Here is a 139,250-nt window from a genome sequence, read left to right as displayed (position 1 = left end):
TAATAGAAATGACAACATTTGAGATCGGGTTTATGTGGCAAATTATAGCGCCATATGTCCACCAGACGTCCTGCAGGGAGCAACCTGCAGTTTATGTACGGGTACCAGGTGATAATAGCCTGTACCCGCCGATGCCAACATATTCCTACTGCCTATACAATTGTCAATATAAAAAAGTTTTTTTAAAAAGACTGCGGAAAAACAGACAGACAATGAGGTGAGAAGGGCCCTGCTCGCATTCTATAGATTCATCTACCCTCTGTTCTATGGTCAGTTGAAGAGAGACGTAATACAAAATGAATGGAAATATTTTTATAATGTTATCTATAAATTGCGCCTTATAATTATTGTCTGGAATAGTATTCACTATAGGTCCGGCGCCGGATCTAGAGAAAGGGTACAACTGCGCGCACCAGAAATGGGGCGTGGTCAATGAAAAGGGGCGTGTCTTTAAGACACGTCCCCTTTCCATCACTCTTGGGGGCGCGCCGGGCACTTGCGGACATGCCGGGCTGCCCCCAAGCGCTGCTGTCAGTGTGAATGGATGCTGGGCACACACGCCCGGCATCCATTCACCGGTGGTGACCGCTACACCGCAATTTTCCCTACCGCGGGACACTGCATCCCACGGGTGGGTACGGCACCTGCTGGCTGTTTCAGCGAGACGCCGCGCCGGAGGGCAGGGTGCTTTTTGCACTCTACAGATAGGGCAGGGCGTGGCGCCCCACTAAAACCAGCATAGCGGGAACTCTATAAAGGTATTTCATAGCTCCCCTACATTATTCACTACTTAACCGCTTTCTCACCCATGTACTGAGCTTTACCATTGCCGCTTACCACGTTTGAAGGATATACTACGACAAGTCCCTCTCATCCTTATGCCATAGCAGCACAGAGTATATCAGGAGATGGGGGATAGGACAGGGCTGCATCTGACATGATGTGAGGGAGGGAATGGAGGCATAGACTGAGAGTTATATAGTGGAGGGAGCAGGGTTCCCAGCAGTACAGAGTATATCAGGAGATGAGTGATGTGTTAGTGAGGACAGGGCTGCATGTGACAGGGCAGTGACATGATGTGAGGAGAGAATGGAGGCAGCAGGAAGCACAGGCTGAGAGTTATATAGTGGAATGAGCAGGATCTCCGCCATCACAGAGTATATCAGGATGTGTTAGTGAGGACAGGGCTGCATGTGACAGGGATAGAGTCAGGGTCTGTGAGGAGGCGAAAGGAGGCAGCAGGAAATCACAGACAGAGTTATATAGTGGGAGGAGCAGGGTTCCCAGCAGCACAGAGTATATCAGGAGATGAGTGATGTGTTAGTGAGGACAGGGTCTGCATGTGACAGGAGCAGTGACATGATGTGAGGAGATGGAGGCAGCAGGAAGCCACAGGCTGAGAGTTATATAGTGGAGGGAGCAGGGTCCCCAGCAGCACAGAGTATATCAGGAAATTAATAATATGTGAGGACAGGGCTACATGTGACAGGGGAAATGACATGATGTGAGGGAGGGGAATGGTGACAGCAGGAAGCCACAGACTGAGAGTTATATAGTGGGAGGTGCAGGGTCCCCCAGCAGCACAGAGCATATCAGGAGATGAGTGATGTGTTAGTGAGGACAGGGCTACACGTGACGGGGCAGTGACATGATGGGGGGAGGGGTATGGAGGCAGCAGAAGGCCACAGGCTGAGAGTTATATAGTGGAATGAGCAGGATCTCCACCATCACAGAGTATATCAGGATGTGTTAGTGAGGACAGGGCTGCATGTGACAGGGATAGAGTCAGGGGTGTGAGGAGGGGAAAGGAGGCAGCAGAAATCACAGAAGGAGGCTAGCATTTACTAAGGACCCGTTATGTTTTCGGTATGCAAAGTGCCGCACTTCGGACAGAGTCTTTCAAATCCAAACCTCATGAATGGAGTTTTAGAAGCTGTAATCTCAAATCAATTTGAATACTGGCAGCTGCAAAACAATAAAATGTATGTGTCTTAGGCCATAGCATGGGCCTCCTGTCTCCATCGTGTAACACAGACCTCCAGCCTGTTCAGCATTGGGTTTGGTCCTCTATGACGTAGCACATATAAATAACCGAGCCCCTTAACTAGAGACTAAAGGTCCACTGCGGAATAGCACGTGACCCCTCCTGTTACCCTTGGCCATTCGGTAACTGGGTAATTTATTTATAAATAGAGAGATAGTGGCACCACACACTATTATTTAGCATCTTCGGGTAGGTAGACTAAATCTACCCTTCAACTATGTATTATATATCCCTGCACACTAGAAATTTGCCATTAGTTAAAATATATGGAACAGATGTAAGCAAGAGTTTAGAGCGTACATACTAGACGATATGCTCCCTGAGCGATATCGTGTAGTGTGTCCCCGGCAGGCTGTGCTCAATGTCGTTCATGCCATTGAGCACACCCGCTGAACGATATCATTAACGATATCGTTCAGCGCTGGGCTCTCTCCCCCATTCCATAACATGCAGCAACCTGACGAGATCGTCAGGTTGGCCTGCATGTCTACCCGATGAACGATAATGACGAACGACCCGCAGGAATGCGCGCCGTCGTTATCGTCATCGTTTTGGTGTTAAAAATGGACGATAAAGTGGACGACTGAACGATAAAGATATCGTTATCGTTCAGTCGTCCACTTTAATCGCCCAGTGTGTACCCACCTTAAGAGCTTCATGTCTGACCTGTTGCTCATGTTATTCAGATGGAAAGTGTACACGGGCTGCATTTGTCCTATCCTGCGTGTATGACTTTGTGCTGAATCTGGTGCAGGCTACCACAACAATATATTGTTCCTTGTATCTGTACACTGTCAACTTTGTCACAATAGCCACATTTTTAAATAATAACTTAAAAACAAATCTTATGGTTTTAAATGTCCTATTATTACAATGGCAGGAGCTGGTGTTCTCAACCCCCGGAGAGCTAAATTAATAAAACAAGTGCTTCAAACTAATGGACATTACTAGACTACGCCACAAAACGCTATCGTCTTAGAAACGTAAAATAGTAATACTCAGCTGAGTCATCTACTTAAGAGGGGCCTGACATAAGGAGACACTGTGGGGTTTATAGGACAGTGGTGCAATGCAAAAGACAGGACCGACCTGCTACCCATAATATCATCAGACGTGGGACCAACACATTACAGAACAGAAAGCAAATGTGAAAATGCAGAAACGTACCGTGCATGTGTACTGTGCCCTCTGGTGGCCAATTTAGTATTACACAAAAGAAGGTTTAACGTTTTCCTACCTGATGCGTGTGTGTATCAGCCGGGAGAAGCAGTTCGGGCAGGCGGGATACGTGAAGCTGGTGTTCTGGACGGAGAGCACAGTGCCGACAAGAAGCCTCTTGGTGCCATTCATACAGACGTTATGGTTTCTATAGGGGGGAGAGAGACTTCAGCATTAGAAGAGGGAAAGAAAAAAAAATGGTAAATGTGATTTGTGGGACAGACTTTGAATTGGAAAGGTCATTTTACAGTACCCTGCCGCACCTTCTCCCCATCTAACCAGTATTTAATACATGAGTAAATCAGCGAATTGGCTCTGTAATACCTGAAGATAATAGCTGTTTACACTTTTTACTTATTGAAGCGTTGCACAAAAAGTACAGACATAATATAGTCTTACGGGAGCTCAGACCTAAATTGCTGCAAAAATAAAATGTTCCCCTTTAATATCATAAGATAAACAAATGACTGAGTTTTATAGGCACAGCAGCATTGGTTACATACATATTGAAAGATAGGGAAATACATGGAGATATGGAGGCACACCCAGGGGCTAAAGACCAGAGCACAAATCGTCTACTTCCACCTGGATCGGAGGGTAATTATACTGCAGTAATATCCCTTTTATACTGGCCAAATAACCTGGGTTATTGCCGTGTCAACCCTGGTTGTGGCTCAGTGTAAATGTGTCTCCGAAAAAATAACCCTGGTCCAGTGTAAACGGGTGACCCAGGTCATCCTACACGGGTCCTGTTTAAAGCATAGCAACAGCTGGCTCTCTGATTATTATTGTCGTTTATTTATATGGCGCCACAGCGCAGCGCCTTACAAAGTACATAACCAAAAAAGAGACTTAAAGCACAATACAATACAATGCAGGACAAGGACAATATACATTGATACATTGGTGGCAATAACACCCAAATAAGCAACAAAGCATAAGCACCAAGTGTTAGGTGTCCTAGTGGTGGGTAAGTAGATGAAAATAAAGTAAGGAGATGCTCCTGATGCTTGGAGATGATGTCATCTCCAAATACCAACAGAGGAGAAGCCCGGGCAATAACCCGCGTCCACCCTGCGGTGTAAATGGCTTCCAAAGCCGCTGTGAGACGGCTTGAAACCTGTGTACAGTGACCTGGGCTTTACCCAGGAATATGACGTAGAAGGGGTATGTCTTATCTTCAAGCGCTACTGAAGGCAGCCAATCCACTGGTTTGAGATAGGACCCTGGTCATGCCGTTTACACCGGACCGTTACCCAAGTCCTACCCGGGTTGCAACCAGATTTGGATTCCCAGGTCACAGAACCAGGGTTATTTTCAGGGACCCTTTTCCACTGAGCTGCGCCCCGGCAATATCCCGGGTTATTGCAGCAATGGAACAGGGGTAGGTAAAGCATTTTACCAAGGTGTTAGTATAGTTTTAAATAGACAAAAAAGATAAAATGGCCATCATATTTGTATATAAAAGGAAGACACAAAATTACTGTTATACACACACTAGCGGGCCTACTTATTATTCATTCTGATTAACCCTCGCAATCTAAGGATCTGACTCCACACAAGTTGCAACAGCAGATCCAAATCTATCGTAGCAATTCAGTATTAATCTGGTGCAGGAATAGCTGCCAGGAAAAGCAGCTGCCCCACGACATGTACCAATTGCTGCGCTGCCGATTCCCTCCCGACAGTGTTGCTGCCATGTGTGAAGTGATTCACGCATGAAAACAGTAATGTCTTATAGGAAGGGGCAGGGATCCGCGGGCTAGCAGGAGTTACAGATGTGTACACATCAGGGCTTAAAGTGGTCCTGGAGAGGTGGTTGAACTAATCTCTCCCGCTGCCTACTCCCCCCCCCCCCCCCCCCACACACACACACACACTAGTCTGACAGGCCAAAACAAGTGTGAAAACTGTTCTTTACACACATACGCACTGTTGTGTATAGGACATGGTAAAGTGAATGGCTGGGGCTGTCTAGGTCCCCAGAAGTTTTGAGGGCTATGACAGTGTGAAATACATCTGTAATATATATATATATCACTTAAAAAGTGGCTCTCTGTCTGTGGGACTTCTGTGCAGGGACTTGGTGGAGGGGGGAACTAGTTCCACCTACCATTAGAGGTGACAGAACTCCGTTCCACCCCATTCCTGCCCACTTTAACCCTGGTCCACATACATCTTACTTCGGCGCACTACAAGTTGTGTTAAACATAACGCGAGCATCATGCGACATGATAGCGCAGAGCGGTTTTTTTCGTGCCGCTGATACTGTAACGTAGCGTTTTGCATGCGTAGGTTTACCATACTACCCCTTTATATACAGTATATAGGCTTATCATACTATCCCTTTAAACTGGGACACTCATGAGTTACACAGGTTCTGTGGCTGATTAAATCCAGGTGAAATGCAGATTTGGAGTCAGCCAGCCACAGAACCTGTGTAATTCATGAGTCTCCCGCTGTAAAGGGGTAGTATGGTAAGCCTACGCACACAGATGCACCCACACACAGCATAAAGACATGCCGCATATCATTTTAATCAGCAGAAGCTGATTGTGCGTCCTATTCCCATCACAAGAAAAGTCGCCTGGCGCTACCTAGTCACGCCACGTCGCGACTAGAAGGGCTGTTTAACGCTCAAGGAAGTAAGATGTATGTGGACACACCTGTAGTACCCGCAATCAGCCCCAGGAAACTTTCAGTCTGTGGATCTTGATGAATAGATGGCGGGCATTAATGGTGAATGGCTCCTTTGCGTTATTAAACATACGCAAACTACCATTTCCACATGTATAAACCCGTTCGCCTTCGTGAATATGCCCTCTGAAGAAGTCTGCTTTGAAATGGCGGAACTGTTAACGTTTTCAAGCGACAGATGGCGACTTCCTTCCCGTACGACGGAGAGAGTTACAGGCACAAAGTCCAAGGTTATTTTATGAAACTGAGGGGAGAACAAACACAAAATATGATCTATACACCAGTGACTGACAGTAAGTGTTACACAGATACGTAAACGTCCCCTGTAACGAGCAATATGCTGATATAAACCTCAGCTAAGCAGTCTGCGCCTCTTCAGATGCTGTGGGACTACATGTCCCAGCATAACCTTCCTTACTGCGATCTGGCATGCTTAGACATGTAGTTCCACAGCAGTGTGGTAAGGGAGAGCACCCCTATCTGTGGTGGTATTACCCTGGATACATGTATATTAGTGGTTACACTATAACACTCACCTTACACAAGCCTCTGCATTATTCTTCTGGATTTAAATCCAGCGCGCCCGGCCGAATAACGCCATCACACAATCGCAACTCTAGTGATCACAGGCGAGAGGCAACCACCAATAGCCGCACGTCTTACTTTCATTGCTTTAGCGAAAAGAAAAGTAAAACGAGCCACCATTGGCTGAGCCTGCCGTGTCGGTCACTAGAGCCAGATAAGTACCATTATTGATTGTCTCTTCCATTTTAACGAAAACTCTATCATGGTCACTACTGACGGATCTTCTACAAAATGGCCTCCACTTCACATTATTATTTCATTACATAGACATGTTTAAAAGTGAACCCGTGTCCAGGTCCCGTGACTATATAGTGATTTGTGCAGTAAAACAGCTGCTGGTGACAGTCACAGGCACATTGGGCGAAGATAATGAGAATGATGGTGTTACAGCATAACTGGGTATCTGTTATAATGGAACATCTGTACCAGACCATAGACAGGGATCAGTGTCTGCTGACGATGGAATGACGTTAGACACTGACTGATGACGTCATCGCACAGAAACGGAAGGAGTTCTATCTCATTCCGACTGACAGTCACTAAACGGCAGCCATTACTGGAATCTCCTCCAGAGAGCTTTTGAAAAGAAGATAATGATTTGTAGAAGGACAGCTTAGAAAATTTACATACACATTAAAGGTAATTAACTTGTTATTTAAATGAAAAAATACTTCTATGTGGGATTGCTGCATTAAATTGGAAGTAAGTTTCTTGGGACAGAGGGAAACAGAAAAATCATGTGACCATATATTATATTTAATTAAAAAAAATTGGGAAAAAAAAATGCCTTGCTGCATACCAGTCCATACTTGCCGACATTCAGCTCCCTCCTTCCGGCAGGAGCTGAATGTCTGCGCACAGTGGGGGGACGTGGCCGGGTAATGACGCGGTTTTGGGTCCGGAGCAACGCGATAGCGGCTCTGCCCCCTCTTCACAATGCCTAAAATATTGGCATTGTGAAGCAGGGGGCGGAGCCACGATGACGCGATTCAGCACAAATCGGGGCCCCTGCTGAGGAGGTTTCTTGTAGTAGTGGGGGGGGCAGACGGCAGCTGGGAGGCTTGCCTGCCTTTTCGGGGGGTCGGGAGCGGTAGGCAAGCCTGTACCAGTCCCAACATAGTAGGTCGGCATCCCGGGACAGGGGGCATGGCCATGTCACAGAGAGGACGTGTCAATGAGGTAAAGATGATGTGTCAATGAGTTTGGGATGGACCTACCAACCATCGATTTTCCTGATACTATGGAAATACTTTTTTTTATCGAATTGCAGGTTTTCGATGGTTGCCAGCCACTGGATGCAGCTTTCCAATGCCCATTCGATGGGTGATAGTCTTGTGTGTAGGGATGGCCATCGGTGGGCAGTCCATTGATGGTCACCATTGATGGCTCCATGAGTGATTACCATTGTAGTACTACAGGCCTGGGAGTACCACTCAGTAGTACCAATTGTGTCCAAATACCCTGCACTATAGAGTTATATTTATGCTTTATTACATATATATATATATATATATATATATATATATGTTGGTGAGTTAGTAAATACAAGAACAGTGTGTTTTTTAACCTTCCTCTGTTCCCACTCTGGGGCTATGCCCTGTTCTTTATGTGTGATGGTTTCTCCCATCTAACTTAAACTGTGCAGGTGAGGGGGGCACAAGGCAGGGACTCTCCTATAGAGCTTTTAAGGGGAGCCCTGCGCCTTATGGAGAGAATGACAAGCTGCCGTTAGAGACACTGGGCACGATTCAATTAAACGCAAAGTGAATAGCGCCGAAGTTAGGTCGGGGAAGGCTCGTTCTCGTGCCTTAAACAGGGTGTTTAGGCGCGAGAACGGGTATTCTCCAACTAAATTTCCCAGCACGATGCTGTTTTCCCGGCGCTAAGGTCAGAAAACAGCATTGTGCCTGGACTTTTGTCAGATTTCTGCTCACATCCCCGGAGAGATGCGAGAAGAAATCCTTAGTCGGGCTTAACAGTGCAAATGAATTGAATATCTCCGGGAGCTGATTCCCACCGCTATTCACTCTGAGTTGAATAGAATCCTGCCCACTTACTGCAGCAAGTGACCCCAGCGGGTGCAGAGCCGGTACATGTACAGGATCCGGAGGAAGGTTATATATGGGGCTGCCCGACGGACCGTTGGGGAGATCGCAGCCGCGCCAGAGCGCTTACCTGGCATCTGCGTCCAGAGTAGAAAGAGCTGGCTAATTGAGGAGGAGCCGGAGATCGGGGACTGACTTCCTAGACGGGCTGAGGAGAGGTGGGTCTGCTGGGAAAGGGGGCGGACCAGAGGCGGCGGCCAAGTCAGAAAGGCAGTCTGGTGGAGGACGGAGCTGACTGGAGGGGCTCTGGTAACCAGGCTCTGGGTGGGTCCTGGGCTGGATGGTTTTTTGGGGTGCCCTGCGCCCCGGACGTGAACCCCTTAGTGTTAGGGACTGCTAGTGACAGAGAAGCAGTGACGTGGCCTAGCAGCTTCCCATGTATTTGCAAATGCATGCAACTAATATCTCTGAATCTCTATGACCATATAGTCTTCATATATTGTTGCAGGTATAATTCAGTGTGCTGAGAAACACTAGGGGGTTAACCCCCCCCCCCCCCTTTTTTCTACTTGGAGAACGGAGCTGACTGGAGGGGCTGTGGTAACCAGGCTGAGTGACTCTCACCTTTACATGAGAGGTCTGTAATTACGCCAGAGACAGCCCTTCATTAACCCCTCTACAACCAGCTGGCAAAACAGGAGTAATGCGGCCCATACACGGTGTCTTATAAGATTTCCCTTGAAATTTTCCCTTGAAATTTTAGATACGATGGATTTTTCGTACGATCCGATGCTTCGTTTCACGATTACAAATCGTAAACGATTGATCGATTGTGCACATAACCATTATGATGAATTTCCTGGAATGTGAATAGGGGAGGGCTTATCTAGGGGGTACTCTGCTCTGTGACTAGTGAAGCTTGGTTGTATACCTGCTGAACGCTGTGCAGTGCTAGTGTGCTTTGTTACAGGCTTGCCTTGTACAAAGTGTTGTATTTCTTCTGATTTCTATCATCTTCTGATGGATTCCTTTCGCCATAAGCTTCTGCTAGCCTATGGCTACTTGAATCTGAAAGGCGAGGAACCCGAGGAGATGAGGAGGTGGAGGAGGAGGATGAGGTCGTACTGGACTAAAGAGTGGCTGACGAGGAGGGAGAAACGCTCCCATATGCCCCTGATGATGGAGATTAGGGAGAACAACCCGGACGATTATCGCAACTATCTGCGTATGGATGACGACACCTTCCAGGAGCTGCTGCGTCTGGTGACTCCGTATATTCAGAGGCAGGGCACCAGCATGAGGATGGCCATTCCGGCTGAGGACAGGTTGGTGACTACCCTGCGATATCTGGCTACAGGACGGTCTTTCGAAGACCTGAAGTTTGGGACCCTCATTTCCGCCCAGGTGTTGGGGCGCATCATACCCGAAACCTGTGATGCCATTGTAAAAGTCCTAAAGTACCAGTATTTTAAGGTGAGTAAAAACACAACACTTTTTTTTTTTGGTGTAAAAAATTTTTTTTTATTTTATTTATTTTGTAACCTCTTTGCAATCAAACGTTTTGTTAATTAATGTAACGTTAATTACAACAAATTACGTTGTAATCAACATAGTAAAATATAAACAATGTTTAATCAAACCAACATGGTTTGTTTATTACACAACATATTTGCCAGTTTTTGTCGCCCCATACCGCTGGAGCATAACTTTTCCCTTTACAGGAACACACATATAAATATTATCACGCTTTTTGTGTCGCCCAATACCGGCTGTATGGTATGCGGTGTGTCAGATGACGGATTGAACAGGCCAAGAAACACATGGCGCAAGTGTAGATTGAGGCCCCGACAAACCTTAATCTGTCTTTGCGCCATGCGTTTTAGTGGCCCCGCCCAATCCGCATCATCCACACCCCATACCATGCAGCAGGTATTGGGAGAGAACAAAATGGCTGATAGCATCAAACTTTTTCCAACATCACCCAATATTATAAAATTCGGGATTCTCAGTTCCCTCAGCCAACATGGCACTATATAAAACCTCCGTAGAGGTGGATGTGGAGGGGTAGGTCCTCTCAGGCCTATTGTAATTGGGAGGGGGTGTATGAATGGATGGGGATGGCCCCATTCGTTCTGTGGCCAGATAGGTTGGTGGTGGGCGGCCATGGTAGAATGGTGCTGCGTAAGGAAGTGAAGGTGACAGGAGTAGAGGACCTGCAGGTGGAAGTGTAGGCGATGGGGTTACAGGGTCTTGGTGAAGCGTGGAGGTGCCTGTCAGCTTCTTTAATTTACCCTACATAATGACCTGGTAAATTATTCTTTCAGCATGAAGCTGTTGCTCCTCCTCCATCACATGCATGCTACTTGTAACGTGTGACCCCAGGCTGTCCAAGTGGTCTGGGGGTTTGCAGAGTGCCTGTATGACTTGCTGCATTAATGGATCCGGGTTTGGCAGACTCCTGCGTGCCTGTCTACTAGCTCGGTGGGGAGGCTGTGGTGCCTCTGCAACACTCTCAGGAGTTGTAGCTGTTGCACTTGGTGGACTAATAGGGGGGCCAAGTCAGCCAGGAAAGACTGTGGGAGTAGAGAGAGATTAATATACAGTAAAGTCTATTTTATCATTTTTCTTTATTTTAGTTTCCTACAACGGTGGAGGACTGGCAGACCATAGGCGATGAATTTGATTGCCGCTGGAATTTCCCAAATTGCGGAGGAGCCATTGATGGGAAACACATACGTATTATCCAGCCTGCCGAAAGCGGTTCATTTTATTTTAACTACAAGGGCTTTCACAGTATCGTGCTGATGGCGGTGGTCAATGCCAACTATGAATTTATTTATGTGGACATGGGAAAAAATGGCCGTGCTTCAGATGGTGGATCCTTCAAAAATACGGTATTTTATAACAGACCATCCACCAACCGTCTCAGTTTGCCATCTTCAGCGGTTACGAAGCACGGCCTCAACTATGTGAGGCATTTGCTCTACATGAACATTTATTAAAGCCGTATGGACAAGGGGGACTGACCAGAGAGAAACGCATATTCAATTATCGCCTATCTAGGGCCCGGCGAATAGTTGAAAATGCGTTTGGGATAATGTGCAGCAGGTTCCGGATATTCCCTATGGCTATAAACCTTTGTGTGGACAAAACTGATTCTGTCGTCATGGCCTGATGTGTTCTGCATGATTTTTTGAGGAAAAAATGTAAATTACAACTGAGGACTATGGGGATGGCCATCGACGAGCAGGACCAAACACAGAAGGGTTCAGGAATGCCCTCTGTCACCACACCCACAGTGAGGGAGACAGTAGCAAGTGCGCGGGCAAAAGAGGTCAGGGAGCAATACTTTAATGGAGTGGGCACTGTACCATGGCAGGAAGACAGTATCAGATAATGAACTTGCATGTACTTACCACATCCATAGTAGATGCCGGCTCATCCTCTGAGTTCTCCACTGGTACAGCCTCTTCTTCCGGGCCTGTATCTACAAGTAGACTTTGTGAAAATCTCTGGGGCTCTTCCTTGTGGAGAAATTCAAGAAGGGGGTAGTACCAGAGTGTGCTTTTATAGACGTCATCCGTCCCGGCACCGGACGCCCGCGACTCGGTCTCCTTCCTCCGCTTTTTAACATATGTGTGGAGGTTTTGGATGCGTCTTCTCACCCAAACCAGACAAGCCTTATCATGGAAGGGGAGAGAAAAGGTGACCATGTCATCTATCGCCGTCGCCCTGCGATGTTTGTATTTATAGTCCTTGGACTTCACCTTCCACGGGCACTCGTGAGTGCGATAACGCTCGAGGAATCCACTTATAAACTGGCGTTTTCAAGGGCTATTCATTTCTATGGAAATAAAAATCAGAAACATCTGTAAATATAATATATATGTTTATTTTTAAATGTTTGAAAATTTTATTGTTGATCATTGATTGTGTTATAATGTTTATGGTTGAGTTTTTAGTTTACAGTTGGTTGAGTTTTTAGTTAATAGTTAAGTTTTAAGTTGATTTTAATAGAATTTTTAATTTTGAAATATTTATCTGTGTACATAAATCAGTGGCATAGTGGTATATAAACAATGGCAGTGCCAGGGGTCATATGCATTGGTGGCATAGTGGTATATAAACAATGCAGGGCCAGAGACTGTACTGAGTGCCACGATATATACTCACTTCAACTTCAATCACACGCCACACGCTACGATGCGATGCTGCTGCTTGGAATGCCGTCTCATACAAAATGGAGGAAGGGAGTGACTAGGGATTTTATACACCTCGTAATTAGACATCGGATCGTATTACCTGCCAAAAGTGATACAATGTGTGTCACATCGTGGTAAGATAGGTCGCCCTCGTACGGTTTTCCAGTACGAGAGGCGATCCGATTATACGACTGCGGGGACGCGCATCCCCATCGTATGTACACCAAACCAACATACGATGTGTACGATTGATCGGTACTATCGATCTAAATCGTATAGATCGTGTAAAAAATCTTACCGTGTATGGCCAGCCTAATTCTCTACACTAGGGAGCTCACCAGTCTACACTTTACTACATCCCTTATAAAGAGAGTAGCCAGCATAGCTATATCTTCAACAGGGAAACTACAGTATAAGCCTCACCAGTTACACTACCCTAGTGATTGACTTCAGTTATTTCATTCTCAGCAGTCTGTTGATGCCCTAATTAACTGACAACAGCTCCCTTTGGTCTGCCTGACGCACATAGGGGGCCTATTCATCATTACTAAAAAAAATCGATGTAGCTAATTAGGTTTAGAACTGGCATTGAGTTCTACCTAATTACCAGAGGAATTCATCATTCCTCCTCTCCATAACTATCTATTGCGAAAAGCTGTCATTTTTGGATGACAGCTTTTCATGAAATAAATAGATAGTTATCCCTGTCTACACTACCTTACCGCAGCTGTAATCAGTGCTGCGCATGCGCCATTACAGTCACAAAAGTGGCGCATGCGCAGCGCTGCCAACAGCTGCAGTAATTTTGTGTCCATCCGCCACCCCCAACCCCCCTCCCCTCCCCCACCTAACTGGCTGCCTGTCACAGGCTGCAGCCGCGGTCCCCGGCCCTCCCGTCTGAAGATTTATTTATTTTTTACTTTTACTGTGTTCTGCCTGGAGAACACAGTCTGTGCCAGAGCAGCAGCCGGAGCCGGAGGAGGGACCAGGGAGCGACGGAGGGAGCCGGAGGATGACTTGCTCACGCTGAAAGTAGGTAAGTATAACCCGCTGTACGCCACCTGAGAGTGGCGGATAGTAACACCATCAAATTCCAAAAATACGTAATTTTCGGAATTTGATGAACAGCCTAATTTCTACATCCCCATACTAATGTACTAATGTATGGGGAGTGTGAAAATGAACGCAGGCAGACTTAACCAGGAGATATCAGTGATCTCTCCTGTGTTACTGAATACTAAAAAAAACGGTAATTAAGGAAAATGTCCTTAAAACCGTTATTTTAGTGTTGATGAATAAGCCCCATAGTGAGGACAGGCAATTGAGACTGCCAGTGAAAGCCTAATTTACTCACTACATATTGCTTTAGTGACCTGGATCAGTTAGGTGCAGCTAGGAACTACAATATTCATATTGCTGCACAAATTAATCTATTACAGCTCGAGGTTAATTAATCTACGTTGTCATTTCTGGAAGAAACTCATGCTAACTGAAGCAATTGTTATAAAATATTTCAAACTCAGTGGCAACAGGGAGTAAACAGTGCAGCATCAAGCAGTGTAGCCTTGACAAGGGAGGCAGCATACATAAAAGGAGTATAGAGTACAAGAGTTACAACCGTGCACCACCTGTAAAGAATTCACCGGCCAGCAACTTGTACAAAGTTATTACTTGAATAGGGATAGTTAGTTACAATATTTATATAGGTCATATGTTACACATAGTAGTATATTCCTTCATTTGTTCTGATCTTTATTGCATGCCTTGACCTAACCCAGAGGTTCTCAAACTCAGGGCCTGATTCAGAGCCGGACGCTATTTGCGCTCGCTCGTTCAGAAAAAGGGGCCGGATATTTAAATAGAGCACTCGCTCTTAGTGGTCTGTTGACGCCTCTATGTCTGAACGAGCGAACGAAACATGCGCTCGCTATTTTGTAAAGACGCCCCCTGGCCTCTCGCATCATACGTCATCTCCGCTATTTATTAGATTAATCGAGTACATCGAAAGGCGTATGAACTGCTCGCTATTCTTGTGGTAGCATTTTCCTACCGCAATCATGCGAGCAGTTCAGGCTAAAAGACAACCAAGTGACGTGGTCGATGACGCTGCTTTAGTAATTATGCACACCCTTAAAACGCCCGTTTTGACCATTTGGCACGCCTGCGTTCGGAACTCCACTCCCCGTTTTTAAGCACCTTCCCCTGTTACCACCCACAAACGCCTCATCCTGTCACTCAAATTAGCAGGCATTCGCTATTTTGCGAGCACACGATTTCCGACTGCACTGACTGGTTGGCGCATGCGCATTACAACCCATACGCATGCACAGATGTGCGAACATCGCTCGGAGCGGCTCTGAATCAGGCCCTCAGTCCTCAGGACCCCACACAGTTCACGTTTTCCAGGTCACCCAGCAGGAGCACAGGTGTTTTCATTACTCACTGACACATTTTAAAAAGATTCACAGGTGGAGCTACAGTCATTATTTCAGTTGTAATACTGTGAGGAGACCTGAAAAAAACATGCACTGTTTGGGGTCTGAGGACCGAGGACCTCATTCAGAGCCGCTCGCTCTGAATGAGGGCGGCCGCTTCTCTGTAAATAGCAGGCCTCCTGGCCGTTCGCTAAGCTGTGGGTGACCACCCCCATCGGGGCTTGCGACGAGACCCTTGTGGTAGGGTCTCGTCTGCCACAAGCCCCAGTGAGCTTTCTGACGAGTGATGTCAGTGGGGCTGCCCCCTTCGGAAACGCCTCCGTTTGGCCAGACACACCCCCACCCCGCCTACAAAACGGGGCGAGCTGTCGATCACAATCGACAGCCGTGATAATTTTTCTCTCGCTCCGGGGCTTGCACACGCGCAGTGCGGCCACTGCGCATGCACAGGGCCTCAACATCGACCCGCATGCGAGTGCTCAGCGCTTGCGAGCGGGTCTGAATGAGACCCCGAGTTTGAGAACCTGTGACCTAACCCATTCCGTTTCACAGACGCACAGCCCAGAGGCAAGATTGTTCCTGCATAATAAAACTTTTCTATGTATTTTATGTTTAATTAACCGTGTCTGCATGTATTCACGTATATTCATTTAGGTATCAGTACTTCTGTTTAAAATATCTTCTGTTATTGAAGTTATTGCAAATAAAAAGAAACGTGTTACAGTTACCAATTAGGTTGATACATTGTCAGAGAAACAGCAGACCAGCAACTCCTCCTAAGGTAACCTTCAGAGAAATATCTCCTGAGTGCGGTTTAATTGGGAATTGTTAGTATACCAGAAGCTTCATAATACTCCTCAGTTTAGGGGTATTACACCATCGATGGCACAAAACCATCTATGGTGAATTATCAGTGGTCTGCCCCACTTGATGGCCACTGCTGCTGTAGTGCATGGTGGCCCGCGGGCCAATCAGAATAGGGGGCAGGGCTTAGAGTGACATCGGGGTGGGGCTAAGCTCCATGCTGTGGTGGGGGGAAACCACCAGGTCCTAGTCTGCCATCGATTGGCAAAACCATCACCCGCTGGTAGTTAACCATTGATGATTGTTAACTGTTGATGGCCCTACTTGTGTGCAGCTGCGGAAATCCGGAAGTAGTGTCCGCAGCTCAGTTTATGTGCGCATATGTGTATGCGCATTCGATTGCTTCTGCGCATGCACACATAGTAACCATCGACGGTTATACCATCAAATGATTTTATTGTGATGGCTAGTAGCAACATCGGGATTCACAGTGAATCCCCTCATCACGTACCCAGACCACTAACCATTGGGGCTTGTGTGGAAGTGATTTCACAGGACCAGTTTTATCAGTTATAGGACCTCATTCAGACCCGGTTGCAAGCACTGAGCGCTCGCAACTGGGTCGATGTTTAGACCCTGCGCACGTGCAGCGGCCGCACTGCGCGTGCGCAAGCCCCGGAGCGAGAGAGAAAATCTCTCGCTCCGGAGCTCACTACAAAAGGGGCGGCTGTCGATGTTGATTGACAGCTCGCCCCGTTTTGTAGGCGGGGCGGGGGGTGGCTACACAAACGGAGGCGTTCCTGACGGAACGCCTGCCGTTTTGTGGGCGACTGCACTGACATCAACAGTGATGTCAGTGGGGAGTGGGGAGCTTCCTGCTCGATCAGAGCAGGAAGCTCCCTGGGGCTTGCGGTTGCCGAGACCCAACCTTAGGGTCTCGTCGCAAGCCGCAATGGTCTTGACCATCGCGACCATCACCCTGGTCGGTCGCTAAAGCTGTGGGTGGTAACCCACAGCTTAGCTAGCGACCAGGAGGCCGCACTTGAAAAGTGAAGCGTCCGCCCTCATTCAGAGCGAGCGGTCGCTTCTTGCTAACCACCTTCTTGCGACCACCTCTGAATGAGGGCCATAATCTTGCACTGATTTTGGTGCCCATGTTCAGACTGGCATTCTGTGCCTCCCTAGGGCCGGTGCAATGTTCGATGGTGCGACTGTTGTATGTCCGATGGTGAGTATTAATTCCGATTTGCGCTACGGCAAAGACGCGGTCGCGGATACAATTGTGCACACCTCTAAATCAGGCCCGGAGTCACTTCACACTTACGGTATGTATGCGTATGGAGGTTAAATGGGCGCATTTCAGCAAAAAGAAACTGCTCTGCAAGCCCACATTTATACGGCCTGCCTTGCCTCAGTGACTGGTTCTTGTACTAGTGGCTTTACATTCTTTCTTACATACAGGATATAAACCTGTTTATGAAGCCTAGTTATGTTTACATATTGTTTATGCTGTTAGATTTATCATGTGGTCTGGCTTCATTTGTGCTTTATAAATAGGAAGTGATGTACTGTTAAGTAGAAACCATTCTAAATATTTCTTTATTGACAGCTAGATGGCGCCATTGCTGCACCTCGATTTCAGGAGAACATTACTAGATGCTTGAATTCAGAAACCTTGGATAATGGGTTTGTCCACTTTGATCTTACCTGGCTTTACCAAATATCCCCCACACAGTAAATAGCCCCCAAGTGACCAGCCTGCTACCCAATCCTGGGTGCACTGTTGCTCTGCGCACAGGAAGAGTCAGCCTACCAATAGTGCCTGCACCAGAGATGGACGCAGTTTTGAAGTCGGGCGCAAGAGGCCAATGTTTTCAGTCAGCGCATGTGTGCAAAGCCTGGTCTGTACACCATCACGTGCCAGCGTATTAGGTCCTATACCTTACTTCAGTGTTCCGTAATTTTTTGTCTAGCAACTCCGTGTAACAGACCCTGCTTGTTTAGCCATTTAGAAATGAGAGATTGTGACCCGTACCTTCAATACGCATGACCCTGTGCCGGCTCTCTACAGTGCGTGACCGAATATGGGGACGTGGCCCAATTAACATAGACCACACCCCCCTACTTGACTTTATTTGGAGGCATCCCCTGGCATTTCCATTCTCATGTTACCACCTACCTTCCCTGCTAGTCACATTACTGATCAGAGGGCATTGACTTGTAGGCCCTGGGCAGAGAAGCCCTTACCAGCTTGCAGTGATACTGGTGTATATGGGGGGATTTGCGCCTCAGCACTGACTGTGCCAACCCTATACTGACGGACGTAATCCTTCCAGTCTGTCTGCCACGTGACACATGGTCACCATAGTGATAGATATTATATTCTATTGTGAGTAGTTGTGTCAGAGAGTAAAATATTCTTCACAGCCTTTTGTATGAGGCATAATACCAGTCATGTATTATCAGTCTCATAATATTGCTCTTTCATTACTATAAGAATACACAAGGAACAATTGAGAACACATTCGAATAGGAGTTCAGTATAGTTTGTCGACAATCATAATGTTGACATGTGTCATGACGACATGCTTGTAATGTTGACCACTTATTTATCACAACTACACTGATGAAGTGTCGACATGAGTAGAGTGTCAGCCTAGTGGTGACTTACCTGGTTTGGCGGCTTTGACGTTGTCTTCTGGGTCTGGTGGTCAGCTGGCGGTGACTTCCGGCTGTTCCTGTGGTATCGCTAACCCAACCCCCCCCCAGGATTTAAACCTCCCCTCCCGTAACCTAACATTCTGCTGCCACAGCCCAACCTTCCAGTCCATGCAGAATGTCAACACTTTATTGTGAACATGTCGTCATTCTGCAGATGGGATGAAGTCAAGATACCGGAAGGCGCCATCCAGCCCGACGATATCCCGACATGGGACTAAAGATAGATGTCGAAGTCCCAACACCTATTAATAGCCCCACTACAAAATCCCGATACCCGGCATAGTGAACGAAGGTATGCCGGGTGTTTTAGCGTTTAGCCACGGGGGGAGGGTTAGGTTTAGGGACCCCTGGGGGCAGGGGCGTAACTATACCTACAGGGGCCCCATAGCAAAATTTTTTATGGGCCCCCCTCTCAGCCCGCGGCCCCCAATCTCGTCCCGCTCTTGCCCCCCCCGGTCTGAGGCCCCCCCGCCAGTGGCGAAACTTCATCCCAGGTGCCCGGAGGCAAGATAAATGTTGGTGCCCCCCCAAACTAAAATGTACCACCCCCCAGCACCTATGCCAGCCCCAGCTGCCGCCGCCCCCCTTATGCAGTTCCTTTTATTTAATGTAGTGCTCCCCAGTAATGGTCCCCCTATGCAGTACATCCAGTAGTGAGGCCCCTTGTAGTTGCCCCCAGTAGTGAGTCCCCTGTATTTGCCCCCAGTAGTGAGGCCCCTGTAGTTGCCCCCAGTAGTGAGGCCCCTGTAGTTGCCCCAGTAGTGAGCAACCTTGTAGTTGCCTCCAGTAGTGAGGCCCCTGTAGTTACCCCCAGTAGTGAGGCCCCTGTAGTTACCCCCAGTAGTAGGCCCCTGTAGTTGCCCCCAGTAGTGAGGCCCCTGTAGTTGCCCCCAGTAGTGAGCCCCTGTAGTTGCTCCCAGTAGTGAGGCCGCAGTAGTAGGCCCCTGTAGTTAGCCCCTGTAGTTGCCCCCAGTAGTAGGCCCCTGTAGTGAGCCCCTGTAGTTGCCCCCAGTAGTGATGGCCCCCACCGCGCGCGCACACACACAAAACAAAACAACAACTTACCTTATCCCCGCTCCAGTGCTGCTGCCGTCCATCCCCGGCGTCCGCTCCTCGGCACTATGGGAGTGACGTCATTATGTCACTCCCATAATGCACTGCGGGACCCGGAAGATGGAGGGAGCTCCGTCCTCCGGCTACCGCCAGGAGGATAGGAGCCGGGCGCCCGCTGGTAACGCACTCAGCGGGCGCCCGGCAAATGGAGGGTGCAGGGGTGCGACCGCACCCCTTGCACCCTCCGTAGTTACGCCAATGGAGGTGGAGCGCCGATCAGCGGCGCTCCTTCTCCATGCAGCTCCCGGAGCAGGTAAGTGCAGTAGAGGGGTTTGAGGAGGGTGCGGAGGGAAGGGCAGCGGACAGCGGCCTGGCACCGTAGGTGCAGGGGGAAGGCCGGGCCCCGGGTTGGTCCGGGCCCCATAGCAGCCGCACCCCCTGCACCCACGGTAGTTACGCCACTGCCTGGGGGTATTTAGGGTTAGGCACCCTCCGGGAGGATTAGGGTAGGGAAAGGAGGGGTTAGGGTTAGGCACCACTAGGGGGGTTAGGGTTAGACACCCCCCTTCCCCGGAGGTTTAGGGTGCGGGGAGAGGGGGTTACATTTAGGCACTAACGGGGGGAGGTTAGGCACTAACAAGGTGGAAGTTAGGGTTAGGCACTAGGGGGTGGAGGTTACTGTAGGGAGAGGAGAGGGTTAGGTTTCTTACCTGCTGCAGTCGGGATTTTGATCTGTCGGGCTGCTGCTGTTGATTTTTGATTCGGCGGCTAAACAGCCGCCATTACATACCGATTCCCTGCAGATGTCCATACGTTCCACGCAGAGGCGCTTTAAGAGAGAAGGGGGCCCATGTGCAGGCTCCAATCGGGCCACCTCCATTCCAGCGGCGCAGTAGACTCTGGCAACGTACTGGAGTCTACTGCGCAAGTGCAGGTCTCCGGGAACATGGCGCCTGCACCGCGTTCCTGGGACATCTCTACTGCGCATGCGTGAATGACCGGAAAATGGCCACGGTGACCTTCGGTTAGATATGTCAGTAATAAAAACATGGAGTACACAATCAGAGGACGTGGCAGACAAATGCCCGTTTCCCAGGCCATAGATCCAATTATGGAAAGCCGGCGGCAGGATGGCACTAAGGAGCTCATTCAGAACCAGTCGCAAGCAGCCGCTCGCTCGTACGTGGCCGATGTTAAGCGACCGGGCATGCGTATGCTTCGTACTGTCCGTGCGTGAACTACTCAGAGCGAGCGGAATCCGCTCACTCGGCAAGCAAAGACAGCGCACTGTAATGAGTGACTGGAGAGGCCGTTTGTGGGTGGTAACAGGGCCAGGACTCTAATAACAGGGGAGTGGAGGTGCGAATGCAGGCGTTCCTGAGTGTTGCAACGCCGTTTCAGAGGCGTGCATAATTAACAGCCAGCATCATTGTACACATCACAACCTTTTTTTTACACAGAAATCCTCGCAGTGCTTGCGGTAGGGTAAGGCAACCACAAGCGCTACAAGCCCTTCCGATGTACCAATGTTTTAATACACTTCCTGGAGATGACGTGAGCTAGTGGGCGTCTCACCATACGCTAATGGGCGTCTGCATACACAAAGTGATCGCTCGCCCAGACAAAGTGGGCGTGCTTATGCCTTTCCGAGTGAGCGCCTGCCATGCCGACACTTTGCCAAATTTGCATACGCTGGTGGCGAGCGATCGCATCTAGCGAGTGGCTCTGAATCAGGTCGTAAATACACAGATTCTCATCTGGTGACCTGCGCAGCCCACTAACAAGCACGTGACTGATATATGTCCCGTCCCCCTATTTACTCCAGAGGATGTAAATTTAGAACAAAGACACACTACGTAAATCTCTCCCGAGCAGTCATCTGGTACTTATTCCATATGAGCCATATGAACAGTAATTGACTGTAACAGAATATGTTCCATTCTGAGCTGACAACAAAGAACCTACATGATTATTATAGAAAAGGAAAGGTCTGTTGAGGTCACCAAAATCAGTTCTTAAACTTTACCTGTCTCACAGGCCTCAACTGCAGACCCTACCCACTCTGATTGCCTGAAGCAGCTTCTCCTTCATGGTCTCTCAGCTACCTCCAGATCCAGGCCTTGTCCATCTTGCTAGCTTCTCACAGTCTGCACCACTCACTTTATATGGCTCTTCTCATTGCATGTTACTGCTGTGTTATTTTATCTTGTGACTGTATTATATCACTGCTTCATCCACTCTTCCTCACACTCTCATTTTTCTCTTATTTTCTATTTTTATTTCAATCCTTTCTTACAGTCTGACGTTACACCGCTACCTCCATCATCCTTCATCATGTCCTTCTGTGTCTTGGACTGCCCAGCTTCCCCCATTATAGGTACACGGTCACCTCCATGTGTTGCTTATCCTGCCCATTATAACCTATGTAGGTGTAGTGCACCCAAAATGACTGCCTCGCCTGGTACTTTTGTTGGTGGGATGAACGATCCGTGAAACTGATCAATCTGTGAGTGATGTGAGTGTCACCGTGTTTGTATATTGTATTTCATACCTTGTATCTCCCCAAAGCTTATTTCTATCTCCTTGTATTGTTTTTCCCAACCATTGTAACCCATGTAGTGCACCTAAGATGGCTGTCTCCTCACTTCATCGGGGGTTGGGGGGGTGTGAACGATCCACAGAACTGACACCAATGAGTACCTTGTACTTTGTATTTCATATTTTGTATTCACCTACTGTAACCATTGTACTGCATCCAAGTGGGCTGCTTCCTTTATAATATATTTTTCCCCTCAGCAAATGTAAATAGCGTTAATTGTTTCGAGAAAAGAGCTATATAAATATTATTATTATTATTATCATTATTATAATACAGGTTTTGTTACATTACAAACACCTTCGATAACTTATGCTGCCCATCCACTAGGCGATTAAACCTAGCGATGGAGCGATAACGACGGTCGTTATCGCTCCATCGCTTGGTAATCGCCCGCAAATCGGGCAGTAAAATGTTAAAAATGACCAGCGATGCGCGCGCCCACTGGTTTGTTTTTAACATCAATCATCGGCAGAACATGACGGTCAACCTGACGACCGCCGTCAGGTTGCCATGTTCGGGGATGATTGATCTGCATACACTGAACGTTCAGTGTATACAGTTCACCCCGCGGGAGACGACGCCATTATAATCGTGCCGTCGTCCCCGCATCGTGTAATGGATGGGCAGCATTACATGTTCATTTAAAAAAAAAAGGATGGTAATCAGAATTTATCAGTTATTAAGTAAAATAATAATAAAAAAAGATCATAAAATAATAATCATTATTGATGGGTATCCTTGTAATTAATTTCCAGGGTTGTTACAGGTTGAGTCTCCCATATCCAAATATACCGATATACAGAATATTCCGATATACAGATTTTATTTTTTTTAGCGGGACTGAGATAGTGACACCTTTGATGGTTCAGTGTATACAAACTTTGGGCCTGATTCAGACCCGCTCGCGAGCGCCGAGCGCTCGCAAGCGGGTCGATGGTGGCCCAGTGCGCATGCGCACGACGGAGCCGGCTCTGTCGTGCGCATGCGCGAGACCCGGATAGCGACGGGCAAACCGTCGCTCCGGGTCTCGTACCAAAGGGGGCGTGTTGTCGATGTTGAGTGACAGCACGCCCCCTTTGGTGGGTGTGCCGTGGCGTGGCTGCCCAGATGGAGGCGTTCCCATGGGTACATCTACCGTCTGGGGCCGGCCCCACTGACATCACAAGTGATGTCAGTGGGAGTGCTTTCGGCTCTGTTTGAGCCGAAAGCACTCTGGGCTTGCGGCAATGAGACCCTACCACAAGGGTCCCGTCACAAGCCCGATGGTCTTGACCAACGCTACCATCTTTCTGGCCGCTCGCTATAGCTGTGGGTGGTCACCCACAGCTATACGAGCGGCCAGGAGGCCGCTCTAAAAATCCAGAAGGCTGGCCCTGATTCAGAGCGAGCGGCTCTGAATCAGGGCCTTTGTTTAATGCACAAAATTATTAAAAACATTGTATAACATCATCTTTAGGCTGTGTGTATCAGGTGTATATGAAACAAATGAATTTCATGTATGTACATAAACTTTGTTTGATACACAAAATTATTAAAAATATTGTATACAATTAACTACAGGCTGTGTGTACATGAAACAAAAATGCATTCTGTGTTTAGATTTGGGTCCCATTCCCAAGATATCTCATTATGGTACGCAATTATTCCACAATACGGAAAAATCCAATATCCAAAATAATTCTGGCCCCAAGCATTTTGGATATGGGTGAGTCAACCTGTATTGGGTGTAGTGAGGAGAGTATTTATGTGCCCCTCTAGAGGATTATTTCTGATTTTTGGGGATTTTTGCAAATGCAAAGTGGGAGATTAGAATGGACAATGTATGAATAACTTAAATGCAAAATCCATATTTGAACTGGTAGATTAATGCTTTAAGCCACATGGTCTCTGGTTGATCTTTCTCCAATTGTCGCCTCTTCAGCTGTTTTTTACGATCTATCTTACTGTGTATTTGAGTTTAGAGTGGTCACAGTGTTGTTTGGATAAGCTGTGTGTTTCTAGACCTTTGATAACGTTACACATATGTTCTGCTAGTCAGGGTTTCCGTTTGCAAATGTTCCTTCCTTTATACAGTCCTGTAAAATACATAAGCCTACAATAGCACCCAACTGCCCCAGTGTAGGTAGGACAGTCCCAGTTGCAGGGACCTGTCCCGCTGTCATGCCGTTCAGGACTTTTGTCCCGATTCCAAGAGAGTTAGGAGCATTCTTACAAATGAGGGGGCCGTGTGCAGGTTTTTCTGTGTGCGCTCACCCCCCGGAATAATGAGTGCTGGAACATGCACAGAAATTTCGCAATGGGGCTTGGATGTATCCCAGCAGGCCCGGATTAAGGCTTGTGGGGGCCATGGGGCAACAACCTTGTGGGGGCCCCTATCAATATAATTGTATTAAAAGTGTGTGTATATATATATATATATATATATATATATATAATATATTCACTCACCGCTTAATGAGGGGAGCACTGAGTGGCCGGATCGCCATCTCCAGGCTGCGGATACACGGATACAGTCAGCAGAGGCAAATGTAGGGTTTTTACAGGGGGGGTACATATATATATATATATATATATATATATATATATAAAAAACAGAAGAATGCATCCTGGAGATGGGAGTCGTTCGGGACGCCAGCCGGGAGCACCTTTCCATTACTCTGCTGTCAAACTCCGCGGTGGTTAGGTGGATAAGCGCTTGTTGTGGTACGCACGCCCTGCTTGTTATTACTTGCCAATAAATGTTATCTTGTTAATGCACGATGTGGCGCCCTCGCATTCTTCTGTTTTGTTTTTAGATACATCCCGTCTGGATTCAAGTAATTACGGGGAAGACGCCGGGCTACAATATTGCGGTGGCCAGTGCCGTGATACGTGTACGGGACATTCTGTTACTATATATTGGCTAAACAAACTTTCAACCGTTGGGCAAGTGGAATTCAGACAGGTGTCTTTGGGTTATTCGTCAAAATCTGCGCACTGACTTAATATATATTTTTCTTGTGTGTATATATATATATACTGTACATACACACACCACACATGCATATATTTATATATTTACTCACACATACTTACATTCACACACATATACACCACAAATGCATGTGTCATACATACATACATACATACATAGATGCTTGCATACACACATACACACACAAGTCACACATACATTACACACACATCTGCAGACTGCACAGGTTGTGGGTGGCATAGGGATGGCAGGCACCATGTTATTAAGCTCCGCCCCTATAGCTTTGAAGAAACCACCAGAAAAATGTTGCCGCCTCAGCACAAACTGACTTTTTTGGGGTGCAGGCGTTGACCTCTTTTGACCCTACAACAGGTATAGATACACCTGGTATCTATTGAGGTGTGCCAATGGTTGGTGCTGGACATATTGTGACAGGTGCACACATCATTGAAGGTTTTTTTGGGGGGGGATTACATGGGCTGGGAGTGGCACAGCGGAAAAAAAGCACAAGCACTGGCCACCCCCTGGGTTTGTATGACCGCATGTAGGAAAGTTGTATTTATAAAGTATAATAGCTTGTCTCCAATGTTTGCAATATACTATATGCAAGACCAAATATTTAATCCCCCATAAACAAGATGCTCATTTGGGAACCTTAGATCGGCCTTGCCGGGATGCCATTCCTATTGCTACCCCCTTACTACTACAGTAGGATGCCACTGTAGTAATCATATAGACAGGGGTATAATTAGGGATTTGAAGACCACATACCAAAAGTTTGTAAGGGCCCCTATGTACTACCCAATAGTGAAAAATGTTTATAACACATGTAACTTTGGAATGGAAGATGGGCCCCCCTAAGCTCTGGGTCCCTTAGCAGCTGCACCCCTTGCACCTATGGCAGTTACGCCCATTCATATAGCAGTCATGAGTATTTTTGTATCTGTCCTTCACACCCCAGGTTGTAGGCCATGCGTTGTGCAGTGCTCCCCAGCTCCTTGTGCCAGCTCCGCCCCCAACCCATGACATCACATGAGGGACAAGGCAGGTGGACCCCAGGTTGTAGGCCATGCGTTGTGCAGTGCTCTCCAGCTCCTTGTGCCAGCTCCGCCCCCAACCCATGACATCACATGAGGGACAAGGCAGGTGGACCCCAGGTTGTAGGCCATGCGTTGTGCAGTGCTCTCCAGCTCCTTGTGCCAGCTCCGCCCCCAACCCGTGACATCACATGAGGGACAAGGCAGGTGGCAGAAGAAGTGTGGAGAGCTGCCTGGGCGCTCTGGCTAGCTCTACACACAGAAGGGTTTGTGCCCGGAGCATCCTTTGGAAGCTCCCAGCATCACTGAAGCAGCACTACAGTAGCCATGGGGCCGTGACGGTGCCCCCCCATGGTCCTGGGTAACGTCACCGCTCACACACCCCTCACTACAGCCCTGTGTGCACCAGTGGCTTAGCATGTCCAGGCGTCAGAACGGTTCTCAATAGGGGACATCTCTTCTGTTCCTCCTAAACTATTATCATCATTTTGCTAGATATATATTTTTTCTATGAAAAAAAAAATATTTGGTTGTAGATAAGTATTTTACATTAGGGTCATTCCATTTTAGAGTAGAATTCAGAATATCCATCTATGGAAAAACTCTGTCAATATTTCCCAGATCTGGTCATTGATCACTAGCGTAATGTATAACTTGTGTGAATGTAAATACAAGGTCAGGCCGTGTGGCAAACGTCTGGTGGGTGGCAGCCTGGGAGAAGCCTTGTAGCATACTCGCCTACTTTTGAAAATGCAGAGAGATTGTGAAAGCAAGACCTATGAGCGTGGCGGTAAAGTGGGCGTGTACTGCTACATCTGAGGGGCGTGTCATGATACTGACTTACCTCCAAATGTAAATGAGCCCCAAAGCAGTTACTAAGATCTGCTTGTAGATGAAAACACACTAATAATTTTCAGAAAATGCCATAGGGATCATTGTGCCTTATGCCCAATGCAGGGAAATTACACTAATGATCCCATTTGACTGTATATATGTCTAGTTTTTTTTAAATATAACAGCTACATAATGTAAGGTGCAATCAGGGAGATTACTAGGCATTTCAGGGAGTCATTGAGATTGCTACTATGTCAGGGAGTCTCCCTGACAATCTGGGAGAGTTGGCAAATACAGTATGTCTTGTAGGCGTGTGTGAAAGGGACGCAGGTCAGAGGTAGAACTAAGAAGGGGTGAGGGAGACTGTTATAAGGTTAGATTTTATATGTATGAGGGGACGGTGCTGAGAGCTTTGTAGCTAAGAGGGAGGGATTGGATTCTGAAGACTATGGGGAGCCAGTATAGGGATTTGCAGAACAATTCGTGGAGCATTTAAGTTGGATAGAAGTGGCTTGGGGGCGACTGAGGGACTTGTGGCGTTACCGTTTAGGTAACGTTTAGTTTTAGCCAACTTTGGGACATCCATGTGAACATAGGAAAAACTCTGTTGGTCATACAGGTCAGTAGAGAAGGGGAGAGTTTCATGAAGAGTAATATCTAACATTGCATAAACAATTCTAGCATGTTCTGCAGCAGGTGAACCTTTTATTTCTCCTGTTGACATGGTCGAACTCTCAAAGTTTCGCATGTCGACAGTGACAACAATAAGAATAACTACACGGCTGACATGTTGACATGATAGAATGTCGACCTGACATCCCTAGTGGTTTAGTGGTTATTTATCTGGTCCCGGGGTAGCAGCCTCTCCATGTACCGGTGGTTCTGTGACCGTCAGTTCCAGCAGTCATCTCATGCATCGATATTCCGGTATTTACCCCTAACTCTAATCCCTACCCCTAAAACTCCACCTAGTGCCTAACACTAACTTCCCAACCCCGCATCTAAACCCTAACCTCCACTCCCCCTAGTGCCTAACACTAACTTCCCAACCCCGCATCTAAACCCTAACCTCCACTCCCCCTAGTGCCTAACACTAACTTCCCAACCCCGCATCTAAACCCTAACCTCCACTCCCCCTAGTGCCTAACACTAACTTCCCAACCCCGCATCTAAACCCTAACCTCCACTCCCACTAGTGCCTAACACTAACTTCCCAACCCCGCATCTAAATCCTAACCTCCACTCCCACTAGTGCCTAACACTAACTTCCCAACCCCGCATCTAAACCCTAACCTCCACTCCCACTAGTGCCTAACACTAACTTCCCAACCCCGCATCTAAATCCTAACCTCCACTCCCCCTAGTGCCTAACACTAACTTCCCAACCCCGCATCTAAACCTTAACCTCCACTCCCCCTAGTACCTAACACTAACTTCCCAACCCCGCATCTAAACCTCCACTCCCACTAGTGCATAACACAACTTCCCAACCCCGCATCTAAACCCTAACCTCCACTCCCACTAGTGCCTAACACTAACTTCCCAACCCCGCAGCTAAACCCTAACCTCCACTCCCCCTAGTGCCTAACACTCTTCCCAACCCCGCATCTAAACCCTAACCTCCACTCCCACTAGTGCCTAACACTAACTTCCCAACCCCGCATCTAAACCCTAACCTCCACTCCCACTAGTGCCTAACACTAACTTCCCAACCCCGCATCTAAACCCTAACCTCCACTCCCCCTAGTGCCTAACACTAACATCCCAACCCCGCATCTAAACCCTAACCTCCACTCCCACTAGTGCCTAACACTAACTTCCCAACCCCGCATCTAAATCCTAACCTCTACTCCCACTAGTGCCTAACACTAACTTCCCAACCCCGCATCTAAATCATAACCTCCACTCCCACTAGTACCTAACACTAACTTCCCAACCCCGCATCTAAACCCTAACCTCCACTCCCCCTAGTGCCTAACACTAACTTCCCAACCCCGCATCTAAACCCTAACCTCCACTCCCCCTAGTGCCTAACACTAACTTCCCAACCCCGCATCTAAATCCTAACCTCCACTCCCACTAGTGCCTAACACTAACTTCCCAACCCTGCATCTAAATCCTAACCTCCACTCCCCCTAGTGCCTCACACTAACTTCCCAACCCCGCATCTAAACCCTAACCTCCACTCCCCCTAGTGCCTAACACTAACTTCCCAACCCCGCATCTAAATCCTAACCTCCACTCCCACTAGTGCCTAACACTAACTTCCCAACCCCGCATCTAAATCCTAACCTCCACTCCCCCTAGTGCCTAACACTAACTTCCCAACCCCGCATCTAAACCTTAACCTCCACTCCCCCTAGTGCCTAACACTAACTTCCCAACCCCGCATCTAAACCTCCACTCCCACTAGTGCCTAACACTTAACTTCCCAACACCGCATCTAAACCCTAACCTCCACTCCCACTAGTGCCTAACACTAACTTCCCAACCCCGCATCTAAATCCTAACCTCCACTCCCACTAGTGCCTAACACTAACTTCCCAACCCCGCATCTAAATCCTAACCTCCACTCCCCCTAGTGCCTAACACTAACTTCCCAACCCCGCATCTAAACCTTAACCTCCACTCCCCCTAGTGCCTAACACTAACTTCCCAACCCCGCATCTAAACCTCCACTCCCATTAGTGCCTAACACAACTTCCCAACCCCGCATCTAAACCCTAACCTCCACTCTCACTAGTGCCTAACACTAACTTCCCAACCCCGCAGCTAAACCCTAACCTCCACTCCCCCTAGTGCCTAACACTCTTCCCAACCCCGCATCTAAACCCTAACCTCCACTCCCCCTAGTGCCTAACACTAACTTCCCAACCCCGCATCTAAACCCTAACCCCCACTCCCACTAGTGCCTAACACTAACTTCCCAACCCCACATCTAAATCCTAACCTCCACTCCCACTAGTGCCTAACACTAACTTCCCAACCCCGCATCTAAACCCTAACCCCCACTCCCCCTAGTGCCTAACACTAACTTCCCAACCCTGCATCTAAACCCTAACCTCCACTCCCCCTAGTGCCTAACACTAACTTCCCAACCCCGCATCTAAATCCTAACCTCCACTCCCACTAGTGCCTAACACTAACTTCCCAACCCCGCATCTAAATCCTAACCTCCACTCTCCCTAGTGCCTAACACTAACTTCCCAACCCCGCATCTAAACCTCCACTCCCACTAGTGCCTAACACTTAACTTCCCAACCCCGCATCTAAACCCGAACCTCCACTCCCACTAGTGCCTAACACTAACTTCCCAACCCCGCATCTAAATCCTAACCTCCACTCCCACTAGTGCCTAACACTAACTTCCCAACCCCGCATCTAAATCCTAACCTCCACTCCCCCTAGTGCCTAACACTAACTTCCCAACCCCGCATCTAAACCTTAACCTCCACTCCCCCTAGTGCCTAACACTAACTTCCCAACCCCGCATCTAAACCTCCACTCCCACTAGTGCCTAACAAAACTTCCCAACCCCGCATCTAAACCCTAACCTCCACTCCCACTAGTGCCTAACACTAACTTCCCAACCCCGCAGCTAAACCCTAACCTCCACTCCCCCTAGTGCCTAACACTAACTTCCCAACCCCGCATCTAAACCCTAACCTCCACTCCCACTAGTGCCTAACACTAACTTCCCAACCCCGCATCTAAATCCTAACCTCCACTCCCACTAGTGCCTAACACTAACTTCCCAACCCCGCATCTAAATCCTAACCTCCACTCCCCCTAGTGCCTAACACTAACTTCCCAACCCCGCATCTAAACCTTAACCTCCACTCCCCCTAGTGCCTAACACTAACTTCCCAACCCCGCATCTAAACCTCCACTCCCACTAGTGCCTAACAAAACTTCCCAACCCCGCATCTAAACCCTAACCTCCACTCCCACTAGTGCCTAACACTAACTTCCCAACCCCGCAGCTAAACCCTAACCTCCACTCCCCCTAGTGCCTAACACTAACTTCCCAACCCCGCATCTAAACCCTAACCTCCACTCCCACTAGTGCCTAACACTAACTTCCCAACCCCGCATCTAAATCCTAACCTCCACTCCCACTAGTGCCTAACACTAACTTCCCAACCCCGCATCTAAATCCTAACCTCCACTCCCACTAGTACCTAACACTAACTTCCCAACCCCGCATCTAAACCCTAACCTCCACTCCCCCTAGTGCCTAACACTAACTTCCCAACCCCGCATCTAAACCCTAACCTCCACTCCCCCTAGTGCCTAACACTAACTTCCCAACCCTGCATCTAAATCCTAACCTCCACTCCCACTAGTGCCTAACACTAACTTCCCAACCCCGCATCTAAATCCTAACCTCCACTCCCACTAGTACCTAACACTAACTTCCCAACCCCGCATCTAAACCCTAACCTCCACTCCCCCTAGTGCCTAACACTAACTTCCCAACCCCGCATCTAAACCCTAACCTCCACTCCCCCTAGTGCCTAACACTAACTTCCCAACCCCACAGCTAAACCTCCACTCCCACTAGTGCCTAACACTAACTTCCCAACCCCGCATCTAAACCCTAACCTCCACTCCCGCTAGTGCCTAACACTAACTTCCCAACCCCGCATCTAAACCCTAACCTCCACTCCCCCTAGTGCCTAACACTAACTTCCCAACCCCGCATCTAAACCTCCACTCCCACTAGTGCCTCACACTAACTTCCCAACCCCGCATCTAAACCTCCACTCCCACTAGTGCCTCACACTAACTTCCCAACCCCGCATCTAAACCCTAACCTCCACTCCCACTAGTGCCTAACACTAACTTCCCAACCCCGCATCTAAACCTCCACTCCCACTAGTGCCTCACACTAACTTCCCAACCCCGCATCTAAACCCTAACCTCCACTCCCACTAGTGCCTAACACTAACTTCCCAACCCCGCAGCTAAACCCTAACCTCCACTCCCCCTATTGCCTAACACTAACTTCCCAACCCCGCATCTAAACCCTAACCTCCACTCCCCCTAGTGCCTAACACTAACTTCCCAACCCCGCATCTAAACCCTAACCTCCACTCCCCCTAGTGCCTAACACTAACTTCCCAACCCCGCATCTAAACCCTAACCTCCACTCCCCCTAGTGCCTAACACTAACTTCCCAACCCCGCATCTAAACCCTAACCTCCACTCCCACTAGTGCCTAACACTTAACTTCCCAACCCCGCAGCTAAACCCTAACCTCCACTCCCCCTATTGCCTAACACTAACTTCCCAACCCCGCATCTAAACCCTAACCTCCACTCCCCCTATTGCCTAACACTAACTTCCCAACCCCACAGCTAAACCTCCACTCCCACTAGTGCCTAACACTAACTTCCCAACCCCGCATCTAAACCCTAACCTCCACTCCCGCTAGTGCCTAACACTAACTTCCCAACCCCGCATCTAAAGCCTAACCTCCACTCCCCCTAGTGCCTAACACTAACTTCCCAACCCAGCAGCTAAACCCTAACCTCCCATTGCAGCCTAACCATAACCCTCCTGGCGACGCCTAACCCTATCCCAGAACAGACGCTGTTGAACGTACACACTGTGCCATCCTTCAAGCCGTGGGACGATTTAACGTGTCAGTTGATCGTATACGATTTATCGTTGCTCCTGTACACACCAGAATAACTATCTTTAAGATCACTGGCTGCGAGTGGAAAGAGGTGACGTCTTCAGAGGCTAAATCAGAACGACATATCGCCTGGTCATCCGGTTGGCCGTACACTCACTACACGATGTGCAGCACTGCCAACCAGAAGATGTAGTATACAACGGACAGGAGAACGCAATTGTATGTACACACGATATGTTGTGCCAATTTGCCTCAAAACGACGTTTCGTGTCAATGTCACTCTAGTGTGTATCTGGCCTAACTGTCGGCAATCTGAGAGCGTTGACATTTCATATGGCGTCATTGTAGATGTCGATATTGTGAACATGTTGACATTCTGGGGATTCTATTGTTGACATTGTGGTGTCGATATATCGACATGGTAACTGACAGCCACGTGACTAGATGCTTAATATGTATGTCATTCTACAAAAGTTCATATTTTCCTTCTAGGTTACAAGTAGTATATTTCATTTTAAACATTGACAGCCTAGATAATCTCCCCCCATATATTAGTTAACTTTATTTTGTTATTACAGGGTTCTCTGCAATCTAGCTTGTCCCCTCCAATCCCACCCAGGCTGGACTGATCCTCTTCACTCTTAGCAGTACAAGACATTATTGGGCAGATTCAATAAGGGGCGATGCCTGTGATTTAGTACACTCTTTAAGGTGCCCATCCACTAGCAGACATGAAAACGACTGCACGATTACGACATTGTAATTTAATCGTGCAGTTGTTTGTCAGTCTTTGATGAGCCTGCACTGATCGAGCAGTCGTTCAGTGCAGGCTCATCAATCATCTACGTTATCGTCAGATTGTCCAGCGTGTTTGCACAATGATAGATGTCTAAATGACCAGCGGGCACGTGCATCGCTGGTCATTTTAGACATGTTTGCAAACAATTTATGATCGATTGAGCGATCGTTATCATTCAATCGCTCAACTTAATCGTCTAGTGGATGGGCACCTTTAGGGGGAGATTTAATAAAGCTTGGAGAGATATACAATTGGAGATAAATAGCACCAACCAATCAGCTCCTAACAGTCACTGTACAGGATGTGTTTGAAAAATGACAGGAGCTGATTGGTTGGTGCTATTTATCTCCAATTTTATCTCTCTCCAAGATTTATTAAATCTCCCCTTATTACCCCTAAAACACATATTTTATTGCGCTATGGACCTGCAAGCTAAAATGCGTAATTATGGGGTGAATTTGGGGTGAAATCAGTGCGATCTAGGGTGCTGTTGCAACAGCGCATCACCTGCAATTTGCGCCTAAGTGAATTGATCCCTTGGACTGTACAGTAAGCCGCTGTAGGTGGATTGGAGCTGGGCCTACCGGCGGGTATCCTTCATCGAGTCTGGCGCCACTTTAATCCTCCAAGGACACCAGCACTACTGTTGTGACGAGCACACACTGGCCCTCATTCAGAGGCGGTCGCAAGAAGCGAGCGCTCTCTCTGAATGAGGGCGGCCGCTTCACTTTTCAAGTGCGGCCTCCTGGTCGCTAGCTAAGCTGTGGGTTACCACTCACAGCTTTAGCGACCGACCAGGTTGATGGTCGCAATGGTCAAGACCATCGGGGCTTGTGACGAGACGCTAAGGTTGGGTCTCGGCAACCGCAAGCCCCAGGGAGCTTCCTGCTGCTGATGTCAGTGCAGGCCACCAACAAAACGGCAGGCGTTCCTTATGGAACGCCTCCGTTTGTGAAACCACACCCCCGCCTACAAAAAGGGGCGATCTGTCGATTAACATCGACAGCCGCCCCTTTTGAAGTGAGCTCCGGAGCGAGAGAACTTCTCTCTCGCACCTGGGCTTGCGCACGCGCAGCTCAGCGCTTGGGCCCGGGTCTGAATGAGACCCACTGACTTATCCAGCATTAAGGCACATTTGCTACCCACAGCCACTGCTGAGTAAAACCGGGAGGGTAGGCATGTATGGAGAAGAGCTGAAACACACATACACAGCTGTGGTCACATAAGCAGCCTTACAGGCCTGTCGTCTAAATTCTCACCCTGTGTGCTCCCAACCACACTCAGGACTGAAGGGAGCGCAGTCACTGAGCCCCCTAGACGCCTCTCTGTGCAGAAACACCAGCCCTATCACATGCAGATCTGGCTGCCCTGACCGGCTGACCAACACTGTCTAATCAGTCTCATGGTCACCATCTATGTAACTGCTATTGCTGCTGGCCCCTCTTGAATCAACAATACCAATCTGAACAGGCGCATGAATCAGGACCTGGGGGTAAATTTACTAAAGGTGGGTACACACATTACAGATATATCTGCAGATGATGGTCGTTCATACACACTGAACGGCCATCATCTGCTTGTGCCCTCAGGGTCTGGCGGCCAGGGGGTGAGTCGGGGGCGTGTCACGTCCCCCTCCTCGCGGCTGCCGCTGGGTGTGTACGGGCGGTCTGCGGTGTGCAGCACAGCCAATGTGATATGTCGGTGAGCTGCGACGTTCACCGACATATCGCGGGTACACACTGGACGACGGGCAGCAGATACATTGGCCAATCAATTGATACTCAGCGATTTCTGTCGCGTGCAGCTGCGGTCCGTGCAAAACCAGAGCTGCGATCATGTTAGCGTCCACTGCTGAATCAGGCTGGCTCAGTGTACGCAGCTGCCAGGTGAAAATATGCAAAGTTTGCAGCCGCGGGGCGTTGTATTTAGTCGCCCACCGGTGGCTTTGCAAATCTAAGGACCTGCGTAACAAGTTGCAGCACAGCATCTGCATACAAAGTCGCAGCACAGCATCTGCATACAAAGTCGCACCATTGGTTGCAGATCATTAGCTTACCGCAGTCCTGAGTAAGCCTGTGGTCCTACAGAATGGGCAACTAAACTAAGACGTCGGCACCAGTGAAACTGCGTACAAGGACAGTTGCTGGATCCGACATTCCTATGAAAAGGTTGTGACACGCCCACCTTATTCTAACCACCCCTCCGTTACCACCCACAAACGGTTCTTACCTGTCAATCTCTCTGTGTCTAACTCCTCACTTCGAACGACATTGTGGGGGCACCGGAACCGTGCGATTTAGACTCATGCGCTGTAAAAAAGAACGTCCAACTGTGTAAATATCAGCATAGTATGCAACTCGGAAGTAGACCATACTTGCCTACTTTTGAAAAAGCATTTCAGGGAGATTGTGAAAGCAGCACCTATGAGCGCGTGTTACAGTGGGCGTGTACTGATAAATCTGAGAGGCGTGTCCTAAACCTGATTTACATCCAAATGTAACCAGCCCAAAAGCAGTTAGTAAGATCTGTTTGTTGATGAAAACACACTAATACTTTGCAGAAATTCATAGGGATCATTCTGCCTTATAATAACCAATGCAAGGAAATGACACTAATGATCCCATTTGAATGTATTTATCTCTGTTTTTTTATATAATAGCTTCATAATGTGGGTAAGGATGAAATGATGGAGATTGCTAGACTCTTCAGGGAGACAGGGAGATTGCTACTATTTCAGGGAGTCTCCCTGACAATGAGGGAGAGTTGGCAAGTATGAATTAGACCCTTAGGGAATGATTCACTATGAATTGCAACTGTGATTGCAATAGCGATTACAAACGCAGTCTCACTGCGATAGTATACTAATTCATTGCGATCGCTATGCCGCCGCAGCACGACATACGGACGCCCAACTTACCTTACACCATACTTGTCTACCCTCCCAATTCGGCCGGGAGCCTCCCGGAAATTGGGTATCGCTCCCGGCCCCCCCGGAGAGGCAGGAAGGCCCCCCCCTCCCCGCGAATACCTGAGAAACCCCCGCATCGAGGGGAGGCCGGTGACGTGATTCCTATGATAACAGCATTGTGTAGCAGGGGCGGGGCCAAAATGATGTGATCGTATGGCTCCGCCCCCCATTCTGCCCACAAATGACTTCTATCTGCTGGCCATGCCCCCTTGCACTGGCCACGGCCCCCGGTCATGCCTGACCGCCCATGCCTGATCTGGCTGCTGGAACGGGCAGCCAGAAAGTCGGCAACCATGCCTTACACACATCAGTAATGTTTAGCAAGACTGCAAAACCATCGATAACATCGAGTACCATCGCAGCCTCACGCACACTTGCACAAGCCCTGACCTCACTCAGGAATTGCTAACTTCATTGCACGCTATGAGGCCTCAGGCTGCGTACGGCATCTCAGTGGGTAATTTATGCACGTCCAAGCAACGGTGTTCAAACGCACTGACACGCCTTTATTTTACTGACCACCCCCCCATTACCACCCCCAAACGGCACTTCCTGTCAATCACTCTGCGATGGGTCTGCGTAGTCACTGTGATCACAGTCCCGATCGCAGTGACTGGTTCGCCCACGGCGAAGCATACACAACGCAACAATCGGCTGATTACGTGCATAATCACAGTTGTTATCCTTGCTGAATCAGGCCCATAGACAGATGCACTGTGCATTCTACATGAAAAACACTACATCACTGACTTTGGGCCTGATTCAGAGCCGGACGCTATTTGCGCTCGCTCGTTCAGAAAAAGGGGCCAGCTGTTTAAATTGAGCGCTCGCTCTTTGCGGTCTGTTGACACCTCTATGTCTGAGCGAGCGAACGAAACATGCGCTCGCTATTTTGTAAAGACGCCCCCTGGCCGCTCGCATCATACGTCATCTCCGCTATTTATTTGATTAATCGAGTACATTGAAAGGCGTCTGAACTGCTCGCAGTGCTTGTGGTAGGATTTCATAGGCAAACGCAGGGGGGGTTTCTGTCTGCCTGGAAACCCCCCTCCCCAGCCCACACCATGACCACAATAGAAATAGTAATATGATAGAAATTTACTAGTGCTGTATGTTCTTCTCAGTATCACAAATGAAATAATTAGCACCACCTGTGGATCTTTTAACATGTATCAGCCAATAATAAATAACCTGTGCACCAACTAGGAGATCTGGAAAACATGCACTGTTAAGGATGTGCTGCTATAGAGCCCAATATATATATATATGTCCAGGGCAGCGCTAGGTTCCTCTGCTGCTCCCCTAGACTCCCGGACTTGCTCTAATCCTCTGGAATGGTGCCCACATCTAAAATAAAACCATTCAGCTCAGGCCCTACTGCCGCATTTAATAGGTTACAGTCATTGCTGGTCCTCTATCTGCTGGACTTATGACACACAATACACTTTGTATGAAACATATTAAAGCTGGTTAAGTGCTAATTCTACCCTCTTCATGGACTGGCCACACTCGCTCTAAAATCAGGCATTTGGAAACCCCCCTCTAGAAATCCTGCGTTTGCCACTGGATTTTCCTACCGCAATCATGCGAACAGTTCAGGCTAAGAAACAACCAAGTGACATGGTTGATGACGCTGCTTTGTTAATTATGCACACCCTAAAAACGCCCGTTTTGACCGTTTGGCACGCCTGCGTTCGGATCACCACTCCCCGTTTTCAAGCACCTTCCCCTGTTACCAGCCACAAACGCCTCATCCTGTCACTCAAATTAGCAGGCACTCGCTATTTTGCGAGCGCTCGATTTCCGACCGCAATGACTGGTTGGCGCATGCGCATTACGACCCATACGCATGCGCAGATGTGCGAACATCGCTCGGAGCGAACGAGCGGCCGCTTACAAGCGGCTCTGAATCAGGCCCTTTGTTTCTTACATATTGTTTCTAGCTGAAATAACTCATTCTGACCCGGACATTTATTCCCGGGGCCCCTCTGCCATTGCAGTGACCCCTCACTGCTTTTTTCAGGCATTCGCACCCGGCGATCACTGACCTAGTTAATATATAATGAATTATTCTTTGGACATTGGGCCTGATTCAGACCCATTCGCTAAACTGCGAACGCACGCTATGGGCGATTATCGCACGTTTTCATATGCGTCAAAGTATGCATGCGCGAACCAGTCACTGCGCTCGTAGTACACAGACTGGACGCTATTTTGAGTGACAGATAGCGCCGTTTGTGGGTGGTAACAGGGGAAGGTGCTTGTGAATGGGGGAGTGGTGCTGTGAACGCAGGTGTGTCTGGGCGTCAAAACTGAGTTTTAGGGGCTTGTATAATTAACATGGAAGCGTCATTGTACACGTCACTTGGTTGTATTTCAGCCTGCAGTGATCGCAGTGCTTGCGGTGGGGTAGGGTCTACTTCAAGCGCTGCGTGCAGCTCCGATGGCTCTCGATGTAACCGATTAATCCTACACTTCCTGCAGATGACATGTACTGAGAATGATAGGTGGCCGTCTTTATACCGGCGTGCGTTCGCTCTGCCGTCGCTCTCTAAGGCAGAGGGGGCGTCCAAACACTAGACAGTGCGATCGCGGCATTTGCATACCCGGCCCCTTTTAGCTGCGTGAGAGCGCAGCTTAGCGTCTGGGTCCGAATGAGCTCCATTATACAGAAAGAAAAGCATAGCCTTATAAAGCCAATATGCAGAGGTCTCACAGTGTGGTTTGTTAGGCAGTGTATTTCTCTCCATTAGGGTCATTACTGAGTTCAGAAGATTTATCCCCCCCTGTACTTAATTAGTTAAAGTCTCCAAATAGACCTGCTCAGTCCTGCTGATGATATAAATGCTAGTTATTACACAACAGCACATCACTGAGTAGGTTAACAGGGAGGGGAATCAGTCTCCTCCTTGGGGCTGGACCCTCCTCTCCTGTTACAATCTGTATAGACAGGGAATCCCCTCTCTCTGCCCTGATCTCATACACAGAGAGAGATATGGCATCTGTAAGGCTGGCAGGCTGGCTCCTTGTGGCCTGGACGTGGCTGGGGGTCGCTGTGGTGCACTCTGGTCCCACCTATGAGACCTACTACTTTGATCAGAAGGTAAGGGGAGCTTCCCGGCTCACCTTGGGGGGGTCTTGTATGAGGGGGAGAAGAGGGCAGCGCTGCCCTGAGGGGTCCTGGCTGTCTTAGGTGCCAGCTCCTTGCTCTAGTGCACCTGCAATGTTTGTGCTGCCCGCAGTCAGGGCTATGCATGGCATTTCTGGGTCATCTGGAGGGATGTACAATGAGACCCCACAATCATTTGTATAAGGTTTGCCCTCCTGGTCCTGTTAACCCCTAAAGTGCAGGCAGGTGGGCATCGCAGGTCACTGTGGCTCTCTAGGGGTTAAGCCTAAGGAGACTCTTCACATGTATAGTTATATATATAATCACGAGTCTCTCTCTTCCTGTGTGTTGCAAGATGTTTCCCTGTCTATCTGCCGCCGCTGACATCTGATTCTCGTTTCCTCTAGTTACTTTGTAGCAGTCAGCAAATGTCTGTGATCAGCTGACCCGGAATTGGGCTTGTGGTCGCTGCACAGGTGTCCTAGGGGGTAACAAGAAGTTCCACACACTAATGTTATAGTGACTGAAGCATATGTAGCAATTAAAGCGGGCCATACACGGTGCGATAAAGCAGCCGATCCGACGGATTGGTACGATTTGGCTGCTATACGCAGGGGCGTAGAGCATGCCGCCGGGCCCCGGTAAAGAGGGGGCGTCCTAATCGCGGGAGGCGTGGCCACGCCCCCTTAAAATAAAATATACACTTTTTCAGCGCAGCGTAGTGCGCCGTGGAGGGGGCGCTGTGAGCCCCTCAGCCTGGTAAAAGCCATGGGGGGGCGCGTTCAGTGTGATTGCTCCCCCCCTCAGGCATAGGAGATTGTCGTGGCTGCTGCTTAGCTCCTGCGAGGAAGGGGGCGGTGCCAGACCCGGGCCCCTCTGGAAGGCCGGGCCCGGGTAAATTGTACCCCTTCCCCCCCCCCCCCTCTCGGCGCCCCTGGCTATATGGCACTGTGTATGATATCGGACCGAGCGCGCACCTTGCACCCCCTGTTCTTATTGCCGGATCAGTCGATCAGGGGATGCCATGTGCGACCCCATGCAGCGCTATGCGGGTGGGGGAGGGGGAGTCGGCATATGGGGCGGTCGGCCACCCAATCGCAACGTGTGTGGGGACCTCCTGATATGTCGGACGTCGGATCCCCCGTCGCGTCGCACGGTGCCTAGAGCTCAATGTTCGTTGTAGCCTTTATTCTGTGTGGTACACAAGCTGATTTGAGGACAAGCTGGGTGGCCCTGTGTGTTACCTTTCAAATGAGGAATTGGCCTTTAAAAGACAAACCAAACGAAAAAAAAAACATACATGGAAGTGTGCATGGAGCAACTCTCATGTTTAATCCATCCTGTGTTTGTTTTTTGTGTTTTTAAGTCCTTATTTGTTGTCACAAGACGTATAGTATGCTCAGATTATGAAAATGATCAGGGTTATGATTTTATAATTATTTGAATTAATTTTGACTTTCAGAGACCTGGGGCTTCTGTGGTGTGACCGTATTTTATGATCCGTACTCATTCACACATACACTATTAATGCGCATTAGCAATAGGCCAAATAGCTGCTGATGGTTGTTATAAAGATTTAAAGCTCTAATTAGTAAACATGGTGTAAATATATCTTTGCATTTTTCAGTGTATTTATATTAAAAAATAAAAACACATGTCATGGTGGGCCGTGTGCTACAGGGCTTGTGCCAGCAAGGAGATAACTGCGCTTAGGGGCCCATTTATTAGTGATGGCGTTTGCAATGCGATCTGGGCCAGATTTTGGCGCCGCCATGACCGCATTGCGGGATGCGACCATAGCGCCCAGATGTAACAAAAAGGGACAGGGGCTGTAAAAGGAGCGATGTGAAGTGACCGCGTCAGTGGTCTCTTCACTCCTGTGCCTGGACTTCAGCGCATGCGCAGTCTACTGAGAACGCATGTGCCACGGCCATTGCCAGGGGATGGTTCCTATGGAGCCCTCTCCCAGTAGTTTTTGCAATGTGTAGCCCATAGGCTACAGCGGGCGGTACCTGCGGGGGCCAATCTCTGTAAGTTGGTTAAAGTGGCAGCATCGTGTCCCCCAAAGAAACCCATGGGGGTTGCGTCTGCCGGTGGGAATGGAGAGATCACTATATGTCATAAATTCGGGGATACTAAATAAAATAGGTGTTTTCAGGGAATAAGCTGCAAATATTTTTTGATAATTGGACCTTAGTAACCTCTTTTGCATATTCAGCCACTGAGGACGACCATACGCACATCGATGTGAGGTGACATCAGAGCCAAGGGAGCGCTGAATTATGGGAAAAAGCAGGAAGACCACTATGGGGCTTATTCGCAGTCTTATGCTGTGTCGCTGAGTAATTTTTTTAACTGCAAGCGTCTGATTTTCTCCTCGCTTGTGTCCTGATTGCTTTCATACAGAGTCGCAGTAGCGATTTCAGATGAACGCAGAAATGTATTGGGCGGTGACGGGGAGGTGACGATTCAGACGCCCTGGGATGGGGTCCGTCTAGTGTATGTGTTGTGGGTGTGGTGCTGAAGTGGTAATGTACACAGATGCTCCACGCTCACATTGGAGGCCACACTTGGATGGAAAACCTGCACCGAGCACAGGGCCGCTGCAAGTTTCAATGGTGCAACCTATGGCGGCATCTAAAGACGCACCAAGCATGATTGCATCGTTTTTGCGCAGCCCGCGTTTGGGGCCTCATTCAGAGGCGGTCGGAGGATGCAAGCGGTCGCTCAGAAACTGGGAGGCCGCTTGCGTCCTGACCGGCCGCCTCTGTTGCGGTCGTTATGCTGTGGGTTAACACCCACAGCTCTAACGACCGCTCCGGTGATGGTCGCGATGGTCAGAGACCATCGCGACCATCGGGGCTTACGGCGAGACCCTAGGGTAGGGTCTCCCTTGTCGTAAGCCCCGGAGAGCTTCTGGCTCTGTCAGAGCCGGAAGCTCTCCACTGACATCACTAGTGACGTCAGTGGGGCCGCCCCCAAACGGTAGGCGTTCCCACGGGAACGCCTCCGTTTGGGCTGCCACCCCCCCGGCCCGCCTTCCAAACGGGGCGAGCTGTCAATCAACATCGACAGCTCGCCCCCTTTGGATCGAGACCCGCTATGACCGGCGCTGTCGGTCTCACGCATGCGCACGACGGCGCCGTCGTGTGCATGCTCTGTGGGGGGCCATCGACCCGGTCCGAGCGCATCGGCGCTAACGACCGGGTCTGAATGACCCCCTTCATCCGATGGGAGCTACTGGGCAGTGCAAGGAGAAACTCTTCACTGTGCTAAATGTGGAGATGAGAGATTTCGGGCTTTCTCCATGTACTTGCCAACTTTCTGACTGCCCCGTTCCGGGAGAGGGTAGCCAGGTTAGTATAGCGAGGGGGGAGGCATGGCATAGGTGAGATGTGCAGGGGCGCTATGGCACGATTGTGTAATCATGTCCTCACCCTCTCTATACAATGCAGCGATTACCGGCATTGTAAAGTGGGGACAGAACTACAATGACACGATTTATAGCGCGAATTGTGTCATCGACCATCTAGACTGCCCTCGGGAAGTGGGCAGCGCCTGGCGAATATGGGCAGCTCCGGGAGTCTTAAATACTCATCCGGGATTGCCAGACGAGATTTGGGAGCCTCCTGGCCTTTCTGGGAGAATAGGCCAGTATGTCTAAAATGCTGGAGAAAAAGCTGATTTATTGATTTACTAAACAGAGCCCCTGATTGCTGTATTTAAATTTTTAGCAACAATTATTTCTCATGCATCGATGTGCGCTGCTAATACAGCCATTTTTACTGGTGAAAAATGCGTTAAGTCGTCTTGGACGCACACAGAAATTCCAGTGGGTTACTCCTTTTCCCAGCATTTGTATAAATGAGCCTCTGAAGGGTATCCTGTGCCAGTGCAGATCACCATGGTCGATATAACCTTGCAGAGAGATAATATGTACGTAGAGTGATGAACTTGCTGTACAAATAATAGCATTGCTACTGGCCACAAAGCTGCCTGAAACCTGAGAGACGTATATGGTATCAAGAGTACTAGGGATAACATATTGGGGCAATTATGTGGGGTTATTATGTTTATTGCGTAAAAGCAGCTATGGGAAAAATTTGGAAAGTGCTGATGGTTGTTGTTGTTTTTAATCTGTTCACGGCTAAAATGTAAGCTCTGCTGGATTCTTTGCTAATGGAGCCGTTATCGATACTGGCCGCACAGGGGTCCCGTGGCAGGGTGGAGAAGACCCTGCCTGATAAGTCTCCGATACTTCTAGCTTGGGCCAGACCTGCATTTTGTGAGAATTTTCAGCAGCGTTGGATGTCATCCTTAAGCTAGGTAGACGCTATGCCAGACGTTCCCAAACTCTGGGCCTGATCCGTTACCGATCGCAACTGCGATTACGCACGCAGGTGGACGATTGTTGCGTACTGCGCTTGCATATGCATCGCAGAGCGGGAAGGCTCCAACGCGATCGGATCGCAGTGACTACGCAGACTCATAGCAGAGTGTTTGACAGGAAGTGAGCCTTTGGGGGTGCCAGTGCGTTTGAACGCTGTTACAGGGGCGTGCATAAATTAGTCACTGCGATGGCCATACGCAGCTTGAGCTATCACTGCGTGTGACGAGGTTAGCAATTTCTGAGTAAGGCCAGAGCTTTGGTAAGTGTGCCTGAGGCTTCGATGGTACTCGATGTTACCGATGGTTTCGCAGACTTGCAAAGTATTACGGTTGTGTGGAAGGTGAAGTGGACGTCCTTATATTAGGCTGCAACGGCATTGCGATAGCGTTCATTAGCAGTGGGACTGCGAGCATAATCGCAGCTACAATAGCGATCCGTAATGAATCAGGCCCTCTGTCCTCAAGGCACCCAAACAGTCCAGGTTTTATGCATATCCATGCTTGACCACAGGTGACTTAATTAGAACCTCAGTCAATTTGATTTAAACCCTCTGCTCAACCATGGATATCTGTAAAACTTGAGCTGTTGGGAAGCCTTGAGGACAGCGTTTGGGAACCTCTGCCCTATGCAATAATGACAATAGATCAAATGGTTTGAGAAACAAATTACTGCGCTGCCTAGAATATAGACAGGTCACTCATTCTCTTCCAAGTATCAGCAAAAAGATACAGAAAACTAAACTATACACCATAAAATAGGGAGACTGTTTTTGGCTGCTCGGCCTGATAACCTCAGTGTGTACGCAGACCCCCCCAGGCTCGATTTTCATTCCAAAAACTACTCTGATTGGATCTGACCTATGCGTTTCTGATCATCTGTTTGGTATTTCTGCTGATATATGATTTTAGAAAGGTCACCTTTTTGTGACGATCTTAGAACAGATAATCGTACAGATTGGAAAGATCATTCGTCAGTGCTGTGTACACTGTAAATCAGGTGTTCTCAAGATCATTGCCACTCCCTGACCTCTCCTGTCTTTTCTTTTTTTCCCTCTTTCCTTTTTCTATATTTATTTTGTATTCTATTTTTTTGTTTAATAAAACAAAAATGTATTTGAAATTATTAATGAGGTTACCATCTTATTGATTGTATAATTGTCTATTTGAGCATTTATTATCGCAGTTTTATTTTATATGTGTATTATATTCTGTTGCTGCTGTTTCTATTTATATTGTCAGCACCTATATTCTGTTGTTCGGCTATACCACAGGTTCTCAAACTCGGTCCTCGGGACCACAAACAGTGCATGTTTTCCAGGTCTCCTCACAGAATCACAAGTGAAATCATTAGCTCCACCTATGGATCTTTTTTAAAATGTCAGTGAGTAATGAATACACCTGTGCACCTGCTGGGTGACCTGGAAACCATGACCTGTGTGGGGTCCTGAGGACTTGAGAGCCTGATTCAGAGCCGATCGTAAGCGGCCGCTCGTTCGCTCCGAGCGAGGTTCGCACAACTGCGTATGGGTTGTAATAATACGCATGCGCGAACCAGTCATTGCGGTTGGAAATTGTGTGCTCGCAAAATAGCGAGTGCCTGCTAATTTGAGTGACAGAATGAGGCGTTTGTGGGTGGTAACAGGGGAAGGTGCTTGAAAATGGGGAGTGGTGATCCGAACGCAGGCGTGCCAAACGGTCAAAACGGGCGTTTTAAGGGTGTGCATAATTAACAAAGCAGCGTCACCGACCACGTCACTTGGTTGTCTCTTAGCCTGAACTGTTCGCATGATTGCGGTAGGAAAATCCAACCACAAGCACTGCGAGCAGCTCAGACGCCTTTCGACGTATTCGATTAATCAAATAAATAGCGGAGATGACGTATGATGCGAGCGGCCAGGGGTCGTCTTTACAAAATAGCGAGCGCATATTTCGTTCACTCGCTTAGACATAGAGGCGTCAACAGACCGCAAAGAGCGAGCGCTCAATTTAAATAGCCGGACCCTTTTTCTGAACGAGCAAGCGCAAATAGCGTCCGGCTCTGAATCAGGCCCTGAGTTTGAGAACCACTGGGTTAGACGAATGTAACTTTAAGGGCCATTTATCAATGATCCCTTTTGCAATGCAGTCGGGGCATGCCAGTAACGCCCATGATCGCATTGCAAAATGCGATCCTATCGGCCGGATGTATCATCCGGGACATACAGGGACACTGGCTCCGAAAGGAGCACGTCCCTGCGATGTCTCCGGAGAGCTGCCAGCCAGTGCAGGCTACAGCGGCTAGCGTCATCTTGGCGTTAGCTGCGGGGCCAGTGTCGGGAATGCATCACATCCGGATATTGGTAAATTTGGCAGCAACCTACGGGGGATGCGGGTGCCAGCGGTAATGGAGGGATCGCAGCAGGTATCGGAGATACCTGTTGCGGTCCCTCGTTAATGCATATGGGGGATACTTAATATTTGAGGTAAATCCTCAAACGGGTGTTTTCGGGGATTATACCTCAAATACACTTTGATAAATGGGCCCCTTTGTCTCTAATGTTTGTCTTGTTTATACAATACCAATAAAAAGTTGTATGTCCGGGACACTTTCCTCCACTGACTAAATGGCTACCACCCATGGGCATAACTAGATTTTCTTTATTATTCCTCTTGTAGATTTTAGATTGACTTGTAGCATTGTACTATAAAGGATGTCAGTTTGTTGCATTGGTTTAATAACTTCTCTATTTGTATTCCAAATACAGGCCCCCATTTACTAACGAGTTTTATCACCAAAACGAGTGATAGAACTCGCTATGTATGATAAATGGTGCTCCAGCCAATCAGCTCCCAACTGTCACTTTTCTAACAGATGACAGTTGGGAGCTGATTGGCTGGAGCATCAGTATCCTACACGGTGACATTTATTACTCGTTTTGGTGATAAAACTCGTTAGTAAATGAGGCCCACACACTGATATTTGTGAAGCATTTTGGCATTGCCAAGCGGTTGTCTAGGGCAACAACGTTTAGGGGGCAACAAAAACACTGAGGGGCATATTTATAAACCATAAATGTGGGATAGCCCTCCAAAACACCCATTATTGGGGAATACCTGCATATATTAAGGATCCACTGAATAAAACAAGGAGGGGATCGCCACGTTGGCGCAACCGGGGGCGTGGCGGCAGCATAGGTGGGTGGTGCATGGGCATGGCGGTGCCATCATTGTATAGCAGGTGGCGGTGCCACAATTACTCAAATTGGCACAAATCGCATCATCCCTGCCCTGGATGTTACAGCCAAGCGCCCCCCCCACCTTACTTGCTAAGCTGCGGTGGTGGGGGTAAAATAAAGGAGGGGAGGAGACTTCTAATTTGGGGGGTAAGGTCGGCCCTAACCTGATGGAGTGTGTAGTTTCTGAGAACCTCCAAAATGCACAGTCCTCTGAGAATCCGGTGTCCTGTCACAGTTATCACCAGGAATTACCGCATGTGTACTGCAAGTCTCAGCATGTCTTTCTGGCTGTGGGAGAAGGGAGTGTTGTACATAACTATGCGTTCGTAACTGAAACCAATGGAACACGGTGCAGAATGTAGCTGCCCTGCATGATAATCGCTCCTCATTCATTACCAGGCTGATGTCCTCATTGTTTCCCTGCATACATAATGACGGCTATGAGCGGGGGGATGGCAGCTTATGTGGTACTGATAGGAAGACTAGAAGTAACACTGTGTATGTTTGAAACCTAGGTTGTTACATTATATTTCTATCTGATGTAATTAACATTATTATAGGGACTACATTAATTTAATATATATATAGAATATAGTATAATTTTTTTATTTTTTCTGTTGAAATATAAAGAAAAAGGGGGCGCTCCATAGTGCATTAAAGATTTATTTATTAAAACCACGCAGTCAACTTTCAACCTCTGCTGTGTACATGCGTACCATTTAATTCACGGAGTGGACTGGTTACCACTTGGCATTCTATTAAACCCCAGGCAATCACCAGCAGATGGCCCTTCTCCACTGGGGATGAGCCACGTACCGCACACCTCTCTCCAGAGCGGACAGCACGCCGAGGGCTGGCATGACGCAGACAGGGAGTATATAAGGACATTTTAGCCAATCACTATACAGCTATGACGAAGTGACTAACGAAACGCGTTAGGGCGTGGCTTGCTGACTCTTCCATCACGTGTCCCAGAGTCCTGGAGGTCGGTTCCTTGTCCTGAGGTGGAGAGGCGTGCTGTCCGCTCTGGAGAGAGGTGTGCGGTTCGTGGCTCATCCCCAGTGGGGAAGGACTTATAAAGGGGAGCAGCGACTCTACTTCAAAGAGTCTAGTGCTTAAGACCCTAAAAGAGGGACAAAGTGTGCTGGACTGGAAAAAAAACTTTTTAAATACACTGCAGCAAGTGCCAGCTTATATATATATATAAATTCAGTGCCTGCCAGTAGCTGCTGTCATACTATCGCTGGGAGAACCGAAGCCTCTCTGCAGCACAGCTACCCATTGTTCTCCCAATCAGTGCAGCTAATGTACTTGGCAATCCTTGAATGAGGATTTTAATAGCATAATACAAACAAAGGACTGTGCAGAAAAAAAAAACAATAGATTGCTCTGCGATTAGGTTATATAAGGAAGTACTTGTTATATGATGCCAGTGAAATGATATATTTTTATGCACTGCTAATCAAAGGGGTCACACTGCAGACACCACTCTAAGCACGGGCCGGAAGGGTCTCTCATTTCCTCCCTACAGAACAGCCTGCTTCCTCCGATCCGCTCATTTACCCGTAGTGACAAGCTGACAATAGCCAGCAAGCCTTCGTTATACAGCCATGGTCTATTTAAGCAGATGTTCATATTCTTACTGCAGTGTTGGCGTATCGGCGTACTCCAAGGGGACGTCTTCAGTGTTGGGTTCACACACTTACAAAGTAGCTTTAACAAAACTAGTGGCTTTATTGAGAGGGGTCACACACAGACCTACAACTGGTTTAACTGGCATCAATTATGTGTTTAACATGCAAACTCGTGGGAAAATAAACTTTAATTCTGTAGTGTACCCGGCTGCCAGGATGGTGAGGGGGAGCCCTAACTCCACTTAAGCAGGCAAATCCGATCAGAGATGAGCTCAAGCTTTGTCCCTATTGATTGGTGCTGGCATCCGTCCTATCCTGTATGGTTGCCCCTCTTCTCTTGCTGGCTGGTCCCCAAGGTGCTGGCTGCCAAGCTCTTGTGTTCCACTGGAGCACTACCCTGCCCCACAGGATGATGGGAGTTGTAATTGTTCCTGTGACTTCATTTAACTCAGGCCGGACACAGAGCAAGCCTTTGTTACATACATTATCAAACTAATGCTGGGCATGCACTGTCAGATATAATGTCTGTCAGACTGACCTACACTGTCGGATATAATGTCTGTCAGACCGACCTACACTGTCGGATATAATGTCTGTCAGACCGACCTACACTGTCGGATATAATGTCTGTCAGACCGACCTACACTGTCGGATATAATGTCTGTCAGACCGACCTACACTGTCGGATATAATGTCTGTCAGACCGACCTACACTGTCGGATATAATGTCTGTCAGACCGACCTACACTGTCGGATATAATGTCTGTCAGACCGACCTACACTGTCGGATATAATGTCTGTCAGACCGGCCTACACTGTCGGATATAATGTCTGTCAGACCGGCCTACACTGTCGGATATAATGTCTGTCAGACCGGCCTACACTGTCGGATATAATGTCTGTCAGACCGGCCTACACTGTCGGATATAATGTCTGTCAGACCGGCCTACACTGTCGGATATAATGTCTGTCAGACCGGCCTACACTGTCGGATATAATGTCTGTCAGACCGGCCTACACTGTCGGATATAATGTCTGTCAGACCGGCCTACACTGTCGGATATAATGTCTGTCAGACCGGCCTACACTGTCGGATATAATGTCTGTCAGACTGACAGACATATGACCTGACAAGCTGAAACCCAGCAGATCTCGTGGCCGTACACTCTGAGCTATGTCACAGTGTATGGCCACGATATCTGCTTTCTTCCCCTGGGAAAAGGAAACCTTTCTGTGTTCCTCCCCTGTGAAGGAACAAGGGCCATGTCAGACGGTCAGCCATCACACCGCATACACTGCCAGATGTGCCCGACCAATGATCCGCTTAGTCGGCATGCTGGATGCTTTTTGTATGTCCAACAGACCAACAATTACTGATCGGTTGCGGTAATACACTGTTCAATGAACGGCCCGGTCGGACGGTTATGGGCTGATCGGGCCAACAGTGTATGCCCAGCATATACAGTAAGCCACCTGAATGCATTGCAAAATGCCAAGTAACCTAAAATGTCTTGTATATTACTTTTACTCAGTAAACATGATTTGTGCTGTTTAGTACCTGAACATTTCATGCTTAAAATACACATTAAGTACGGGCACATAAATATAGCATTAATCTTTATTTTGCATTGTAGATGAACTAGGCAACAAACTCCAGTATCGCCTCTGAGATACCAATTCTTCATGCCATCCATTCTGAAGACAGGGCCCCGTTCTCCGCTCCCTGACGCGCTGCCCTCCGTGTATAGATGGTTGGTAGATGTTAAATTAAAGCCACAGTGACCAGGCTATGGTATAGATCACAGGTTCTCAAACTCTGGGCCTGATTCAGAGCCGAACGCTCGCTCTGAATCAGTGCCCTCCTCCATGAAAATGGAGCGGCCTCCTGGCCGCTCGCATAGCTGTGGGTGACAACCCACAGCATATGCGAGCGTCCATGATGATGGTCGCGATGGTCTTGACCATCGCGACCATCGAGCTTGCGACGGAGACCCTGCGGTAGGGTCTCGCTGCCACAAGCCCTGGATTGATTTTGGCTCTGTCAGAGCCAAAATCACTCCCACTGACATCACTAGTGATGTAAGTGGGGCCGGACCCAGACGGTAGGCGTTCCCATGGGAACGCCTCCGTCTGGCAGGCACGCCCACAAAGGGGGCGTGCTGTCAATCAACATCGACAGCACGCCCCCTTTGGTGCGAGACCCGGAGCGATGGAGAGCCCGTCGCTCGCCGGGTCTCGCGCATGCGCACGGCGGAGCTCCCTCAGTCATGCGCAGTGGGGGAACATTGACCCGCTTGCGAGCGTCCTGCACTTGCGAGCGGGTCTGAATGACCCCCTCTGTCCTCAGGACACCAAACAGTGCATGTTTTCCAGGTCTCCTTACAGAATCACAAGTGAAATGTGTCAGTGAGTAATGAGTACACCTGTGCACCTGCTGGGTGACCTGCAAAACGTGACCTGTGTGTAGTTCTGAGGACCAAGTTTGAGAACCACTGGTATAGAATATTTCTCCACCTTTACCAAGCTGTAATCATTGAGCAAGAACACTTCACAAACCCTGAGTTACCTTATCCTGACAGAACTTTAAATTGTCCACCTTAAGGGAGTGATTTTAGCGTTGCACAAAGTTTTGCAAACTTGCACCTGCGCAAATAAGTATACATGGCTGGAAATCTAATTCGTCTGCTCGTATAGTCGCATAAATGTCAGGCATGCTTTACCTCTAAATAGACGCAAGTGACACCCAAGCTAGTACTTGCACGGTATACACCCAAATAACTGTGATATGTAATATCACACTTGCCTACTTTTGAAAAATCATTTCAGGGAGATTGTGAAAGCAGCACCTATGAGCGCGCGTTACAGTGGATGGGTTCTGCTACATCTGAGGGGCGTGTTTACATCCAAATGTAAATGAGCCCCAAAGCAGTCTGTAAGATCTACTTGGCGATGAAAACACACTGATACTCTTCAGAAAATGCATGTAACCATATGGATCACTGGGCCTGATTCAGACCCGCCTGCGAGCGCACAGCGTTCGCAAGCGGGTCGATGGTCCACCACTGTGCATGCCGGAGCCGGCTCCGGCGTGCGCATGCGCGAGCCCCGGAGCGAGAGAGGAATTCTCTCGTTCTGGGACTCACTACAAAAGGGGCGGCTGTCGATGTTTATCGACAGCTCACCCCGTTTTGTAGGCGAGGCGTGGGGTGGCTACACAAACGGAGGCGTTCCCTAAGGAACGCCTGCCATTTGTGGGCGGCCCTACTGACATCACTCGTGATGTCAGTAGGTGGACTTCCTGCTCTAGTAGAGCAGGAAGTCCACTGGGGCTTGCGGCCAAGCGACCCTACCCCAAGGGTATCGTCGCAAGCCCGATGGTCGCGATGGTCTTGACCATCACCTGGCCGCTCGCATAAGCTGTGGGTGGTCACCCACAGCTATGCGAGCGGCTAGGAGGCCGTCTTTAAAAAAAAAAAAAAAAAAGGGACACCCTGATTCAGAGCGTCCGGCTCTCGATCAGGCCCACTGTGCCTTATATACAATGCAGGGAAATGATACTAATGATCCCATTTGATTGTATAGATCTGTTTTTGGTTTGTTTTTTTATATATATCAGCTTCATAATGGGGGTAAGGTACAATCAGGGCAGGGGGTGTATTTATAATGGGTGCAGGGTGTGCGGGACCTGCACTGCACCCATAAAACTTACCTCTTCAGAGTCCCAAGTCGGCTCCGGTGTCTGTGCCTGTAAAAAAAAGTCTGGAAAATGGCCGCCGCGGCCATTTTCCCGGTGACCTGCGCATGCGCCACAGAGTATAGACTCTGGGCACACTGTAGTGCCCAGAGTCTATAAGTGCTGCGCTGGTAGCCGGACAGAGAGGAGGGGGCCCGTGATGGAGACTGCACACGAGCCCCCTCCTCTCTAGAAATGGCCCTGAATCAGGGAGATTGCTACTATTTCACGCAGAATCCCTGACAATCAGGGAGAGTTGGCAAATATGTGTAATATACATGTCTCTAGCAGAGGCAGAACTATGGGAGACAATGGAGGCGCCTGCCGCCGGGCTCCAGCTCTGAAGGGGCACCTCCTCTATTGTTCACAACATATTCACCCCACTTAGGGCTGTAACTATGTGCTCTGAGTGTACCATCATGGCTGCCCAAAACATGGCTCCCCTTCCCGGCACCTGAGAAGCTGCCACCACCAGCTGCTGCCTTCGTCTATCTATAGCAGGGGTGGGGAACCTTTTTTCTGCCGAGGGCCATTTTGATATATATAACATTATTTGTGGGCCCGGTGCAGGCCACGCCCCTCTGTGTGATGGCACTCGGGGGGCGCGGCCACAATCGGCGGTGATTACAGCAATGCCCGAAGCCTACTGAGGATGCTCCGGGGAGCTGTGAGGGCAGCGGTGTGACCGTTTCAAGCGTCCTCAGGACGCGCCTGGTGGCTTTGCTGCATAGATTCTGGCTGCAGGGTGCCATTTGGTTCGTGAGTGCCCCGTATTGGGAATACTTTCCTTTTTTGTTTGTGCATTGTGCCATTCTAGACACCCTGCTAGCCAGATGAGGCTAGCAGAAAAAAGCTCAGAGGGCCAGTCCTAATGATTCCGGAGGTCTTATACGGCCCCTGGGTCTGAGGTTCCCCATCCCTGATCTATAGCCTGTCTGCATGCAAATTGCTACTTTACAGTGTCAGGCGCTGTGACGAGGGGGGGCACCAAATTATAACTTGCCTCCGGGCGTCTGGGATGAATTTACGCCACTGAACACTAGCCCTAAATACCTGCGCAGTTTAGGTCTGCCGGGTTAACTGACGTCTTCCCACCATTGCTCCTCTGCACTTCCGCCTGGTCACCTCTGGTCATTTCATAGTGCAATGGGAAATGGACTTACAGTATTTGGTACATTCAGCTCAAATTTTTGGCTCGAGTTGTGCATATGAGATAAATTATGTGACGCACAAAATTATAAATAGACTTGTGTTCCAACTGGAAATTGGGCGCTATGTGTTTGTTTGTGTATTGCCTTTACAATACTAGTGCACTGGGTTTGTGTCTGTCAGTAGCGATTTGGTCTGTAGGCTTATTTTCCAGCTTGCGTGTTCTCAGTCATCCGTAAATGGGAAACATCCTGCATGGTGAGGCAGCTAGAACAGCTCAGTGGGGAAGAACAGTCTTCCCACATGATGCGATACTGTCAGTAATAAAGAACGCTTACTACTACGAGTTATGTGGCCTGCTTTCTGCCACTGCACAGCCAGACAAAACCATTTCATTATAATATAATACTACAGTTATCTTCGGCAGATGAGGGACTGATTCCAGGTAGGTGGCTGCTTTACTTCAATGTCAGACCTGCAGACTGAATGCTGGTTAGGCAGCGTTTTAGGACATCTTGAATTGAATAAAAAAAAAAAAAAAATTACTACATTAAAATAAAGTTTAAACTTGTTGCGGAACATTTTTAGTATTTTCATATCTTTGGTCTAAGAATAGGTAAGGGCCTGATTCAGATCCACATGCAGTACCGTTATTTACGCCGTTGGAGCGATTGTTAGCCACTGCGCATACATGTAACCCGTACTGTGCGCACGCAGCGATTTGTTTTGCAATTACCCTTTTGAATCCTGCTGCAAAACTACCAAAAATCATTAATTTTGCCAAATTGGGACCGTTTGCCTATTGCTCCAGGGCTGGTACCAGTATTTTGGATATGTGATTTTTATACTTGCATGTGATGGACTACTATAGGAAGCAACATGTTTTCTTCTGTACAGTTCTGTGGTTGCTACAATATAAGGGAACTGAAGCCACCTCTATAAACCATTTATCAGCCTGTCTGCTTTCATATCCTCTCATGTTCTGGGAGAGATGATGGAGTAAAGAACAGATAGTGTCCCAGTATTTATAAAGTGCAAGCATTTTACCTGGTGCTGTGCCGTTTATGGACAATACATCCTAAAACACCTACAGTTGTCATGATTAGGACTACTGAGTATGCAATCTAATGGGAGAGCATACTAGCCAACTCTCCCTCATTGTCAGGGAGACTCCCTGAAATAGCAGCAATCTCCCTGTCTCCCTGAAGAGTCCAGCAACCTCCCTGATTGCACCTTACCCCCATTATGTGGCTGTGAGGTAACATGTGAGACTAGAGCCATATTTAGCAGCTCATGGATCGCTAGTCAAGTTACTTAAATAGCCATCGCAAATGCGGTCATTTAACCTCTATATTGGGACCACGCAGCACTTCAGCGCAGGTGTGGCGGCCACTGCCAGGGTAGGTGCCCTCCCGGAAACTTCTGAGTAGCCCAAATGGCGTTGGCTGCTGAGCCAAACTTTGCATTCCGGAGCTTGGTAATTCCGACAGCCTAGCAGCACCTATAGAAACTACGGGGTCTGATTTTGTTGTTGAAAATGGAGGGACCCTCCATGGTACATCTAGGGGATCCTTAATATTTGTGGATACCCCCTGTAAATGGGTGTTCTTGGGGGGTATCCCACAAAAATGATTTAGTTAATACTGTAGTCTCTGCAACTCGTACTTGGAATGGAGTAAAAAGGGGGGGGGGCTTGCACGTACATACATACGTACCTATAGAATCTCTGATAGGAGCGACTAATGGTCTATGCGGCTTGGCCCGGCTCCCCTTGCTCACTGCTAGGGAATTGCCGTGAATGCTATATCACATGCTGCTATGTTTTAGTGAAACGTTTTTGGAAGCCAGTTGGCGAGCGCTGTACATACAGCCGGCTTCCCTGACACTATTAATAAATCAGACTACTGGCTGCTAATTGCTATTTTTCATGGCAGCAGCCAATCCCTGGCTCCTTGTCCATATAGGTCAGAGACTCCTGACCTACAGTGTGTTTGCTGGAATGTCCAGTACAGCCGGCCACCTGAAGCACATCAGGAATAAAGGCTGCAGATGTCGCAGGCGGCCTTGGTGTGGTCATGTTATACTGGAGTTCAGGGCTCTCGGGGATTATCACATTTTGTTTTGTTAACTGAAGAGAATAACTTTTTGTTTGTGCAGAGCCGCCCCCTGATTACTCCCCAGCAGGGTCTCATCTGTAGACGGCCTCCTAATCACTTCTCCATCTGCTGGCTGCAACCCTCTCTGCTGCCTTGCGAGATGCCACATGCTGAGTGCACAGGTCAGGGGCGACAATTAGATATAAACCATGTTCTTGTGTCACCGTTGGGAGAAACCGCTTTGAGTATCTAATAAAGGTGCGTATCCACTGGCAGAATAAGGGAACGACGGTACGATTACAACATTGTAATTGTACAGTCGTTCCTCTTCCCCTGCAGTGCCTACGCTGAACGATATGTCATTCAGTGCAGGCACCTCCCTAATACGTGAACATGGTCAATCTATCGTTATCGGTAGATTGACCGGCATGTTCAGGCGATGATTGATGTAAAAAACGACCAGCGTGAGCGGGCATCGCTGGTCGTTTTCGACATTTTCATGCCCGATTTGTGAACAATTAATCGATATCATTATTGTTGAATCGCTCATTTTAAACGGCTCGTGGATACCCGCCTTAAGGTGAAGATGTAGCCACCGATCTTATTCTACCTATCATTTTACATAACGTGCTATGTAAATAATAGCTTAATTCTGGTTGCTATGGGCAGCGTCTCTACTTGGAGGTTTGATACCCCTCCCCTCATTATTTCCCCAAAATTCACATCTACTGATGACCACGCGTATCATAGTACAGATGTGTCCTCGGACATTTTGCTGCAGTCGCGCCAAACAACCCCTCTTGGCGGGCCAGGTCCCATGCCACTCAGCTAGTGCTGGGCGTCTTTCCCGCCTGAAATGCCTCTTACTTGCAATGTGATGCGACCAGGTGACTGCGCTGATTAATATGCCACATTGGTATATCTATGTAATACTTACCTACTCTCCCGGAAGTTGCAGGAGGCTCCCGGAATAGTAGGCAAATCTCCCGCATCCCACCTACTTCCTAGGGCAGTGGGCAGAATGGGGACATGTACTAAAGGGGAAAAAGCAGTAAAACCCCTGAAAAATGCAGTTTTCGGGGGTTTTACAGCATTCCCCGTATGTACTAAGCGGCTGCTGCTTTGCCTATGGGCTTCTTAACACGACGCTCCTGGCTGGGAGAGATCCGATCTGATCCCTCCCATGATCCCCCGCGGCCCGCGGCCTTCTGTGCATGCGCAGAAGGACTTCTGGGTGTTCAACCCAGAAGTCCCTCTGCCCGGCAGCATCGCAAAGGACCGCTTATCGGAAGAGCTGTTCTTTGCGAAATCCTTAGTACATACCGCAGTATGTATGTGAAGTCAGGGGGGGGGGATGTACCGCATCGTGGAAGCGATGCTTAGTACATACTTGCCAACTCTCCCTCATTGTCAGGGAGACTCCCTGAAACAGTAGCAATCTCCCTGTCTCCCTGAAGAGCCTAGTAATCTCCCTGATTCTAACTTACCCCCATTATGAATATGTTATATATAAAAATAAACAGAGATATTTACATTCAAATGGGATCATTAGTATCATTTCCCTGCATTAGTTATAACATGCATTTTCTGAAAAGTATCAGTGTGTTTTCATCAACAATTAGATCTTTACTAACTGCTTTGGGGCTCATTTATATTAGGATGTAAGTCAATTTTATGACACGCCTCTCAGATGTAGCAGTACACGCCCACTTTACCACCATGCTCATAGGAGCTGCTGTCACATCTCCCTGAAACGCTTTTTCAAAAGTAGGCAAGTATGAAGTGATAAGGTGGCAGCCAATCAGCTCCCAACTGTCATCTCACAGGCTGTGTTTGAAAAATGACAGTTGGGAGCTGATTGGCTGGCACCTTATCACTTTCTTATCACTTTTAACTCTGTCTCCTAACACTGCTTAGTAAATAGACCCCTATACCCAATATAATGTGTTGTGTGGCATGCAGAGACTGCCAGTTGTGAGCTGAAGCAAAAATAAAGTGTCTTTTTCTTAATGGACCAATGTATTGGCATATATATGTGTTATCCGCCAAAGTACAACTGAAAAGTGTAAAATGTCATCCACTTAGCATATAGGACGAAACTCGGGGCCTGATTCAGAGCCGCTCGCTAGATGCGATCGCTCGCTCCCAGCGAATGCAAATCCAGCGCACGCCCAGCAAGGCAGGCAATCGCATGGCAAGGCATTAGCACGCCCACTATGTCTTGTCGAGCGGTCACTTTGTGTATGCAGATGCCCACCAGCCATTCATAAGACGCCCACTTGCACACGTCATCTCCTGGAAGTGCATGAAAACATTGGTACATCGAGCACCATCGGATGTGCTCGCAGCGCATGAGATTGACTATACCTGGCCGCAAGCACTGCGATCACTTCAGTGTGAAATACAACCGTCTACAATGACGCTGCCTGTTAATTATGCATGCCTATGAAACGGTGTGGAAACACACAGGCGTACCTCCACTCCCCAGTTTCTAGTGGCCTGCCCCTGTTACCACCCATAAACGGCCTCTCCTGTCACTCATTTAACTGGGCTGTCTATGCTGAGCGAGTGAGTGCTTCCCGATCTGTCGCAGTGGTTTGCGCACGCACAAGGTGATGTATACGCATGCGCAGAATGCAAATATCGGCCAGCTACAACCAATCACATCCTAGCGAGCAGGTCTGAATCAGGTCCTCAGTCTTCAGCAGGCTCATACACACACTCCATGAGCATATCGGTAAGTGCTTTACCGCCGTGCTCATAGGTGCTGCTTACACAATCTCCCTGAAATGCTTTTTCAAAAGTAGGTAAGTATGTTAGTACATCTCCCCGCTAATTTCCAGGAATCGTGACTCCGTATGGAGGGGGCAGGGCTAAATGATGTGAGAATATGTGATTTAGCCACGCCCCCTCAGTCTCATGATGGGAGGGGGCTAATGACACGGGAGCTGCCGCTGTGACCTGACCTTCATTCATTCGGCAGACGTGGTAATTTGAAAAATACATTTCCCTGAGCTGTGAATGGCACTTCTAAAATAAAGGAGTGTACCTGGGGTCTGGTGTTCTCCTCCCCTGCCAGTTTAAAGCAAGTGAGAGGATTGCTTGACTGGTACAGGCATCCGGGGTACCTGAGGGTCTGTAAAATGCTTCACTGCACGTATTCTTATTGTATATCTTGTTGAACTTCATCCAAGGTGGAGTTTTAAAGTTATCCATCAACCACCTACTGTGGGCCTGATTCAGACCTGCTCGCGAGCTGGTCAATGTTTGGCCACTGCGCATGCCGGAGCTGGCTCCGACGTGCGCATGCACGAGACCCGGCTAGCGACGGGCGCTCCGGGTCTCGCACCAAAAGGGGGCGGCAGTCGATTTTGATAGCTCGTCCCGTTTTGGAGGTGGGCAGGGGGGCTGGCTGGCCAAACGGAGACGTTATCCCACAGCTATGAGAGCGGCCAGGAGGCCACACAAAAAAAATCAGGTGTCCGGCTCTAAATCAGGCCCTGTGTCCCTACATTTATGCATCCGCTGTGGTACTAAAATGTGTTGCTGCCATAAATAGAATTCTTAAGCCCCGTACACACTGGACGACCTATGATCTATTTTAACGATCTCTTTCAACGATATATCTTTCAAATCGCCCAGTGTATATGCACTTACTGATGAACGATGCACGCTCCCACTGGTCGTTACCGATATCTCCCAGCCGTCTGAACATTCAGTCGTCACCGTCCCCCCCCCACCCCCCTGCCGCTGTCGTTCGTCTTTTCCGGCATTTCCAAATGTGTATGCACCTGCTGATGCCAACACCCTCGCCGGGTCCGCCGAATCCGACATCGCTCCATACACACATCGTCCAGTGTGTACCCAGCATTGGACCAGTGACATTCAGCCCCCTTCCGGGTCACGTGCTAGGTCACTGTCGGGCATGGTGGTGCAATTTATTTATTTTTACTGCACAACTGTCACACTGCACGTGCGTCCCCATTGTGTTCGTACAGAGTCGTAGTTGCGATTTCAGGCTCGCACACGGAGAGGTGTGTTGAAAATGTTTTGGGCGTTAACGGAGGTGGCTATTAAGAAGCACATTTCGACTAATAGCGGCATCTAAAGATGCACAAGAAGGTATTGTAGCGTCTGAGGACGCGGTCATTGGGTGCCTCAGTCCTTGCACAGTCGGGTGCATTGATGTGCAGAGGGAAAGGCTTGTAGCGGCGTTCACATAAAGTCTCAGACATCCGTCCGGCAAAAGACAGACAAGGATTTGCCTACGTCCAACTCCGAACCCTAGTGTTGGGGACTGGTGCAGATTTAAGCGTGCCATTGGCGCAGCTAATTCACCTGCACGCAGTTACGACACCACGGCTACTACTGGTTGTGGGAGCCTGGTCGGTTAATTCATAGGTGTGTCCACACACTGACCAGTAAAATGTGCATTGTCAGAGCAGATGGCTTTTCAGTGTAGATGTAGAACTGAAAGTTATTTATTTTTTTTTATTTTTTTTGTTCACGTTTTTGTTTTGCTTGTAATTATCAGACTAATGTGCGTCTCCCTAAATGCAATTAGCAAGAGGAGATCCTGACTTCCTGCCCAGCACACGGAGGGCACAGTGTGGGCGAGGTGAGGAAATCCTCATCCCTACCGCTATCTTTTCCAGGAAGCTGATCAGACAGGATGGACATCAAAACTGCTTCTTGTTCATTGTTTAAGATTTTGGCATATTTAAAAAAAAATCTGATTAGTTTACTGAAACCAGGCACATCATTACTTGTTATATTTACTGTAAGCGTCCTAATCTTAAAATGATCTGCTACACTGCTCCTTTATTGTGAATGGGCCCCATTGCTGTGACCTGTGGCCGCCATTCAGCTTTTCCAGCAGTGACCGTACACTCAATCAGTAGTGCCTGATCTGATCAATTGGGTTTAAAATCTATCTCTAAAAGTGAATCGCCTACTGAAATCCCAATGCAGTCTATTAGTAGAGTGACCAGCGTTAGGACACTCAGTGCATAAAAGTAACAACAGAGTCGGGATTCCTAACGGTACTCTGAGCCCTGGGAGTACTGATGATGCGTGCTGGATGGTTGAAGTGAGCAGCAAAGGTGCTGGTGGTGCTTCGTCCACACGTGAAGCCTTAGGCCCTCATTCAGAGCCGAACGCTCTGAGCAGAGCGCACGCTCTGAATGAGGGCCGGGCTCCATGAAAATGGAGCGTCCTCCTGGACGCTCGTATAGCTGTGGGTCACCACCCACAGGCTATACGAGCGTGCATTGTGATGGCCGCGATGGTCGCGAAAATCGCGACCATCGAAATTGCGAGCCGGAGCCTGCGGTTGAGGTTTTCAACCGCAAGCTCCGGAGTGATTTTGGCTCTATCAGAGCCAAAATCACTCCCACTGACATCACTAGTGATGTCAGTGGGCCGGCTTCTGACGGGAGGCGTTCCCGTGGGAACGCCCCCGTCAGGGAGGCACGCCCCCGACACGCCCACCAAAGGGGGCGTGCTGTCAATCAACATTGACAGCACGCCCCCTTTGATCGGACACAACGAGCGAAGGACTTTCCTTCGCTCGTCGCGTCTGGCGCATGCGCACGACGGAGCTCCCTCCGTCGTGCGCATGCTCAGTCCATAACATCGACCCACTTGCGAGCGGACAGCCGCTCGCGAGTGGGTCTGAATCAGGCCCTTAATCAGTTTTAAGGTTTATTAACCAGGCAGAAATGAAGGTGGCTGTAGACACAGGGATAAAGCAGGCACAATATTTATGTATTTATTTATTTATTTATTTATTACCAGTTTCTTATATAGCGCAGCATATTCCATTGCGCTTTACAATTGGAAACATTTATAGAACAAATTAGGATAATAACAGACAGACATAGAGGTAAGAGGGCCCTGCTCGTAAGCTTACAATCTATAGGGAAATAGGCATTGATACACAAGGATAGGTGCTATATATATTGCAATTTGGTCCAGCCAGACTGCAGAGTTTCTTGGTGGGCTGCATGATCCAGTCACACAGGAATGTCGGCCAAATGTCAGGAGTATGTGAAAGACAATGTGTGAGGTTATGTGTGGACTGTGAAAGGGGATGTGATAAGACATGGAAGCTATGAGGGTTATGTGGTCTGTTCTGGAATCTGATAAGCTTGTCTGAAGAGGTGAGTTTTCAGGGAACGCGTGAAGGATTGAAGACTAGAGGAAAGTCTTATTGTGTGTGGTAAGGCATTCCATAGAGTGGGTGCAGCCCGAAGAAAGTCCTGTAACCGTGAGTGGGAGCAAGTAATGCGTGGGGATGGGAGACGCAGATCTTGTGCTGAGCAGAGAGGTCGGGTTGAGAGATATTTTGAGATGAGTGAAGAGATGTATGTTGGTGTGGTTTGGTTAATGGCCTTATGTGTAAGTAACAGTGCATCCGGAAAGTATTCACAGCGCTTCACTTTTTCCACATTTTGTTATGTTACAGCCTTATTCCAAAATGGAATAAATTCATTTTTGTTCCCACAATTCTCCACATAATACCCCCATAATAACAACGTGTAAAGTTTTTTTTATTTATTTTTTTGCAAATTTTAATTTAAAAAATAAAAATCGCATGTACATAAATAAGTATTCACAACCTTTGCTCAATACTTTGTTGATGCTCCCTTGGCAGCAATTACAGCCTCAAGTCTTTTTGAATATGATGCCACAAGCTTGGCACACCTATCTTTGGACAGTTTCGCCCATTCCTCTTTGCCGCACCTCTCAAGCTCCATCAGGTTGGATGGGAAGCGTCGGTGCACAGCCATTTTCAGATCTCTACAGAGATGTTCAATTGGATTCAAGTCTGTGCTGTGGCTGGGCCACTCAAGGACATTCACAGAGTTGTCCTGAAGCCACTCCTTTGATATCTTGGCTGTGTGCTTAGGGTCGTTATCCTGCTGAAAGATGAACTGTCGCCCCAGTCTGAGGTCTAGAGCGCTCTAGAACAGGTTTTCATCCAGGATGTCTCTGTACATTGCTGCATTCATCTTTCCCTCTATCCTAACTAGTCTCCCAGTTCCTGCCGCTGAAAAACATCCCCACAGCATGATGCTGCCACCACCATGCTTTACTGTAGGGATGGTATTGGCCTGGTGATGAGCGGTGCCTGGTTTCCGCCAAACACCAAAGGGTTCAATCCTTGTCTCATCATGGTCTGAGAGTCCTTCAGGTGTATTTTGGCAAACTCCAGACGGGCTGCCATGTGCTTTTTACTAAGGAGTGGCTTCCGTCTGGCCACTCTACCATACAGGCCTGATTGGTGGATTGCTGCAGACATAGTTGTCCTTCCGGAAGGTTCTCCTCTCTCCACAGAGAAATGCTGTAGCTCTGACAGAGTGACCATCGGGTTCTTGGTCACCTTCCTGACTAGGGCCCTTCTCCCCCAATCACTCAGTTTAAACGGCCGGCCAACTCTAGGAAGAGTCGTGGTGGTTCCGAACTTCTTCCATTTATGGATGATGGAGGCCACTGTGCTCATTGGGACCTTCAAAGCAGCAGATATTTTTCTGTACCCTTCCCTAGATTTGTGCCTCAAGACAATCCTGTCTCGGAGGTCTACAGACAATTCCTTGGACTTCATGCTTGGTTTGTGCTCTGACATGCACTGTCAAGTGTGGGACCTTATATAGACAGATGTATGCCTTTTCAAAATCATGTCCAATCAACTGACTTTACCACAGGTGGACTCCAATTAAGCTGTAGGAAAATCTCAAGGATGATCAGTGGAAACAGGATGCACCTGAGCTCAATTTTGAGCTTCATGGCAAAGGGCGTGAATACTTATTTGCATATGATTTCTTAATGGTTTTTATTTTTAATAAAATTTGCAAAAAGCTCATAAAAACTTTTTACATGTTGTCATTATGGGGTATTGTGTGTAGAATTTTGAGGACAAAATTGAATTTATTCCATTTTGGAATAAGGGGTCTATTTATCAAGCAGTGAAAAGTGTGGAGAAGTGAACCAGTGGAGAAGTTGCCCATAGCAACCAATCAGCTTTCAAGTAGCATTGATCTAGAACAGGCTATAAAATAATAGGTAGGAGCTGATTGGTTGCTATGGGCAACTTCTCCACTGGTTCTATTCTCCACACTTTTCACTGCTTGATAAATAGACCCCTAAGGGGCCTATTCATTAAACGGAAAAATTCAGTGGAGATAATTAGCTTTAGAACTCTCATGGAGTTCTAGCTAATTATAGGTGGAATTCATCATTCCACCTCTCCATAAGTATCTATTCCGAAAAGCTGTCATTTTTGCGATGACAGCTTTTCGGGAAATAGATACTTTTCCCTCTCTACACTACCTTATCGCGTCTGGAAACAGTGCTGCGCATGCGCTGTTACATCTGTAAAAACAAGCGCATGCGCAGCACTGCCTACAGATGCGTTAAGTATTGTACCCCCCCACCCCCCTCCGCTCACCTTCCCCCCACCCCCCCACCCCCCGACTTACCTGTCCGCGCAGCAGCCTCCGGCTCCGTCCTGCTGGTCTGCCATTTGGTTTCCCAGCAGACCACATGACAGATTACAAAAAAAATATATATATTTTTTTCTTTTTCTAAACTTTCTTGTGCTCTGCTGGGAAACCACATGACAGACCAGCCTCCGGAGCCTGAGGACGGAGCAGAGCGCCGGAGGGACTCGTCGGGGGACCTGCACACGCTGATACAGGTAAGTGGATTCTGCTATTCGCCACCTCACAGTGGCGAATAGTAACTGCATCAAATTCCGAAAATTGATAATTTTCGGAATTTGATGAATACCATAATTTCCACATCCCCGTACTAATGTACTAATGTATGGGGAGTGTGGAAATTAACGCAGGGGAACTTAGCAAGGAGATATCTGTGATATCTCCTGTGTTAAGTCTGTTCATGAATACCAAAATAACGTTATTTAAGGAAAATGTCCTTAAAAACGTTATTTTAGTGTTGATGAATAGGCCCCTAAGGCTGTAACATAACAAAATGTGGAAAAAGTGAAGCGTTGTAAATACTTTCCAGATGCACTGTGTCTAGGTATTCAATGCAGCCTGGAGCGATTTGGGTATGCTAATTTGAGGACGTGACAATGCGATCATCATCGCGACCACACCCCCACCACACAATGACGAGATTACCGGGGTGGGGGTGGGACGAATCACGTCATCTTCTTCCCCGGACCGCCCACTTACAAAAGGGAAGCAGACGCCAGCGGGTTGGAGGGAGTGTGTGCGGGCTGGGAGAGTAGGCATGGCTCAGCCCCTGTTTAAGGCACAAAATGATTAAAAATATTGTGTAAAATTACCTGTAGGTTGTATAAGGTGTATATGAAACCTAAATGATATTCATGTATGTACACAAACTTTGTTTGAGCCACAAAATTATTGAAAATATTGTATAAAATGATCTGCAGGCTGTGTGTATAAGGTGTATATAAACATAAATGCATTCTGTGCTTCGATTTGGGTCCCATTACCAAGATATCTCATTACGGTATGCAAATATTCCAAAATACGGAATAATCCGGAATCCAAAATACCCCTGGTCCCAAGCATTTTGGATATGGGAGATTCAACCTGTATTTCAAATTGATAAACAACAAACAACATTGATGTTGTGTTCCTGGGGCTAATTCACACATTTGCTAATGTACTTACAAAACGAAATAAAAAATTGTCTGTTAGTAAATGTGTGGTTTATCCTCAAAAATACGAATATCAAATTTGACATCTATCAAAATTGACCTTTAGTAAATAAACCCCCTGATGTGGTTATATGAACCAGATAACTGAGATCAGGTTCCTATATAATTTTTTCACATTTTTATTTTGGGACCGATGGGAAGTGCAGAGTACATTTTATTGCCCGATCAAACTTCAGGTCACAGCATTTGAATTTTAATAGTTGGCAGAAGAGTCGAGTGAAGCCAGGATTTGTGAATTATATAAACCAGCAAGTACTCCTCTATGGGTAATGCACAGCAGATCAGCAATGGCACGGTTGCTAAACTAGGGAAAGCATGATTATTCCTTTAGTAGAACAAGGTGGTAAAAACTAAAATGATGATCACGTACCAACAATTCTTGATTGTTAACACACTTGTAAGACCTACTGTAGCCCATGCATCTACGATGGATAGCCCCAACTCCGAATTCTGTCGGCGAATTGGAGAAATTCACCATTTTGGACAACTCTATTCCCCAGCTCCGACCTGATAATAACATGTTGAATTTCCCCGATCCGATTTTGAACGCTGATCATCGGCAGAACAGGGAATCGGGCCGTAGATGTATTGCCCACATAACTCTGAGTTCTCCCACTGAAGTGATTTGGATGTTACATTATTTTCTTTAATCTTCCTTAGATTGATCACTTTGGATTTTATGAGGACTGCACCTTTAAGCAGCGTTACCTAGTATCTGATACCCACTGGAAGAGACCCGGGGGCCCTATCCTGTTCTACACCGGGAATGAAGGGGACATCACATTATTCAGCAATAATACAGTAAGCGCATCAGAGAAACCTTACACCAATATAAATGATAAAGGACAGTGTGAAATGTGATTTTTTTTTTTTTCTTTTAATAATTTTTTTTTATTGGGAGAAACCTTAAATTCTTATCCAGAAATAGATTCTTTACTGTTATATAGAAAGTACCAGCATCAAATGCTGTTTTACAGACGCAATGGGTGTCTATATCTACACATTTAACTTGCAAATAGTGGGTGCAGCGAGGTCTGCCACATTGTGTCTTCGAGGGGAAGGGGGCATTGCAGTGCTCAGTGTGTCCTCCCATGCCACGGTACCCACCATCTCAGCCTCCCGTAGCACTCTCTCTGGGACCCATTGCGCTTAAAAGCTTGGCCCTCTACTGAATGGCTCGGTGGGTGCACTACACGCTCTGGATGCAAATGCCCGGATATCGCAGACCTCCTCTCCAAATACATTCCCTCACTCCATCGTAGACCTGCCTGGCTTCCTCTGATAACTGGTCACTCTACTCCCACTGTACTTCCTATTAGAGATGGCCATTGACCACTGATAGTTAACAATCATCAGTAGTTAACTAACTATATCTGATGATGGTTTTGCCATCGTTGACAGGACTGAGCTTAGCAATGTCCCTGGTAGCCCCTAAGCCCTGCCCCTCATTTATGATTGGTCCATGGTCCGCCGTTGCCATTAAGGGGTGCAAACCATTGATATTTCACCACAGGTTTTTTTGGGGGGGGTTTGCCATCGATGGTAACCACTGATGGAACCATTGATGGTGACCATCGATAGACACTCCACCAATGGCCTTCCTTAATCCCTCTAAGATATATCCTCACATTGCTCCTCTTGTCTCTGATCTGCCCTGTTTTGACACTTGTATGTCCCTGTCTTACTTGTTCTGGGTTCTCTCACTTCTGACACTGCGAGCAATGTGGCATATTCCAACCATTAATAAAATATACATATCCTCTCTCTTCTTCTAGGGGTTCATGTGGGATATAGCGGAGGAGCTTGGCGCTCTGCTGGTGTTTGCCGAGCACCGGTATTATGGGCAATCTATGCCATTTGGTAACCTGTCATACAGTGTAAGTATTTCCTTGGACTCTAGTATTGGTTTATATGACCTTTCTCTGACAGCGGAGCTCTGATAAATCTGCCTTCCCAACTTGGGGTAACAACGAACCGCCCACCACCTTCTGTTTCAGGATCCCAAACACCTGAATTATCTGACCTCTGAGCAGGCCCTTGCAGACTTTGCCGTATTAATACGGTTCTTTAAAGAGAGCGCCGATGCCCGGAACAGCCCTGTGATCGCCATTGGGGGGTCTTATGGAGGCATGTTGGCGGCCTGGCTGCGAATAAAGTACCCTCATGTTGTAGTGGGGTAAGTGCTGGTGTTGATATGGGAGTTTTCGTGATGGTGGGTTTTGAAAATGATGACCGGGATCAGAGCCATCCGGCAGCAGAGTGGCCTTGGGAAGGATATGGCATATCCGCAAGGCTTTCATTGTGATTTTTGTTGTGGGTTATTCCTTACACTAAACTCATGCTCTGAGTGGATGACTGAAGATGTTCTGGAGTTATTTGAAGAGCAGCCAATGATTAAGTAGAATGGTCTTAAACCCGATAATTAATAAATGGGCCCCTAATGCAATTTCCTAGTGTAATATATACTTCCGGAATCGGTAGGTAGTGCCGGCTATTGGGATGTCTTCTGTCAAAATACCAACAGCGGCATCCCGATGGTGCCTAACCCTAACCCCCTTCTCCCAAAATCCAACTCTAACCCGGCTATGCTACCTAAACCGAACTCTCCCCCCCCCTCCATGGCTAACGCTAAGGTCGTTTCGGACTGTTCTCGATTGGGCTGGCATCCTTCTTGATTCCGGCGTCGGGATGAAGATGGGCGTCTGTTTTTCAACACCTATCTTAAGTCCCTTGTCGGGACTTAGACCGGCGGCTTCGCGGCCACCGGTCTCATAACCACATCCCATACTCCCTAGATGTTTACAAGACTTTTTTATGAAGTTGGTTGTTGCAGGGATCAATTGTTTTGTGTCCAACAAAGACCCAAACAAACCTGTCTCTGGGATATTTACCGATTTTTGTCTGCGGTGATTGTTTATTTTTATTTAATTTTTTTAAGCTGCAAAGAACGATGTTATTTTCCTCCACCTCTAACAGGGCTCTGGCAGCTTCTGCTCCTATTTGGCAATTCGAGGATTTGGTTCCCTGCAACTTGTATTATCAAATTGTGACAAATGACTTTAAGAAAAGTGGACCTGGGTGCGATGAATGTATCTCCAAGTCTTGGTCAGCTATAAACCGCATGGCAGAATCTGGTAAGTTTGGTGTGTGTAAAGCTATTGCTGTGTCTATGGCGATTTTATGAGTCCCAAATGGCTGTGTGCCCAAAGCAACTGCCCTTCCTATTGATAACACCAGTACAGATTAACCTCTGAATGATCCCAATCAAATGTTATGCTGGGTACACATTGGGACGACTGTTAGGCTGTCTGGCCGATCCGCTGTCCTATATGACAATTGGTAAGTGCATACATACACACTTACAGATCATCGGCTCGATGTGTCGTGCCTGACGTCACAACTGGGTGGACATTTAATGTGTCCTCCCAGTTGTGATGCCAGTCATTGGCAGCCTGTGAAGCAGGCAGGGCCGACTCTTTGGGCGATCAACCAGTGCGGTCGAACAGGGGTGCCTCCCCATAGAGGGCATGCTCCTCCCAACCATCTCGATTTCAGTGGGACAGTCCTGTTTTTCAGGCACTATCCCGCTGTTCCACCCGCGGGCCAAAGTGTCCCCAGAGCAGTTTGGGACCCCCACCGCTGCAGCTCTGCTTTACTAAGCGGAGCAAGCTGGTGCCGGCGAAGCTGAATGGAGGCTGCGCGCATGCGCACTGCCTCCATTCAATGCTGGGAGACGGCTGAGGGCAGCACAGCTGCTGACGGAGGGCTGGGCTTGCCCCCAGCTTGACGTGAATGGGAGGCGTGTCATACGGGCAACCCTACAAATAGCGTCACATAGGCGGCGTGGTCTATGGAAATTAGGACACACCCCTTTTTCAGACACGTCGACTCACACACAATATATCGGCCATTCAGTGAAACGGCCGATCTGTTGGTCAGTGTGTATCCAGCATTAGTTAGTAATTGGTGACTGACCATTACCCTGATTAGGCACCATAATACCAGTCAACCTGCTTAAATTGTCCACGAGCATTTGTTCTATCATGGGGGGTGATTGAGAGATGGATGCTAATGGCATTGCTACTTTGGATTTAGCAGCAATGCTAAAATATGCTAATGCACGGGAGGCGTCTGAGGACAAAAGACGCCTCCTGTCAGCATCTCCGATCCAAGTGCTGCGGCCAAAGACACCGCATCGGATCGCCATTATGACTATCAGATGCAATGTACATCGGCTTTCTGAGTTGTGCCTAAGCTTATTCAGACTGGCCACGGAACTGCTCAGCCGGGCCAGGAAATCTGTGTCGCTACACGCAGACCCCTGGCCTCGACATGCCCCCAAATGACTGCAGCCTGTCAATCAGGCTGCAGCTTAGGCTACCCTTGAACTATTATTGATATTGTTAGAAGCATCGGGAGACTAATAACTGGGTGCTAGTTTGTGTCGCAGAGACGACGCAATTGTACTAAAGCGATTGGGGACCTGTGACCCCTTTTTACGCAGGTGGTGGCAGACTACTGGGTTATATAGACATTCTTAGAGATATAGATTGTGTAACCGGCAGAGGGATTAAATATTAACTGAGCATAATATTAGGCTCTGCCCTCGCTACACTGGGACTTGGGGAGCTGCGTGACCATGGTCCTGACTCTATATGGTAGAAGGCAGGGTGTAACTGTTAGTGGCCCTGACAATATACTATTATTTATTATTATTATTATTATTATTATTATTATTTTTATTACTTTTTTCACAAAGACCTTTCAGGATGCATAGAATCTTGTTGGACTGTAACCCTTTCCCTGTCTGACAGATGAAGGCATCAGATGGCTCTCCAACGCGTTTCACTTGTGCTCTCCGCTGAAATGCAAAGATGATGTTGCAGCATTTAAAAACTGGCTCAGCGAGACCTGGGTGAACCTGGCCATGGTGGACTACCCGTACCCGGCCAACTTCCTGGAGCCTCTGCCTGCCTGGCCTATTAAGGTAACTTATTTGCAGATACACAAAGGTCTAGTGCAGCACAATCTCCAAATTCAGGTCTGATAACGATGAGAAACGGGAGCAGGGATCTATTATAGAGTCTGTAACCTCTATTGTTGCTAAAACCTAGAACTGCATAAACCACACTCTCCCCTCCGTGCAGGGTATATGATCACTTGCTACCAAGACGTTCCATCTAGTGCTGTACAACTGACTGGAGAGGAACAGTATATTTACTGAATGGTGAACTTTGTTTTTTTTTCCTATTTTTAATACTTTCATCTATTAACAAAGTTAAATTTTAATATTTAACGGTTACTGAGAAGAACTGGATATTCTCACATGACTCACTGTCCTTTATGCTCCTGTAGGTGGTTTGCAGATTTTTAAAGAATCCCAAACTTGAGGACAAGGCACTTCTGCAGAATATTTTCCAGGCGATCAATGTATATTATAACTACACTGGGGACACGCTGTGCCTAAACACTTCTCAGACAGCCGTGGGGAGCCTGGATGACCTTGGCTGGAGTTATCAGGTATGTTCCCTGACCTCTGCAAAATGTGGTAAATTTAGGGGACTGTACAGCAGGGGTTGGAAACCTTTAGCTCCCAGCGTGCTGGGGGTTCACGACACTTGCTGTACAGTATGTGTATTGTGCAACTGAATAAATAACCGCAATGGTCCGGCATGCCAACCAATCTAAATAAACGATGACCGGTGCCCTCACAAAGGTGCGGCCCTCAGTGTATTAAATCAACGCTTCAGTGTTAGGAACAGATAGTGGGCCTGGGGCTGAGAATGTTCAAGAGCATATAGTGAGGAGCTGTGTGGGTGTGGCCAGTGCCTTGTGGGTGTGACTTGTGCTGTGTGGGCGTGTACACTCCCGATAATATCCGCTCCCCTGTCTCCCTAAATACACAATAAAATAACATTTTGCTGAATTTTGTGGAGAAAAAAAAAAATCTAAAAACTATTTAATACTTATTATTTATGGACGACATATGGGTGACTGGTAATCATATTACCATGATGATGGGCCTATTTTTATATGGAGGCCTGGGGCTGTAGCTCCATCCATCTCATTTGATAATCTGGCCTTGCAGCATTGAACACAGGCCCTCATTCAGACCCGCTCGCAAGCGGGTCGATGGTGGGGCACTGCGCATGCAAGCCCCGGAGCGAGTGAGAAATTCACTCGCTCCGGGAGTCGCTACAAACTGGGGGGATGTCGATGTTGATCGACAGCTCGCCCCATTTTGTAGGCGGGGCGCCTGGGCAAACGGAGGCGTTCCTGAAGGAACGCCTGCCGTTTGTGGGCGGCCCTACTGACATCACTCGTGATGTCCGTAGTGAGCTTCCGGCTCTATTAGAGCAGGAAGCTCACTGGGGCTTGCAGCAGACGAGACCCTACCACAAGGGTCTTGTCGCAAGCCCATGGTCACCCACAGCTTAGCGAGCGGCCTGGAGGCTGGCTAAAAAAAAAAAAAAGCGTCCGCCCTCATTCAGAGCGAGCGCTCGCTTTTTACGAGCGGTTCTGTATGAGGTCCACATTCCCTAGGATAATTTTCAATAATTGGTGTTCAATGAAATGATCCCCTTTTTTAATGAGACTGTATAGCAAATGTTTATATATATATATATATAATATATATATAATTATTTTGCACCACACTAATGCAGGCATCCCCCTCCCCACACAGCCCTCCACGTCTGCAGGGTGTTCAGTGTAGGACCCACATGGGACAGTGCTGCAGGAACCCTCATTGCTATAACTATCTATACTGTACATGTCTGAACCCCAGCAAATGAGATCTTCATGCTGGTTTGGGAACAAAGATCAGAGCTTAGATGTATAGGGGTCAGGCCAACGGGAAACTACATATTCTTAATTGTCAAAGGGGTAAAGATATTTGTTTTACTTGGCAAGAAAATTCTGCTAAATAAGTTTGAGGTTTCTTTGCCAATTGTAACCTAATAGGTATGTTTATGTATAGCCAGTGTGTTTATATAGCTAACCTTTTCTGGTACGTGATGGAGACAATGATAACCGTGGTCTGATTCTGTATGTAATGCAGATTATAGCATACACTGAAGCTGCAGCACAAATACAGATGGGTCCTCATATACCTACCATCTTTGCACCATTTGGCGCAAGACGTCCGGCGTATCTGAGATGAGTAGCGTATCAAAATGTTCTTTACATTTTGCATCGCAGGCGCAGTAAATAGCTGCTCACCAGAGACGCTGGGCTGCGACTTTACTTACACAGGAATTAGGGCCTGATTCAGACCCGCGAGCGCATAGCGCTCGCAAGCGGGTCGATGTTTGGCCCCTGCGCATGCGCCGCCTCCGTTGTGTGCATGTGCAAGCCCCAGCGAGCGACTGAAGTTCAGTTGCTCCGGGGCTCACTTCAAGACGGGGCGGCTGTCGATGGTGAGTGACAGCTCGCCCCGTTTTGTAGGCGGGGAGGGGGAGTGGCTGCACAAACGCAGGCGTTCCCTTAGGAATGCCTTCCGTTTGTGGGCGGCCCTACTGACCTCACTCATGATGTCAGTAGTGGACTTCCTGCTCTAATAGAGCAGGAAGTCCACTTAGGCTTGCAGGAGCTGAGACCCTCCCACAAGGTCTCGCCGCAAGCCCGATGGTCGCGATTATTGCGACCATCGCCAGGCCGGTCGCACTAGCTGTGGGTGGTCACCCACAGCTTTGCGAGCTGCCTGGAGGCCGAAACAAACAAACAAAAAACGCCCTGATTCAGAGCGAGCGCACGCAAACAGTCCCTTAGTATTAAACACAAGCACAACGGAACGCAATAGGAGGAAAAGCTGCGGATGCCTGTACTAGAGCCCTTTTATACAGATCCAGACTCGGGCGCACACAGATGTGCAGGTCCCATTGGTCCAATGTAGTTTTGCTGCTTCTGCTCGTTTAATTATGCGAATAAGACGCACCTTTTGCGCAGCTAATGACTTGCCTGTAATGTGTGAATTCTGATTCTCTGACGACTGGCGCTAAGTTCTGACCCTTTCTGTTGTGTTCCGCAGGCCTGCACGGAAATGGTGATGCCGTTCTGTTCTGATGGGGTCACTGACATGTTTGAACCACAGTCGTGGAACTTTGAGGCCTTCTCAGAAGAATGTTATAAGCAGTGGGGGGTCCGACCCCGCCCCTCCTGGATTACATCTGTGTACGGTGGGAAGAACATTAGCTCCTCAAGCAATATAATATTCAGGTAAGATGGCCGCCAGCTGAATGATTGGCTTTGTACATTTTCATGGTGTTTAAAGGAAAACTTGATCTATATGTGACTGAAGCGAGACCTTTGTAGATGCACAGAATTAGAACTGGTTATAGTCTCCTAACCAAATGACATGTGAAACCGTGAATCTAAACGCTGCTCCTTAGGGGAGGGGGCAGTTTGTCTTACAATGTACAGTGCCTATTGCCTAAACACAGTAGGGGCGGCCATTTTCTGGGCTGAATCAATACTTTGATCCTATGAATTTACTAGGAACTGGTGGCATCACTGAGATATGAGGTAGCTTGTGCCTCGGTGTTGTCACACATTCATTGGCTCTCTTTTATTGGCTTCGCTCAGGGTATGGTCACGTGGAGACGTCACTGTACTCTGATCTCCTCCTGTCTTGTGACCAGTTCTGTAGCGGAGACCATGATACAGCGCCTCTCACCCCTAATTCCCCTGCTGGGTCCTACAATCCCTGGGCCATCTAAGCCTCATGATAAAATACTTGTACAGTGGAGATGGAGTTTAATTTTGCCATGACAATTGTTCTACTAAGCGCTTACCCTCCCAGCCAATGGCTGACTGATGGAGACGGGAGAACCCTGCACTGCTGGGCCTGACGTGGGGTAAGCACAGCAGGGTTTGTCCATATTACCAGTGTAAAAATATTTATAAATGTGTGGGATAAATAGATATATAGTTCAACCCAAAAAAGTCAGTGCGCAAAGTATAATCCACTTCACAGAAGCTCTTGTGGAACAACAAGTCCCAGGCTCAACTGCCTCACTATTGCAGATGGATCTTTTCTAATAAAAGTAGTTTCACTGCCATCCTGCTTGCACATAGACTGTATGTAAGTCGGCGCCTTCCCCTTCGTATCCCGTATTCACTTCCTCGGGCAAAACAATTTAATCTAAAAATGAACAGAATAAAGGGGACGCCCCATAGTGCATCACAAGATAAATGTAATAAGCAGCTTAAAAAAAAATACATAAGTCGAGTATGCGTATCAACGGTGGCGGTCACAACGGCCGCAAGTCAAGAAAACATGTAATGTCAAGCATCCGTGGCATATTCAGCAGGTCCACGATCAGTCATCGACACGCTAGACCACGACCCTACGCGTTTCATCACGGAGACTTCGTCAGGGTGACGAAACGCGTCTCTGGTCATAGGCAGCTGTCTTCTGTGTCCTGCTTCCCCTAATGCCCCCAACCCACCCCCAAAACTACTACATATGCTCCCTTTATTTGACCCCCATCTACCCGCAGGGTTATTGTGGCTCTGTTGGGTAAGAATCCACAAATGGGCAAAGGCATTACTACCCCATCTCATCTTCATCCTACTGCAGTGTTTCCCCAACCTCCATCCTCAAGGCACACTAACAGTCCAGGTTTTACCGATATCCACACGTTAGTACAGATGGTTGAATCAAACTAACTAAGGTACTAATAATAAGTCACCTTTGCTCAAGTATGGTTATCCTTAAAGCCTGGACTGTCAGTGTGCCTTGAGGACAGAGGATGGGAAACGCTGCCTTAATGTAACTCCAATTTCCACAGCCCACTCCCAAATTTGTTTTGGGTGGGTTGTGGAATGTAAAGGAAGCAAAATGGGGTCACCCTTACATCAAGGAGACCTCAAACGGGGCTTTGAAAAAGCAGCCTCTCTGTTTGAGGCTGTCCAAATTCTGAGAGCAAACTGTAAGAACTAGGAGATAGGAGCCCATAAACGAGAGCCAGAGTTTCACCACGTAGTGTGAGTGCGTCACATAAAGGGGTGTGTGGGCTTACACAGATGTTGCTGGGCTATACATAGCTGATACGATATGTTGTGCATGGGTTAAGCACAAACAGTAGGATTGTCTTTTTTAAAACGTTGTAGTGTGTGTAGCGGTGTAGTCGCAGAATGTTTTTAAATTAAAAAAATATTCTCTTAAGTAGTTCTGAGAAGCTGCAATAAATAGGGGGAGATTTATCAAAGCGTGGAGAGAATAAGTACCATCCATTCAGCTCCTAACTGTCACTTTAGAAGCTGTGGGGCAGCTGTACTAAGCTCTGGTAAGTTGTAAATTGGAGAGACATAAAGTACCAACCAATCCGCTCCTGTCATTTTTCAAACACAGCCTGTAACATGACATTTAGGAGCTAATTGGTTGGTACTTTATCTCTCTCCAAGCTTTGATAAATCATGTGCTGGGCATACACTATACAAATATTTGCACAATCTGGCTGGTTGGAATGAAAACCTGGTATTGTATGGGAGCAAATGACAGTCCATCATATGGTTTTTAACACTGGAAAATGGACAAAAAAACAATTGTTCAAATTGGTTAAATTCATGTGTTTTACCCAATTTGTCTGAATGACCATTTTTATCTGTTTTCCAGTGTTTGTGAGCAAATGAACGACTGTCATTGGCTCCCAAACGTTACCAGGTTTTCATTCCAACCAGCCAGATTGGACAGATATCTGACAGATAATTGTATAGTGTATGCCCAGCATTAGTAATATAAATACATTTTAGGCTGGGTACACACCTGAACGATATCTGCCCTATTTGGCTAAATCAGAATGACAAATCGGGCATATCGTGTAGTGTATGCCTGAATTGCGCACTCCCGCGGTCGCATGCAATATCGTGGGATTGGTCGTGCTGCACAGTCATTCACACGATATCACATGTGAGGCTGTACATATTAATGAAGAACGGAACAGTGATTGTTCCAACGTTCATTAAATCTTTTTAGTGTGTACCGGCAATCGTGTGATGTCCAGGGGGAAGGCAGATCGCCCTGAACATCGGCACGATTGCTGGTCGTTTAGGTGTGTACTCAGCCTTACAAAGGGCTGACGGCAACATGTTAAATGCTGAGGGTCTTCTGAAATGTTGTCAAGAAGCACCCTCTTGTGGCCAATCTCTGTAATAGCAGGTCCAGTGATTGTGGCCTTGGTGACAACGTGCCCTATTATGGGCAATCTTTTAGTTGGCACCCAGGTTCTTTGCCAGTTGATAAATTAACCCCTTTGTTTACTAGGACTTGCATTTTTCCAACTAAGCAGCTGTTTAACATTTCCAGCAAAGCACAAACACTGTGTCCACAAATTTTTTTTTTTTTTTACTAAATTCAAATGCATGAGGTAGGATAAAAAGTTCATATATTGGCCCAGATCACCAATAAGTGGTGGAAAATATACAAATGCTTACATAGGAGTAGTGTCTGCTTTCTGCCACGTGCGTATTGACCCCATAATTGCTGGTATCTAGGACACGTGATCCCCTTGAGGAGGCAATCTGTAACACTTAGTGGTTCCTTTTACATAATCTCCTCCTTATTCAGGAGTGCAGACTTCCGGGAAATTCCTTATACACAACAGACCTTCTGAGTACACGTTCCCTAGTGTGGGTGAGAGCAGAGCCGTAACTAGACTTTTAGGTGCCCTGTGCCAGAAAGAGCATTGGCGCCCCCACAATTTTTAAATAGGGACATAAAATAGTGCACCGGAAAAAGGGCCATGGCCTCATGGGGAAGGGCCAGGGAAGAGATAGGGGAGGCCAGGAGATGCTGGGGATAAAAGAAGAGGAAGCTACAAGTGAGAGTGATAATAAACAGGAAATTGAGAGGCCCAAACAGCGCCCCCTGCCCTGCGGTGCCCTGTGCCATGGCACTGGCCGCACTACCCTCTGAGAGGGCTTTCGGTAGAGAGCGTCCTGCCTTTGCGCAAACCCGTGTCCTGCTTTTAATAACCCAGCGGTCGAGGGATTAATGCAGCGGCATCCTATGTAATTAGGATGTTTCAGATTTCTAGTCTGCAGAATGGGAGTGGCTCCGTTACATGTCTCCCCCTACGGCGTACAATAAACTCTTTCCATGGGGAGCAATGGCCTGTAATGAAGTAGTTATTCAAAAATTCAAAGGCTTATTTTATTATGTTAACAATTGATTTTGGGGGAGAGAACTCTTAATATCTACAAGTGCGGCATGTGTAATTAGGGAGTGTACAATATTCTAAGAATGATCCCTACCCTTGTATGAACTTTTTTAAAGATTTTAATTTTTTTAATTCTCTTTTGGGGTACAGTAGCAAAAAATATAATAAAAAAAAACAAATAGTCTGTCATTGTTTCTCTCTTGCAGTAACGGTGATCTGGATCCGTGGTCAGCTGGCGGCGTGAAGGAGAGCATCAGTGAGTCGCTCGTTGCCATCATTATATCAGACGGGGCCCACCATCTAGACCTGCGCTCCAATAACCCGTTGGACCCCCGGTCTGTGACCGAGGCTCGGGCTTTGGAAGTGTCCTACATGAAGAAATGGATACAAGAATACAGAAAGCAGTTCAGCGCTGATGGACTATAAATTGGTGGATGGACAGTAACCTATCCACTAAAGGGGCCTCTGTGTATTCTGATTACTTGGATAACAGAACTTATTTTATTGTCCTATACAGGAGAATTGGATATGGAAAGCTCGGTTCTGTCCGCCGCTGCAGGAATTTGCTGAGCCATATTTCGGTATAGGGCACGTGTAAATAGAATGACCCTTCTGGGGAAACTTGAAATATACCTGCGAGAAGTCTGCAGTATGTGGAGAATTGTACAGGGTCTCTGCAATTTTCCTTCATTTTTTAATACATTCCATGTCCGGCCAACAGGTGCACTGGATACGTGTTCTGTCAGTTGCTGTACAGTTCAAATCAAATGTTTCATTGAGCACCAGGTCAGTCTGGGCTATGGAGACACAGATGCACAAATATTTAGCCTTATTATATACCTGTGACCTATTACTAGGTTAATAGCATCCCTGTCTGTGCCGTATGCAGTATTTGTGTATCTGTTCTTATAATTCATACATTACCCTCTCGGATCATACCCAACTGCTGAGTTTCCATCTTGAATTTGTAGCTGGGCATGTGTACCTAGGGGCATAATGTCGTGTTCTTCTCACTCCATGTAAACACACGGCTCTTCAATAAATGTCAGCAGAGTTCTGTAATGAAAGCTGCTGTCCTGAGAGCTGGGACAGTCGCTGACTAACTGCAACGGTATCAGGGGGAACTTGGGTCAGTCACTGAAGAACTGGGACTGAATCAGTTAGAACTTGCTCAGTCTCTGAACTGCAACGGTATTTGGAAGAACTTGGTCAGTTTATGAAGAACTGGGATGGTATCTGGAAGAACTTGGCCAATCTCTGGAGAACTGGGACAGTATTGGGATGAAAAATGCCATTTATACAGTTTTGTGATCGTGTGGATTTGCAGCTGACACTCAGGGACTGTGGGTGACTATGCACAGGGTAATAGGAAAGTGACTCCCAAGCCTGGCTCTGTAGCTCCTATAATCTATTCTTTTCCCGCTGTATGAGAGGTGCAGGCCTATATCCAGGGCTAATCTGACTGTTGCTTTGTATACAGGGCTTCAGTTCTTTCCCTTCTCCAATCTGCAGTTTCTAAACCTTTTTTCAATGGTAATTTGTCAGTTCCTTGTACGGTGCCGGCACATCGATGATGTAGAATTTTTCTAATCTGTCAGGAGGACTGAATCCTTCTGCTCTAATTCACTTTACTGATTTTGTCTGAGGTTTTGGTGAAATTATTCCACATTGATCAGTTTTACATGATTGGTGCTGAGAAGCCCTCACACAGCAATAAAGACTAAAGTTTAATTTTCTACCATGAATTTGCCTCTTTCATCCAGTATAACTATGTAACCGCGGCTTCCTAGTTGTGTCATGGGGGTGTCTTCTCCATAACTCCTACCTTGGGAGGCCTGGCAGGGCCGGATTAACAATGGGGCGGGTGGAGCTGCAGCTCCAGGCCCCCATTGAAAATAGGCCCACAGGAGGCTGACTGCATTGACAGGAAACCTTTTTCCTGTCGCCTCATACTGCTACTGCCGAACACTTAAGTAATTCGGTCAATTCAGTATACAATGCTCCGGTGCCTTCCAGAACCGACCGGTAAATATGTACAGGCACTGGCACAATGTATGAAAAATGCTTGTCACCACATATTTAATCTACATTGTGCCAGTCCCTGGAGTGCTGCCTCTCTCTGCTTTTACATATATAATATATGTGTGTGCGCGCGTATACATACATATGTGTGTGTATGTAATGTATACATGTATTTGCTTCTCTTCGTGACTTTTTTGTTTATTCTCACTATGGGGTATAGATCTAATATCATCTTGGTGTAGCTATAAGATTAGGGAGGAGATGCACTAAAGCCTTGGAAAGTGATAAATTACCAACCAATCGGCTCCTAACGGTCATTTTTTCAAACAGCCTGTAAACTTAGGCGCTGATTGATTGGTAATTTATCTCTTTCCACGTTATCACTGTTCAAAGCTTAGCGCATCTTCCTCCATGTCCTAAATATATAAAGTGATGTCACACTCAAAGACATCACTAAGTGACCCGCATGCTCTTTAGTAGGGAGGTTTCAAATTCATGTGATCACGAAGTGCCATTTTTCTTTTTGTGTCACGTTAACAAGGGGTATTTCCTTTTTGTTTGCAGACTTTCACATTACATTATAAGTGGAGTGGGGGGTGCAATTGAGGTGATTGAAGGTAGGGGCTAGCCACAGCCCATGAAGCAGGTCACACCCCCTGTGCAGGCCACACCCCCACAGCACTAGTCCTGCCCCACCACATCACTAGTCACACCCCCTGCTGCAGCACACAATAGGCCCTTTATACATTTCAGCTCCAGGCCCGTGTGGACCTTAATCTGGCACTGAGGCCTGGTGCTACCCCAAGATCATGTCTGTAATGGGGTCAAAGCCTGAGGAAGTGATTGATGGGCTGCCACCTGTGGAGCTTGGCTAATTAAGGCGGATGGCTATAGTCCCTAAAGAGGATGGCAGCAGGGGCATAGCAGGACCCAGGTTGGCTCTAGGGGTGTTCAACCAGTGCGCTCGAACCTGGGCGCCACCCTTATAGGGCGCACCCCTCCCCAACATCCCAATTTCACTGTCCCGCTGTTGCACCCGTGGGCCAAAGTGGCCTGCGGGTGGTCAAATCGGGTGGTTGGGGACCTACACCGCCGCAGCTGTGACCCCGGAGTCTGAATGGATTATGCGCGCAGCATCCATTCAGTGACGGGAGAGGGCTGGGGGAAGCCCAGCTAGTGAGGCTCCCCACAGCCTGACGTTATTTGGAGGCGTGCCATGCGGGCACGCCTCCAAATAACGTCACGTAGGAGACATGGCCTATGGTAATTAGGCCACGCCCCGATTTTCAACCGCACATGATGTAGGGGTGCCCTGTAAAGAGCCGGCACAGGGTGCTCCGTCCCCTGGAGCCGGCCCTGGCAGGACTAGTCCCCCTTCCTTCCCACTGCGCTGTCTCATCGTCATGTTGCTGCTGCATCACACTGTGCAGGGTTCCTGTGCAGCCGTGGTGATGGAGAATCACTGGGGTACACTGGTGAGCAGAGGGCAAGTTAGGGAAAAACTGGCGTGACTTTCCCTTCAGTTACCTATGTTTACTGTAATGTGTGTTGTCACCCAGTGCATAAAGACTTGGGGGGGGCAAGGAAGTGCTCCGTGGGCTAACAGGCCCATTCGCTGGCTGCAATATAAGCTGAATGCTGCGCTGCTGCAGAAAGGACATTCTTGTGTAGGGTCAGTTATGGGAAATGGTGTATTTTTGCCAGCAGGGGGAGCTGTAGTTCTATTTCAGAGATGACATACTGCTATTTCTTATGGCCCTTAAAACAATTCATGTGAACTTTTTGCCAATTTTTTTATAAAAGAAACTGTCCAGGGCATAGTTTAAGGATGGGTGTGCCCCCCGCCCCACACACCCACACCAGGCCTCCTAGTGGGAGCCTTGAAATGAAATAGCAATTTCATGTACCGCTAAAATGAAAGCATGATTAATCTGTGATGTCTGGTACACAATGCATGGTCACCTTCCCCCTGTGATGTCACTTATACATTGCCCAACTGTGCCCCTCCCACCCCTATCATTCTATAGACTATGCACATTCCCCCCACCCACCCAATGCATTACTCATTCCTCAGCAGGGTTGTCAGCCATCCATGGGCCTTGGTTTTAAACCATGGCTCAGAAACCATTGATGGTTAATCCATTGATTCATTAACTTTACATATGCGCAGACCATGGCCTGTATTGGCCATCGCAACGTCACCCATTGATGGTAAAACAAGTTGCCACCATCATCAGACCATCGAAGGTTGCTATACCTCCCAACCGTCCTGACAGTCCTGCTTTTCGGGTACCATTCTTCCGCTGCCCACGGGCCGCAGTGTCCTGAGGATGGGGAGTGGGGATAGGTTAGGAGGCTCTGCTTAGCAGAGCATGCAGTGAATAAAAGCCATGCACATGCACAGGGCATCTATTCACTGGAGAGAGTGACTGGGGGCATTCCAGCAGCTCCCGGAGCGCTGGGCACACCCCCAGCATGTCGAAAATGGGAGACCGTTTCTCGCAGGTATGACTTTTGATGTGGGGCCACGCCCCCTTTTATGGGTGCGCGCAAAGGTCACTAATCCTACTTCCTGAAAGTTGGGAGATCTGGTCAATAACCCAACCTATTCCCCCCAGTATTGGCTTGCACTGTTCGTTCATACAACATGCATGACAAATATATACTGTGCAACTTGATGGAGACCTGCCCAAACACACCACCTAATAAATAACACAATTACAAGTACCGTGGGCATGTGGGTTTGAATTAAAAATACCTCCTTGGGCAGTGCTGTAACAAGGCTCTGGAGCGCCTTGTGCCAGCCCCTCCCCCTAAGGTCATGACATTGTATAGGTGGTGTTGTCGCCAGCACTGTGCAGACAATCTGTCTACAAGTCTACTTGTAGACAGATTGTAGGGTGCATGTTCAGAGGACTGGACTTTGGGTAAGAAATATAAATATTGCTTCGGAAGTTGCAGTTTAAAAGATAGCAACAGCTACATGTTTCACTGTTTGTGACCAGTAGGTGGCAATACAGAGCCAAAACTTACTGCCAGTGCTGCTTATATAATTGTTGCAGTGACTTGTAGACTAGTGAAGTGTAATATTTACTGTATATAGATCAGTTTCACAATTTTTATTTTTTTTGGGTATTTACAGTACATGATTTATTAAATATATTGTACACAGTGTTAAGCTGGCTGTGTACCCCAGCGCTGACGGGGCAACGTATCGGGTGGTCCATACACACTGGGCGATCCAGTGCCCAATATGCAGGCCGCATCTCCTGATCTTCCTGCATGTACAAAAGATCGGGTGATGTGGCTGATGACCCAACGGGAGCGCGCACTACATGATGTAGTGCATTCACCATACTTACAGACTTTGCAGGGCAGCATGCTGGGAGCAGCCGGAGAGGACCACCTTCTTCTTTCATCTTTGGGGGGGGCGGAGCCAGAATATAGCCGACATTAGGCTTCGCCCCCTTTACATTAAACCCCCACGATTTGCATGTCTGCGAGGAGGGGGCAGGGCTTAATGATGCGATTTGTACCATTTAGCCACACCCCCTCCATATGGACCAGCAAAAGTCTCAGAGGATCTTCCCATCCTGCCCACTTCAGGGGTGCGGGGGATTACCGGAAAAATCGTGAGCCTCCCACGACAACTGGGAGAGTAGGCATGTATGGCATACACACTGCATAATATTGACTCTCAGAGCCAAGTGCTGGTTCATAAAATACGGGGGAACCCTACACATTTTGTCCCCTGTATTTTTAGAACCAGGACTGGATCAGGAAACCAGGACTGGTTATGCTTGGTGGGGGGGGGACCCCACGTAATCTTTTTCTATTTTTGATAGTTTTTTTTTAAGATTATACACACAAATGCAGCCTGCACGTATCTCAGGGATATGTGCAGGCTGCATGTTCGGGAGTGTTTGGCTGCGCTTAGACACAGGGAACTCGCCAGAGAAAACTCAAATTCATTCATCATCGGAAAACTTGATTTAGTCAAAACTCGATTTTTATTTAATTTTTTTTGTAAATTGGCATTTTTAAATTTTTCTAATCCCTCCCGAGTCCTGGCGAAGCTCAGCGAGTTTGTTCTCGAGAAAAACTCGATTGTTAGTAAATTTACCTCTCAGACCTACCACTTTCCCTAAAACACCCCCCAACTCACTTATTTAATGAGGGCTAATAATCAGGACAATCTACTATATAAAAGTGAAAATTTGTCCTGTCTTTCTATACAAATCCAGTTTACAAGCCAAGATCGTGAAATTTTACATACGAGCGTATTAAAACACGGCGGAGGCAACTAAAATAATTTTCAATCGAAATTAATTACTGTTAATTTTAATTAATAAAAAAAACACAATTTTTGCATAGCATTTGCCCTTTACAGGTCAGGTACGGAATTAGAAAAGGATTTAGCTTATCTACTATTTTTTTCATGGCATATGGGTAGGGCCTCGGAGCAAGCGTTTTGTGTTGTCATGATCTTAATGTTTATTATCGAAGAGAGCTTTAGCAGGCTTTCCCAGCATTCTCAGCTCTCTGACTATACCAAATTACGCAACAACATTGACTTCTTTCTTCGAACTGTGGGCCTGATTCAGAGCCGGACGCTATTTGCGCTCGCTCGTTCAGAAAAAGGGGCCGGCTATTTAAATTGAGCGCTCGCTCTTTCCGGTCTGTTGACGCCTCTATGTCTGAGCGAGCGTACGAAACATGCGCTCGCTATTTTGTAAAGATGCCCCCTGGCCGCTCGCATCCTACGTCATCTCCGCTATTTATTTGATTAATCGAGTACATCGAAAGGCATCTGAACTGCTCGCAGTGCTTGTGGTTGGATTTTCCTACCGCAATCATGCGAACAGTTCAGGCTAAGAAACAACCAAGTGACGTGGTCGATGACGCTGCTTTGTTAATTATGCACACCCTTAAAACACCCGTTTTGACCGTTTGGCACGCCTGCGTTCGGATCACCACTCCTCGTTTTCAAGCACCTTCCCCTGTTACCACCCACAAACACTTCATCCTGTCACTCAAATTAGCAGGCACTCGCTATTTTGCGAGCGCTCGATTTCCGACCACAATGACTGGTTGGCGCATGCGCATTACGACCCATACGCATGCGCAGATGTGCGAACGTCGCTCGGAGCGAACGAGCGGCTGCTTACAAGCGGCTCTGAATCAGGCCCTGTGTCAAAATGATGACTTTGCAAGGACCCTGCTGTACTGTGAGCTGCCAAAGTATTACACGATTGCTTCTTGAAAAGTTTTTATGCGCAGAAAACAGGGAGTCGCTGTAGATGGTCATCCTGGTATCAGAGCAACAGAAGCTCTTGGCCGTGTTTACACTGTACATCCGACAAATTTTGAATGTTTTTATCTCCGAAGCTTGCTTTACACTGTTACAGGTCCTAATTCCTTCGAAGACCTTAGGACTGTTGATGGGGAAGTTTGTCACACTTTTTATGAGGCCTGCCTCAGGAGAGGTTGGTTGGAGGATGATGTGTAAACAAACATTCTTAAAATCCCGGGCATTGCCGGGTACTCCAGCTAGTATATTATAAACATATAATGGAAACAAACCACAACGAATGCGTTTTTATTAATAATAAGAGAGGAAAGTTGTAGATTGTTGCACAGAAGACCTCAGGGTTTTAAAAATACAAATGTACAAGAGATCAGAAGAAAAAAACTGTTCTAAAATACCTTCAGTAAAGTTGTAGAAAAAAGTTATTTACTGCATGCAGAAGTTAAAATTCTGATTCTTATAGAACTTGTATAAAAGTAAGGGACATCATCTGAAAATCTATATAGGGTTTTTAGGTGAACAGACGCAGGCAGCAATATTTTAATGTTTCTGCTGCAATATGTCCAAACTGGAGTAGCCATAATAAAATGGTGTGCCATTTGTAAATTTGTAACGGGCATGAAGAAACCTGTGTGCAAAACAGTCCTGTATGTCCAATCAAGGAATAATAACCAGGAATGTAAACCTCAGTGATGTGATTGGATTGTGCTACAGAGCAGTTACCTGGGGTCCTAAAAATATTTACTGTTCAGGTCGATTCAGTGCACCAACCGTTTCAGTGCACCACCAATGAGTCATAAAGCAGGAAGTAGCTAGGGGACACTGAAAGGGCTTGGTGGGTTACATGTGGACCTCGGGACGCCTGTCAATCGCTGACCTACATCAAGCACTGTTATTAGAATCTAATCTCTGTGGAGAGTGCTTTTTATTTTTATTGTGTGTACATTGTTTATTGCCTTTTACAGCTACAGGTGTTTTAAGCATTAATGTATAACTCAGCGCATCTTATTGTCGTTACTGTAATGTTCCATGGCGCTTTGCAGAAAAACATCATGTTGCGTATGTTTTCATATATAAATGTTTTTAACAGTAGTACCGTTTTATACCAGCAGATGTCACATGATAAGCTACATTACATAATGCATGGCATGTAGTCACATTGCCAACAGTCAATAACAATTCCGACACCATTGAATGCCATAATGTCAACACCCAAAATGTCAACACTTGCATATGAAATGTCAAAACAGTCACAATGTTGACCATAGAAATTTTAGGGTTTGGGGTTATAGGTTAGGCCAGTGGTTCCCAAACTGTGCGCCGTGGCACCCTGGGGTGCCTCAGGACACTTGCAGGGGAGCCTCAGGTTGGTGGTCCAGCACCAAATAAAATGATTTATTGTCCATGTAATGTAAATATGTGTACAAACAGAAGTTGCAAACCTGTCCACCACCACATAACTGCACCTAAAGATGACATATAACCACAATTGACTTCACTTTACTAAAAAAAAAAAAAAAAATCTGAATTTCTCAATAACAAACTTTTGGCTTAGGGGTGCCGTGAAAACAATCCTGATACTCTAGGGCGCCATGATCGAAAAAGTTTGGGTTAGGCTTAAAATTATCAGGTCGACATTCTGAACATGCCGACATTTTGTCTGTCGACATTATGGTGTCTATATAATGACAGTCGAAGTTGTGATCGTCAACAAAACATACCGAAACCGTAACGCACGTCACAGGAATTATATTCAATGAAAAAGTTAAATTCTTTATACAAATAAAATAAATGAAGCTCACAGCATGGCCCCTCCCCTGGGGGAGGGGGGGATTGTTAGTAATGTAGGGGAACAAAGAGTGGCACTGGTCTTAGTTAATGATTTGGGGTCGGAGGGGGGGAGCAGTCTATTTATTTTCAATAGAGAATTTGATTGATTTAATTGATTACTGTTAATAAGAGGAGCCTGGTGCCCAATACCAGTATTACATGCAAAACCTACACTACATGCATAATGCTGATTTACACAGTTCCGTTATAGCATCAAATGTGAAACTGTAACTAGGGAATCGAGTGACTCATTAACATTGAAAGATGATGAGTGTTAACGCCAACTACAGCTGTAATATTGTTTTGGTTTACCTCTCATGGGGGCCTATTCATCAACCTGAATAGGTCCATACAGAAACAGTAGTTTATTAAAATTAAAAAATAAAATTATTTATTGCTATTTATGTAATGCACACATATGCCAAGTAATCTACCTGCAAAGATGAAGGACTATTAGCAGTATCTAGAATCTCCATTAATTCATTTGGGGGTTGAGCTTTAAGCTTTATGGCTCCGACCAGTGCTCGAAGTGGGAATTTTGAGGTGGGGGCATGGAGATTTGAATCCAGACCCCCCCCAACCCTCACTCCACTGGCTGTCCTGCACTGGATGACACCCGGTGCGGTCACCACAGAATAGTGAGCGCGGCTATCCTTTTAGCCCCTGCTTTTATCTCAGCCACTGCACCTTTCACTTACTGCACTTCTTCCTGCCAGCTTCCCTCTCTCTCACCCCCTGTCCCTTTCTCTAACTGGTTCCCCCTCTCTAAACCCCTCTACACCACTAACTGCCTATTCATCTCTCTCATTAACATATTCCCTCCTACAACCTCCCCTCTTACCTCTAACTACACTGCAGCCGGACCGGAGCCGGGGCTGGAGCATTAGGTCCCTGCTGAAATGCAGTTTAACGTCCACACGAGCTGGCATCCAATCCCGGCTCGCGGACCAGCTCACCGGCCGGCCGGATCTGTGAGCCAATGAGAAGCTGCCCCTTGGCAGCTTCTCATTGGATAGCACTCTGTGAGCCGCGATTGGCTGGCTCCGGCTGTCAGTGCCGCTGCTTACTAGTGCAGTGCAGCCGCCCGTTACTCGAGGCTCCTGGTTCCATGCCAGCGCTGTCGCCGATAAAGAGATGTGTCCCCAGTGGGACACATCTCCACACTTTGCTGTTGCAGCGCTGGGATCCCATACTAGATCCCAGTGCTGGTACACTTTCTGCCACGAAAACGAAGTGGCGGTGGGAAGTGGCGGTATATCATACCGCCGTATACCGCCCCACTTCGACCACTGGCTCCGACTATATAGAACCCGCTTCCCCGCACAGTTCGGTGAGAGGCCTCCACTCTAGAATCCTTCACAGACTCCAGACTCACCTGTGTGCTCACGCGTTTCACTAATGTCCCTAAACAATCTACAACCCAGATGCTTAGTTCTCTTTTCTTTTAAGCTTATTTTGTATCTTGTATTTTTTAAATGCAAATATAAAGCACTTTGAGTCCTATTGGAAGAAAATTTATATAAAAATAACATTACTATTATTATTAACAAGGAAGAGACTCCTAATACATACACTAAAATCTACATAACGAGACGGTATGAAACACTAAGAGTTGATAAAACTAGATGGGAAAGTTATGTATTAAGGGGCTTATTCTGAATTGGATGCACCTGCAGACATCTCTCCGTCCAGCCGCGGCAGCCTCCTCACTACAGTATATTATAGTAACGTGAAAATCCGCCTTTGTATAGTAGAAATCCGTGCGACCGCATTGGGGAAGTCTGTCCCGCCCACTGTTCTTACATCCATTGCCGCAACCGCCATCGTTGATATGTGGACTTATACCAGCCCTGTGCTGTGTGCAAAAGATCCGGCTAAAACAGGCGAAGCATGTAAGATGGCCAACGCTTCCATGACACTTCCCATGAGACAGAAATGGTCCGTGTGATCGCATGGTAGCCGCCCAGTTACCGGCCATAGCATGAATAGCATGGTCCATCGACAGACGGGTCAACCCGTACGCTCTGGCGATTCACCGTACCCGATCCAGCGCATGCGCAGTATCTGCAAGATCCGTGTGCATTGCAACGTGCGTGCAACACAGGGCCCCAGGGCATTTTACATCGCTCTGCAGAGAGTTTTTGCACATTGGGCCTGATTCAGAGCCGGACGCTATTTGCGCTCGCTCGTTCAGAAAATAGGGGTGGCTATTCAAATGAACCGTTCGCTCTTTGCGGTCTGTTCACGCCTCTAGGTCTGAAAGAGCGAACAAAACTTGCGATCGTTTTTTGGAAAACTACGCCCCCTGGCCGCTCGCATCCTACGTCATGTCCGCTATTTATTAGATTAATCGAGTACATCAACCAGGGTATGAACTGCTCGCTATTCTTGTGGTTGGTTTTTGCTACCACAATTTTGCAAGCAGTTCTGGCTATAAAATAACCCAGTGACGTGGTCAGTGACGGTGCTGTATTAATTATGCACACCCATAAAACGCCCGTTTTGACCTTTAAGCACGCCTGCGTTCTGATCTCCACTCCCCCGTTTTCAAGCACCTTCCCCTGTTACCACCCACATACGCCTCATTCTGTCACTCAAATTTTCAGGCATTCGCTATTTTGCGAGCACATGAATTTCGACCGTACTGACTGGTTCGCGCATGTGTATAACGATCCGTACGCATGCGCAGTTGGGCTAACATCGCTCGCAACGAACGAGCGGCCGCTTACGAGCGGCTCTGAATCAGGCCCATTGTCAGTAAATATAATTCCCCCTGGGATTAGACAATAATCACTTTACAATGTTTTATCCTGCTTAGATCCGTTACATGTAGACATTGGTGTGAGAGATTTATCAGGGCGCCCAATGCACAGAAGAGGTGGCTGGCTGTATACTGTATATGAGCTGCCCAATGCACAGAAGAGGTGGCTGGCTGTATACTGTATATGAGCTGCCCAATGCACAGAAGAGGTGGCTGGCTGTATACTGTATATGAGCTGCCCAATGCACAGAAGAGGTGGCTGGCTGTATACTGTATATGAGCTGCCCAATGCACAGAAGAGGTGGCTGGCTGTATACTGTATATGAGCTGCCCAATGCACAGAAGAGGTGGCTGGCTGTATACTGTATATGAGCTGCCCAATGCACAGAAGAGGTGGCTGGCTGTATACTGTATATGAGCTGCCCAATGCACAGAAGAGGTGGCTGGCTGTATACTGTATATGAGCTACCCAATGCACAGAAGAGGTGGCTGGCTGTATACTGTATATGAGCTGCCCAATGCACAGAAGAGGTGGCTGGCTGTATACTGTATATGAGCTGCTATAAGGTAACGGGTGGGGTGGGGGGGAGTGTAATAAAGTTCATGAGTCATAGAAGTCGCCTCTGCAGGATTCTTGGGTCAGACAGTAATTTATGGAGAACTGTTTAATAATTATTTAGACAGACCTCCCCCCGTGGTGCTCAATGTCCTGCTGATTATGTTATTAATTCCATCAACAAGCTGCGGGACATTGGTACGAGGATAAAAGAAAGGGGGGTGGGAATCCCAAATCAGCGTCCCTGCTGATGGATCTTTAAACATTGAAATCTGCAATTATTCCACCAAGATTATCTACCACTGATAGTTCCCACACAAAGAAAAGTTATATAACAGTTAATTCGTTTCTACTGCTGCGGATTTTAAAAAGTTACATTAAATGACTGTCTTTCATCATCCAGAGAGTCACAAACACCAGACAGAGAGAAATGTTTTCCTAGTAAACTCCTCTCCCAGATGATCACTACAGGAGGGGCAGGGGAGGGCAGTCACCTACCTGGCGGCTTGCAGGTAAATCTCAAAGTTCCGCTCTCTAGACACAAGGCCGGTCAGCGCTGCTGCAAAGTCGAACTCAACTCGGTTTTCTCACTGCGCATGCTCCTGGGCTGATTGTACGCAATTACAGGAGATGCTTAAACGTTCGCAACTCAGTCGCACCTCAGCTATGAAACGTAGGGATGGGGGGCGGTCCGCCTACAGGGAAGCGTGCAATGCTGCATAGGATAGAATATCTGCATTTAGTTTTGTTAACGCAGAGCGGGGGCAATTACCGCTAGCGTTCAGCTGCGAATCAGCCCCACAGTGACAGCAGAACTCTTTTGCAATTCCCTCTGTCACCTGTGCCAAGCAAATTGTCTGTTAGCTGCCGGGAGGTACATTGCTGTGTCTGCGGAAGCTTAGACTTACTCAGAAGTGAGTAAATCGCAGCTGCAGTTGTGTCTACATCTAAATCATGTCCAAAAAGCTCTCAGGGTGTCATAACATACCTTTCCCATGGTGTCCAGCGCTGCCAGAGAGGCCTTGCTGCTTCCACACTGGCATCCAAGACACCTCGCATCCCTCCCCTGTGCTACCTGCTCGCACATGCGGAACGAATGTCGCTGCATATGCAGTAGCGTGACGGGGAGGGAGGGTGAACCTGGAAGTAAACTGATCGCATGTGAGATCACTGTGCGCAGATAACCCCGGTGCTCGGGGCCGCGATATCTACTAAATGGCGCCTGAACTGAGAAAAATTGGAATTACTCCGTCAGGCACCTATTAGTATAGACGCCCAACAGGGGGCGTCTACAACATTTGAATCGCAGTCATTGCATTCAGATGAAAAAAGATTCCTTATTGCAGCAAACTGTAGCGACAAGGAATCTTCATTTTCGGGGTCAGTTGGCAATTATTAAAAAAAATATGCCCCTTAAAAATTGTAATTATTAGCACGAGGCGGCTCTTTTTGAAACTTGCGCATTGTTTGATTTCTTTTTTTTTTTTCGAAATGTTTTTTATTTGGGTTTTCAAACATTTTAGTTATGCATACTAAAGCATTTTAGATATGAATACAACAATACATTTGTTAGAAAAAAGAAAAATATAATCATATCATCATATACAATAATCACATTTTAGTATAATAATTACAAAAAATTATTTGTAAATATATAGATATTGTGCTTGTAAATGAAGATAGTAAGTAGAATTAGTAGATTCTCATTTAAATTATTATGAAACAATATTTTCAATAAAAAGAAGAAAACGAGAAGGGAAGAAATGAAGAGTCACCTGCGGCCCCATCCCTCCCATACACACACCCAAACATATTATATAAGTTGAACCGGAGGATCTGATTGGTATATTCTAGTTTCGTACCATAAGGTTGTTCGAAAACAACCATGGATTTGTTGTCTGAGTGATATATTCAAAGTGTCAATAATGGATTCCCAAATTTCAAAAAATCTTTCTAGACGGTGTTCTTTGTGCAAAGATGTTTCTATCCAATCCATTTTAAAGGTATTAAAAAGTTTATCCTTAAACAATGGATGGAGGGGAAGAATGTATCCATTGTTGGAGTATACATTTTATCGCCACGGCTGAGAGTATCAAGAGTAATTTTCTGCACCCTGGTGAAACTTTTGAATCTTTTGTTAAGATTCCAAAAATAGCCCATTCAGGAGTCAGTAGCAAAAAATTTATCGGTTCTGAAATCGCCAGCTGTTTTATTTGGAACCAGAATTTTTTAATAGAGATACTAGACCTCATTCAGACCCGCTCGCAAGCGCTGAGCACTCGCAAGCGAGTCGATGTTTAGGCCCTGCGCATGCGCAGCGACCGCACTGCGCATGCGCAAGCCCCAGAGCGAGAGAAAAATTCTCTCGCTCCGTAGCTCACTACAAAAGGGGCGGCTGACGATGTTGATAGGCAGCTTACCCCGTTTTGTAGGCGTGGCAGGGGGTTGGTTTCACAAATGGAGGCGTTCCTTAAGTTTGGTGGGCGGCCGCACTGACATCAGCAATGATGTCAGTGGGGAGCTTCAAGTTTAGGGTCTCATCGCAAGCCCCGATGGTCGCGATGGTCTTGACCATCACGACCATCAACCTGGTCGGTCGCTAAAGCTGTGGGTGGTAACCCACAGCTTAGCTAGCAACCAGGAGGCAGCACTTGAAAATACAAGCGGCGCCCACATTCAGAACGAGCGCTCTCATTTTGCGAGCGGCTCTGAATGAGGGCCACAGTCCCATAAATATTGATTGAGTGAGGCCTCAGAATTAGTGCATTTTGGGCAAATTGAAAAAGTAAGCCCAATTAGATAGCATCATGAAGGTGACATATAACCCCTCTAAAACAATTTGAAAAACAGTTCTTGATATGTAATGGCTGTAAGATTAGAATATAGAAGTGCCTTTAGCATTGATGCTCTGCTGAGGTCTGGAAAGTGCTTCTGCCAACGAGTTAAACCAGTTTCATCATTGTTTGATTTCTAAACAATAATGTCAAATATATAACATGGCTTCTTGTCATTTAAGAGTCTATTTATCATTGCATGGAGTGGGCCGGCAGTAATTATCATTATAACAACAGCCGTCATAAAAATTTATTTTTTTTTATTAAAAAAAATAAAAAAATTAAAAAAAAGGTCTTCTGTAACGGGTTTCAGTACATCTCTTAATGAGGCACTTGGTTTTGTACTTATGTTATTCCGGCTCCAGAAAAGTCTTCTGTAGCCGACTAAAACAATAGTTTGTATCTTCATCCAAGTTATTGACTTGTGTTATAGACTATTACATAAATATGGCAATTGGCACTGAGCAACTACTGAATCCTTTTTCATTGATTGACATTTTAGTAAAATAACACATTCCTAAAATAAGACATTCTGCTCATTGAGTTCCACTTTAAAAGGGGCTATATATACATTTTTGTGCAGGATGTCCTATTATACAGTCTGGTTTGCGGCGACACTACATGGCCTGCGTGTGAATACGTTAAACAAATGTTGCTGGAGCAGCATAATAACAGGCTCAGTAAATGCGTTTGCCCCTCTTTTTGTTTGGAGGCACAGATGTTTTCCATGATACATACCGAGGTTCCGCTTCCAGCTTGTTCTATCAGCATTCGCCAAGTGTCTGGATGCAAATCAGCTTCCAGTCATAGACCTGTTTGGGCTTTTATAAGGCGACTGATGGATCCTTAGGCTGCTATCATCCCTTATTTTGCCCATTTAGTCACTAAGGAACCTATTTATTAAAGGCATTTTGCAGAAAACTCACATTATTTAAGTATCCTTTGCATGTGGTATCCCTTGCATGTGGTATCCCTTGCATGTGGTATCCCTTGCATGTAGTATCCCTTGCATGTAGTATCCCTTGCATGTGGTATCCCTTGCATGTGGTATCCCTTGCATGTAGTATCCCTTGCATGTGGTATCCCTTGCATGTGGTATCCCTTGCATGTAGTATCCCTTGCATGTGGTATCCCTTGCATGTGGTATCCCTTGCATGTGGTATCCCTTGCATGTGGTATCCCTTGCATGTAGTATCCCTTGCATGTGGTATCCCTTGCATGTAGTATCCCTTGCATGTGGTATCCCTTGCATGTAGTATCCCTTGCATGTGGTATCCCTTGCATGTAGTATCCCTTGCATGTGGTATCCCTTGCATGTAGTATCCCTTGCATATAGTATCCCTTGCATGTAGTATCCCTTGCATGTGGTATCCCTTGCATGTGGTATCCCTTGCATATATTATCTCTGATAATTGCTGCGTGCTCTCTAGTTTTGATCACCGGGGCAGTCCCTATAGACTGCAATATTGCCGGATATACCATGCTTAGATTTTCGGAGCTTGGGTAACAATAGCTCATGGCACCTTTTGATGACATCGGCCATGGTAGACTATAGCCTACAAGATCACACTTATTTCAGAGAGGGATCCTAGCGGTTTGCAAAATTGCCCGCAACATGATACCAAAGTCTACTCACCTGACGCTAGAGAGGAGGGGTCCTACACGGAGACTGCACACGGGCTCCCTCCTCTCCTAATGTGCCCCTGGTTGGGGTACACTACGGGAGAAAACTAGATGCAGCAAAAATGAGGAGGAATTCCACACAGGATATTTGCAGGCAAATTCCCGGAATGCACAAGATGGTGTAACCACATGCTCAGAATGTAACCGCAATCTTCCTGGCGATGCAGCCAAAAGTCTCTATTCCTTTTCTTCTCTAAGCAGTCTGCCTGGGATTTTTCTAGAGGTGTGCACTGAACCATTTTTGCTGGATTTGGATTTGGCTCTGATTCGTCGTCCGGCTTTGGATTTGCCAAACCGCCGTGACTGGTTTTGGATTTGGATTTTTTCACAAAAATTTACAAAAAAAGCTAAAATCACATAATTTGGGCTTTTTTTGTTCCTAGAGTATTATTAACCTTAATAACATTAATTTACAGCAATTTACAGTCAATTTAGACCACCTCACAGCTCACAATATTGTGTTCACCATTATTGGGTAAAGGCTGCAGTGAGCTGGCTGGTTACTAAGCGACAGAGCAGCAGCACAGACACCACAGTTTAAAGCACATCTATGAAACATTGACACTCACTGCCACTTACTACTGAGTCACAGTACTTGTGTGTTATGGACACACAGAGGGCTAAGGCCCAAGGAGCCACAGAGCTTGTATATACTGTCGAAGCTGGATTAGTGGCTGAGATGGAATCAGCATAAAAAATAGCGTGCGCGACGCCACCTTGCGAATGGCAGCTAGACTCCATTTTAGAAACAAGAATCTGCAAGATGCCATTTTGCGACCAGCGCCATTTTAAGTTACAACTCACGAGCTAAGTACAGATGGCAATGTTTTTGATAATCTTTTTAGAAGCCATGACAGGCCCATTCTGGGGACAACCTTGCATAGAGAAATACCAAAACAACTAGAAAAACAGCCTCCTGAGAAAAGTAAATAGAATAGACAATACACCAGAATACTGTGAGTGTTTTACATACAAATCGGGAATCCCTGTATATAGACAAGTATAGTTGTGGCAATTGTAATATAACCCAGACATTGATCTACACAATTGAATTTGTCTGAATCCTAAACAGGTTTTAGTCTCACTCCCAGACAGAATGGCCCCAGCTTCACAGCTGGGGGTCTCCACCTTGTTTGAGAAGTGAAGCTCACTACCCATAACACATTTGCATTGCAGTTTGAAACTGTTAGTAAGGAGTGAGATATGTATATATATATATATATATATATATGTTAAATCCATCATAAATAGAATCTCATGCATAAACACCACACATTATGCACAGTTGCGCTGCTAACATGACGCACAGTAGCGAATGCACAATAACCTGCAAGCGAACGCTGTTTATTAGCTGCATGCGTGCACATCTCCCCAAATCAGATAAACCTAACTAGCGTCTTTTCTCATATCCCTAATACTTACATAATGCACACTTACACAAAAGGGTCCATAGCTATAAAGTAAAAGATCCAAGTTTTATTCATTTATTACAAATGCTGTGAAATAAAGACTATTTTGGAATCTAAGGTTTAATACATGATAAATAAACCGTGTTTGGTATTATACTGATCTGCACTTTATCCACAGCTTTCTGGTATCATCGGTGTGAAGATCGGAACATGCGTTCGCAACTTATGGACCGTAAAGACATAAAGAACCAAAATGTACTTTGTAAAACCAACAGTCTAGATTTGCATCAGGTGGGAAAACGAAGGCAACCAGCTGTTGGAGGCTGGACTGTGGCCATTTGAATCAACCTGTTAAGTGCCTTGTAACAAACGTACCGTAAAGGAGAGCCAATGGAGTCGCAACAAGACCTCTCTTTGTTCAGCTTATTTCTGGGGGGGTATAAATATGTGTGCTTTGACCCTGGGTTTCTAGTCTATTCTGCTGATTGCTGTTTGACGGAGGTCTCTTGCTGATGCCGGAATCTGGTCCCAGAGCGCTTGCGTATGTATGACTGTATCTTGGGTCTGTATAATTTCTTTGAGCTAAATTGTACTTAGATCACAGCGTGTATTATCTGTACTTTGGTTGAATAATACTTTGTGCTTTGGAAACACATGTTCAAGGTCTAAGGTCTTTATTTTACTGTATGACTGCGTACGCAAATAGCGTAAATCTTAGAGGTTATACACAGATGGCTTAGGCTTATATCCAAGCAGTCACGGAGGTTGTATACACAGAGGGCTAATTCACAACAAAATAATGTCCAGAGGCACACCAGTCCGACTCCTAATCCCTCTCTCTCCTAAGTCCTAACATGCAGAGCGCGACTGACGAAATGGTGCTGAGCCCTGGACGCCGCGCCTTCTATTGAGGCCGAACGTCACCGGAGTATCGCGAGAATCCGACGTCAGCCGGGTGATGTCCGGCCTCGAGGTGGAATCCGAGTCAGGCCTGAACTTCCGAACTTGCATTCGGGTGGACTCGGATTCCACCTGTTCGGAGCGGTTCGGAATCTGAACCGATCATCTCTAGTTTTTTATCATTCGCAATAGTAACGTACACTTATACTAGTAAGCACGCCCCCGCTGCCTGACTCCGCCCTCGCCCTTGACTCCACACCTACACAGCCCATGCTCCTCCCCGGCTCCGCCACCAAATGGCCGTAGCCTCTCAATCAGGCTGCGATATCTGGGTATGCGCAGATCTCCAAACCATTGGGTTTGCGTACAAGTCTGAATCAGGCTCATCATGGGTTAATTGTACATTTAAGGCTTTTGGAATAACATGGAGGCCGCTGAGTGTAGTTTGCAGTATAATATGTCTGTTTCTGTAAATGTTTAATTCTAGAATAATTGACAGTACTGTCAGATGTTGAGAAGTAGCTGATTCTTACAGATTGTATTACTGGCTATGGGCCTGACAGCATGGATCGCTATTGTGATAGTGTATTGTTGCGTACTGGGCATGCTTATGCTCTGCAAGCACGTGCGTGAGTTAGCATTGTGATTGGTCTGCGATCACTAGTGGAGATACAAAGCCATCGCAGAGGGAGTGATGGGCAGCGTTTGGGGGTGGTGACAGGGGAGCCAGGGGCTGGCTAACAACTTTTAGCCTGGGGGGCAAATGCATGCAGACGGCCCTGGCAGAGGAGTAGCGTGTAGCCAGGGTGCCCGAAAGAACGTGCGTGCTACGGCGCCCCCCCCCCCTCAGGAGAGGACACCCTTATGCAGGCCTCGAGTAGTGATCCCCCCTATGCAGTGCCCCCAGTAGTAAGCCCCATATATAGTGCCCCCGGTAGTGGTAACCCTTATGCAGTGCCCCTTAAATAGTGGCCCCAGTTGTAGTCTTCCCCCTATGCAGTACCCCCACTATTACCCTTTATATAGAGCCCCCAGCAGTGGTCCCTCGATGCAGTGCCCAGAGTGGTAGTCCCCTCCCCCCTATGTAGTGCCCCTAGTAGTAGTCCCCTCCCCCCTATGCAATGCCCCTAGTAGTAGTCCCCTTGTAGTGCCCCTAGTAGTAGTCCCCCCCAGTAGTAGTCCCCCCCTTGTAGTGCCCCCAGTAGTAGTAGTCCCCCCCTTGTAGTGCCCCCAGTAGTAGTAGTCTCCCCCTTGTAGTGCCCCCAGTAGTAGTAGTCCCCCCCTTGTAGTGCCCCCAGTAGAAGTAGTCCCCCCCTTGTAGTGCCCCCAGTAGTAGTAGTCCCCCCCTTGTAGCGCCCCCAGTAGTAGTAGTCCCCCCCTCTTTGTAGTGCCCCCAGTAATGGTCTCCTCCTTATAGTGCCCCCAGTAGTAGTAGTCCCCCCCTTGTAGTGCCCCCAGTAGAAGTAGTCCCCCCCTTGTAGTGCCCCCAGTAGTAGTCCCCCCCTTGTAGTGCCCCCAGTAGTAGTAGTCCCCCCCCTTTGTAGTGCCCCCAGTAATGGTCTCCTCCTTATAGTGCCAGACCCCCTGCAGTAGACACACATAATATAACAAAAAAACAAAACACTTACCTGACACCCGCTCCTGCTCTTGGTCCCGCCGTCGAGATCAGCTCCTCCGTCTGCCGCTTTGCATTATGGGAGTGATGCGTCATGGGAGTGACGTGTCACTCCCATTACCCACTGCGGGAGCCGGAAGATGTCCGGCTCTGGCAGTGGGAGCAGCAGCCGATGAGTGTCTGTCTGACTCTCATCAGCTGCTAAAGCAAACACACAGCTGCCGGCTACACACGCGGTGCAGTCTGTGTCACAATGACAGACGGCTCTCTCAGCCAATCAGCATTAAGCCCGCTTTGGGTCAGGTATCCGGGGCAGGCAGGGAGATCCGAGCTGCGCTCGGATCGCCCTGGCTCCCCGATATTTGGGTGGGTCCGGATCTCAGGGAACTGGACCCGCTCATCTCTAAATCATGCCTAAACTCTCCTGAGATTGGCATCTCGATTCTTAGTAAATTTACCCCCTGATGTCTATCTAGACATTGTCTACCTTTGTACTGTAGATCTTTCAATCCATAACCCACAGATCACACTGTCCCCTACACTCTCTCCTCACAGATTGCACTGAAACTTCCTCTGACACCTCCAGCACTATGGACCTCATTCAGAGTCGATAGTTGTGGCCGCTCAGTCGTATGCCACTGATGTTCGCTAAACTGCGCAATCATATAATTCGCAATGCGCATGCGCAAACTAGCTATTACGATCAGAAATTGCTCTCTCCTTGAACACAGCCAGGTCGTTAGTTTGAGTGACAGGATGAGGCGTTTGTGGGTGGTAATAGGGGAAGGTGCATGTGAACAGTGGAGTGGAGATCCAAACGCAGGCGTGCCTGACTATGCAAACGGCTTTTTATGGGAGTGCATACGGATTATGGGAGTGCATAATTAACTAAGTAGCGTCATGGCACATGTGACATGGGAGGTTTTTACACTGACTTGATTGTAGTGCTTAAGAGAGGGTATGGTCAACCTTAAGCTCTACGAGCAGCTCCGATGGTTCCCGATGGTCTCGATTAATCCTTATATGCCCGGAGATGACGTGTAATGCGAACGAGAAGGGGGCGTATTTTTAGTCTTACGGCCGCATCCTCCCCTCGCTCGTCCAGCTAACGATCCCATCTTAACGACGCAACTTGCGAGCGCTTCATTTGCATATCCGGCCCCTCTGAATGAGGTCCTATCTGCTTTCCTCATGTCTTCCGCTCACATGGCTGTGACCCCGCCCCTTCTGGTGGCCCCGCCCCTGGCCCACCAAGCGCCTGAAGGCATAGTCAGGCAACTTAGCCAGGGAATCTTTTTCATGAGCAACAGACGGCGGCCGGGGCCCCCGGGAGACACTATCACTACAGACAGCCCAGTTGTTTAACCAGTTGGATGGTTTATTTGGAGATAGGTGATGTACAGCCATACTCACTATAATACACTGGTTGATATGGAGCAGTGCAGTGGGTGTGATACAGCTCACCAGCCGGTGGGTGGATTGCTCTAGCGCAGGGGTGAGGAACCTTTTTTCTGCCGAGGGTCATTTTGGTATATATAACATTATTCGCTGGCCCAGTGGAGGCCATGCCCCCTCCACGTGACATCACATGGGGGCAGGGCCACAATCGCCGGTGATTACAGCAATGCCCAGAGCATCCTCAGGATGCTCCAGGCAGCTGCAAGAGCAGCGCTGTGACCATCTGAAGCGCCCTAAGGACACCCTGCTAGCCAGATGAGGCTGGCAGAGAAAAGCCCAGAGGGCCAGACCAAATGATTCCGAGGGCCTTATATGGCCCATGGGCAGAAGGTTTCCCATCCCTGCTCTAGCGAGTGCAGGGTACTTAATATTGCAGGTCTCTCTCTGACAGGGGTTAAAGTAGTCAAGAGCAGGGCGGAACTGCGTTCCGTCACTTCTATTTGGAGACGGAACCAGTTCTGCCTCCTCCGGCCACCTCAGCCCGGCTCCCTCCCTACAACACCAGGGCAGCCGGAGGCTGGAGCTCACTCCTGAGCTCCGGCTTCCGGCTCCCGCAGTGCACTACGGGAGAGAGGCCATGATATCCCTTACATAATTCAGAGGAGCAGCCAGGCGGACCAGACGGCAGCGGATGCAGGGCTTAAGGTATTAGGTTTTTTTTGTTGTTGTTTAAGCGGCTTCACTATAGGGGGCATTACTATTGGAGGCACTACTACTGGGGGCATTACTCAGGGGGCATTACTAAGGGGACATTACTCAAGGGACACTACTACTGGGGTTATTACTCAGGGGGCACTAGTACTGGAGGCATTACTATTGGGGGCATTACTCAGGGGGTACTACTACTGGAGGCATTACTCAGGGGCACTACTACTGGAGGCATTACTATTGGGGGCATTACTCAGGGGGCAGTACTACTGGGGGCATTACTCAGGCGGCACTACTACTGGAGGCATTACTATTGGGGGCATTACTCAGGGGGTACTACTACTGGAGGCATTACTCAGGGGCACTACTACTGGAGGCATTACTATTGGGGGCATTACTCAGGGGGCATTACTCAGGCGGCACTACTACTGGAGGCATTACTATTGGGGGCACTACAATTACTATTGGGGGCATTACTCAGGGGGCATTACTCAGGCGGCACTACTACTGGAGGCATTACTATTGGGGGCACTACAATTACTATTTGGGGCATTACTCAGGGGGTATTACTATACTGAGCATTACTCAGGGGGCACTACTACTGGGGGCATTGCTCAGGTGGCACTACTATTGGGGGCACTACTACTGGGGGCATTACTCAGGGGGTATTGCTATATGGGGCATTACTCAAGGGTCACTACTACAGGCACTACTATTGGGGGCACTATTACAGGAGAATTACTAATGGGGGCACTGCATAGGGGGCACTGCATAAGCAGCAACACTCCTGGGGGCACTGCATTAGGGGGGCTATGCATAAGGGACACTACCACTACTGTGGACTCTGCATAAGGGGCACCACTACAGTGGGCATTATGTGTAAGGGGCACTACTGCTGTGGGTATTGTATAAGGGGCACTATTACTGTGGGCATTGTGTATAAGGGGCACAAATGTAGGCATTGTGTAAAAGGGGCACTGCTATGTGTCATACATGAATAAGGGACACTACTATGTGGTGTAATGTGAATCAAGATTGTGGTACTGTGCGGTGCAATTTGAATTGGAAATACTATTGTGTGACTATGGGCCTGATTCAGACCCACTCGCGAGCGGCTGTCCGCTCACAAGTGGGTCGATGTTATGCACTGAGCATGCGCACGACGGAGGGAGCTCCGTCGTGTGCATGCGCCAGACGCGACGAGCGAAGGAAAGTCCTTCGCTCGTTGTGTCCGATCAAAGGGGGCGTGCTGTCAATGTTGATTGACAGCACGCCCCCTTTGGTGGGCGTGCCGGGGGCGTGCCTCCCTGACAGAGGCGTTCCCATGGGAACGCCTCCCGTCAGAAGCCGGCCCACTGACATCACTAGTGATGTCAGTGGGAGTGATTTTGGCTCTGATAGAGCCAAAATCACTCCGGAGCTTGCGGTTGAAAACCTCAACCGCAGGCTCCGGCTCGCAATTTCGATGGTCGCGATGGTCTCGACCATCGCGGCCATCACAAAGCACGCTCGTATAGCCTGTGGGTGGTGACCCACAGCTATACGAGCGTCCAGGAGGACGCTCCATGAAAATGGAGCCCGGCCCTCATTCAGAGCGTGCGCTCTGCTCAGAGCGTACGGCTCTGAATGAGGGCCTATGTCCCTTTTTTTGAGACCACGCCCCTTTTTACAGCACGTGCCGCTATACCTTTATTGAAAAAGCACAGAGAAGAGGCGGTGAGTTATACCACTTCTCTAGGACCATATTACGCACTGCTCTCTGAGCTAAATAAGAAACGTCCGATTCCCACTGCAACCCCTATAATGCACGATGCGCAGTTCTTACCTCGGCAGCCATCTTGGAGTGGTGAATGAAGCCTCCCTGGAGAAACATAATTCCCTTATCAACAGTAACCGCATGTCCACCAGCACCAACAACTGCGTTACAGACTTAACACATGCAGCTTGGCCAAGCACAATATACCCTGGTTTAACTATTGTCTGGAGAACTACTGCTCCCAGCACAATTCGCTTGCCCATTATAATGACACTCTACTCTGCTATCATATCATACCCAGCCTGTTGTCACCCCGATACTCTGCTATAATAGCATACCCAGCCTGCTGTCACCCCGATACTCTGCTATCATATCATACCCAGCCTGCTGTCACCCTGATACTCTGCTATCATATCATACCCAGCCTGCTGTCACCCCGATACTCTGCTATCATATCATACCCAGCCTGCTGTCACCCCGATACTCTGCTATCATATCATACCCAGCCTGCTGTCACCCCGATACTCTGCTATCATATCATACCCAGCCTGCTGTCACCCCGATACTCTGCTATCATATCATACCCAGCCTGCTGTCACCCCGATACTCTGCTATCATATCATACCCAGCCTGCTGTCACCCCGATACTCTGCTATCATATCATACCCACAAGATATAGCCCAGGCGCTGTGGAGTTGATATGTACTAACAGATTCAATGTGGTTGTGTGGGGTAGTCAATCCCACTGAGTAGAAAATGCATAAAAGATAAAGCAACCACAAATTCTGTTAGTATGAATAAAAATCACTCAAACCAGTAGCAACAATATGTATGGTAAAAATGAATTGTATCTTTATTAAGACAAAACAACCAATGCTTTATAAGTCAATTAAAGCAATAAAACACACATGTAAGTAATAAAATTACATATAAATAATAATGATTCCTAAATTGTATATATAGAAAAGAAAAAAAAAATTGTATGAATGAAAAGTCCCGGACTATTGAATAAACATTTAATGAAACCCTCTGAGGACCTCCTCCATGGACAAATATAATTTTTGAACTGTTGTTAATTAGTTCATCATCCGGTGATAAAGTTAAATTGTAATGAATAGATGTTGGTATTACCTTCTGTGTAGTTGGATCATACCCAGATCTTTATGTTTGACCACAGTATGAACGATGGTTGCCGTGACCGAGGATGGCTGGCCTCCCGATCTCAACCCAGCTGACGATGGAGATGCAGAGGGGAGTGGGTGGCCGCTCTAATGCTCCAGGCCCAGCACAGGGGGGGAGAAACAGTGAACTCCGTGCTCTGGAAATATGTGGGCCGTCTGACCAAGATGCACGCGCTCTACCCGGCTAGCGGGGAGACTCCGAAGGATTGGACGCCGCCGCTCTGAAGCTCCGTATCAGACGGGAATAAGACAGAGGGCTCTGCGTCCCGGATGAATGTGAAGGATAATGCACTGCAAGCTGATGTAGGCACTGGCTCAGAGCTTGCCAGGCGCAGTGTATGAGCGTGCAGAGGGAACCAGTGATTGAAATCCAGGGACCAAAAACCGGGTGAGTGTAGCGGTATCAGGCACCAACGCGTTTCAGCGTCCTTCTGACAGCTTTTTCAAGGTGAATGAGACATTGCAAGTTTGAACAGTTTAAATACCTGCAGCAATTAATCATCATTAAATACATGTGAGTATAGTTAGTTACTGGTTTGAGTGAAAAAACAATTTGATCCTATTAGAGGGACACAGGCAACTAATAGAGCAGAAACGTTATAAATGCACATACATATATTTACTTAAAAAAACCAAAAAGACATAAGAATAATAATTCTGAAAGAGAACAGACAAAAAGATATGTGTATATATATATATATATATACATGCATAAATAGACACACACACATATATATATATACATGTAAAAAGAAGCATATGAATAATAACTAAAATACATGTATCTTGATATAACGAATAACGAACTGAGACAATAAGCAACAAATTAAACAAAAAATATTTTTTTATATATATATAATAAAGTCTATATATCAGGTGCTAAATAAAATTGATATGAATAAAAAATAAATAAAATAAAAACATCACTAAGTGTAATCAAATAATAGTATTTAGTTAAATTTGCTCATTAAGACCGTCAGGGTAGAGACTGTTAAGATTAAAGATCCAGTAAACTTCTCGTTTACATAAGGTTCTGAATCTATATCCTTGTCTAGAAGTAGGGGGTATTGATTCTATTCCTATAACTCTTAGGGAGCATATATCACCCTCATGTTTATCCATAAAGTGTCGGGAGACACTATGTAAAACGTTTTTCTTCAGGATGTTTCTCCTATGTTCTAGGAATCTCTCTTTTAAACCTCTAATGGTTCTACCAACATATCTAACATCCCTACAACTACACAATAACACGTACACCACATATTTAGTGTTGCAATTAATGAATTGCTTGATGGTATAGCTCTTATCCATTCCCTCAAGATTAATAGTTTTTGTTTTATTTAATGCATGATGGCATGTGATACATTTAGTAGAACCGCATTTGTAGAAACCGGGAGGTCTGGATGGAAGCCAGTCTGATCCAGATTCTGGAGTCATGATAGGAATCTTTAAAGTGCTTGGTGCAAGTATGTTTTTAAGTGATTTATTTTTTCTATAAATGATAGTATATTTCGTTGGTAATATTTGTTTCAACACATGGTCGAATTTTAACATAGAGTAATTTTTCTCTATAATACTTTTAATTTTTCTCGAAGAATCATTATAGGTGGAAATAAATGCAAAATTACTCTCTGTATTTTCTATATGAGATTCTCTTATTTTAGGTTGTAGTAATGATTCCCTCGGTATAAGTAAAACTTGATTGTACGCTTTCTCAAGCAGGTCTCGGGGATAACCTCTATCTAAAAAATTCTCACAAAGTGTTAAGGCTTGTTTGGAAAAATCTTCAAGGTTGAAACAATTGTGTTTGATACGCATTAATTGTCCCTTAGGTATATTGGTTTTCCAAGGGTGATGATGACAGCTTTTAAAATGCAGGTACTTGTTAGTTCCCACTTCTTTACAATGATTAGTGGTTATGAGATGTTTATCACTAATTGTGAGAGTTACATCCAGGAAGGTAACTAGATCCCTGCTGTATGTGTGTGTGTGAAAAAAAGATTAAAGGAATTGGTGTTTAGGGAGGAAACAAAGGATTGTGCACTAATAGAATCCCCATCCCAAATTATAAAAAGATCATCTATGTAACGACCATAGAAGACCAGGTTCCCCCCGAACTCGCTTCCCCACACGTCTGATACGGAGCTTCAGAGCGGCGGCGTCCAATCCTTCGGAGTCTCCCCGCTAGCCGGGTAGAGCGCGTGCATCTTGGTCAGATGGCCCACATATTTCCAGAGCACGGAGTTCACTGTTTCTCCCCCCCTGTGCCGGACCTGGAGCATTAGAGCGGCCACCCACTCCCCTCTGCATCTCCATCGTCAGCTGGGTTGAGATCGGGAGGCCAGCCATCCTCGGTCATGGCAACCATCATTCACACTGTGGTCAAACATAAAGATCTGGGTATGACCCAACTACACAGAAGGTAATACCAACATCTATTCATTACAATTTAACTTTATCACCGGATGATGAACTAATTAACAACAGTTCAAAAATTATATTTGTCCATGGAGGAGGTCCTCAGAGGGTTTCATTAAATGTTTATTCAATAGTCCGGAACTTTTCATTCATACAATTTATTTTTTTCTTTTCTATATATACAATTTAGGAATCATTATTATTTATATGTAATTTTATTACTTACATGTGTGTTTTATTGCTTTAATTTCTTATAAAGCATTGGTTGTTTTGTCTTAATAACGATACAATTAATTTTTACCATACATATTGTTGCTACTGGTTTGAGTGATTTTTATTCATATTAACAGAATCTGTGGTTGCTTTATCATATCATACCCAGCCTGCTGTCACCCCGATAGTCTGCTATCATCTCATACCCAGCCTGCTGTCACCCCGATAGTCTGCTATCATTTCATACCCAGCCAATTTCACCCCAATACTCTGCTATCATATCATACCCAGCCTGCTGTCACCCCAATAGTCTGCTATCAGATCATACCCAGCCTGCTGTCACCCCGATACTCTGCTATCATATCATACCCAGCCTGCTGTCACCCCGATAGTCTGCTATCATATCATACCCAGCCTGCTGTCACCCCGATACTCTGCTATCATATCATACCCTGCCTGCTGTCACCTCTATACTCTGCTATCATATCATACCCAGCCTGCTGTCACCCCAATAGTCTGCTATCAGATCATACCCAGCCAATGTCAACCCGATACTCTATCATATCATACCCAGCCTGCTGTCACCCCGATACTCTGCTATCATATCATACCCAGCCAATGTCACCCCGATACTCTGCTATCATATCATACCCAGCCTGCTGTCACCCCGATACTCTGCTATCATATCATACCCAGCGTGCTGTCACCCTGATACTCTGCTATCATATCATACCCAGCCTGCTGTCACCCTGATACTCTGCTATCATATCATACCCAGCCTGCTGTCACCTCTATACTCTGCTATCATATCATACCCAGCCTGCTGTCACCCTGATACTCTGCTATCATGTCATACCCAGCCTGCTGTCACCCTGATACTCTGCTATCATATCATACCCAGCCTGCTGTCACCCCGATACTCTGCTATCATATCATACCCAGCCTGCTGTCACCCTGATACTCTGCTATCATATCATACCCAGCCTGCTTTCACCTCTATACTCTTCTATCATATCATACCCAGCCTGCTGTCACCCCGATACTCTGCTATCATATCATACTCAGCTTGCTGTCACCCCGATACTCTGCTATCATATCATACCCAGCCTGCTGTCACCCGATACTCTGCTATCATATCATACCCAGCCTGCTGTCACCCCGATACTCTGCTATCATATCATACCCAGCCTGCTGTCACCCCGATACTCTATCATATCATACCCAGCCTGCTGTCACCCCGATAGTCTGCTATCATATCATACCCAGCCTGCTGTCACCCCGATACTCTGCTATCATATCATACCCAGCCAATGTCACCCCGATACTCTGCTATCATATCATACCCAGCCTGCTGTCACCTCTATACTCTGCTATCATATCATACCCAGCCTGCTGTCACCCCGATAGTCTGCTATCATATCATACCCCGCCTGCTGTCACCCCGATACTCTGCTATCATATCATACCCAGCCTGCTGTCACCCCGATAGTCTGCTATCATATCATACCCAGCCTGCTGTCACCCCGATACTCTGCTATCATATCATACCCAGCCTGCTGTCACCTCTATACTCTGCTATCATCTCATACCCAGCCTGCTGTCACCCCGATACTCTGCTATCAGATCATACCCAGCCTGCTGTCAGCTCTATACTCTGCTATCATCTCATACCCAGCCTGCTGTCACCCCGATACTCTGCTATAATATCGTACCCAGCCTGCTGTCACCTCTATACTCTGCTATCATATCGTACCCAGCCTGCTGTCACCCCGATATTCTGCTATCATATTGTACCCAGCCTGCTGTCACCCCGATACTCTGCTATCATATCATACCTAGCCTGCTGTCACCCCGATACTCTGCTATCATATCATCCCCAGCCTGCTGTCACCTCTATACTCTGCTATCATATCATACCCATCCTGCTGTCACCTCTATACTCTGCTATCATATCATACCCAGCCTGCTGTCACCCCAATAGTCTGCTATCATATCATACCCAGCCTGCTGTCACCTCTATACTCTGCTATCATATCATACCCAGCCTGCTGTCACCCCGATACTCTGCTATCATATCATCCCCAGCCTGCTGTCACCTCTATACTCTGCTATCATATCATACCCATCCTGCTGTCACCTCTATACTCTGCTATCATATCATACCCAGCCTGCTGTCACCCCAATAGTCTGCTATCATATCATACCCAGCCTGCTGTCACCTCTATACTCTGCTATCATATCATACCCAGCGTGCTGTCACCCTGATACTCTGCTATCATATCATACCCAGCATGCTGTCACCTCTATACTCTGCTATCATATCATACCCAGCCTGCTGTCACCCTGATACTCTGCTATCATATCATACCCAGCCTGCTGTCACCTCTATACTCTGCTATCATATCATACCCAGCCTGCTGTCACCCTGATACTCTGCTATCATGTCATACCCAGCCTGCTGTCACCCTGATACTCTGCTATCATATCATACCCAGCCTGCTGTCACCCCGATACTCTGCTATCATATCATACCCAGCCTGCTGTCACCCTGATACTCTGCTATCATATCATACCCAGCCTGCTTTCACCTCTATACTCTTCTATCATATCATACCCAGCCTGCTGTCACCCCGATACTCTGCTATCATATCATACTCAGCTTGCTGTCACCCCGATACTCTGCTATCATATCATACCCAGCCTGCTGTCACCCGATACTCTGCTATCATATCATACCCAGCCTGCTGTCACCCCGATACTCTGCTATCATATCATACCCAGCCTGCTGTCACCCCGATACTCTGCTATCATATCATACCCAGCCTGCTGTCACCCCGATAGTCTGCTATCATATCATACCCAGCCTGCTGTCACCCCGATACTCTGCTATCATATCATACCCAGCCAATATCACCCCGATACTCTGCTATCATATCATACCCAGCCTGCTGTCACCTCTATACTCTGCTATCATATCATACCCAGCCTGCTGTCACCCCGATAGTCTGCTATCATATCATACCCCGCCTGCTGTCACCCCGATACTCTGCTATCATATCATACCCAGCCTGCTGTCACCCCGATAGTCTGCTATCATATCATACCCAGCCTGCTGTCACCCCGATACTCTGCTATCATATCATACCCAGCCTGCTGTCACCTCTATACTCTGCTATCATCTCATACCCAGCCTGCTGTCACCCCGATACTCTGCTATCAGATCATACCCAGCCTGCTGTCAGCTCTATACTCTGCTATCATCTCATACCCAGCCTGCTGTCACCCCGATACTCTGCTATAATATCGTACCCAGCCTGCTGTCACCTCTATACTCTGCTATCATATCGTACCCAGCCTGCTGTCACCCCGATACTCTGCTATCATATCGTACCCAGCCTGCTGTCACCCCGATACTCTGCTATCATATCATACCTAGCCTGCTGTCACCCCGATACTCTGCTATCATGTCATCCCCAGCCTGCTGTCACCTCTATACTCTGCTATCATATCATACCCATCCTGCTGTCACCTCTATACTCTGCTATCATATCATACCCAGCCTGCTGTCACCCCAATAGTCTGCTATCATATCATACCCAGCCTGCTGTCACCTCTATACTCTGCTATCATATCATACCCAGCCTGCTGTCACCCTGATACTCTGCTATCATGTCATACCCAGCCTGCTGTCACCCTGATACTCTGCTATCATATCATACCCAGCCTGCTGTCACCCCGATACTCTGCTATCATATCATACCCAGCCTGCTGTCACCCTGATACTCTGCTATCATATCATACCCAGCCTGCTTTCACCTCTATACTCTTCTATCATATCATACCCAGCCTGCTGTCACCCCGATACTCTGCTATCATATCATACTCAGCTTGCTGTCACCCCGATACTCTGCTATCATATCATACCCAGCCTGCTGTCACCCGATACTCTGCTATCATATCATACCCAGCCTGCTGTCACCCCGATACTCTGCTATCATATCATACCCAGCCTGCTTTCACCTCTATACTCTTCTATCATATCATACCCAGCCTGCTGTCACCCCGATACTCTGCTATCATATCATACTCAGCTTGCTGTCACCCCGATACTCTGCTATCATATCATACCCAGCCTGCTGTCACCCGATACTCTGCTATCATATCATACCCAGCCTGCTGTCACCTCTATACTCTGCTATCATATCATACCCAGCCTGCTGTCACCCCGATAGTCTGCTATCATATCATACCCCGCCTGCTGTCACCCCGATACTCTGCTATCATATCATACCCAGCCTGCTGTCACCCCGATAGTCTGCTATCATATCATACCCAGCCTGCTGTCACCCCGATACTCTGCTATCATATCATACACAGCCTGCTGTCACCTCTATACTCTGCTATCATCTCATACCCAGCCTGCTGTCACCCCGATACTCTGCTATCAGATCATACCCAGCCTGCTGTCAGCTCTATACTCTGCTATCATCTCATACCCAGCCTGCTGTCACCCCGATACTCTGCTATAATATCGTACCCAGCCTGCTGTCACCTCTATACTCTGCTATCATATCGTACCCAGCCTGCTGTCACCCCGATATTCTGCTATCATATCGTACCCAGCCTGCTGTCACCCCGATACTCTGCTATCATATCATACCTAGCCTGCTGTCACCCCGATACTCTGCTATCATGTCATCCCCAGCCTGCTGTCACCTCTATACTCTGCTATCATATCATACCCATCCTGCTGTCACCTCTATACTCTGCTATCATATCATACCCAGCCTGCTGTCACCCCAATAGTCTGCTATCATATCATACCCAGCCTGCTGTCACCTCTATACTCTGCTATCATATCATACCCAGCCTGCTGTCACCCCGATACTCTGCTATCATATCATCCCCAGCCTGCTGTCACCTCTATACTCTGCTATCATATCATACCCATCCTGCTGTCACCTCTATACTCTGCTATCATATCATACCCAGCCTGCTGTCACCCCAATAGTCTGCTATCATATCATACCCAGCCTGCTGTCACCTCTATACTCTGCTATCATATCATACCCAGCGTGCTGTCACCCTGATACTCTGCTATCATATCATACCCAGCATGCTGTCACCTCTATACTCTGCTATCATATCATACCCAGCCTGCTGTCACCCTGATACTCTGCTATCATATCATACCCAGCCTGCTGTCACCTCTATACTCTGCTATCATATCATACCCAGCCTGCTGTCACCCTGATACTCTGCTATCATGTCATACCCAGCCTGCTGTCACCCTGATACTCTGCTATCATATCATACCCAGCCTGCTGTCACCCCGATACTCTGCTATCATATCATACCCAGCCTGCTGTCACCCTGATACTCTGCTATCATATCATACCCAGCCTGCTTTCACCTCTATACTCTTCTATCATATCATACCCAGCCTGCTGTCACCCCGATACTCTGCTATCATATCATACTCAGCTTGCTGTCACCCCGATACTCTGCTATCATATCATACCCAGCCTGCTGTCACCCGATACTCTGCTATCATATCATACCCAGCCTGCTGTCACCCCGATACTCTGCTATCATATCATACCCAGCCTGCTGTCACCCCGATACTCTGCTATCATATCATACCCAGCCTGCTGTCACCCCGATAGTCTGCTATCATATCATACCCAGCCTGCTGTCACCCCGATACTCTGCTATCATATCATACCCAGCCAATATCACCCCGATACTCTGCTATCATATCATACCCAGCCTGCTGTCACCTCTATACTCTGCTATCATATCATACCCAGCCTGCTGTCACCCCGATAGTCTGCTATCATATCATACCCCGCCTGCTGTCACCCCGATACTCTGCTATCATATCATACCCAGCCTGCTGTCACCCCGATAGTCTGCTATCATATCATACCCAGCCTGCTGTCACCCCGATACTCTGCTATCATATCATACCCAGCCTGCTGTCACCTCTATACTCTGCTATCATCTCATACCCAGCCTGCTGTCACCCCGATACTCTGCTATCAGATCATACCCAGCCTGCTGTCAGCTCTATACTCTGCTATCATCTCATACCCAGCCTGCTGTCACCCCGATACTCTGTTATAATATCGTACCCAGCCTGCTGTCACCTCTATACTCTGCTATCATATCGTACCCAGCCTGCTGTCACCCCGATACTCTGCTATCATATCTTACCCAGCCTGCTGTCACCCCGATACTCTGCTATCATATCATACCTAGCCTGCTGTCACCCCGATACTCTGCTATCATATCATCCCCAGCCTGCTGTCACCTCTATACTCTGCTATCATATCATACCCATCCTGCTGTCACCTCTATACTCTGCTATCATATCATACCCAGCCTGCTGTCACCCCAATAGTCTGCTATCATATCATACCCAGCCTGCTGTCACCTCTATACTCTGCTATCATATCATACCCAGCCTGCTGTCACCCTGATACTCTGCTATCATGTCATACCCAGCCTGCTGTCACCCTGATACTCTGCTATCATATCATACCCAGCCTGCTGTCACCCCGATACTCTGCTATCATATCATACCCAGCCTGCTGTCACCCTGATACTCTGCTATCATATCATACCCAGCCTGCTTTCACCTCTATACTCTTCTATCATATCATACCCAGCCTGCTGTCACCCCGATACTCTGCTATCATATCATACTCAGCTTGCTGTCACCCCGATACTCTGCTATCATATCATACCCAGCCTGCTGTCACCCGATACTCTGCTATCGTATCATACCCAGCCTGCTGTCACCCCGATACTCTGCTATCATATCATACCCAGCCTGCTGTCACCCCGATACTCTGCTATCATATCATACCCAGCCTGCTGTCACCCCGATAGTCTGCTATCATATCATACCCAGCCTGCTGTCACCCCGATACTCTGCTATCATATCATACCCAGCCAATGTCACCCCGATACTCTGCTATCATATCATACCCAGCCTGCTGTCACCTCTATACTCTGCTATCATATCATACCCAGCCTGCTGTCACCCCGATAGTCTGCTATCATATCATACCCCGCCTGCTGTCACCCCGATACTCTGCTATCATATCATACCCAGCCTGCTGTCACCCCGATAGTCTGCTATCATATCATACCCAGCCTGCTGTCACCCCGATACTCTGCTATCATATCATACCCAGCCTGCTGTCACCTCTATACTCTGCTATCATCTCATACCCAGCCTGCTGTCACCCCGATACTCTGCTATCAGATCATACCCAGCCTGCTGTCAGCTCTATACTCTGCTATCATCTCATACCCAGCCTGCTGTCACCCTGATACTCTGCTATCATATCATACCCAGCCTGCTGTCACCCCGATACTCTGCTATCATATCATACCCAGCCTGCTGTCACCCTGATACTCTGCTATCATATCATACCCAGCCTGCTTTCACCTCTATACTCTTCTATCATATCATACCCAGCCTGCTGTCACCCCGATACTCTGCTATCATATCATACCCAGCGTGCTGTCACCCTGATACTCTGCTATCATATCATACCCAGCCTGCTGTCACCCTGATACTCTGCTATCATATCATACCCAGCCTGCTGTCACCTCTATACTCTGCTATCATATCATACCCAGCCTGCTGTCACCCTGATACTCTGCTATCATGTCATACCCAGCCTGCTGTCACCCTGATACTCTGCTATCATATCATACCCAGCCTGCTGTCACCCCGATACTCTGCTATCATATCATACCCAGCCTGCTGTCACCCTGATACTCTGCTATCATATCATACCCAGCCTGCTTTCACCTCTATACTCTTCTATCATATCATACCCAGCCTGCTGTCACCCCGATACTCTGCTATCATATCATACTCAGCTTGCTGTCACCCCGATACTCTGCTATCATATCATACCCAGCCTGCTGTCACCCGATACTCTGCTATCATATCATACCCAGCCTGCTGTCACCCCGATACTCTGCTATCATATCATACCCAGCCTGCTGTCACCCCGATACTCTATCATATCATACCCAGCCTGCTGTCAACCCGATAGTCTGCTATCATATCATACCCAGCCTGCTGTCACCCCGATACTCTGCTATCATATCATACCCAGCCAATGTCACCCCGATACTCTGCTATCATCTCATACCCAGCCTGCTGTCACCCTGATACTCTGCTATCAGATCATACCCAGCCTGCTGTCAGCTCTATACTCTGCTATCATCTCATACCCAGCCTGCTGTCACCCCGATACTCTGTTATAATATCGTACCCAGCCTGCTGTCACCTCTATACTCTGCTATCATATCGTACCCAGCCTGCTGTCACCCCGATACTCTGCTATCATATCTTACCCAGCCTGCTGTCACCCCGATACTCTGCTATCATATCATACCTAGCCTGCTGTCACCCCGATACTCTGCTATCATATCATCCCCAGCCTGCTGTCACCTCTATACTCTGCTATCATATCATACCCATCCTGCTGTCACCTCTATACTCTGCTATCATATCATACCCAGCCTGCTGTCACCCCAATAGTCTGCTATCATATCATACCCAGCCTGCTGTCACCTCTATACTCTGCTATCATATCATACCCAGCCTGCTGTCACCCTGATACTCTGCTATCATGTCATACCCAGCCTGCTGTCACCCTGATACTCTGCTATCATATCATACCCAGCCTGCTGTCACCCCGATACTCTGCTATCATATCATACCCAGCCTGCTGTCACCCTGATACTCTGCTATCATATCATACCCAGCCTGCTTTCACCTCTATACTCTTCTATCATATCATACCCAGCCTGCTGTCACCCCGATACTCTGCTATCATATCATACTCAGCTTGCTGTCACCCCGATACTCTGCTATCATATCATACCCAGCCTGCTGTCACCCGATACTCTGCTATCGTATCATACCCAGCCTGCTGTCACCCCGATACTCTGCTATCATATCATACCCAGCCTGCTGTCACCCCGATACTCTGCTATCATATCATACCCAGCCTGCTGTCACCCCGATAGTCTGCTATCATATCATACCCAGCCTGCTGTCACCCCGATACTCTGCTATCATATCATACCCAGCCAATGTCACCCCGATACTCTGCTATCATATCATACCCAGCCTGCTGTCACCTCTATACTCTGCTATCATATCATACCCAGCCTGCTGTCACCCCGATAGTCTGCTATCATATCATACCCCGCCTGCTGTCACCCCGATACTCTGCTATCATATCATACCCAGCCTGCTGTCACCCCGATAGTCTGCTATCATATCATACCCAGCCTGCTGTCACCCCGATACTCTGCTATCATATCATACCCAGCCTGCTGTCACCTCTATACTCTGCTATCATCTCATACCCAGCCTGCTGTCACCCCGATACTCTGCTATCAGATCATACCCAGCCTGCTGTCAGCTCTATACTCTGCTATCATCTCATACCCAGCCTGCTGTCACCCTGATACTCTGCTATCATATCATACCCAGCCTGCTGTCACCCCGATACTCTGCTATCATATCATACCCAGCCTGCTGTCACCCTGATACTCTGCTATCATATCATACCCAGCCTGCTTTCACCTCTATACTCTTCTATCATATCATACCCAGCCTGCTGTCACCCCGATACTCTGCTATCATATCATACCCAGCGTGCTGTCACCCTGATACTCTGCTATCATATCATACCCAGCCTGCTGTCACCCTGATACTCTGCTATCATATCATACCCAGCCTGCTGTCACCTCTATACTCTGCTATCATATCATACCCAGCCTGCTGTCACCCTGATACTCTGCTATCATGTCATACCCAGCCTGCTGTCACCCTGATACTCTGCTATCATATCATACCCAGCCTGCTGTCACCCCGATACTCTGCTATCATATCATACCCAGCCTGCTGTCACCCTGATACTCTGCTATCATATCATACCCAGCCTGCTTTCACCTCTATACTCTTCTATCATATCATACCCAGCCTGCTGTCACCCCGATACTCTGCTATCATATCATACTCAGCTTGCTGTCACCCCGATACTCTGCTATAATATCATACCCAGCCTGCTGTCACCCGATACTCTGCTATCATATCATACCCAGCCTGCTGTCACCCCGATACTCTGCTATCATATCATACCCAGCCTGCTGTCACCCCGATACTCTATCATATCATACCCAGCCTGCTGTCAACCCGATAGTCTGCTATCATATCATACCCAGCCTGCTGTCACCCCGATACTCTGCTATCATATCATACCCAGCCAATGTCACCCCGATACTCTGCTATCATATCATACCCAGCCTGCTGTCACCTCTATACTCTGCTATCATATCATACCCAGCCTGCTGTCACCCCGATAGTCTGCTATCATATCATACCCCGCCTGCTGTCACCCCGATACTCTGCTATCATATCATACCCAGCCTGCTGTCACCCCGATAGTCTGCTATCATATCATACCCAGCCTGCTGTCACCCCGATACTCTGCTATCATATCATACCCAGCCTGCTGTCACCTCTATACTCTGCTATCATCTCATACCCAGCCTGCTGTCACCCCGATACTCTGCTATCAGATCATACCCAGCCTGCTGTCAGCTCTATACTCTGCTATCATCTCATACCCAGCCTGCTGTCACCCCGATACTCTGCTATAATATCGTACCCAGCCTGCTGTCACCTCTATACTCTGCTATCATATCGTACCCAGCCTGCTGTCACCCCGATATTCTGCTATCATATCGTACCCAGCCTGCTGTCACCCCGATACTCTGCTATCATATCATACCTAGCCTGCTGTCACCCCGATACTCTGCTATCATATCATCCCCAGCCTGCTGTCACCTCTATACTCTGCTATCATATCATACCCATCCTGCTGTCACCTCTATACTCTGCTATCATATCATACCCAGCCTGCTGTCACCCCAATAGTCTGCTATCATATCATACCCAGCCTGCTGTCACCTCTATACTCTGCTATCATATCATACCCAGCCTGCTGTCACCCCGATACTCTGCTATCATATCATCCCCAGCCTGCTGTCACCTCTATACTCTGCTATCATATCATACCCATCCTGCTGTCACCTCTATACTCTGCTATCATATCATACCCAGCCTGCTGTCACCCCAATAGTCTGCTATCATATCATACCCAGCCTGCTGTCACCACTATACTCTGCTATCATATCATACCCAGCGTGCTGTCACCCTGATACTCTGCTATCATATCATACCCAGCATGCTGTCACCTCTATACTCTGCTATCATATCATACCCAGCCTGCTGTCACCCTGATACTCTGCTATCATATCATACCCAGCCTGCTGTCACCTCTATACTCTGCTATCATATCATACCCAGCCTGCTGTCACCCTGATACTCTGCTATCATGTCATACCCAGCCTGCTGTCACCCTGATACTCTGCTATCATATCATACCCAGCCTGCTGTCACCCCGATACTCTGCTATCATATCATACCCAGCCTGCTGTCACCCTGATACTCTGCTATCATATCATACCCAGCCTGCTTTCACCTCTATACTCTTCTATCATATCATACCCAGCCTGCTGTCACCCCGATACTCTGCTATCATATCATACTCAGCTTGCTGTCACCCCGATACTCTGCTATCATATCATACCCAGCCAGCTGTCACCCGATACTCTGCTATCATATCATACCCAGCCTGCTGTCACCCCGATACTCTGCTATCATATCATACCCAGCCTGCTGTCACCCCGATACTCTGCTATCATATCATACCCAGCCTGCTGTCACCCCGATAGTCTGCTATCATATCATACCCAGCCTGCTGTCACCCCGATACTCTGCTATCATATCATACCCAGCCAATATCACCCCGATACTCTGCTATCATATCATACCCAGCCTGCTGTCACCTCTATACTCTGCTATCATATCATACCCAGCCTGCTGTCACCCCGATAGTCTGCTATCATATCATACCCCGCCTGCTGTCACCCCGATACTCTGCTATCATATCATACCCAGCCTGCTGTCACCCCGATAGTCTGCTATCATATCATACCCAGCCTGCTGTCACCCCGATACTCTGCTATCATATCATACCCAGCCTGCTGTCACCTCTATACTCTGCTATCATCTCATACCCAGCCTGCTGTCACCCCGATACTCTGCTATCAGATCATACCCAGCCTGCTGTCAGCTCTATACTCTGCTATCATCTCATACCCAGCCTGCTGTCACCCCGATACTCTGCTATAATATCGTACCCAGCCTGCTGTCACCTCTATACTCTGCTATCATATCGTACACAGCCTGCTGTCACCCCGATACTCTGCTATCATATCGTACCCAGCCTGCTGTCACCCCGATACTCTGCTATCATATCATACCTAGCCTGCTGTCACCCCGATACTCTGCTATCATATCATCCCCAGCCTGCTGTCACCTCTATACTCTGCTATCATATCATACCCATCCTGCTGTCACCTCTATACTCTGCTATCATATCATACCCAGCCTGCTGTCACCCCAATAGTCTGCTATCATATCATACCCAGCCTGCTGTCACCTCTATACTCTGCTATCATATCATACCCAGCCTGCTGTCACCCTGATACTCTGCTATCATGTCATACCCAGCCTGCTGTCACCCTGATACTCTGCTATCATATCATACCCAGCCTGCTGTCACCCCGATACTCTGCTATCATATCATACCCAGCCTGCTGTCACCCTGATACTCTGCTATCATATCATACCCAGCCTGCTTTCACCTCTATACTCTTCTATCATATCATACCCAGCCTGCTGTCACCCCGATACTCTGCTATCATATCATACTCAGCTTGCTGTCACCCCGATACTCTGCTATCATATCATACCCAGCCTGCTGTCACCCGATACTCTGCTATCATATCATACCCAGCCTGCTGTCACCCCGATACTCTGCTATCATATCATACCCAGCCTGCTTTCACCTCTATACTCTTCTATCATATCATACCCAGCCTGCTGTCACCCCGATACTCTGCTATCATATCATACTCAGCTTGCTGTCACCCCGATACTCTGCTATCATATCATACCCAGCCTGCTGTCACCCGATACTCTGCTATCATATCATACCCAGCCTGCTGTCACCTCTATACTCTGCTATCATATCATACCCAGCCTGCTGTCACCCCGATAGTCTGCTATCATATCATACCCCGCCTGCTGTCACCCCGATACTCTGCTATCATATCATACCCAGCCTGCTGTCACCCCGATAGTCTGCTATCATATCATACCCAGCCTGCTGTCACCCCGATACTCTGCTATCATATCATACCCAGCCTGCTGTCACCTCTATACTCTGCTATCATCTCATACCCAGCCTTCTGTCACCCCGATACTCTGCTATCAGATCATACCCAGCCTGCTGTCAGCTCTATACTCTGCTATCATCTCATACCCAGCCTGCTGTCACCCCGATACTCTGCTATAATATCGTACCCAGCCTGCTGTCACCTCTATACTCTGCTATCATATCGTACCCAGCCTGCTGTCACCCCGATATTCTGCTATCATATCGTACCCAGCCTGCTGTCACCTCTATACTCTGCTATCATATCATACCCATCCTGCTGTCACCTCTATACTCTGCTATCATATCATACCCAGCCTGCTGTCACCCCAATAGTCTGCTATCATATCATACCCAGCCTGCTGTCACCTCTATACTCTGCTATCATATCATACCCAGCGTGCTGTCACCCTGATACTCTGCTATCATATCATACCCAGCATGCTGTCACCTCTATACTCTGCTATCATATCATACCCAGCCTGCTGTCACCCTGATACTCTGCTATCATATCATACCCAGCCTGCTGTCACCTCTATACTCTGCTATCATGTCATACCCAGCCTGCTGTCACCCTGATACTCTGCTATCATATCATACCCAGCCTGCTGTCACCCTGATACTCTGCTATCATATCATACCCAGCCTGCTTTCACCTCTATACTCTTCTATCATATCATACCCAGCCTGCTGTCACCCCGATACTCTGCTATCATATCATACTCAGCTTGCTGTCACCCCGATACTCTGCTATCATATCATACCCAGCCTGCTGTCACCCGATACTCTGCTATCATATCATACCCAGCCTGCTGTCACCCCGATACTCTGCTATCATATCATACCCAGCCTGCTGTCACCCCGATACTCTGCTATCATATCATACCCAGCCTGCTGTCACCCCGATAGTCTGCTATCATATCATACCCAGCCTGCTGTCACCCCGATACTCTGCTATCATATCATACCCAGCCAATATCACCCCGATACTCTGCTATCATATCATACCCAGCCTGCTGTCACCTCTATACTCTGCTATCATATCATACCCAGCCTGCTGTCACCCCGATAGTCTGCTATCATATCATACCCCGCCTGCTGTCACCCCGATACTCTGCTATCATATCATACCCAGCCTGCTGTCACCCCGATAGTCTGCTATCATATCATACCCAGCCTGCTGTCACCCCGATACTCTGCTATCATATCATACCCAGCCTGCTGTCACCTCTATACTCTGCTATCATCTCATACCCAGCCTGCTGTCACCCCGATACTCTGCTATCAGATCATACCCAGCCTGCTGTCAGCTCTATACTCTGCTATCATCTCATACCCAGCCTGCTGTCACCCCGATACTCTGTTATAATATCGTACCCAGCCTGCTGTCACCTCTATACTCTGCTATCATATCGTACCCAGCCTGCTGTCACCCCGATACTCTGCTATCATATCGTACCCAGCCTGCTGTCACCCCGATACTCTGCTATCATATCATACCTAGCCTGCGGTCACCCCGATACTCTGCTATCATATCATCCCCAGCCTGCTGTCACCTCTATACTCTGCTATCATATCATACCCATCCTGCTGTCACCTCTATACTCTGCTATCATATCATACCCAGCCTGCTGTCACCCCAATAGTCTGCTATCATATCATACCCAGCCTGCTGTCACCTCTATACTCTGCTATCATATCATACCCAGCCTGCTGTCACCCTGATACTCTGCTATCATGTCATACCCAGCCTGCTGTCACCCTGATACTCTGCTATCATATCATACCCAGCCTGCTGTCACCCCGATACTCTGCTATCATATCATACCCAGCCTGCTGTCACCCTGATACTCTGCTATCATATCATACCCAGCCTGCTGTCACCTCTATACTCTTCTATCATATCATACCCAGCCTGCTGTCACCCCGATACTCTGCTATCATATCATACTCAGCTTGCTGTCACCCCGATACTCTGCTATCATATCATACCCAGCCTGCTGTCACCCGATACTCTGCTATCATATCATACCCAGCCTGCTGTCACCCCGATACTCTGCTATCATATCATACCCAGCCTGCTGTCACCCCGATACTCTGCTATCATATCATACCCAGCCTGCTGTCACCCCGATAGTCTGCTATCATATCATACCCAGCCTGCTGTCACCCCGATACTCTGCTATCATATCATACCCAGCCAATGTCACCCCGATACTCTGCTATCATATCATACCCAGCCTGCTGTCACCTCTATACTCTGCTATCATATCATACCCAGCCTGCTGTCACCCCGATAGTCTGCTATCATATCATACCCCGCCTGCTGTCACCCCGATACTCTGCTATCATATCATACCCAGCCTGCTGTCACCCCGATAGTCTGCTATCATATCATACCCAGCCTGCTGTCACCCCGATACTCTGCTATCATATCATACCCAGCCTGCTGTCACCTCTATACTCTGCTATCATCTCATACCCAGCCTGCTGTCACCCCGATACTCTGCTATCAGATCATACCCAGCCTGCTGTCAGCTCTATACTCTGCTATCATCTCATACCCAGCCTGCTGTCACCCCGATACTCTGCTATAATATCGTACCCAGCCTGCTGTCACCTCTATACTCTGCTATCATATCGTACCCAGCCTGCTGTCACCCCGATATTCTGCTATCATATCGTACCCAGCCTGCTGTCACCCCGATACTCTGCTATCATATCATACCTAGCCTGCTGTCACCCCGATACTCTGCTATCATATCATCCGCAGCCTACTGTCACCTCTATACTCTGCTATCATATCATACCCATCCTGCTGTCACCTCTATACTCTGCTATCATATCATACCCAGCCTGCTGTCACCCCAATAGTCTGCTATCATATCATACCCAGCCTGCTGTCACCTCTATACTCTGCTATCATATCATACCCAGCCTGCTGTCACCCCGATACTCTGCTATCATATCATCCCCAGCCTGCTGTCACCTCTATACTCTGCTATCATATCATACCCATCCTGCTGTCACCTCTATACTCTGCTATCATATCATACCCAGCCTGCTGTCACCCCAATAGTCTGCTATCATATCATACCCAGCCTGCTGTCACCTCTATACTCTGCTATCATATCATACCCAGCGTGCTGTCACCCTGATACTCTGCTATCATATCATACCCAGCCTGCTGTCACCTCTATACTCTGCTATCATATCATACCCAGCCTGCTGTCACCCTGATACTCTGCTATCATATCATACCCAGCCTGCTGTCACCTCTATACTCTGCTATCATATCATACCCAGCCTGCTGTCACCCCGATACTCTGCTATCATTTCATACCCAGCCTGCTGTCACCCCGATACTCTGCTATCATATCATACCCAGCGTGCTGTCACCCCGATACTCTGCTATCATATCATACCCAGCCTGCTGTCACCCCGATACTCTGCTATCATATCATACCCAGCCTGCTGTCACTCCGATACTCTGCTATCATTTCATACCCAGCCTGCTGTCACCCCGATACTCTGCTATCATATCATACCCAGCGTGCTGTCACCCCGATACTCTGCTATCATATCATACCCAGCCTGCTGTCACCTCTATACTCTGCTATCATATCATACCCAGCCTGCTGTCACCCTGATACTCTGCTATCATATCATACCCAGCCTGCTGTCACCTCTATACTCTGCTATCATATCATACCCAGCCTGCTGTCACCCCGATACTCTGCTATCATGTCATACCCAGCCTGCTGTCACCCCGATACTCTGCTATCATATCATCCCCAGCCTGCTGTCACCTCTATACTCTGCTATCATATCATACCCATCCTGCTGTCACCTCTATACTCTGCTATCATATCATACCCAGCCTGCTGTCACCCCAATAGTCTGCTATCATATCATACCCAGCCTGCTGTCACCTCTATACTCTGCTATCATATCATACCCAGCGTGCTGTCACCCTGATACTCTGCTATCATATCATACCCAGCATGCTGTCACCTCTATACTCTGCTATCATATCATACCCAGCCTGCTGTCACCCTGATACTCTGCTATCATATCATACCCAGCCTGCTGTCACCTCTATACTCTGCTATCATATCATACCCAGCCTGCTGTCACCCTGATACTCTGCTATCATGTCATACCCAGCCTGCTGTCACCCCGATGCTCTGCTATCATATCATACCCAGCCTGCTGTCACCCCGATACTCTGCTATCATATCATACCCAGCCTGCTGTCACCCTGATACTCTGCTATCATATCATACCCAGCCTGCTTTCACCTCTATACTCTTCTATCATATCATACCCAGCCTGCTGTCACCCCGATACTCTGCTATCATATCATACGCAGCTTGCTGTCACCCCGATACTCTGCTATCATATCATACCCAGCCTGCTGTCACCCGATACTCTGCTATCATATCATACCCAGCCTGCTGTCACCCCGATACTCTGCTATCATATCATACCCAGCCTGCTGTCACCCCGATACTCTGCTATCATATCATACCCAGCCTGCTGTCACCCCGATAGTCTGCTATCATATCATACCCAGCCTGCTGTCACCCCGATACTCTGCTATCATATCATACCCAGCCAATGTCACCCCGATACTCTGCTATCATATCATACCCAGCCTGCTGTCACCTCTATACTCTGCTATCATATCATACCCAGCCTGCTGTCACCCCGATAGTCTGCTATCATATCATACCCCGCCTGCTGTCACCCCGATACTCTGCTATCATATCATACCCAGCCTGCTGTCACCCCGATAGTCTGCTATCATATCATACCCAGCCTGCTGTCACCCCGATACTCTGCTATCATATCATACCCAGCCTGCTGTCACCTCTATACTCTGCCATCATCTCATACCCAGCCTGCTGTCACCCCGATACTCTGCTATCAGATCATACCCAGCCTGCTGTCAGCTCTATACTCTGCTATCATCTCATACCCAGCCTGCTGTCACCCCGATACTCTGCTATAATATCGTACCCAGCCTGCTGTCACCTCTATACTCTGCTATCATATCGTACCCAGCCTGCTGTCACCCCGATACTCTGCTATCATATCGTACCCAGCCTGCTGTCACCCCGATACTCTGCTATCATATCATACCTAGCCTGCTGTCACCCCGATACTCTGCTATCATATCATCCCCAGCCTGCTGTCACCTCTATACTCTGCTATCATATCATACCCATCCTGCTGTCACCTCTATACTCTGCTATCATATCATACCCAGCCTGCTGTCACCCCAATAGTCTGCTATCATATCATACCCAGCCTGCTGTCACCTCTATACTCTGCTATCATATCATACCCAGCCTGCTGTCACCCCGATACTCTGCTATCATATCATACCCAGCCTGCTGTCACCTCTATACTCTGCTATCATATCATACCCAGCCTGCTGTCACCCCGATACTCTGCTATCATATCATACCCAGCCTGCTGTCACCCCGATACTCTGCTATCATACCATACCCGGCCTGCTGTCACCCCGATACTCTGCTATCATATCATACCCAGCCTGCTGTCACCCCAATAGTCTGCTATCAGATCATACCCAGCCAATGTCACCCCGATACTCTATCATATCATACCCAGCCTGCTGTCACCCCGATACTCTGCTAAAATATCATACCCAGCCTGCTGTCACCCCGATACTCTGCTATCATTTCATACCCAGCCTGCTGTCACCCCGATACTCTGCTATCATATCATACCCAGCGTGCTGTCACCCCGATACTCTGCTATCATATCATACCCAGCCTGCTGTCACCTCTATACTCTGCTATCATATCATACCCAGCCTGCTGTCACCCTGATACTCTGCTATCATATCATACCCAGCCTGCTGTCACCTCTATACTCTGCTATCATATCATACCCAGCCTGCTGTCACCCCGATACTCTGCTATCATATCATCCCCAGCCTCCTGTCACCTCTATACTCTGCTATCATATCATACCCATCCTGCTGTCACCTCTATACTCTGCTATCATATCATACCCAGCCTGCTGTCACCCCAATAGTCTGCTATCATATCATACCCAGCCTGCTGTCACCTCTATACTCTGCTATCATATCATACCCAGCCTGCTGTCACCCCGATACTCTGCTATCATATCATCCCCAGCCTGCTGTCACCTCTATACTCTGCTATCATATCATACCCATCCAGCTGTCACCTCTATACTCTGCTATCATATCATACCCAGCCTGCTGTCACCCCAATAGTCTGCTATCATATCATACCCAGCCTGCTGTCACCTCTATACTCTGCTATCATATCATACCCAGCGTGCTGTCACCCTGATACTCTGCTATCATATCATACCCAGCGTGCTGTCACCTCTATACTCTGCTATCATATCATACCCAGCCTGCTGTCACCCTGATACTCTGCTATCATATCATACCCAGCCTGCTGTCACCTCTATACTCTGCTATCATATCATACCCAGCCTGCTGTCACCCTGATACTCTGCTATCATGTCATACCCAGCCTGCTGTCACCCTGATACTCTGCTATCATATCATACCCAGCCTGCTGTCACCCCGATACTCTGCTATCATATCATACCCAGCCTGCTGTCACCCTGATACTCTGCTATCATATCATACCCAGCCTGCTTTCACCTCTATACTCTTCTATCCTATTATACCCAGCCTGCTGTCACCCCGATACTCTGCTATCATATCATACTCAGCTTGCTGTCACCCCGATACTCTGCTATCATATCATACCCAGCCTGCTGTCACCCGATACTCTGCTATCATATCATACCCAGCCTGCTGTCACCCCGATACTCTGCTATCATATCATACCCAGCCTGCTGTCACCCCGATACTCTGCTATCATATCATACCCAGCCTGCTGTCACCCCGATAGTCTGCTATCATATCATACCCAGCCTGCTGTCACCCCGATACTCTGCTATCATATCATACCCAGCCAATATCACCCCGATACTCTGCTATCATATCATACCCAGCCTGCTGTCACCTCTATACTCTGCTATCATATCATACCCAGCCTGCTGTCACCCCGATAGTCTGCTATCATATCATACCCCGCCTGCTGTCACCCCGATACTCTGCTATCATATCATACCCAGCCTGCTGTCACCCCGATAGTCTGCTATCATATCATACCCAGCCTGCTGTCACCCCGATACTCTGCTATCATATCATACCCAGCCTGCTGTCACCTCTATACTCTGCTATCATCTCATACCCAGCCTGCTGTCACCCCGATACTCTGCTATCAGATCATACCCAGCCTGCTGTCAGCTCTATACTCTGCTATCATCTCATACCCAGCCTGCTGTCACCCCGATACTCTGCTATAATATCGTACCCAGCCTGCTGTCACCTCTATACTCTGCTATCATATCGTACCCAGCCTGCTGTCACCCCGATACTCTGCTATCATATCGTACCCAGCCTGCTGTCACCCCGATACTCTGCTATCATATCGTACCCAGCCTGCTGTCACCCCGATACTCTGCTATCATATCATACCTAGCCTGCTGTCACCCCGATACTCTGCTATCATATCATCCCCAGCCTGCTGTCACCTCTATACTCTGCTATCATATCATACCCATCCTGCTGTCACCTCTATACTCTGCTATCATATCATACCCAGCCTGCTGTCACCCCAATAGTCTGCTATCATATCATACCCAGCCTGCTGTCACCTCTATACTCTGCTATCATATCATACCCAGCCTGCTGTCACCCCGATACTCTGCTATCATATCATACCCAGCCTGCTGTCACCTCTATACTCTGCTATCATATCATACCCAGCCTGCTGTCACCCCGATACTCTGCTATCATATCATACCCAGCCTGCTGTCACCCCGATACTCTGCTATCATATCATACCCGGCCTGCTGTCACCCCGATACTCTGCTATCATATCATACCCAGCCTGCTGTCACCTCTATACTCTGCTATCATATCATACCCAGCCTGCTGTCACCCCAATAGTCTGCTATCAGATCATACCCAGCCAATGTCACCCCGATACTCTATCATATCATACCCAGCCTGCTGTCACCCCGATACTCTGCTATCATATCATACCCAGCCTGCTGTCACCCCGATACTCTGCTATCATTTCATACCCAGCCTGCTGTCACCCCGATACTCTGCTATCATATCATACCCAGCGTGCTGTCACCCCGATACTCTGCTATCATATCATACCCAGCCTGCTGTCACCTCTATACTCTGCTATCATATCATACCCAGCCTGCTGTCACCCTGATACTCTGCTATCATATCATACCCAGCCTGCTGTCACCTCTATACTCTGCTATCATATCATACCCAGCCTGCTGTCACCCCGATACTCTGCTATCATGTCATACCCAGCCTGCTGTCACCCCGATACTCTGCTATCATATCATCCCCAGCCTGCTGTCACCTCTATACTCTGCTATCATATCATACCCATCCTGCTGTCACCTCTATACTCTGCTATCATATCATACCCAGCCTGCTGTCACCCCAATAGTCTGCTATCATATCATACCCAGCCTGCTGTCACCTCTATACTCTGCTATCATATCATACCCAGCGTGCTGTCACCCTGATACTCTGCTATCATATCATACCCAGCATGCTGTCACCTCTATACTCTGCTATCATATCATACCCAGCCTGCTGTCACCCTGATACTCTGCTATCATATCATACCCAGCCTGCTGTCACCTCTATACTCTGCTATCATATCATACCCAGCCTGCTGTCACCCTGATACTCTGCTATCATATCATACCCAGCCTGCTGTCACCTCTATACTCTGCTATCATATCATACCCAGCCTGCTGTCACCCTGATACTCTGCTATCATATCATACCCAGCCTGCTGTCACCTCTATACTCTGCTATCATATCATACCCAGCCTGCTGTCACCCCGATACTCTGCTATCATATCATCCCCAGCCTGCTGTCACCTCTATACTCTGCTATCATATCATACCCATCCTGCTGTCACCTCTATACTCTGCTATCATATCATACCCAGCCTGCTGTCACCCCAATAGTCTGCTATCATATCATACCCAGCCTGCTGTCACCTCTATACTCTGCTATCATATCATACCCAGCCTGCTGTCACCCCGATACTCTGCTATCATATCATCCCCAGCCTGCTGTCACCTCTATACTCTGCTATCATATCATACCCATCCTGCTGTCACCTCTATACTCTGCTATCATATCACACCCAGCCTGCTGTCACCCCAATAGTCTGCTATCATATCATACCCAGCCTGCTGTCACCTCTATACTCTGCTATCATATCATACCCAGCGTGCTGTCACCCTGATACTCTGCTATCATATCATACCCAGCATGCTGTCACCTCTATACTCTGCTATCATATCATACCCAGCCTGCTGTCACCCTGATACTCTGCTATCATATCATACCCAGCCTGCTGTCACCTCTATACTCTGCTATCATATCATACCCAGCCTGCTGTCACCCTGATACTCTGCTATCATGTCATACCCAGCCTGCTGTCACCCTGATACTCTGCTATCATATCATACCCAGCCTGCTGTCACCCCGATACTCTGCTATCATATCATACCCAGCCTGCTGTCACCCTGATACTCTGCTATCATATCATACCCAGCCTGCTTTCACCTCTATACTCTTCTATCATATCATACCCAGCCTGCTGTCACCCCGATACTCTGCTATCATATCATACCCAGCCTGCTGTCACCCTGATACTCTGCTATCATATCATACCCAGCCTGCTTTCACCTCTATACTCTTCTATCATATCATACCCAGCCTGCTGTCACCCCGATACTCTGCTATCATATCATACTCAGCTTGCTGTCACCCCGATACTCTGCTATCATATCATACCCAGCCTGCTGTCACCCGATACTCTGCTATCATATCATACCCAGCCTGCTGTCACCCCGATACTCTGCTATCATATCATACCCAGCCTGCTGTCACCCCGATACTCTATCATATCATACCCAGCCTGCTGTCAACCCGATAGTCTGCTATCATATCATACCCAGCCTGCTGTCACCCCGATACTCTGCTATCATATCATACCCAGCCAATGTCACCCCGATACTCTGCTATCATATCATACCCAGCCTGCTGTCACCTCTATACTCTGCTATCATATCATACCCAGCCTGCTGTCACCCCGATAGTCTGCTATCATATCATACCCCGCCTGCTGTCACCCCGATACTCTGCTATCATATCATACCCAGCCTGCTGTCACCCCGATAGTCTGCTATCATATCATACCCAGCCTGCTGTCACCCCGATACTCTGCTATCATATCATACCCAGCCTGCTGTCACCTCTATACTCTGCTATCATCTCATACCCAGCCTGCTGTCACCCCGATACTCTGCTATCAGATCATACCCAGCCTGCTGTCAGCTCTATACTCTGCTATCATCTCATACCCAGCCTGCTGTCACCCCGATACTCTGCTATAATATCGTACCCAGCCTGCTGTCACCTCTATACTCTGCTATCATATCGTACCCAGCCTGCTGTCACCCCGATATTCTGCTATCATATCGTACCCAGCCTGCTGTCACCCCGATACTCTGCTATCATATCATACCTAGCCTGCTGTCACCCCGATACTCTGCTATCATATCATCCCCAGCCTGCTGTCACCTCTATACTCTGCTATCATATCATACCCATCCTGCTGTCACCTCTATACTCTGCTATCATATCATACCCAGCCTGCTGTCACCCCAATAGTCTGCTATCATATCATACCCAGCCTGCTGTCACCTCTATACTCTGCTATCATATCATACCCAGCCTGCTGTCACCCCGATACTCTGCTATCATATCATCCCCAGCCTGCTGTCACCTCTATACTCTGCTATCATATCATACCCATCCTGCTGTCACCTCTATACTCTGCTATCATATCATACCCAGCCTGCTGTCACCCCAATAGTCTGCTATCATATCATACCCAGCCTGCTGTCACCACTATACTCTGCTATCATATCATACCCAGCGTGCTGTCACCCTGATACTCTGCTATCATATCATACCCAGCATGCTGTCACCTCTATACTCTGCTATCATATCATACCCAGCCTGCTGTCACCCTGATACTCTGCTATCATATCATACCCAGCCTGCTGTCACCTCTATACTCTGCTATCATATCATACCCAGCCTGCTGTCACCCTGATACTCTGCTATCATGTCATACCCAGCCTGCTGTCACCCTGATACTCTGCTATCATATCATACCCAGCCTGCTGTCACCCCGATACTCTGCTATCATATCATACCCAGCCTGCTGTCACCCTGATACTCTGCTATCATATCATACCCAGCCTGCTTTCACCTCTATACTCTTCTATCATATCATACCCAGCCTGCTGTCACCCCGATACTCTGCTATCATATCATACTCAGCTTGCTGTCACCCCGATACTCTGCTATCATATCATACCCAGCCTGCTGTCACCCGATACTCTGCTATCATATCATACCCAGCCTGCTGTCACCCCGATACTCTGCTATCATATCATACCCAGCCTGCTGTCACCCCGATACTCTGCTATCATATCATACCCAGCCTGCTGTCACCCCGATAGTCTGCTATCATATCATACCCAGCCTGCTGTCACCCCGATACTCTGCTATCATATCATACCCAGCCAATATCACCCCGATACTCTGCTATCATATCATACCCAGCCTGCTGTCACCTCTATACTCTGCTATCATATCATACCCAGCCTGCTGTCACCCCGATAGTCTGCTATCATATCATACCCCGCCTGCTGTCACCCCGATACTCTGCTATCATATCATACCCAGCCTGCTGTCACCTCTATACTCTGCTATCATCTCATACCCAGCCTGCTGTCACCCCGATACTCTGCTATCAGATCATACCCAGCCTGCTGTCAGCTCTATACTCTGCTATCATCTCATACCCAGCCTGCTGTCACCCCGATACTCTGCTATAATATCGTACCCAGCCTGCTGTCACCTCTATACTCTGCTATCATATCGTACACAGCCTGCTGTCACCCTGATACTCTGCTATCATGTCATACCCAGCCTGCTGTCACCCTGATACTCTGCTATCATATCATACCCAGCCTGCTGTCACCCCGATACTCTGCTATCATATCATACCCAGCCTGCTGTCACCCTGATACTCTGCTATCCTATCATACCCAGCCTGCTTTCACCTCTATACTCTTCTATCATATCATACCCAGCCTGCTGTCACCCCGATACTCTGCTATCATATCATACTCAGCTTGCTGTCACCCCGATACTCTGCTATCATATCATACCCAGCCTGCTGTCACCCGATACTCTGCTATCATATCATACCCAGCCTGCTGTCACCCCGATACTCTGCTATCATATCATACCCAGCCTGCTTTCACCTCTATACTCTTCTATCATATCATACCCAGCCTGCTGTCACCCCGATACTCTGCTATCATATCATACTCAGCTTGCTGTCACCCCGATACTCTGCTATCATATCATACCCAGCCTGCTGTCACCCGATACTCTGCTATCATATCATACCCAGCCTGCTGTCACCTCTATACTCTGCTATCATATCATACCCAGCCTGCTGTCACCCCGATAGTCTGCTATCATATCATACCCCGCCTGCTGTCACCCCGATACTCTGCTATCATATCATACCCAGCCTGCTGTCACCCCGATAGTCTGCTATCATATCATACCCAGCCTGCTGTCACCCCGATACTCTGCTATCATATCATACCCAGCCTGCTGTCACCTCTATACTCTGCTATCATCTCATACCCAGCCTTCTGTCACCCCGATACTCTGCTATCAGATCATACCCAGCCTGCTGTCAGCTCTATACTCTGCTATCATCTCATACCCAGCCTGCTGTCACCCCGATACTCTGCTATAATATCGTACCCAGCCTGCTGTCACCTCTATACTCTGCTATCATATCGTACCCAGCCTGCTGTCACCCCGATATTCTGCTATCATATCGTACCCAGCCTGCTGTCACCTCTATACTCTGCTATCATATCATACCCATCCTGCTGTCACCTCTATACTCTGCTATCATATCATACCCAGCCTGCTGTCACCCCAATAGTCTGCTATCATATCATACCCAGCCTGCTGTCACCTCTATACTCTGCTATCATATCATACCCAGCGTGCTGTCACCCTGATACTCTGCTATCATATCATACCCAGCATGCTGTCACCTCTATACTCTGCTATCATATCATACCCAGCCTGCTGTCACCCTGATACTCTGCTATCATATCATACCCAGCCTGCTGTCACCTCTATACTCTGCTATCATGTCATACCCAGCCTGCTGTCACCCTGATACTCTGCTATCATATCATACCCAGCCTGCTGTCACCCTGATACTCTGCTATCATATCATACCCAGCCTGCTTTCACCTCTATACTCTTCTATCATATCATACCCAGCCTGCTGTCACCCCGATACTCTGCTATCATATCATACTCAGCTTGCTGTCACCCCGATACTCTGCTATCATATCATACCCAGCCTGCTGTCACCCGATACTCTGCTATCATATCATACCCAGCCTGCTGTCACCCCGATACTCTGCTATCATATCATACCCAGCCTGCTGTCACCCCGATACTCTGCTATCATATCATACCCAGCCTGCTGTCACCCCGATAGTCTGCTATCATATCATACCCAGCCTGCTGTCACCCCGATACTCTGCTATCATATCATACCCAGCCAATATCACCCCGATACTCTGCTATCATATCATACCCAGCCTGCTGTCACCTCTATACTCTGCTATCATATCATACCCAGCCTGCTGTCACCCCGATAGTCTGCTATCATATCATACCCCGCCTGCTGTCACCCCGATACTCTGCTATCATATCATACCCAGCCTGCTGTCACCCCGATAGTCTGCTATCATATCATACCCAGCCTGCTGTCACCCCGATACTCTGCTATCATATCATACCCAGCCTGCTGTCACCTCTATACTCTGCTATCATCTCATACCCAGCCTGCTGTCACCCCGATACTCTGCTATCAGATCATACCCAGCCTGCTGTCAGCTCTATACTCTGCTATCATCTCATACCCAGCCTGCTGTCACCCCGATACTCTGTTATAATATCGTACCCAGCCTGCTGTCACCTCTATACTCTGCTATCATATCGTACCCAGCCTGCTGTCACCCCGATACTCTGCTATCATATCGTACCCAGCCTGCTGTCACCCCGATACTCTGCTATCATATCATACCTAGCCTGCGGTCACCCCGATACTCTGCTATCATATCATCCCCAGCCTGCTGTCACCTCTATACTCTGCTATCATATCATACCCATCCTGCTGTCACCTCTATACTCTGCTATCATATCATACCCAGCCTGCTGTCACCCCAATAGTCTGCTATCATATCATACCCAGCCTGCTGTCACCTCTATACTCTGCTATCATATCATACCCAGCCTGCTGTCACCCTGATACTCTGCTATCATGTCATACCCAGCCTGCTGTCACCCTGATACTCTGCTATCATATCATACCCAGCCTGCTGTCACCCCGATACTCTGCTATCATATCATACCCAGCCTGCTGTCACCCTGATACTCTGCTATCATATCATACCCAGCCTGCTTTCACCTCTATACTCTTCTATCATATCATACCCAGCCTGCTGTCACCCCGATACTCTGCTATCATATCATACTCAGCTTGCTGTCACCCCGATACTCTGCTATCATATCATACCCAGCCTGCTGTCACCCGATACTCTGCTATCATATCATACCCAGCCTGCTGTCACCCCGATACTCTGCTATCATATCATACCCAGCCTGCTGTCACCCCGATACTCTGCTATCATATCATACCCAGCCTGCTGTCACCCCGATAGTCTGCTATCATATCATACCCAGCCTGCTGTCACCCCGATACTCTGCTATCATATCATACCCAGCCAATGTCACCCCGATACTCTGCTATCATATCATACCCAGCCTGCTGTCACCTCTATACTCTGCTATCATATCATACCCAGCCTGCTGTCACCCCGATAGTCTGCTATCATATCATACCCCGCCTGCTGTCACCCCGATACTCTGCTATCATATCATACCCAGCCTGCTGTCACCCCGATAGTCTGCTATCATATCATACCCAGCCTGCTGTCACCCCGATACTCTGCTATCATATCATACCCAGCCTGCTGTCACCTCTATACTCTGCTATCATCTCATACCCAGCCTGCTGTCACCCCGATACTCTGCTATCAGATCATACCCAGCCTGCTGTCAGCTCTATACTCTGCTATCATCTCATACCCAGCCTGCTGTCACCCCGATACTCTGCTATAATATCGTACCCAGCCTGCTGTCACCTCTATACTCTGCTATCATATCGTACCCAGCCTGCTGTCACCCCGATATTCTGCTATCATATCGTACCCAGCCTGCTGTCACCCCGATACTCTGCTATCATATCATACCTAGCCTGCTGTCACCCCGATACTCTGCTATCATATCATCCGCAGCCTACTGTCACCTCTATACTCTGCTATCATATCATACCCATCCTGCTGTCACCTCTATACTCTGCTATCATATCATACCCAGCCTGCTGTCACCCCAATAGTCTGCTATCATATCATACCCAGCCTGCTGTCACCTCTATACTCTGCTATCATATCATACCCAGCCTGCTGTCACCCCGATACTCTGCTATCATATCATCCCCAGCCTGCTGTCACCTCTATACTCTGCTATCATATCATACCCATCCTGCTGTCACCTCTATACTCTGCTATCATATCATACCCAGCCTGCTGTCACCCCAATAGTCTGCTATCATATCATACCCAGCCTGCTGTCACCTCTATACTCTGCTATCATATCATACCCAGCGTGCTGTCACCCTGATACTCTGCTATCATATCATACCCAGCCTGCTGTCACCTCTATACTCTGCTATCATATCATACCCAGCCTGCTGTCACCCTGATACTCTGCTATCATATCATACCCAGCCTGCTGTCACCTCTATACTCTGCTATCATATCATACCCAGCCTGCTGTCACCCCGATACTCTGCTATCATTTCATACCCAGCCTGCTGTCACCCCGATACTCTGCTATCATATCATACCCAGCGTGCTGTCACCCCGATACTCTGCTATCATATCATACCCAGCCTGCTGTCACCCCGATACTCTGCTATCATATCATACCCAGCCTGCTGTCACTCCGATACTCTGCTATCATTTCATACCCAGCCTGCTGTCACCCCGATACTCTGCTATCATATCATACCCAGCGTGCTGTCACCCCGATACTCTGCTATCATATCATACCCAGCCTGCTGTCACCTCTATACTCTGCTATCATATCATACCCAGCCTGCTGTCACCCTGATACTCTGCTATCATATCATACCCAGCCTGCTGTCACCTCTATACTCTGCTATCATATCATACCCAGCCTGCTGTCACCCCGATACTCTGCTATCATGTCATACCCAGCCTGCTGTCACCCCGATACTCTGCTATCATATCATCCCCAGCCTGCTGTCACCTCTATACTCTGCTATCATATCATACCCATCCTGCTGTCACCTCTATACTCTGCTATCATATCATACCCAGCCTGCTGTCACCCCAATAGTCTGCTATCATATCATACCCAGCCTGCTGTCACCTCTATACTCTGCTATCATATCATACCCAGCGTGCTGTCACCCTGATACTCTGCTATCATATCATACCCAGCATGCTGTCACCTCTATACTCTGCTATCATATCATACCCAGCCTGCTGTCACCCTGATACTCTGCTATCATATCATACCCAGCCTGCTGTCACCTCTATACTCTGCTATCATATCATACCCAGCCTGCTGTCACCCTGATACTCTGCTATCATGTCATACCCAGCCTGCTGTCACCCCGATGCTCTGCTATCATATCATACCCAGCCTGCTGTCACCCCGATACTCTGCTATCATATCATACCCAGCCTGCTGTCACCCTGATACTCTGCTATCATATCATACCCAGCCTGCTTTCACCTCTATACTCTTCTATCATATCATACCCAGCCTGCTGTCACCCCGATACTCTGCTATCATATCATACGCAGCTTGCTGTCACCCCGATACTCTGCTATCATATCATACCCCAGCCTGCTGTCATCCGATACTCTGCTATCATATCATACCCAGCCCTGCTGTCACCCCGATACTCTGCTATCATATCATACCCAGCCTGCTGTCACCCCGATACTCTGCTATCATATCATACCCAGCCTGCTGTCACCCCGATAGTCTGCTATCATATCATACCAGCCTGCTGTCACCCCGATACTCTGCTATCATATCATACCCAGCCAATGTCACCCCGATACTCTGCTATCATATCATACCCAGCCTGCTGTCACCTCTATACTCTGCTATCATATCATACCCAGCCTGCTGTCACCCCGATAGTCTGCTATCATATCATACCCCGCCTGCTGTCACCCCGATACTCTGCTATCATATCATACCCAGCCTGCTGTCACCCCGATAGTCTGCTATCATATCATACCCAGCCTGCTGTCACCCCGATACTCTGCTATCATATCATACCCAGCCTGCTGTCACCTCTATACTCTGCCATCATCTCATACCCAGCCTGCTGTCACCCCGATACTCTGCTATCAGATCATACCCAGCCTGCTGTCAGCTCTATACTCTGCTATCATCTCATACCCAGCCTGCTGTCACCCCGATACTCTGCTATAATATCGTACCCAGCCTGCTGTCACCTCTATACTCTGCTATCATATCGTACCCAGCCTGCTGTCACCCCGATACTCTGCTATCATATCGTACCCAGCCTGCTGTCACCCCCGATACTCTGCTATCATATCATACCTAGCCTGCTGTCACCCCGATACTCTGCTATCATATCATCCCCAGCCTGCTGTCACCTCTATACTCTGCTATCATATCATACCCATCCTGCTGTCACCTCTATACTCTGCTATCATATCATACCCAGCCTGCTGTCACCCCAATAGTCTGCTATCATATCATACCCAGCCTGCTGTCACCTCTATACTCTGCTATCATATCATACCCAGCCTGCTGTCCACCCCGATACTCTGCTATCATATCATACCCAGCGCTGCTGTCACCTCTATACTCTGCTATCATATCATACCCAGCCTGCTGTCACCCCGATACTCTGCTATCATATCATACCCAGCCTGCTGTCACCACCGATACTCTGCTATCATACCATACCGGCCTGCTGTCACCCCGATACTCTGCTATCATATCATACCCAGCCTGCTGTCACCCCCAATAGTCTGCTATCAGATCATACCCAGCCAATGTCACCCCGATACTCTATCATATCATACCCAGCCTGCTGTCACCCCGATACTCTGCTAAAATATCATACCCAGCCTGCTGTCACCCCGATACTCTGCTATCATTTCATACCCAGCCTGCTGTCACCCCGATACTCTGCTATCATATCATACCCAGCGTGCTGTCACCCCGATACTCTGCTATCATATCATACCCAGCCTGCTGTCACCTCTATACTCTGCTATCATATCATACCCAGCCTGCTGTCACCCTGATACTCTGCTATCATATCATACCCAGCCTGCTGTCACCTCTATACTCTGCTATCATATCATACCCAGCCTGCTGTCACCCCGATACTCTGCTATCATATCATCCCCAGCCTCCTGTCACCTCTATACTCTGCTATCATATCATACCCATCCTGCTGTCACCTCTATACTCTGCTATCATATCATACCCAGCCTGCTGTCACCCCAATAGTCTGCTATCATATCATACCCAGCCTGCTGTCACCTCTATACTCTGCTATCATATCATACCCAGCCTGCTGTCACCCCCGATACTCTGCTATCATATCATCCCCAGCCTGCTGTCACCTCTATACTCTGCTATCATATCATACCCATCCTGCTGTCACCTCTATACTCTGCTATCATATCATACCCAGCCTGCTGTCACCCCAATAGTCTGCTATCATATCATACCCAGCCTGCTGTCACCTCTATACTCTGCTATCATATCATACCCAGCGTGCTGTCACCCTGATACTCTGCTATCATATCATACCCAGCATGCTGTCACCTCTATACTCTGCTATCATATCATACCCAGCCTGCTGTCACCCTGATACTCTGCTATCATATCATACCCAGCCTGCTGTCACCTCTATACTCTGCTATCATATCATACCCAGCCTGCTGTCAACCTGATACTCTGCTATCATGTCATACCCAGCCTGCTGTCACCCTGATACTCT

General features: G+C 47.7%; 2 protein-coding genes across 2 annotated transcripts; both read left to right on the top strand.

Moving 5' to 3' along the window:
* The first annotated feature begins 6,956 nt into the window (after positions 1–6,956).
* LOC148431211 (uncharacterized) lies at positions 6,957–12,097 on the top strand. Its single transcript, XM_088466216.1, has 3 exons — positions 6,957–7,183; positions 9,631–10,062; positions 11,226–12,097. Exons 2-3 carry the CDS (start codon positions 9,682–9,684, stop codon positions 11,589–11,591), a joined length of 747 nt encoding a protein of 248 aa, XP_088322342.1. The 5' UTR covers positions 6,957–7,183; positions 9,631–9,681; the 3' UTR covers positions 11,592–12,097.
* Positions 12,098–39,521: 27,424 nt separating this feature from the next.
* Positions 39,522–79,590, top strand: LOC148431210 (lysosomal Pro-X carboxypeptidase-like). The gene is made up of 9 exons (XM_088466215.1): positions 39,522–39,759; positions 66,354–66,494; positions 67,469–67,570; positions 67,691–67,869; positions 68,670–68,827; positions 70,508–70,680; positions 71,049–71,213; positions 73,723–73,910; positions 78,061–79,590. The coding sequence occupies exons 1-9, from the start codon at positions 39,652–39,654 to the stop codon at positions 78,278–78,280; spliced, it is 1,434 nt and encodes a 477-aa protein (XP_088322341.1). The 5' UTR covers positions 39,522–39,651; the 3' UTR covers positions 78,281–79,590.
* Positions 79,591–139,250: the final 59,660 nt, after the last annotated feature.

This window comes from Taudactylus pleione, unplaced genomic scaffold, assembly GCF_031769625.1.
Source record: "Taudactylus pleione unplaced genomic scaffold, aTauple2 ptg002671l, whole genome shotgun sequence".
NCBI classification, from domain to species: Eukaryota; Metazoa; Chordata; class Amphibia; order Anura; family Myobatrachidae; genus Taudactylus; species Taudactylus pleione.
This window is presented reverse-complemented; position numbering and strand designations above follow the sequence as displayed.

Excerpts from the sequence above, each read along its gene's own strand:
- LOC148431211 (XM_088466216.1), top strand. The coding sequence starts at position 9,682 with ATGAGGAGGTGGAGGAGGAGGATGAGGTCGTACTGGACTAAAGAGTGG. Across the intron at positions 10,063-11,225 it reads TAAAGTACCAGTATTTTAAG|TTTCCTACAACGGTGGAGGA; the intron begins GTGAGTAAAAAC and ends TCTTTATTTTAG.
- LOC148431210 (XM_088466215.1), top strand. The coding sequence starts at position 39,652 with ATGGCATCTGTAAGGCTGGCAGGCTGGCTCCTTGTGGCCTGGACGTGG. Across the intron at positions 66,495-67,468 it reads CATTATTCAGCAATAATACA|GGGTTCATGTGGGATATAGC; the intron begins GTAAGCGCATCA and ends CTCTTCTTCTAG. Across the intron at positions 71,214-73,722 it reads ACCTTGGCTGGAGTTATCAG|GCCTGCACGGAAATGGTGAT; the intron begins GTATGTTCCCTG and ends TGTGTTCCGCAG.